The sequence below is a fragment of the Spermophilus citellus genome, assembly GCF_964194105.1.
Source record: "Spermophilus citellus genome assembly, chromosome: 2".
Lineage (NCBI taxonomy): Eukaryota > Metazoa > Chordata > Mammalia > Rodentia > Sciuridae > Spermophilus > Spermophilus citellus.
This window is the reverse complement of record NC_138183.1, coordinates 253,072,251-253,179,662: the sequence shown is the minus strand read 5'-3', so window position 1 is coordinate 253,179,662 and position 107,412 is coordinate 253,072,251. Positions and strand designations below refer to the sequence as shown.

The 107,412-nt window shown below is 55.7% G+C and overlaps 2 protein-coding genes across 7 annotated transcripts; both read left to right on the top strand.

The window, feature by feature from the left end:
• The first annotated feature begins 30,633 nt into the window (after positions 1–30,633).
• CPT1A (carnitine palmitoyltransferase 1A) lies at positions 30,634–81,393 on the top strand. Of its 5 annotated transcripts, none has more exons than XM_081278961.1 (19): positions 30,634–30,785; positions 44,658–44,811; positions 46,669–46,808; positions 50,958–51,129; positions 52,602–52,703; positions 54,685–54,822; positions 56,407–56,484; positions 57,655–57,762; positions 58,911–58,998; positions 62,712–62,907; positions 63,955–64,143; positions 64,731–64,836; positions 69,170–69,286; positions 70,707–70,871; positions 75,361–75,495; positions 76,473–76,625; positions 77,506–77,619; positions 77,817–77,909; positions 79,273–81,393. In XM_081278961.1, the coding sequence occupies exons 2-19, from the start codon at positions 44,671–44,673 to the stop codon at positions 79,357–79,359; spliced, it is 2,322 nt and encodes a 773-aa protein (XP_081135087.1). In that variant the 5' UTR covers positions 30,634–30,785; positions 44,658–44,670; the 3' UTR covers positions 79,360–81,393. The 5 variants fall into 5 exon arrangements, with proteins under 5 accessions (XP_081135087.1, XP_081135088.1, XP_081135091.1 ...); XM_081278962.1 differs by lacking the exon at positions 30,634–30,785 and adding an exon at positions 30,848–31,020; XM_081278965.1 differs by lacking the exon at positions 30,634–30,785 and adding an exon at positions 31,585–31,604.
• A 1,974-nt stretch (positions 81,394–83,367) lies between these two features.
• Positions 83,368–107,081, top strand: TESMIN (testis expressed metallothionein like protein). 2 transcript variants are annotated; one of them, XM_081278966.1, is made up of 10 exons: positions 83,368–83,426; positions 83,541–83,997; positions 86,893–87,051; positions 88,107–88,227; positions 89,002–89,078; positions 91,171–91,262; positions 101,530–101,632; positions 103,347–103,484; positions 104,926–105,101; positions 105,995–107,081. In XM_081278966.1, exons 2-10 carry the CDS (start codon positions 83,596–83,598, stop codon positions 106,197–106,199), a joined length of 1,473 nt encoding a protein of 490 aa, XP_081135092.1. In that variant the 5' UTR covers positions 83,368–83,426; positions 83,541–83,595; the 3' UTR covers positions 106,200–107,081. The 2 variants fall into 2 exon arrangements, with proteins under 2 accessions (XP_081135092.1, XP_081135093.1); XM_081278967.1 differs by having other exon boundaries at positions 83,378–83,997; positions 103,347–103,510.
• The last annotated feature ends 331 nt before the right edge of the window (positions 107,082–107,412 follow it).

Genomic DNA, 107,412 nt, shown 5'->3' with positions numbered 1-107,412 from the left:
TAGTGGCACAGAAGAACCTGGGCTCGAGCTGGCAAGTACTTCCCTCCACGTTCCCCAAGCACCCTTGAGGAGCCACCCTGAGCTCTGGACATGAGCAAAGAGGGCAGCCTTCCCACCAGGGCCTCTCTGGTCAGGTGCCCGCGTGCCCTGCTGGTCACTGGCCCTGATCACCCAGAGACAGGAGGATCCAAGTTCAAGGCCAGCCTGGGCAACTTATCAAGACTGTGTCTCAAAAAGGACTGGGAGTGCAGTTCAGTGGGAGAGCACTGTGGGACCCAGTACTGCAAAAAATAAAAATAAAAAATACTCTTGTTTCTGAGGAGACCTGTGTGTGCAGCAGAGGGCAGTACCCCGGGGCATGGCTCGTCCCTGCAGCCTGAATGTGGAGTTGCTGGGGAGCCAATGGCTCCCCGTTGACCATGGTGACTCTGGGGCAGCTGCAGGCAGCGCAGCCTGGTATAGAATGGACCCCTGTAACCCAGCCACCTCTGGAAGTCGTAAGTTTCCAAGGCTGTGGCACGTGCTATCCTTGCTCCTCTAGATGGCCACCTTCCCTCGCTCGGCCACGCACCCAGATGCTGCCACCATGCAGCAGGAGTGACCTAGAACCTTCCTCGGAGTGTGCTGTGCGGCTGGATGAGCTAACGCGGCCCTGGGCTTGGCAATGCGGCCAGTATGGCACTACTGAATGGTGCTGAAGGCCGCCCGCCCTCCGCCCCGCAACTTCCCACCCCTCAGTTTTCCATCTCCCATCCTCACCCCCCAGCCCTAGCACCCACCTGCCATTTTTGTTCAAATGAGCCACCACTGGCTGCAGGGGGCAGCTGTGGCCACCCTCCCATGATCCCCTGAGGCCTTGAGGGGCAGGAGTGTGGCTGCCTGCCCGTGTCACCTGTGCACATTTATGACTCTGGTACATTTGTTCTGTGATCTTGGGAAAGCCACACAAAGACCCTAAGTTTCTATTTCCTCCTTTGTGACAAAGAATCCCAGCATGACCCTGGTTATTACTAATCAGTCTATTAATTACACGGTGGGCTTAATGCGATGAGAAAGGTGTCCAACAGCCATTGGTCGGGTCTGTAACAAGGTGGCTGCCTGGACAGATGGGCAGATGCTTTGGCCAGTGACAGTCGGCAGGGCCACAGCCTGCTCCGGTGGCAGAGCTGAGGTAGGTCTGCTGTTCCAGCAAGGTGCCATCTGGTCCCCTTCTCTCTTTCCTCCTGCTGTCAGCTGCCAGACAGGGGCCCTCTGTCAGGGCGCGGGACAACTGGTCATAAAGTTCAAGACTAGCAGTGCCCTTATCAGATGTCTCTGGAAATGGCCTCAGAAGAGCAAAGGTCACTTCATCAAGGGATCATTTTAAAGTAAAGTCAGGTTGTTCAGGGGCTGCCACACGTCCCACAGGACACAGTGGGAGAGAGAAGAGGCAGTTCCAGGACACAGCAGGTGCTGCCCGGGGTCTGGGAGCCGAGCTGGGCTCGTCTCCTGGGGCTCTGGTACTGTTGACTGAGCATGTCCTTTGGGCTCTGGGCCAGGACAGCAAACACACACTGTTCCTCCAAACTCCCTGCCCAGAAGCCCCATGAGAGGGGCCTGGTGACCTGCCACGTGGAGAGAACCCAGGGGGCGGCTCGGCCAGCTCACCTCTGGCCGTACTTCAGAGCCCTCCACCTGTCCTGTGCAAACCCCTCTCCGCTGCCACAGCAAATAAGCCCTATTCCCAGGGGCTCAGGGAAACCTGGTGCAGGTTAGGCAACTGTGGCATGATCCAAAATGCGCTTGGTCTTCATCCAGGTTTCCTGGCGCAGAGCTCCTACCCTTGGGAATTCCTGAGTGACTGGGGTGTCTTTGTTATTCATAACGAGCCCCTGATCATACCTGAGTTTGTGCTACTGAGGTGACTTGGAGGGGACAGCCAGCCGCAGGATGGGGCCCCTCAGCAGAAGATCAAGTGATTCGAGGGTGTTTGCAGCACCCCCTCAACCCCTGGGAAGGATGGGGCTGGAGCTGAAGCTCTGTTAAATTCTGTAAACTCTCCAACAGCAAGCTTGGGAGAGCTCCCAGGGGCAAGACCACGGAAGTCCTGGCCCCTTCACAATGACTGCTGGGTCCCTCTTCCTTGGATACTTGTGAACTGTGTGCCTGGTAACAAACCAGTTGACACAAGTGAAGTCCTTCCCTGAGTTCTGTGAGCCGCTCCAGCAGATCACCTGACGTTAGGAGGGGCGGCGGGGCCCTCTATTTCCAGCCAGCCAGGGGGAAGCCCTGAGTTCTAGGGCTGGGGGCTGGCATGTGCAGGGGACAGGCTTGTGAGATGGCGCCTGCCACCTGTGGGTCTGCTCCAAGACCAAGTCCCTAGGACGTGGATCTAGCTGTAGGACACCCAGTGGGTTCTCAGGGGTTGCTTAGTGTGGACAGCCACACATCCGGTGTCAGGAGCGTTGTGTGGGGAACAGAGAGTGGCTTCTCAGACTTCCTAGAAGAGCCCTGGCTACCAGAAATGTGGCCGGGGGAAAACAGGGTAAAGAGAGAGGCGGAGAGACCTTTGATTCCTGGGCAGCCACATGGTCACCTGGCTGTAGCAGCTATTGGTGAGGTCACTTCTGAAGGTGAAAGTTGCTGTGGAATCTAGAGGTGACCCAACTCCCAGGGAGGTGGCTCACTGGGTACATAAGGAAATGCAAACTGGGCAGAAAGCAGTGAAATATCCAGCCCCGCAGTCATTCTTCCAGGGAAAAAGTGAAGCAAAGGTAGAGGAGCGCCCGTCAGGGCGAGGCCGGACCACACCTGCAGACCAGGAGTCTGTGCACTCGGCGTTGGCCTGGGAGCACCGCCACCCCCAAGGCAGATATCAGACAGGACCACAGCAAGTGCATCCAGGACCTCTAGTCGCCAAGGTCCCCTGCAGGAGGGCCAGGAAGAAGGTGACACGAGAGGGCAGGAGCCTTGCGCTTGGTCGAGGTGTGCAGGGCTCTGGAGAGCCTCTGTGGACACTGTGGCTGAGGTGGCTCTGGGTGGAGAGCCCGACACCACCCACATAAGTAAATGAATAAGATGAGTCCTGAGGGAACTGAGGGCCAGCGTTGGGGGACACCGCTGTGAGCTGAAGAGCCTGTGTGGGTGGAGGCAGGGGCCACGCTCACCCTCGACCTTCACAGTGGCTGCACGAAATGCGGACTCGGAGGTGGCTCTAGGGCCCAGCCAGTCTGGTGCACTAGACAGACGCCACTGTGGGTCCATGGACCCTGTCAGGCAGGACTGTCCCCTTCCTTGTCAATGCCAAGTGGCTTTCTATGCAGGCCACATGGGGCCTATGATGCCCCAGAGCCACGAGGAATAAGCCATTCCCACTATGAAGGCCGCAGCTGGGGCCCTCGCACAGGCGCCCAGTGACTCCGCAGCTGCAATGGAGCTGCTTCTAATCCAGGAGCTGTGGAAAGGGCCTCTGCTTCCTCGTGGGCAAAAATCAAATGAACAGCAAGAGTCAGGTTAGCCAGAGAGTGAGGAAAGGGCAAAGGGCACTGGGGGTGAGAGAGAGGGAGGGCGCTGAGCCGGTCAGGCCACACATCCCAGACTCAAGTTCCAGGCAGCCTCCGCCACACACAGACCCGGCTCAGAACCAGGAATGGCTCAAGGGGCCCTGGGGTGGCTCCCAGCACAGGGAGAAGAGAAAGGTGTGGAGGAACACAATGGACATGGATAAGATCAAGGCAGATCTGATTCAAGGGTACAGGGACTGTCACCTGGACAGTCGGATGGGATGGCACACGGGGTGGGGGAGGCGGAGCTACAGCTGCAGTCGCAGGATCCCCTAGACAAAGTCACAAAGCAGCCCTCTTCTACCTCAGGGCTGCAGGTTGGGGAGAGCGCTGGAGACCCCAGGGGTGTTCCCCAGGGCTGGGCCCGTGGGTTTTCACCAGGCGTGTGGCCTCACCCAGCTGCACGGGGGCTGGGAAGGGCCGTGAGGAGAGCCAGGGTGGAGGACGAGTTTTCGCCGCACACAGGCGCTCTTCACACCACGGCGGGGTTGGATCACGACCATTGTCCAGGGCCCAGATTTGATTCACTGGGCAGGTGGAAGCCCTCACGGGCCCTTGCCAGCACTGGACCCTTGAAAGCAGTCTACCCACCTGGCGAGGATGTGTCCCCACTTCCGCTTCCCCCCCCTCCCCGAACCCTGAGCAGATTCACCTCACAGGCCTCCATTTCCTTATCTGCAAAGTGGGTATACAAACGGAACCCGCCCCGACTGGCCACCATCGTCATTGTCCTCCTGATGGTGTGTTCCCAGAGCACACAGTTTTGTAGAGCTGATGGCTTTTTGCCTTCCAGGAAATGCCCTTCACAGATGAGCAGCGCACACCAGGGGGAAGCAGCAGAGACCTGACTTCCTGCTCTTTAACCGCAGACTCCTGGATCCTCAAACTGTCCTCCAGGTGAAAACTGGCATCTCACCAGTTTCGAGTTTCTGATGGAACTAAAGAGAACATGTTCTCCCGGAGGCCAGCCCAAGGCCGGACCAGAAGCCCAGGGCACACTGCCAGACCCAGCTTGGCACTGCCTGAGGCCCTGGCCCAACTTCTGTAGTTTAGGATGCAGTGCCTCCAGGATTGTTCAAATCAGATTAAAAAAAAAAATGCTTAATGCTCAGAGAGAAGCATCCAAAATGGAATTGTTTCTGGGCTCGGTAGCGCACACGTGCCACCCCAGCTGCTTGGGAGGCTGAGGCAGGAAGATTGGAAGTTCAAGGCCAACCTGGGCAAGTTAGTCAACTTAGTGAGACTCTGTCTCAAAACACAACCAAAAAGAGCAAAGTGGGATTATTCCAGGAGGTGGAACCCGAGGCTGAGGTGTGGAGCCATCCCGACCTCCTAAAATTACCCACCACATATACAGTTGCCCACAAGATCTTTCACCCCCTCCCCAATTATTATTAATTTTTTTTTGGTACCGGGGATTAAACCCTGGGTGCTTAACCACTGAGCCACATCCCCATCCTTTTTTTTTATTTTGAGACAGGGCCTCACTAGTCGCTAGGATCTCTCTAACTTGCTGAGGCTGACTTTGAACTTGTGATCCACCTGCTTCAGCCTCTGGAGTCACTGGGATTACATGCGTGTGCTACAGTGCCCGGCTCAAACGACATCTTTAATGTTACTATATTCCTTAGTCCATTTTGTGTTTCTCTAACTGAATAACATAGACCCGGTGATTTACAAGGAAAAGAACCTTCTGGAGGCAGGGGAGGCCCAGATCAAGGGCTGCATCTGGTGAGGGCCTTCATGCCGGTCGACTCCTCGGAGCCTCAAGGTGATGCAGGCACCGTGTGGCAAGACATAGCAAGGTGGTGGTTCAGCTCTCTCTTCCTCTTCTCCTAAAGCCACCTCCATGACCTCTTCTGCATCCAATTACCTAAGGCCCTGCCTCCAAGTTCCATTACCATGTGACTGAGAATTAAGTTTCAATTTGAGTTTTGGGGGCAAACCCCTAGATGAGGCTCTGCATGGGGGCTGTACGAGGCTCCCCTAGACCCCTCCACACAGCGAGGCAGCTGAGGGGCTCCACTCCCCCCTCAACGCGTGGCCCTGAGCAAGTGGTCCCACCCTCCAAGCTTCAGCTTCCTCCAACGGTGACACCAGCACAGCCCCATCACGTGCCCTGTGCTGTCTGCCATTGGCTTCATCACCCAGGAAGGCCACAGTGGCCTGTCCCTGGGCACCTTTGATGCTTCTCCAAACCCTGGCCACCTTGTCGGCTGGCCACCGTGGTTCGTCCCCTCCTTGCCTGCAGGAACGCCACCGTTTTCCATGTGTGATGTGCCATAGTTATTCAGGAAGAGCAAGGCCAGCAGCACCAGGTGCCTGGGGACAAATTAATAAAGGGAGTGCTGAGAACAGCGGCCCAGACACAGGTGGGGAGGGACAGAGCCGTCCCCTAGAAGGCCGGCCAGGCAACGCCTTGCTGCAGACGGGACGTGGGTGGTGGCTCCTGGCATGGGACGAGCTGGGGGCAGAGTTCCCAGCAGAGGAAATCAAAGGCACAGCTTCTCAGTCTCTAGCTGCAGGAGGGAGCTCAGAGCACCATAGGGACTGTGCTGGGAGAGGTGACACAGGTGGCCAAAGAGATAACTGCTCCTCAGATTGCTCCAAGCCCAGTGAGCTGGACGGCATAGACTCCCTGTGGTCAGAGCGAACCTGGGCCACCTTGCAACTGTCCTTGACGTGCTGGGCTGACTCCTCTATCTTGGGTGGCATCTGAGTAACTCGGAGCCCACGTAACCCAAGGGGCAACCTGGGGCCAGTGACGCCAGCAGAGCCAGCCAGGGCCCCGGGGAGCGTCCTGAGGCTCCGGCTCCCGCTGAGGTCCAGGCCTCAGGACTGAAGTCTAAGAATCTAGTGGACACGCAGGACCCCGGGGCATAACCAAGCTGAAGAGCATGTGGCTCCTGGTCTTGTAACCAAGGGTGACAGGCAGGAATCTTAGACTCTTGCTGAGCCTCTGGATGCTGCACGCACTACCCAGTGGAAAGCCACGGACGAGCCCTGACTGTGCCCTGGTGGGGACGCTCGATTCTGCTCCTTCTGCTAGCCCAGCTCCGGCACTGCCCCACCCCAGGAGCTGCATCCAAGGCCTCTGGCTACTCAAGTCTGGGGCTCAGGAGGGGACGTCACAGCCCCCTCACCTGAGCATCCAGAGTGGACAGAGCCCTGGTACTCCAGGGCCACCCAGTAAAGGAAGCCACCAACCAGACAATGACAATTGGGCTCTGTGGCCCACACCTGCGATCCCAGAGCTGGGAGGCTGAGGCAGGAGGATCACAAGTTCAAGGCCAATCTGGGCAATTTAGTGAGATCCTGTCTCAAAATAAAAATAATAAAGACTGGGGATGTAACTCAGTGACAGGGTGTCCCTTGGCTCAATCCCAGCGTCCCACCCCAAGAAAAGGACAGTGTGGGATGTTGTAGCGGCTTGGCTTCCCCTTGACTCCTGAGTTGAGGTGCTGACCCCAGCATCTCAGGGTGCCACTCTGGTCATTGCAAACACGAGAAGTTCAAATGAGGTCATGGTGGGGTGGGGTGGGGTGGCCAGCATGGCTGGAGGCCTTCTCAAAGCTGGGACCACAGCAGGGACAAGGCCATGCGAAGACAAGTTCTGTTCCACAAGCCCAGAATCTGCCGGAGGGGCCGGGACAGACCCTTCCTCAGCCTCCAGAGGTGGCGGAGCCCTGGCCACACCACTCATGGGCTTCTGGCCTCTAGTGCTGCAGTGGGTATTTAGAGCAGCCAGGTTGTGATCCTTTGGGACAGCAACCTTGGAAACCAAGAGGGAGGTGAGAGGAGTGGGGTGACCCCAAGGCCCAGTCTCAGGTCTGCCTTGAACTTGAGCCCAAGCCACAAGGTGTGCCCCACCCCACGCGTGGAGGCAAGCCGGGCTAGATTGTGGGCTCCACACGGTGCAGTTTGTTTCCCTGGAGACCTGGTTCCCCTTTGTCCTGGTGGCCTGCCTGACACAGGGCCGCCCCGGGCAAGCCTGCACGTGAAGGGCAGGCCAAGGCAGCCCGAGGCTCTTCCGCCAAGCCACACGGCCCTGGTGCTTGGTCCTGACTTGGGCCCTGGTTCTCAGAAGAAACCTCCACCACAGGACGAACCTGAATCCTCTTGTCCGACGCCCTAAGGGCAGGTAAGAGCAACTGAAAAAGGAATGACTGGCTGGGTGAGATGCACACGTCTGTAACCGCAGCCACGGGAGGCAGAGGGAAGGAGGATCACAATTCAAGGCCAGCCTCCGCAACTTAGTGAGCCCCGTCTCAAAATAAAATAAAGGTGCTGGGGATATAGCTCAATGTTCAAGTGCCCCTGGTTCAATCCCCAGTACCAAAAACACAGCTTGTGTGTGTGTGTGTGTGTGTGTGTGTGTGTGTGTGTGTGTGTGTGAGAGATGCTGGGGTCGAACCCAGGGCCTTGTGCATGTGAGGCAAGCACTCTACCAACTGAGCTATACCCCCAGCCCTCTGTGTTTTTTTAATAAATTACTGTAATTACTATTACCCCTTCCTGTCCCAATAGCTTTGGGGACTTCTGACCCCAACCCTGTGAAAACCATCCTCACAGGGTGGAGTTGGCGGGTGCCAGAGTCTCTGGTGCATTTTGGCCTCATTCTAATCACACTGTTTGGCGAAGGGACGTCACTCTTCGGATGTCGGGAGGCCTTGGGTAGCTAAGGACCCCAGGACCTTCGGGGGTTCTTCCCCCGGGAAGGCAGAGACGGGGCTGAGAAACTTGTGAGCAGACAGAGGCAGAGGCAGCTCAATTTTTCTATAGAGATTTATTTTATTTCATTTTTCTATTTGCCATCATCTCTACCATATCTGGAGCAAGGTATTTTTTATGTGTCGGTTTGTGGAGGACAGTGATACGTGAACGGTGTTTCCAGTTTTGTTGTATTCTTAGATTTTTAATTTTTCCTTGGTGAGTATTCTTCCTCTCACTTGTCTGTTTTCCTGGATTCTCTTTCTAACTTCAACAGCCAGTCTCTGTCGGCTTCTCTTCCCCCTCGGGAACATCATGTCCTGCACTACTTCTGTCATTGTCCACCGTTTGAAATGTGAACCCTTTCAGCAAATCTTCTGTTTATATTGTAGACAGTGATTGGACTCATCATTTCTGTTTATTGAAAGTCAGCCCTAGAAACCTTAGTGGGAGCTTTAGGGTTAAGGCTGTATATTGTTTATGATGGGTGCTGTTGATATTGGTCTCCCCCTCAAAGGCGAAGACCAGGAGAATTTCAGGGACAACACAAGTCTACAGGGTGGACTCTGTACAGCCCCAGATCCATACCATAGGAGGGAAAACACACAAACAACAAGAAAAAAAACAAACAAACCAGGATGCTCCAATAACAGAATCCACTGACAGCACAGTAGAAGAAATGTCAGAGAAGGAGTTCACAGCGTACATAGTTAAGCTGATCTCTGAAGTAAAGGATAGTATAAGAAGTGAAATCAAAGAAAAATACAGGAAATGAAAGATCACCTCAAAAAGAGTTAGAGATTCTAAAAAAAGAAGCAGAAATCCTCAAAATGAAGGAATTAATAAACCAAATTATAAATTCAATGGAAAGCGTCACCAATAGACTAGACCACTTGGAAGACAGAACTTCAGGCAATGAAGACAAAATATATAATCTTGAAAATAAAGCTGACCATACAGAGAAGAATCCATAAACAGAACATCCAAGAATTATGGATAACATGAAAAGATCCAACTTAAGAGTTGACGAGATAGATGAAGGAGCAGAGATACAAACCAAAGGAATGCACAATCTTTTCAATGACATAATGTCAGAAAATTTCCCAACCCTCAAAAATGAAACGGAAAATCAAATACACGAGGCTTATAGGACCCCAAATGTACAAAGTCCTGGTAGGCCCCCACCAAGACCAATCATACTGAGAATGACTCAAATACAGAATACGGATAAAGTCTTAAAGGCTGTGAGAGAAACAAAACAGGTTACATACAGGGGGAAACCAACTCAGATCTCAAAGATTCCTCAGCCCAGACCCTCAGAGCCAGGTGTTTCTGAAATAGTATAGTTCAGGCTCTGAAAGACAACGGAGGCCAACCAAGAGCTTTATATCCCCCAAAATTAAGTATCAGATTTGAAGATGAAATAAAACCCTTCCATGATAAACAAAAGTTCAGGGAATTCATACATAGAAGTCCTGCACTATGGAATATTCTCAGCAAAATATTCTATGAGAATGGAGCAAGGAAAAAAAAGGGAAAACCAGCAAAAGGGAGGAGCGACACCATGAAACAGCCAACCAAAGAGAGACCAAGTCAGATTAAAACCAGAAATAAACCAGAATACAGGGAACGCAGAGCATGTCCCACAACAACCCCGAACGTTAACGACCTGGACTCACCAATCCCAAGACACAGCCTGGCAGCCTGGATTCAGAAACATCACCCAATAATCCGCTGCCTTCCAGAGACTCATCTCACAGACAAAGACATCCCCAGACTGAGGTGAGAGGGTGGGAAGAACACCTCACTCCTGTGGGAGGGCAAACAAGCAGGAGTCTCCACCCTCCCTCCAGTAAAGGTGGGCTTCAAGCCCAACTTAATCAAAAGGGACAAAGAAAGGCATTCCCTACTGCTTAAGGGAATTATAGATCAGTGAGACGAAACGAATATTTATGAATATTTATGCCCCAAACAGTGGAGCATCTGTGTACGTCAAACAAACCCTCCTCAATTTCAAGCGTCAAAGGGACCACAAAACAATAATACTGAGTAGATTTAACATGCCTCTACCACTACTGACAGATCTTCCAAACGAAAACTAAATAAAGAAACTATAGAAATAAATAATATGATCAATGATTTAGACTTAACAGGCATATTTAAAATATTTCATCCATCAATGGGAAAATATACTTTCTTCTCAGCAGCACACGGATCATTCTCTAAAATAGACCATATCTTATGCCACAAGCAACTCTTAGTAAATACAAAAAGTAAATTAAAAAAGGAGCTAAGGCCCTGCATTCTGTCAGATCATAAGGAATGAAATTAGAAATGAACAATAAAATAAAAAATGGAAGCTACTGTAACAAATGGAGACTAAATAATACACTATTGCATGATGAATGGATAGTAGAAGAAATCAGAGATGAAATAAAAAAAAAATACCTAGAGGTAAATGAGAACACTGCTGTGACATATACAAGACCTTCATAGAATACTTAACACCAATATCCTCAAATTATTCCATGAAATAGAAAAGGAGGGAATCCTTCCAAACTCATTCTATGAGACTAAAATCATCCAGATACCAAAACCAGACAAAGACACATCAAGGAAAGAAAACTTTAGGGCTGGGGATGTGGCTCAAGCGGTAGCGCGCTCGCCTGGCATGCGTGCGGCCCGGGTTCGATCCTCAGCACCACATACCAACAAAGATGTTGTGTCCGCCGAGAACTAAGAAATAAATATTAAAAATTCTCTCTCCCCCCCCTCCCCTCTCTCACTCTCTCTTAAAAAAAAAAAAAAAAAAAAAGAAAACTTCAGAACAATACCCCGATGAACATAGATGCAAGAATACTCAAGAAAATTCTGGAAAATTGTATACAAAAACATATTAAAAAGATAGTGCACCACAATCAAGTGGGGTTCATCCCAAGGATGCAGGGTTGGTTCAATATTAGGAAATCAATACACATAATTCATCATATTGATAGACTTAAAAACAAGAATCATATGATTTTCTCAATAGATGCAGAAAAAGCATTTGACAAAATACAGCACCCTTCATGTTCAAAACACTAGAAAACCTAGGGATAGCAGGAACATACCTCAACATCACAAAAGCTATATATGCTAAATCTAAGACCAGCATAACTCTAAATGGAGAAAAATTGAAAGCATTCCCTCTAAAAATTGTCTTCCTTCACCACTTTTATTCAACATAGGCCTTGAAACTCTAGCCAGAGCAATTAGACCGAAAAAAGAAATTAGAGGGATACAAATAGGTAAGGAAGAACTATTTGCTGATGACATTATTCTATATTTAGAAGATCCAAAAAATTCTGCCAGAAAACTTCTAGAACTAATAAATGAATTCAGAAAAGTAGCAGGTTATAAGATCAACAACCATAAATCAAACGCATTCCTATACATCAGCGATGAACCCACAGAGAGAGAAATTAGGAAAACTACCCCATTCACAGTAACCGCAAAAAAAAAAAAATAAAAATAAAATACTTGGGAATCCATCTAACAAAAGAGAAAAGACCTCTAAAGTGAAAACTAAAGAACACTAAAGAAAGAAATTGAAGAAGACAGCAAGACCTCCCATGCTCCTGGATAGGCAGAATTCATATTGTCAAAATGGCCATGGTATGAAAAGGCACTGTACAGATTTAGTGCAATTCCTATTAAAATCCCAATGACGTTCTTCAGAGAACTAGAAAAAGCAATCATGAAATTCACTTGGAAAAATAAAAGACCCAGAATAGGCAAAGCAATCCTTAGTAAGAAAAGTGAAGCAGGAGACATCACAATACCAGACCTTAAACTATACCACAGAGCCACAGTAACAAAAACAGCCTGGTGTTGGCACCAAATAGACACAAAGACCGATGGTACAGAATAGAAGACATAGAGACAAACCCACACAATACAGTTTCTCATACTAGACAAATGTGCCAAAAGCATCCACTGGAGAAACCATAGCCCATTCAACAAATGGTGCTGGGGACTCTGGAAAGCCACATGTAACAAAATGAAAATAAACCTCTATCTCTCACCTGCATGAAACTCAACTCAAAGTGGATCAAAGACTTAGGCACTAGAACAGAGACCCTGAGCCTACTGGAAGGAAAGTCTTCACCATGTCAGCTTAGGACCTGCCTTCCTTAACAAGACTCCTAAAGCACAAGAAATAAAATCAAGAATCAATAAATGGGATGGGTTGAAACTAAAAAGCTTCTTCTCAGCAAAAGAAACTATCAGTAACGTGAAAAGAGAGCCTACAGATTGGAGAAAATCTTCACCACATGCACCTCAGATAAAGTACCAATCTCTAGGATATATGAAAAACTCAAAAAACTTAACACACACAAAAAAAAACAAGTAACCCAATCAATAAATGGGCAAAGGAATTGAACAGACACTTCAAGAAGAGATACAATCAAATGAACAAATATATGAAAAAGTGTTCAACATCTCTAGCAATTAGAGAAATGCAAATCAAAACTACTCTTAAGATTTCAAATCACTCCAGTCAGAATGAACTGAATAAGAAGAATAAGAAGAGGCCAGGTGCCGCAGTCTGGCTGGGCACAAAATAACCGGGAGGTCACGAGCCACTTGTAGGTTCAAACAGAAACTACTTTATTCCCGAACCCAAAGGGAACTCTCCAGAACTCCACAGAAACTCCGCGAGAACCAATGGGCACTCAACAGGAACTCCTCGAGAACTCAAAAGTAACGTAGCGGGCACCCGAGGCAGCAGGAGCCGCCCCACTGCCGGACAGCAGAGGTTCACACACACAACTGAATACACAGCTTGCCCTAATCCAGCATCATCCAGTTACAGCAATCAGTCACCATCCCAATAATTATACACAGTATAACTTAATCACCATCATCCCAATGGCTCGCTGGCGTCACCTTCCAACCACTCCTTCTGGCAAAATGCCAGGCGCCATCCCGACTTGGCTGTGGCTCTCAACAGCCAGGGGAATTTACCCCAGGAAGTAGCCGTCACAGGAACGAGCCAAGGTGTGCACGGGTCAAGAACCCAGGCAACAATGACTGTTGGCGAGGATGTGGGGGAAGGGCACAGTCAGACACTGCTGGTGGGACTCAAATTGGCGCAACCACTATGGAAAGCCATCTGAGATTCCTCAGAAAACTTGGAATGGAGCCACCATCTGACCCAGCTGTCCCATTCCTCGGTTTACACCCAAAGGACTTAAAATCAGCAAACTACAGTGACGCAGCCACATCAATGTTTAGAGCAGCTCAATTCACAATAGCCAAGCTATGAAACCAACCTAGGTGCCCTTCAACAGATCAACGGATAAAGAAAATGTGGTGTATATATTTGATGGAATATTATCCAGCTTTAAAGAAGAATAAAATTAGGGCATTTGCCAGTAAATAGTGGAGCTGGGGAACATTATGCTAAGTGAAATAAGCCACTCCCCCAAAACAAAGGCTGAACGTTTTGTCTGGTGTGCGGATGCTGATTCACAATGGACGCACTAGGGAAGAACAGTTACTTTACATGAATTGGAGGGAAGAGAAGGGAGGGGAGGGGACATGGGGACAGGAAGGACAGTAGAATGAAACAGACATTATTACCCTAGGTACATACATGACTGCGTGACCGATGCGATCCTACAACAGGTACAATCATAAAAATGAGAAATGGTACCCCATCTGTGTAGGATATATCAAAGTGCATAAATGCATTCTTCTGTCATGTATGACTAATCAGCACACACACACACACACACACACACACACACACACACACACACAAAGGGCCAGGTGACTGCAGCCCGGCAGGAGGCTCCCTGGAGCGCCCCACTCCTCGCCTGGCCAGCATTCTCCTCCCCGGGGCTGGCTGCCTGAGGGCTTTTTCCAGCCCCATGCAGGGCAGCTATGCTGGGCAGTGAGCCCCCTGGACAGCTCTCAGTCATGATACCCTTGAGGTGCAGGGTGAAGACTGGAACATTCTGTCCCCAAGTGGCCAGAACAAGCCTTGTGCCTCTATGTCTCCCAGAGGTTCTCACTGGGGCTGGGCTCCGCTGCCTACTTTGGTGACCTGTTCAATAACTGACCTGGTCTTGCTGTCCTTTCCTTGCTCTCTCACTTCTCCACCTCCCACCCCCAGATCCGAGGGCATCTCCTAGACCCAGAACTTTCCCTGAGATCCGTATCTTGAGGTTGGCTTTGAGGGGAACAATTTGGAAGAAGCTCTATTGACACTTAGCTCTGATGGACTGTTAAGTGAAACCAGAAGTCCCACAGCAGCACATATTAGGATATGTGTGGCTGCTGAAACACATACTCTGTTTACTGGTGCTCCTCAGCCTGGGATGCTTCTACCTATGATACTTCCACTTTGCAAAGGTGTGACAGCAACTTGATTTTAGAAACTGTGCTTTGAATTTTTTTTCCGGGGGGGGGGGGTAGTGGGGGTGGGAGTACTGGGGATTAAACCAAAAACACTTAACTACTGAGCCACATCCCCAGTCATATTATATTTTTATTTTGAGAAAGAAACTCACTAAGTTGCTTAGAAACTTGCTTAGTTGCTGAGGCTGGCCTTGAACTTGCAATCCTCCTGTCTCAGCTTTCTAAGTCACTGGGAAGACAGGCTTATGCCTCTGTGCCTGGCTATATGCTTTGAATTTTGAATTTTGATCCTTTTCCTGGGCTATTGATACTTTCTCCTGAGTCTCCAACGGTAGGCTACGTACTTGTTCTGAGCACATTAAACCCATTTTATCCCCTAGTCCTAGATGTGGGACACTTAGAAAATCTTTTTTTTTTTTTTAAATATTTATTTTAGTTTTCGGCGGACACAACATCTTTGTCTGTATGTGGTGCTGAGGATCAAACCCGGGCCGCACGCATGCCAGGCGAGCGCGCTACCGCTTGAGCCACATCCCCAGCCCCTTAGAAAATTCTAACCTGACAATAAATGTATCACTGATGGTAACTTTGAAATAACATTGAAATATCTATTATGTTCACAGGATTGAGAACGTGAGAGTTAATGGGTAAGGTCTGTGAGCTCTTCAGTGGTCAGGGGAATTAAATTGTTTCTGAGCACAGTATTTTCAACTGACAGTGGGTCATTGGGACTTGCCATCACACACACACACACACCAAACATACACTCAGGCTGCTCTGAGCGTGTCCTCCTGCCTCCGCCTCCTCCTGGGCTGCTGGGGTCACAGCGGGGCCACCACACCTGACGAGCTCCCACACTGGATCCAGGCAACTCCGTAAGCTCCTGTCTCAAAATAAAATCAAGACACTGGGGATGCAGCTCGGCCATGGAGGCTCGTCCTGCCGCCCAAGACCCTGGCGGAAAGAAGAGGAAAAGAAGAGTCGAGATGGAAGCAGGGCCCAGGCCGCACAGAACAGTAACAAGAAGTGAGTGACCCACGGGTACAGAGGGACAGGCTTGGAACCATGGCCCAGGTGTGTGCAGCAGGGGACGTGGTGGGGGGGATCAGGCTGCGTGGCTGAGCAGTCCTCAGGAGACAGCAAGGAGGGGGGTTGGGGAGGGGAGCCCTGGGACCCCTTCCTCTGGGGGCCAAGGGGCCTTCCGGCAGGGCGGGGCCTCCGCCTCCTTGCCTCTCAAGGGCCCTGCATGACAAAGCCACCCTGCTGATCCAACTGGAGGAGGCAAGCAGGCTTCTTGGGGTACCCCATCCTCCCACTTGGCCACAGGAACCTGGGGAGAGGGGAGCCTGGGATTGGCACAGGCCGGGAGAGCAGGGCCTGTCTCGCTGCCCCAGCAGGAGTGCCCATCTGGGCGTGAGACCGCGCACACGTGTGTGTGCAAGTGTGTGTGCGTGGGCATGCAAGATTGAGGGTGGGTGCCAACAACCTCAAGGTGCCACCTGCAAGGGTCTGTCTTACCTGGTCACCATCACACCAGGTCAAGGGGAAGCGGCAAGACCCTGCTGTGCCACTGTCCCCACTTACACTTTCCTCGATGACTTTTGCTGCAACCGACCAGGATGGATGTTATTACTTAATATTTAAAATTTCCCTTACTTTTTTTAAAAATATATATATATTTTTAGTTGTAGATTGACACAGTACCTTTATTTTACTTATTTATTTTTATGTGGTGCTGAGGACCAAACCCAGGGCTCCATGAGTGCCAGGCAAGCTCTCCACCGCTGAGCCACAGCCCCGTCCTCCCTCACATTTTAAAATAACTTAAAATCCTACTTTACCCAGATCTAAGTCATTATAGCTGTGCAATTCTGGCCTTGATGTAATAGTTACTGTGTGTGTGTGCGAGTGTGCATGTGCATGTGCCTGTGTGTGTTCACCCATGCTGGAATAGAACCAGGGCCTCACACATGCTAAGCAAGTGCTTTACCACTGAGCCACATCCCCAGCCCCAAACTCTACTCACTGACACATACTAAAGGCCTCAGTCCAGGTATGCTGCCATAACAAAATACCTGAGATGGGTAAACATTAAACAACAGAAATCTATTGTTCACAGTCCTGGAGGCTCCGTGTCTGAGCCCAAGGTTCCACAAGAGTCATCCTCTGCTGAGGACTCACTCCCAGCTCCCACCGGGGCTCCTTGCTGCACCCTCACATGGCAGGAGGGCCAGAGAACTCCCCCTGGCCCCTTTGTCGAGGGTACAAACCACTTCCCCAAGGCACCTCTCAATACCAATATACTGGGAGTTAGCTTCCAGTATATGAATTCCGGTTAACAGCAACATTCAAATGCTACTATTGAATAATACCTGGCCTGCAAATTTAAAAATGCGTTTCCATATCGCCCAAATCATGTCCTGAGTCACCTGTGGTCACCTGCTGGACAACAGTGACCTTGGGGCTGAGCGGAGCTGTGCTGGTTTCCTCTCTCGCTGGCCTGGGGAGCTCTTCTGTTTTGCTTGATTTCGGCTGCGTATTGAGCCCAGGGTCCCTGCGTGCTCGGCACTGCACACTGAGCTACCCCAGCAGCCATGGGGTTAAGTCAGCACTTGACCTTCACTAAGCCTCCTCACCTTCCACACCAGGGCAGCCGGCAGGAAGGTCAGCTCTGACAGGTTGAACCTCTGCGACCTGCTCTTCTGCCTCGGCCTTCCTGCAGACTGAAATCTCCGTCTCCCAAGAGCCCTGTGCCTCAGGCTCCTGTCTGTGTCACAGGAGCCTGCGGATTGCAGCTTGAGCTGTTCTGGGTTCAGAAGGCCCCAGACAGGAGCTGAGCTGAGGGAGGACTTCAGAGGGCCCCAGGCCTGCTCTGGCCAAGACCCCACCCAGGTTCTGGGTGCTTTGGGATCCCGTCAAGAGGTATGTGGGTTCCTTCCCCAGCCACAAAAGTGCCTTTCCAAAAATAGCCAGCCCTACGTCCAAGGCAGAAACCACGGAGACGTGTGTAGAGAACGAGCCTACGCTAAGAGACGCGGCTTTCCTGAAAGGTGACCAAATGAAAAGTGAACCTGGTGGCCACGGTACCTTGTGCTGAGGTGTTTGCAAGTTATTGCAAAAGTCGGCCGTTCCTAACCTCTGGTGGAATCTGCCTGGAGAGAAGAATCAGCCACAGGGAGAACGGGGAGTTTCAGGACGCTCGTCCGAGCTGCATCAGAAATAGCCAGACAGACCCACATGGCTGTCCACCGACAGAGGGAGGTGCACGTGATTATGGGATGGCCACCTGAGGCACGCGCCTTCAGAGGCAGGGCATTGCGGCCTGGGGCGAGGGTCGGAGGCTCCGAGGCAATGAAGTTGTGGGTAGTGGAGATATTGACCATGCTGATTGTGGTCATGGCTTCAAAGGTGTGGACAGACATCAAAACTCTAAATAGGTAACTTACTGCAGGTCAACTCTATTTCCACAAAGAAGTTTCCGCTTTTTGTTCGTTTTTGACCGTGCAGCGGGCTGCGTGTGGCTCAGTGGTGGAGCGTGTGCCTCTCATGCCAAGGCCCTGGGTTCCACCCTGGGACTGAAGTGGGGGAGTGGGGAAAAGCAATTATTGAAAAGCCTGCTTCCAGCCGGGCGCAGTGGTGCACGCCTGTCATCCCAGCAGCTCGGGAGGCTGAGGCAGGAGGATTGGGCGTTCAAAGCCAGCCTCAGCAAAAGTGAGGTGTTAAGCAACTCAGTGAGACCCTGTCTCTAAATAAAATACAGAATAGGGGTGGGGACGTGGCTCAGTGGTCAAGCGCCCCTGAGTTCAATCCTCAGCGCCCCCGAAAAATCCTACTTCCAGAATATTTAATAAAATGGCAAATGTTATTATTTCAATATCCATAATGTGAATGAAGAGGGGAAATGGGCTCATACGCCATTCTGCAGAACAGTGGGAAGCTGTCTTTCCCTGGCACCTGCAAGGCTCCTGTCCAGGTCTCATAGTGTCGGGGAGGCTCTGAAGACCTCCCCAGTGGTCTTCAGCACTGTCAGACCCACAGCATGACCCAGAGGGAGGAAGTTAGGTCAGGGGCATGTCCTTAGAAGACTCAGCCAAGGAGTGAGAGTCGGTGGGATTAAAGCATGCTCACCCCACACTATTGCCCCTTTTTCTTGTGCTGGGGATAGAACCCAGGGCCTTGCACATAACAAGCTGCACCCCAAGAAACGATTCCCTCTTCTGCATTCCTTTCTGACCTCTTTTCTATTAAGTACCCAGCCTCATGTATTTTGTTATAGTAACAGAAAATAGCCTAACATGCTTGCTCAACCTTGGGGACCTTGACTCCTGAGCCCTCTTCATCTGCATTTCTGTCACATCCTAATGCATGGCTCTTGCCTAGACACATTAAGCTCTCTCTGCAAGAATAACCTCCTCATATAGGGCCCCCTGACCATCTGACCAAAATCCTTCTTTACAGGGTGCAGAAACACACCCAGCACAGCTTTTGGAAAAAAGAAGAAAGTTGGATGTATTTGACATCATACCCAGCATAAAATCCAAATGTATCCAAGTTTTAAATGTAAAATCTGAAAGCATAGAAGTACTAGAAGAGAAAGGAAATTTTCTTTCTAAAATAGAGGGGACAATTTTATCTGTGGCACAATATTCAAAGCCACAAAAAAAAAAAATAGCACCTTGGACTACAGAAAAAACTTACACTAAAAAAAAAAAAGCTGGGTTCAGTGGCACACATCTGTAATTCCAGCTTCTTGGGAGGATGGCAAGTTCAAGGCCAGCCTGAGAAACTTAGTGATATCCTGAGTCAAAATAAAGTAAGAAAAAACCGGGGAGGGGGTGCTGGATGTGGTGGTAGGCGCTCTCCTAAGCACGTGCGGGTTAGTCACGGGGAAATGCAACTCAAACCCACAATGAAACACCCTCACACCCCGGGTGGCTGGAGTCAAAACAACACGTAATAACAATAATTCAACAACCCGAGGTATCAGTGGGATGTGGAGAAGGTGGATCCTGGCTCCCGTGGGGGAGGGGGTGTTAAATCGCACAGCCGACCTGGAAAACCTCTGGTAATTCCTCAGAAGTCTCCGCAATTACACTCCAGAGGCCTCAAAACACAGGTGTGCACAGAGCTGTGTGTAAAGACTCAGGGTGACGTCATCCATGATAACTGCCAAGTGGGAACAAGCCAGATTTCCACTCACAAAAGGAAGAGGACCAAAGTAGCTGATCACGCTGAACCTCGAAATAGGAGGAGTTCAGACCCACGCTCCACCATGGGTGCAGATACCAACTTAGAAACCCGACCCCAGGATCTGCCTGCCTCTGATCCCCTTTCCACAGACACAGGGAGCAGATCGGCGTCCCCTGGGCTGGAGGCCTCGGGGAAATGGGAGGCAGCCGCTAAGGACAGGTAGTTTCTCACAGGGTAGTGAAACGTTCTCTTCCTTCCTTTCTGTCTTTCTGTCTTTCTTTTTGTGGTAGTGGGGATTGAACTCAGGGTTACACAGGCTAGGCAGCTGCTCTACCACTGAGCCACATCCGCAGTCCCTTGGCACCTGAATTTGAGACCCTGTGAATGGCATTCTTATGCCTGGGTGGGGGCAACCACAAACCAGGACAACCCCATGCGGGGTGCGCTGGATAAATCCACCTGACTGGGCCGCAGGGTGCCCCGGTTCTTGGTCAAACACTACTGGGAGTGTGAGGATATTTCTGGGTGAGAGTGACATTTAAAGTGATAGACCCAGCAAGCAGACCGTCCTCCCCGGGGCATCTGGGCCTCTGGCCCTCAGCTGAAGGCCTGGATAGAGCAAAAAGGCTGGCCCCTCCCTTGGCAAGAGGCCTGGGAGCTGGGCGTCTGTCTCTTCCTGGACTCTGACTCCCAGCCGGCCCTCCCTGGTCTGAAGCTGCAAACCTTCAGGCTGCCACCGCAGGTCTTGGGCCTCGCTCGCCAGCCTCCACAGTCGGGTGTGTCAGTGCCTGATAATCTCTCATTTATCTGTATCTCGATCTAAATATCCTGTCAGTTCTGTTTTCCTGGAGATGAAAGTACAGACGACAACTTCACCATATACCTGTACTGTCTGCACAGGGCCTTGACCCGGCAATCACACCCCAGGATCCGCTTTCGTCCACCTGCAGGTGGAGAGTTGACCTTTGTGCAGACTTACTCATGGCAACGCTGTTTATAGGAACAAAAGCCTGGCAACATCCACGGGGCCACAGGGGACAACCAACAGTGGTAAAATAAAACAGTATGAGCAATATATAAATAAATTTAAATGACGAGGAAGCCCCAAGTTTACTGAAGAGGAAATGACTCCAAGACATAAATAAATTTAAGAAGGCAAGCACACAGCAAGGTAGAGCATGCTTTTTAATTTTTTTTTTAAAACAAAGGACACACATATGCATGTGGCTTATATTTCCTTAAGTGCATTCTAGAAAGATGCACAAGACACTGTCAGGTGTGCAAGAGTGGAGGTAGGCTTTCTTTTGCCCACTGGGGATGGAACCCAGGGCTCATGCAGGCTAGGCATGCCTCTACCCTGAGCCACACCCTCAGTCCTCTGGATACTTTTTTTTAAATATTTACTTTTTAGTTGGACACATACCTTTATTTTGTTTATTTATTTTTATGAGGTGCTAAGGATCCAACCCAGGGCCCCAGTAGTGCTAGGCCAGTGCTCTACCCCTGAGCCACAAGCCCAGCCTTTGGATACTTTTTTGATGCTTGAGCTTCTCATGATTCAAACATATTTCCTACACATACACACACAAATAAAATGTCCCACCTCCAATGTACCCCTTACCCTAGGCCAAAAAGTCACCTACATGGTCTCAATTAATCCTCATAATAATCTTGAGAGTCGAATGAGAGGAGTCCTAACCTGAGCCACCGATGGTGAAATTTCCTGGCTAGAACCACACACTACTGCACTAAGGCACGTCTCAGTTCCTGCTGCGGAAACTGGGGCCCAAATGCCATGAAATTCAGAGAGGAGCTGGATCTGAAGCCAGACCCACTCTTGCATCCTCCGCCCTTGCCAAGCTCCTTTCTGCTGTGTGTTTGGCATCCTCTGTGAGATCAGGACCACGACACTCAAGCTCCAAGAAACAAGGCGGATTCGCTAAGGCGGTTAGCTCTGGGAGGCAGGACTGCGGCAGGGAGGCCCGGGAACGCGCGCGCTGGGCAGCGTGGCGCTCCAGGGCGAGCGCTGGCCCAGCGCAGGAGGGTCTGGGTTCCACCCCCAGCGTTGAAAAAATAACAATAAATAAACAAAATTTTAAAAAGTGACACTAGGTTTTCTGAAGCGAGCGGCCATCAGGCCCTAGCTGATCTTCACCTACAGGATTTCTGGCAAAGGTCTGAGTCGTAAAACTGGTAGGAAGTTGGGGGTGTGGCTCCCTGATAAGGCGCTGGCACAGTAAGCGCCAGGCCCTCCGAGGTCCCCAGCATCAAGCAAAATAAAAATTAAAAATAAATAAAGTGGAAGAAAACAGAAAAAACTTATTCATATTCCATGTGACTTTCATCTTATAAATGTGCACAAGATCAGAAAAAATAAATAAAAAAGCCTTAGTGGCCCAGACAAAAGACAAAGGAAACGCAGAGAACGTCGAGCAGATAAGGAGATTCCAGGCGGGTTACGGGCTGGGCGTTTCCTGTTTTCCCAGAGGTCAGGTCCATTATGTCGGGACGGCTGGACAGCCCGCCCTGGAAGCGAGCACCTGCTCCCGCCCCGACGGGTCGGCCGTCCTGGGGCGCGGGGCGGTGCGCGGGTCCGCCGGGGCGAGCTGCGGTGTGGACCGGGACCGGCCGGAAGCCGCGCCCGCAGCCGAGCGCAGGCCTGGGGCGAGGAAGGGCTGGCTCCGCGGTGGGGCGCGCGGGGCGGTCCTCGACCCCGTCGGGCTGGTGGGATACCCCGGCGGGGGGGACCCCCACCTCACTCCCAACGCCGCATGGGGCCAGGGGGCGACTTCACATCCCCGCAGGGTGACTGCGGGGTGACACGGGGTCAGTAAGGCCGGTGCCGCCGCGCTCGGTCCAGTACGACCTGGGCCCGCAGCGACCTGCGGTTGGGCGGGGGGGTGAGAGCCCCGCGGAGGCCGCTGTCCTCCTCCCCCTGCTCCCTCCTCCACCTTGAGCTCCGAAGAGGCCTCGTGCGACCCTGGACGCCAACCCCGGCTACTGTGGGCGCCCACAGGAGCGGGAGAAGCCGGGGACATCCGGGTGCCCGCTCCCCGACGCCACTCTCACCCGAGGGAAGGACCTCCCCGGGGCTGCGGGGACCCCGAAAGGAGGCCCCTCAGCGCCCGTGCAGGCAGTTGGGGGGCTGCAGCCTTTGGATCGTCCAAACACCACTAGAGGAAACGGGGCAATAGGACCTTTTAAAATTTAAACTGCTCCTCTTGGCTGCGGGTCTGCTCTCCGCCCCACCTCCACCCACGCTCCTGCCCCAGGGGACTGTCTCTTCCTCCACCCATCCACTCCCACTTCCCAGGAACTTGAAAATTCCCAGCTCTTCCCGCCTCCCTCCAGTGCCCTCCAGGAACCAATTAGCCTATCTGGTGGCACCTACCCATCCCCTCCTTTCCAGCACCTACCCATCCCCTCCTTTCCATTGCACAAAAGTTCTGGTGGATTGGAAAATCTCAGGGCCCCTGATCTGGAGTGGGCGAGGGGGGCGCTGCGGGACTTAGAAAGGCAGTGTCCTGGGGCGGGGCCCTGTTGGAGGCCGCGGAGAAAGGGATTGCCAGAGCCGGGATTGGGTTCAGGTTTGCTCCCACCTCCCGCGGGGCATCTCATCCACAGCTGGGCTGCACACACAGGAAGGCATGAAGGAGGTGACATTCAGGGTAGAGAGAACAGGTGCCCAGGGGCAGAAGGAGGTGGAGTGAGGTCTTGAGCGGAGGCAGCACTGTTAAGAAGGCCCATTAGCCCAGGCTGGATGCTCCCTCTGGAGCAGATCTTGGAAGCTCTTGCTGGCCTGCCCAGAGCCAGGGCCAGCTTCACCGACATGTGACTGGTGCAGTCACCCAGGGCCAGAGCTTAGAAGGTTCCAAAATTGGTTTAATGCTCTGCTGTCACTGTCTGAAAATTTTTAATAGGTTTTGAACAAGGGTCTCCACATTTCCTCTCATTTTGCTCTGACAAGTTATGTAGATCGGTCTATCTGGAGGCCACAGAATGCAAAGGTGTTGAGACATGAAGGTGACCATGAAGGAGGACCCTCAGGAGCCAATTGGAGGTGGGTGAGGGCCTGGGGAGGCAAGGCCAGAAGGAAGAGCACCAGGCAGCTTAGTCTGTCATGTCCCCATCCATCCATCTGTCCTTCCACCCTCCCATCCATCCATCCATTCATCCATTTATCTCTCCATTCACCCACCAATCCATTCATCAACCCACCCATCCATCCACCCATCCCTCTGTCCTTCCATCCACCCATCCATCCATCTGTCATTCAGCTAATATTTCTGAGGCCCTGCTATGGATCTGTTCGAGGATCCCTCCGTCAGGAGCTTCTGTTCTCTTGAACATATAGACCAGTCTTTAGCCCTTTCCCACCAATACTCTGACCCACTCTGCTTTATTTTCTCCTTTGCTCTTTTCACATGAGTCTCTTTATGTCTTGCTTGTTTCTCCCACTAGAATGCAGGCTCCTGAGGGTAGGCTCGGGCTGGCTGCTGTGCTCCCTGGGAGCCCCAGTTTCTAGGACACATAATCGTAGGTGCTCGACATATTAACTGCCAAACAAATGAAGGGAAGAACAAATGCATGAATCTGGGTAAGACCAGGGCTGGATTCAGGTCTTTCCAGGCCCCACGTACTAAAAATATTCTGGCCATTTCTTGTTGCAGTTGCAAAGATCTATGTTAAACTGTAAAATGAGTATTTAAAACGTCCATCAAGCTTCTCACTTCCCCTTGGTGTCTATTTGCTGCTTTCTTCAGCAGGCGTCTTGTGCACACCATTTTTCTCCTGTGGTCCTACTAGGCTGGTCACTGAAGCTTGACCTCTGCTGGTGGGTGACTCGGCGGCAGAGGCAATCGAATCCAATCATTGCCCAGCCTGGGGTGGGGTCCTGATGAGGCTCGGAGGGAGGATGGTATGGAGAAGCCAGTGGAGCAATGTGGGGACCCACAGAGACCCAGGCTGGTGCCAGTGGCAGGCCAGGACCAGAAGCCCAGGACCCCATCTGAGCCAGAGCTGGGGGGCAGATGAAAGGGAACCAGGAAGGCATCTGGGAACAGGTCCAGGGGAGGCGAGAGCCAGGGGCAGAGGTGACCCCAGGGAGTAGCAGAGAGCTCCCAGGAGGAGGGGGCAGCAGTGAAGAGCAGCAAGGAGGCCAACGGGACCTGCCTTTGAGAAGGCTGCAGGGGACAGTGGTCACCCTCTGGTTTCAGGACCAGAGTGACATTGGAGGAGGAGATGCAGGATAAGATGGAGCCAGTGGAGGCTGGGAAGCATGAGTGTCTGCAGGACACTGCCCACACCACCCTCCAGACCTCCCATTCTGCAATCATGTTTGGCTTGTGGCAGAGTGCCCAGCCAGCACATGCCAGGCTCTGGGTTCCATCCCAGCACCTGCCAACAGAAGGAAACGGAAGAAAACAAAATGATTTCCTGCTCTTGTACCTGGAAATGTGTGTCGAATGAGATTTCCCACAAGGTAAAAATGTGATACACTGAGCTCATGTCAGAGATTTAAACTCCGATGGCCAAGTAAGTCAAAGGAAGACCCTAGCAGCTGAGTCTAGAAGCTCTGGAAGACAGAGAGCTGGAGTACAGTGCCTTGGAAACTGGCCGATGTCCTACAGGGCGTTAAATGTCCTACAGGGCGTTAAATCTTGACTTTGGGGAATACGCATTTTTTCCATTGATCAGGAATTGTTTAGGTTCTGATGGACCAAAGCCTACCATTCTCACATGACCTCCTGGACCCTGGAGCCTGTCAGCGATCCATTTCCCTAAACACAAGCTGATCCTGGATAGGTCTGTTAGCCAGTGGAACCCTGCGAGGACATTCCGACAGCCCTTTGCCCTGCTTTCAAGTTGGGGATAAGTTTTCTTCACTGTGTGGGCAGGAGTGTAAACGCCCGCTTTGGAAGGCCCATGACTGAAATTACTCACTTCCTTGCATGTGCATGTGTTTTTCTGAGGAAGGGATTTGTAGCTGTCATCGGGCTTTCAAAAACTCAGTGCTCCACCCAAACTTAAAAGCTATAATGACTCAAATGTAACCTGCCCCGCCCTCCTCCTCCACCGGTGCCTGCAGAGGGGAGGTTTATATCTTTTTTTTTATTTTTATTTTTTTTAGAGAGAGTGAGAGAGGAGAGAGAGAGAGAGAGAGAGAGAGAGAGAGAGAGAGAGAGAGAATTTTTAATATTTATTTTTAGTTCTCGGCGGACACAACATCTTTGTTGGTATGTGGTGCTCAGGATCGAACCCGGGCCGCACGCACGCCAGGCGAGCGCTACCACTTGAGCCACATCCCCAGCCCGGAGGTTTATATCTTGATGTGGGAGGGTTCTGCCAAGATTCTTCTGAGGGTACTCAGACACCTGCTAAAAAGGTACTAGTGGAGGGTCATGTCCTCCCTGTCCCTTGGGTCCCAATGTCCAGCTGTCTGCAGTGCAGTCACGGACAAGGCTGGCCTGGCTGTAAACCAGGCAACAGAATCCACTAAGTCACTGCAGGCTCTGAGCCCCGCATGCCACTCCTGTGCCCACTCTCCAGGTCTGCACTGGTGGGGACATAATGATGACCTCTGAATTATTCTGGCCATTTGAAAGGGCCTTCGGGAGGGCCATATGTGTCTAAATTCACCTGTGTGGATCAACACAGCCAACCCTTTTGCTTTTGGTGGCAAGACAAACAGGTCTTAGCAGTCACCGTTGATAAGCAACCGATAACTACCTATTGATCATAAACTCCAGCTGATGCCTGGGTCTGTTTCTGATTAATAAACAAGGAATAAACAGGCCTCTCGTTAACTGTACTATTTGTAGATAGAGGTTTTAAAAAACAGGGGCTCCACAGAGGGAAAATAATAATCATAGCTGTTGCACATAGGGTGCCTACTGTGTGCCTGGAAATGGTCTCAACACTTCCCATCAGTTACTCGTGTCCTCTTCAAGCAGATTGTGCAAGGGGGCTGGGTGTGGAAGCTCACACCTGTGAACCCAGCTTCCTGGGAGGCTGAGGCAGGAGTTTGAAGCCAGCCTGGGCAACTGAGCAAGACCCTATCTCAAAATAAAATACAAAGGACAGGCAGGTGGCGCACGCCTGTAATCTCAGTGACTCAGGAGGCTAAGTCACAAGTTTGAGGCCAGCCTCAGTAACTGGCAAGGCCTTAAGCAACTTAGTGAGACTCAGTCTCAAATAAATAAATAAATAAATAAAAGAGTGGGGCTGGAGACGTAGCTTGGTGGTAAACCACCCCTGGGTTCAATCCCCAGTGCCAAATAAATAAATAAATTAAATAGAAAGGGCTGGGGATATAGCTCAGTAGAGAGTGTTTCTGAGGATGCATGAGACCCTGAGTCCAATCCCCAGTACTGCAAAATACACGAATGAATGAATAGATAAATAAATAAGGGAGGACACTGAGGCTTAGAGGGGACAATGAAGGGGCCACTTGGCTGCTCCTGGTCTCTGCTCTTGCTTCTCGACTATGCAGCCTCCTCAGGAAGGTGATCCCTGTGCTGCCAGGGGCTGTCAGGGTGCTGGGCACTGGGAACCAGGCACAGAAGAAACAGAGGGGGTCCTTGTCCCTGAGGGGAGGAGGAAGGGCACCTGGACAGGACACATTCTCCAAGGTCCCTTGAGTATGTGTCCAGCTGCGGGCTCAGCGGGGTACAGGGCCCGCCTACTGGTTAGGGACGGGTTTGTTGTTGGATCGCTGTGCTGGACGTGTGTTGGATCCTCTGGCCTGCCTTGCGTCACCAGCTTTGTCCTCGTGGGCCCCTGGTGATGCTGGCTGAGCAAACACCTCCTGACGTGGAACCGCCACCATGTACTCAAAACCAAGGTTCAAGTTCGGGGGACTCCAGGCTTGGGGAAGTGGGGGAAGGGCAGCACTATGAGATTACAACATTGTTTCTTATGGGGCCTGGGAGCCCATTTCCCCCAAAAAACAAAAGATTGACGTTGGGATCAGAACCTGCCAGCAGCAGAGAAGGCCTGAGAGAGTGGGCCCGGGCGTGCCCCTCTCAGGCCAGCCAGGTGCACACACTTTGTAGCATCTGTTTTAAGTAGGACCCTAGCATTGCACTTGCTTTAAACAAAGAGTACTTGGGGCTGGGGTTGTAGCTCAGTGGTAGAGCACTTTGGTACTTGCCTAGGCTGCCTATGACCTGGATTTTGTCCCCAACACCATAAAAGAAAGAAAGAAACAAAACCACACACGCACATGCACACACACACACCCCAAACCCTTATTCTTTAGAGATTCATACTAAAGAATCCATAAGAAAACCAATAGGATATCTGGATTTGTTTTAAAATAATCAGCAGGGACTGAGGTGTGATGGCAAGCACCTGTAGTCTCAGCTGCTTGGGAGGCGGAGGTGGGCATCACCTGAGTCCAGGATCTCCAAGACTGCCTGGGCAACATAGGGAGACCCCAGGTTCAAAAGGAATATGAAAGAGTGGATGGGAGCCCCAGCTGGGTAATCGCGGAACCTGAGTTTTGGTTGTATGGGCCTTTATTACACTATTCTCATTGAATTTTTTAAAAGTTTGAAGTTTTTCATAAAAAGATATTTTTAGAAGAAAAAACAAATCTCTTAGCGATAAGAAAAATACTGCATGCATCTTTTAAGTTTCCTTATTCTTAAAAATGTCTTCTCAGTAAGCACAATATTTGATTAAAATTGGGAAAGAATTCGGAAAAAATATCTCCAACAGAGCTTGAGAAACATTATTCTAGTTTCGGAGTCGGATACTGGGATATTTTTGGCCCCCAGGGAATGTAGACTCCAGCTCCCCAGGGTCCTGGTTCACTGGCTCCTTATTAATAGCTGTCCCTGGGAGCTGCAGTCTGCGGGGAGGAGAGAAAGTCTGCGGGGAGAGAGGTGGACCCGGGAGCAGAATGAAGCTCCCTGGCGCGCACGAGTTGCCGGCAGGCACGGCTCAGCCCGGGACAGGTGAACGCGGCGCCGCGGCGCTCCCACGGACGCCGTCCCCGCCCTGCCTCGCCTAGCCTGCCGGTGGCACCCAGGCGGAGCGCGGGGAGGGGCGTGAAGGACGCAGAGCCTTCGCAACAGACAGGGCGCAGGGCCAATCCGAGCGGGGCGCGCCACAGGGCACTGAGTGAGGGAGGAAGTGACCTTGAGGCAGGGACCTGCCATCGCTGGGGTTCCAGGGAGAGGACGGAAGGGCATTTGAGGTGAGCGGCGCAGTCCAGCTTTCATGGCGCAAGCCGCAAAGGCCCACGAGTAGGGAGAGGAGGGCAGTTGTGCCCTAGCCCAGACCACCTGCCTCTTTGGGCCCAGAAATAAGCAGGAGCGGAAACTTCCAACTTCAATCTCAAAGACATGCAAATTAAAAGAGGGACAGATTTCCCCTTTTAGGATTTACAAAGATTCGAAGAATTCCCACGCGCAGACGGAGGAATGGATGTTAGGAAACAGATAGGCAAGTGGCACCCTAATATCGCACGCGCCTGGGTGCTTCACTTCTAGGGATCGGTTCTCCAGGAGAACCCGGCGCTCAGAGAAGGACGCCAATGGCTTTGTAAGTTTTGCTTGCACTTGCGGTGGTGCAGAAGGGGGGACACTCAATGTCCGTTGGGGGGCCGGTCGAATGCATCACAGCATATCATCTAAAGAAGTACTGCCCAGCCGGTAAAAGGAGCAGGTTGTCTGTGTGCCCCCACAGAGAACTATGTCCACGACAGTGACCAACATATCGTCTTCCCTTCATTTGAAACAATGAGCGTGGAACACGCAGCAACAGTTAGCTGCAGCGGGGGGGGGCGGTGCTGCGCGAGGCTCAACCCAGAACTTTCATTTTCTCTTCTAAACCCTTCAGCTTAACGGCCGCAGAGGAAGATGGAGGCAAACTCAGTCTCCGTAACCAGGAGTGATAGAAGTCTGAGAGTGCAGGTTTTGTTCAAAAAAATCAGTGCATTTATGGAGCAGTGGCTGTATGCAGAACCCGTAGCTCGAGCCCAGGAGCAGTAGGAGCCTGGGAAGGTGGCTCACCCGGCTGACCGCTCTGCCCCCTCCTGGCTGTCCCTTTGCTCCCTTTCCCCTAAACCTAGAAGCCTGACATCGGCTAGACACCCGGCCCCTCTCCGGAGGGGTCACACTGCACCGGGCTTCAGTCACTCGGCTCCTGGCATCTATCATGTTCTAGACGCAGGAATAGTAATAATTGAATTTATTTGATGTGGATGGCACTCAGGGCCTCGCACATGCTGAGCATGCGCCCTACCACTGAGCTACACCCTTAACCCTCAATTGTTTCCCCAGGTCTTCCCTAAGTCCTGCAAGGGAGGCATTTTTGGCCCCGCTGGATGAGGAGGAGCCCATAGCGTGTTGGCTCCAAGAGTGAGGTCCGAATTGGGGCTGGGCTCACTTCTCATTTATCAGCCGTGGGATCTTGGGCAAGTTAGTCATCCTTTTTCTGTTCGGACTCCTTGACTGTAAAAAGGGGTGGGAGGTAAACAGCATCAGCCCCGCAGGGGTGCCTCGAAGAGCACGCGGCAATGCCTATAAACCGCGGGCATAATAAGCCGGGCACGGCGCGAAGTGCTTTCATGTGCACGGCCCTAATGAGCTGCCCATCTGACGAGGAAGCCGAGGCTGGCGAGGCGAGGAGGCTCGTCCCGGACCCGCGCTGTTAGAGGCTGCGGTGGCGTGCTCTCGCCGGCCTCAGTTTCCTCGCCGCCCCCTCCCCTCGGCGCCTCGCCCCGACGCCACGCCCCGCCCCCGCCCAGGCCCCGCCCCCGCCCCGCCGCGCGCGGGGAGCCGCCGGCCCGCCCGCGCCGCAGCCCGGCAGCCTCAGCCAATCGGCGGCGGCCGGCGTCGGAGCGATCGGCCTCGCCCGCGGCCCTCCGCCTCCAGCGCCCGCTGGCCGCTCACTCATTCCACCGCCGCCGCGCCGCCGTCCGCCGACTCGGTAAGGCCCGGGCGCGGGCGCGCACGGGGAGGCTGCGGCGCCGCCCTGCGGGCCGCGGCGGTCTGGGCGGGGGGGCGCGCGAGGGCTGCCGGGACGCGGGCGCGGGGCCGCTGCCGGGTGGACAGGCGGGGAACCCCAGCGCGGTCCTCGGACGGCGGGGCTCGCGGAGAGCTCCATCCCGGGACGCAGCTGAGCCCCCACCTTGCGCAGTGGCTGCGGTCTAGGGTCCGCGCGGGTGGGTCTGCCCGTAGCGGGAGTGATGCTCGGCCCCTGGCACTTGGCTGGACACCTCCAGCCCGGGGCCAGTGGCGCCGCTGGCCCGTGTCTGCCGTCGCTCTGTTTCTCCAGCCCCGCGATTGGATTGGGTCTGGGGTCTGCGCGAGGGTCGGTCTGCCGGCGGCCGAGGCTAGAGAAGCAGCGGGAGGGATGCTCTGCTCCAGGGACTTGGCGGGATGCCTTTGACCCGGGGCAGAGGTGGGGCCACCAGCTCCTTTTCCCCTTCCCGACTTCTCAAATGAATTGGGTCTGGGGTCCACCCAGGGTCGGTCAGTCGGCGGGCAGGTAGAGTGCTACAGCGGGAAGGATGCCTGGCCGGGACCCTTGGCGGGTTGCCTCCACCCCCTCCCCGCATCGGTCCCCGCAGCCCCTCTCCCCGCGCCCACCCCTTCCCCGTCAGTGCAGGCCATCAGGACACGCCCTTGGCGCAGGGACTCTCCGCGCGGTGCTACGGCCGGAGTGAACGGGACGGGGTCCTCAGGTCCAGGCTGCGACGTGTGAGCGCCTCCCACCCTCCACTGTGCGTTGAGGGGTCAAGGGCAGGTGGGTGCGGAGAGGTTGCCCAAGGTCGTGCCAGGCGTGGAGGCGGCCGACCTGGGAGGGTGGGAGGCGACACGTGACCAGGGCTCTGCGAACTTGGCCCTGGAGCCCGACGGCGCGGTCGGGCCCTCGGAGCAGCCCCCTGCTCCGCACCACCGCCCGGGCAGCCAGCAGCGGGTTCCTTTCGTTTTGTTGGGGCAGGCCGAGGGTCAGCGGCTTTCTGATGTAAATCGGTGCCTGGCTTTCTTTAAACCCTAAGGCAGGGAAGAGGAGGGATGATTTTTCTATTAACCTTCACAAGAGTTAAACCTTACAAGTAATTACTGGATTAAATACAGAACAAACTTAATATTCCCAGCTCCAGGCAGGGAATATTAAGTTTGTTCTGTATTTAAGGGAAAGTAGTAACTTTGTTAAGTTACCAAACAAAATGAAAATGAATTCAACCTTTTGAAACGTGTATTTTGTTACACCATTTTCTTCCACGGGCGTCTGGTTTCTGGTCATTCCAGATATTCAAGCATGTTTATTTCCGTCAAAGCCACAAGCTAAGTGAATTTAAAAAAAAAAAAAAAAGGCTGAATAGCACTGGCCTTCCCACTGTGCCAGCAACATCCACCTTTCCAAATTATCGGAAGACCAGCTGCCTGAGTAAGGAAGTCAGAAACGTGAGCCACTGTGCGGGTGAGGATGCTGTGGTGGAGGCCAGCGGCTAGGTTAAGGGGGTCTGGGCACCATCAGCATTCAGACTTGGTTCTTTGGGTTGGTTTTGCCTTAATACCAGGAGCCAGTGGGCTCTTTTTCACATGTAAATTGCTGTTTCTTTCCTACAAAGCATGGCTGGACTTGATTTTGCACTTGAACTCCATCTTACAGACGCTGGAACCACACGGGGCCAGGTTTTAGGAGCGCACATACTTTGTGTTAAAGTGGCGGCTATTGGCATCATGCACAGGCCCCGGAAAACAAGCCACTTAACCTGGAGATGAAGGGAATTAAACCAGCGTCCCTTCCGCTGCTGCTGCTGCTGCTCTCTTGGCCGTGGCCCCAGACCAGTGGTCACCGAGCGGTCAGAACTGGGTCTGCAGGGAGTCTTGGGGCACTGGCCAGCGCTTACCCAATACTGGCCCCGTGCTCATTCATAAAAACACCGTTAAGTTTTTCTTGGGCTTCGCAGTGAACCCCTTTCAGACCTGCTCTGGGCTTGTGTGGGCACAGTGCCAGGTGGCTGGTTTGCTGGATGCCGCATCCGACAAACGGAGCTCGTAACTGTCCCGGGGCTGAACACGGCAGGGCTCGGCCTACCCCCGGAGAGGTGCATTGCATTTCGCGTGCTGTCGCTGGGATGGCAGCGGCCACCCGCGCCTGGCTCCGGAAGATCTCCGTGGGCATGGCCGGTGGAACCGGATCTGAGCGCCGGGACGCGCCAGTCCGGGGGCGGGGCTCCGGATAACCTTTCCCCTACTTTTCTCAGTCGTCACGTGACGCCTGCCCGCGGGTGGGGGAAGGGGCGTGGCTTGGAAGCCGCAGTTGCTGGCGGTGCCCTTCCGAGGACGAGGACGAGGACGCGCTCCAGGCGCTCTAATGAACATCTTGCGGGAATCTAAGGGCGGTGGGAAGGTGGCGCCTTGGGAGGCAGAAACGGTGCCTGATCAGGCCCAGGGCGCTTTGCACTTTGATCGTTTGCATTTTTTGCTTTTGCTGGAAAACTGTTTAGTCACTCTGCATGGTTATTATTGGCAGTCCAGAGTTCTGTGGTTGGTGGAAGCCTGAACTTCCCGGAAGAATTGGTGCTTTAAGAATAAAATGGTGATTCCAAGGTGAAATGTTTAAGTGTCGCGCGCATCAAATCCCAGCTACTCCAGAGGCTGAGGCTGGAGGCTTTCTTGAGCCCAGGATTCAGGACCAGCCTGGGCAACAGAGCCAGACCCCCTTCCCCCCAAAAAATAAAGAAAAGAAAGGAGGGGGCGTACTTGAGAAGTGGAGCACTGCTTAGTTAGCATGCACGAGGCTTGGAAAAGAAAGATCATCTCAGGCTTGAATCAGGCTTCAGGCCTCAACCGTCTTAGGCTGGTTTATGCCAGCCTTGATCTTTTCTTGCAATGATTTTTTTTGTTTTTAAAATAAGCAATACAGGCACGCGATGCAAAGTTAGAAAGGCCCAATTGGGAATAGAGTGCGAGTAGCCCCTCAGTGCAGTGCCCAGATGTCCAGCATTAACATGCTCTTTGATACAGAAATTGTCTAGACAATTTGGTTTTAAAAATATCTGTTACCTAATGCAAGTAGGGAATTTGTTCCACTTGTTTATTTCAAATATTTGTTGCTGTTTGTAACCTTCAACTTTAACCCTGTACAAATATTGAGTGGACACTGGGTTCCCACAGGCTGACGCCAGCATGCCCTGTTTGGGTAACGCGGCAGACCCAGTTCTGAGCAATGTCCACCTTTGCCTTTCTTTCTGTGTGGGTTGTGTTTACGTCCAGGAATGTTTTTGAAAGTTAATAATGAAGTCGACTGCCGTGACCCAAGTGTCCCCCTCACTGGGGTGATTGCCATCTTGGCAGTCTGGTTCCCTGAGAATCATAGGACAGGGAGCTCCTTAGGTAACAAGGAGAGGAGTGGGACATACTCCTGATGCTGGGGGTTTATGGTACCCGTTCCTGGATCCTGAGGGTTATCTTGGAGCCTCTCTGTCCCCTGACCCCCAACCTGTGGTTGGGACTTAAGTCCTGCTCCTCCTGCACACCCGCTGTCCTCGGTGTTTCCCTGACCCAGGGCAGGCCTGCAGGCCTTTGTCGAGGAAGGACGAATGTCGGTGCTCCCTTTCTCCCCAGGGTGCTGCAGCCTCCCAACATCATGGGGCTCCTTTGGGGGCATCGTGAGTTCTGTTTGCACCCCTGGAAGTTCCTGAGAGGGCACCTTCCTTCATGTGGTCAGGACTTCTGGACCTGAGACCACCAAGGCGCCAGCTCTGCAGTGACCCTCTGCTCCCAAGGGCTGGCTTCCTCTGGGCTCTGGGGCTCTCGGGCAGTTGCTTCATGCAGAACATTCTGGGCCATGAGTGCCACAAGGACGGGGGCATTGGGCGACCCCTCTCTTTAGAATACCTCGCCCCAAACTAAAAAGGCAACACATGGGTTAAGGTAAACACAGAGGAACCTTAATTTTAAGACATAATCACATGCCGTGACTCAAACTTTGGCTTTTTATGAAATTATCATTCTTTCGTGTAAAGAATCACCTCTAATTTTCCAAGTGTTAGCTTCTTTAGTGTCCTGAAGAAGTCCCACTCCCCAGAGGTTTGCATTTTCTCCTCCTCGCCACGCACACCCCGTAGGACTCTGGGGACCGTGAAGGTGTGCTGGAAGAAATCGACTAACAGCTGGCAGCGGGGTGTCCACGTGAGAATAGGGGCCGTGGCGGCCAGTGTGGCAGGGAGGTCTGGCCCTGGGTGGGAGCTGCCAGCAGGTTCTGAGGGCTGTGGGCAACCCGCAGCCCCCACTGGAAAGGTGCTGCGCATGTTCTTTTTTTATTTTTTTTTAAGAGAGAGTGAGAGAGGAGAGAGAGAGAGAGAGAGAGAATTTTTAATATTTATTTTTAGTTCTCGGCGGACACAACATCTTTGTTGGTATGTGGTGCTGAGGATCGAACCCAGGCCGCACGCATGCCAGGCGAGCGTGCTACCACTTGAGCCACATCCCCAGCCCCGATGCGCATGTTCTTGCGTGGAAGACCTGATGCACGTGGGCGGGTGCGCGGCCCTCTTGTGGTTCTGTGTGATGGGGTGCTGGGCTCACCTGGTGTGCCAGGGACGGTGGCCGAGAGCAGATGACATCTGTGCAAGATCCTGTGTCTGAGGAAGTGGTAGAGCTGGAGTTCCAACCCAGATCTGTGCTGTCCCTCCCTGTCCTGCACTGCTCCAGATCACTGGCAGCCGGGGGACGCCCAGCACACACCAGACTCAGGTAACTGCAGATCAGAGGGAGCTCCGGGGCCTTGGTTCCTCATCTAAGGGTCAGTGAGTTCTAGGAGGCTCCAGGGAGAGACCAGACGTGGAAACAGTCTGTGCATGTGAACGATTGGGGAGCCCCTCCTGAGCGGGGCTGCGCTGCACAGTGGCGTGAAAGCCATACACTTGAGTAGAAGCTGCACTTGGCATTGAGTTTGGATCTCCTCCTGGGCTAGTGATGGGTGGTACAGTGCCTGCCGTCCTGGCAGTGGCAGGGGGGCGGCCAGCAGCACGGGTTCCGCACGGTTCCCTCTTGCAGAACTTTCAACCTGCCGTGGGCTTGTTGGGCACCCCCCAACCCAGTAAATTGGAGCCTCCATAAATACAGATCCTGGCAACCAGCCTTGGGTCTGTTGGTGGGTGTTATGGACACAATTGTGTTCTGCTCTCAGTTACACCTTGTATGCAAAGGTGAGGAGTTTGTGTATGAAATCATCCTTGTAGCTTTAGGGACATTTGTGAGAACAATATCCTGGTAGAGAGGTTTGGGATCTCTCTCCTTTTTTTTTTTTTTAAACTGGGGATTGAACCCCAGAGACACTCTACCATTGAGCTACAGCTTCAGCCTTTTCTTCAATTTTAATTCTGACCCAGCCTTGTGAGGTTACCGAAGCTGCCTTGAACTTGCAATCCTCCTGCCTCAGCCTCCCCGGTCCCTGGGGTCACAGCCATGGCTGGTGCACCTGGCTTGGTGTTTTATAGAAGTGTGGTCCTGCGTGGCTTCCCCTCATTCTTTTTTGCTAAGATCCCATTTCTCTGTATTTATTTGATTGACCACTTCCTGCTGCTGTGCGTGTCCTATTGAGGAGCACTGAACTTGAGTCTGCCTTATTTCTGTAGTCCCCGGGTAGGTGGGAGCTGTGTTGCTTCTGAGAGCTGTTGACAAAACCGTGAGGATGTATCTTCTCACATGGACTGACCCCTCCTATTGACCCTGTCAACGTGAAGGTGCAGGTGCAGGTACTTCCTGTCTCTGCAGGAAGTCCACTGTAGGAAGTTCACGGAGGGTCAGTTTAAATAATGCAAATGTTGGATGCTCAGTCATGGAACTTTGTAAGGGAAGCTCCTTGGTGTGGTTCAGATGTGGCTTGTCCCCACCAAATCTCATATTGAAATGTGGCCTGTGTAGCTATGTTTGGACATGGGGCCTTCGAGAGCACGTTAGCCTCTCTCATTCCACTGGATTAGTTTTCACCAGAGTGGATTGTTATAAAGGGGTCAGTTCCTTTGTCCCCTCCCTCTTTTCTGCATGTGCCCACCCGCCACTCTCACAACCCTCCCACCAATGAGATGCCATCCGCCCTCATTCGTGGCAGCAGGAGACCCACGCAGTCAGATTAGGCTACCTGATCTCAAATTTCCCAGCCTCCACAATTGTGAGTCAAATAAACCTCTTTACAAATTATCCAGTCTCAGGTATTCTGTCATAGCCACAGAAAACAGACCGAGACATTTTCACCTCTTTTACCTGAGACCCACTCAAAGACATCAGGTGAGTTTTGAGTCTCACATCCTTGTTCCCAAGGCGTGTCCGTCAGATGTGGGAAGGGGTGTTTCTGTGTGTGCACTCACTTACTGAAGAAGTACAAGATCACTGAGACACACAAATGTATGTGAGGAAGGATACTCTTGGGAGTGCGCAGGGTGTGTTCCCTCCCGTACCAGCCGGCAGGAGCCGGGGGTTTATTTTTCCTCCCATCATTTCTGGTTCTTCTCTGCTCCCTACTTCAGAAGAGGCCTGGCCCTTGCTGCACAGCCATGCCCGTCCTGGGACAACCCTGGGCAGGCGTTAGCTTTACAGAGCGATCCTGGCCCTTTCCACGCATCTCTGGGTAGCAGTGCAGTGGCCAGCCTGAGTTGCGGGGCCAGGGGGGGGTGTCGTGCCTGGCATGGGTGTGCCTTCTCCCCTGAGCCTCCCCCCCAGCAGGGAGCCCTGGGCCACCTTCACTGTGGGGGATGTGGGGGTTGTGCCTAGGTAGCCGCCCTGCCGCCTGCTGCAGCTTCCTCCCCGGAGGCAGGCAGGCAGGCCTGTCCCTGGGCCCAGCTGGCGGCCACCCTGTGGCTGACCTTTCCTGGGGGATGCCCAGCACGTTGTTCACTGCTGGCCAAGGTAGGTGACGGGCTACTGGGCTTCAGTGGAGGGCAGAGCTCCGTCCGTGTGCCCAGGAGTTACACAATCCTAGAGGGGAAAGCGGGACACGGGCATCGCTGCGGAGCTGGCGCGGAGGTGTCTGATGTCACTGTAGTTTTACTGGCGTCTGTGATGCATCCTTCTGGTTACAGGGGTGACCTGGTTCCACAAGTGTTGTGACTTCAGGAATCTCAATAGATCTGCGTAGCAGCCCCTTCTCGACCTCGGTAGGTAGGAGCATGCCCGTCGCGGGTGATCCTCTGTTCTGCTGCGTGCTGGCTGTGATCCTGGGCACGTTTCTGACATTTAAACCTCCGACTTTCTCATTACCCAGTGGGTGACACTAGTAATCATTGCCTAGGCTTCTAGGGAGTGTTGCAGGTCAATATATTAATAAAAAATATGCCATTGTCCAGCATGTGCCAGGTAGTTTGGTAAAATGAAGTGTCTGGGGTTTTTTTGTTTTTATTTTCAGTCCCGGGAATTGAACCCAGGCCTCATGCATGCTATAGAACTCTGCCACTTAGTTAAATACCCAGTCCCCACTTTAAAATATTCTTTAAATTTTGAGACAGGATCTCACTATTTTATGGAGGCTGGCCTCGGCTTATAATCCTCCTGCCTCAGCCTCCCAGAGGCTGGGATTGCCGGTGTGCACCATCACACCCTCCTATATATTCTATTTTTGTTGTTAAAAGCACAAAAACAGATCTGTGCCCCCTGTGTAGGCCTCCCTCCTCCTACCTGTTTTTCCCTCTACCTCCCCACCCACCTGTCCACATTGTGTGCTGACTGCCAGGCTGTGTTGAAACACTTTGTCAAGCATGGAATTTACGCACATAATTTGGTTGCTGTAAAGACCATTTTCTTGGAAGCCTGTTGTCCTGTAGCGGGTTTGTGTTTGATTTACGAGACCCAGGCCGTTTCCACACACCGGTTCTCCTGGCAGGCACTGTGCCTCATGTTGCCCTTCCTCTCCTTTCCACCAGGGCCTTCAAGGATGGCAGCGGCCACTCTGAGGGACTAGGTCTCCGCCTACAGGACAGGGGCCTGGCATGAGGGTGGCGGGTGCCCACATGGCCAGTGTCAGGATTCGCGGCCTTGGCTCCCGAGGGAAGAGGCCCCTGTGAAGAGGAATCCAGCGGCCACGTTCCAACAGCAAAGTGCCCAGCTGTTTGTTGGCTGTGGCTCAGGCAGGCGGCAGGCGGGGACGTGAGGGTGCAGGCAGTGTTGCTGGAGCGGAGCAGGACGTGTCCCAGGTCCTCGTGGCTTGGTTCAGAGAAGGAGCAAGCGTGGCATTCTGGAGAAGCTCCTGGGAGGTTGAACTCCCGAGTGGCCAGCCGTGACTTGCAGGACTCTTGCGCTTTGGGAAGGTGGGTTGGGGGCGGCCAGGGCAGGTCCCAGGAGTCGTCAGCTGGGTTGGGGAAAGGGGAACGGCAGCAGGAACAGGGTGGTGACCCCGGGGCCTGGCGAGGTGGAGGTGGCCAGGAGCCTGGCTTGGGGAGTGTGGGGGATACCCTGGAGCCTGTACCCCTGGGCTGGAGAGGTGAAGTTTTAAAGTCGTGAAAAGTAGGTCACGTTCTCGGCCCGGCGTCTTATTTTGCATCTTGGCGGTACTCTGGGAGCCGATTACTGTAAGGTGCTTAAGGCTCTGTGTGGACCTCAAGGTGAGTCTCTCCCTGAGGCTGCTGTAAGGCACGGAGGGGCCCGGGGGTCGGAGGGCGCCCAGGTGGGTTCCAGGCATGGAGGGTGAGAGCCCCTGCTCAGGTGGGGTTCTGGGTGGGCGGACCCCTCTGTGCAGCCTCCCGGGGTGCGTGTCCATGGAGGGACTGAGGGGCAGAGGCGAAAGCCAGGCCCAGGAGTCGCCTGAGTCTCAGAAATGGCTGTGGCCCTGCAGTGAGCACAGGCCCTTCTGCACCCCCCGCGCCAGGCCCCGCGGCGGAGGGAGGGGTTTCTGCCTCTGGCCTGTCGGACGCATTTCTGACTTTCCCAGCAGCTGGTGGTCACTGTCACAGCACCCACTGCTGGTTTCATCCTGAGCCAGTCTGAGGACACAGGGCGAGAAGTGGCCTTGTGTCAGGAACAGTCCCTGGGGGCCCTCCCTGTGCTACCTGCCAGGCCTGCCTCTGGGGAGGGGCAGCCAGCCTGTTTGCCCAGAGGGTGCGTCGCGATGGCTCTGTCCCTGGTTTGGAATTCCAGTCCAAGGGCTAGAATATTTCTGGAAGCGTTGCTCAAGGATTGGAGGGCACAGGTGAAGGGCAGCGAGAGGTCAGGCCTCGCCGGCCTCTCTGTGTGGTTCTTTCTCAGTTTTGTTTCCAGTGTTTATTTGTTCTTGCCGGTGGCCGTCCTTGAACTTGGAGTGCAGGTGTATTCTCTGCCACCCGGCTGGATCCCGTGGTCATGCTGAAACCTTGTCCCCAGGACACTGCCTCTCTCCACGCTGGGCCCAGTGTCTCAGAACTGGGGACTGCAAACGGCTGTCCCTGGGGGTGACGCACACTGCTGTGGGCAGGTCTTCTGGGAAGTCCTGGAGGCTGGACCCCGGCTGTGCCAGCTGGTGTGGGGCGCGGGGCACAGGGCCCCGGGGGGCGGGCATCATGCCTCCCGTCTCGGGAGGGTCCGGTGCCTGGATTCAGCGCACATGGAGAGTGGGCAGGGGCAGGTTGGCTGCCCTGGTGAGGCAGGTGCCGCTGCCGGTCAGTGGGAGGAAAGCCGGGAGGGCGCAGACCTGTGGGAGGGGCGGTCAGTTTTCAGTCTTGCTGCCTCCTGGGGACTCCGGCTCCAGCACCATGAGCTGGTGAGGGTGGCCCTGTCTGTGTGTCTGGTGACCTCAGCCAGCAGGAAGGAGAAAGTGGGGCTCCTCTCGCCCCGACCACCCAAGTGCCCCGGGAGGTGGGGCCTGGCAGGGCCCCCCAGCGCCAGGAGGAGGTGGCGGAGGTCCTGCCGTGTGCTCTCTGAAGCCCTGGGAGCTGCAGCCTCGGGCACCGAGGGATGAGGCAGCGGCCAGCCGGTACAGGTGGCCAGCATCCAAACACAGCTGGCCTGCCTGAGGGAGCCGCCGGGCTGCCGTCCCCGAGGGCCCTTCTCTTCGCTGTGCTGACACGGAGCCAGGGCCACGGTGCTAGCCTGGGCATGGTGTGGCTGGGACTCAGGGAGGGCCTGCACTGGTGCCCTTGGCCTCCTGCCTTGCCGAAAGGTGGCCGGAGGCGGGCAGGGGAGGGACCTACAGGCAGGTCACACAGGGACGACCTGTTCCCAGGCCCCGCAGCCAGGGGAGAGGCGCGCACTGCAGACAGGAGAGGGAGGCAGCGAGGGACAGGCAGGTGGCTGACCCGTGGCCCCGGGAGGTGAGCCGGCAGCCTGGGGGGCTGAGCCGGGGACACTGGCAGGTGGGCCTGGCTTCAGCGAGGGCGCTGAGGGCGATGGTCTGGTCACAGGAAGCTGGACCCTGGGCAGAGCAGAGGGGGCAGACGGGGTGGGGGCACCATCCCTTTTTCTGGGCCCCGTCCCGCAGATAAGGATAATGCTCCTCCACACACAGGTCACTTGCCAGCTCCTTGTTTGTGAAGCTAAAAGGTGAAAACACCCCTGGGGAGGGACGGGCACTCTGGATTCTGCAGGGCCAGAGCCGTGTGGACTGTCACAGGGCCACCTCCGGACACAGGCAGGCTCGGGGACACGAGTGTGTGCCACAGGTGGGCCACACACATGGGCATGTGCACAGGCAGAGGGGGTGGGGAGCCCGGATGCTCAGTGTGCCAGGGGAAGACGCGCCCACACGTGGGTGTCGGGCGGTGTCGTTGGGAATTTGGCCGTGGGCATCTTGACGGGGACAGCAGGACACCCTTCTGCTGGCTCCAGGAGGGGTGTGGAGGAGCCTCTCTGCTGCCCTGTGTGTGCGGTCCCTTGAGCATTCAGGACAGACTGCTGCAGAGCCCACGGCCGTCTAGGGCCCCGGGAGCCTCCCCGAGGTCCTTGCCTCCCCAAGTCAGGACTAGCTTCCTCCCGCCTCACCCCACCCACCCAGCGCTGCCCCGCCTGGTGCCCTGGTGCCCGCCTGGCCTAGTCTGTGGGGGCAGGTCTCTTCAGCAGCCCAGGTCTGGACGCTGAGGCCGGCACATGGGGCTGCTGGTCCCTTAGCTTGAGGGCCCGTTGGCTCGCAGTGTTTCAGAGAGCCAGTGGGGGGCAGGCTGGCCTTCCGTTGGCAGCGATGCCCAGAGCCCGAAACCAGCCCGCTGACCATCCTTTCTCAGGGTTTTCCCATGCCAAGCCCTCTGCCCTGTAGGGCCTGGGGGGCACTGGGGAGCAGGAGGGTGGCGTTAGGTGGGTCCTGGCCCCTGTGTGTCTGAGGAGGAAGCCCCTGGGTCCCTTTGACTTTGCAAAGCTGTGTCATATGTCACTGTGCCTGCTGTGTCTGGGCCACTCTGCCCTCCCACCCACCCACTGTGGTTGGGCTGGGCTCTCCACAGGAGGCAGTGTGACCATCATAAATGACTTAAAGCACTGGGTGTGACAAGGGTGGAGGGGAGGGCGGGGTTGGCACTCAGTAGATTTGCACATGGAAGTGGGTGTGTTGGCACACGCCTGTGGTCCCGGTGACTGGCAGTGGGGGTTGAGGCAGGTGGATTGGCAAGTTCAAGGCCAACCTGGGCTACGAAATGAGACCCTGTCTCAAAACGAGAGGGCTGGGGACACAGCTCAATGCCCGTGTCACCAAGAAAAAGAGGGTATGGCTTCGCAGTTGGCCGGGCTACGGGAGCTTGTGTCACGCCTGCTGAGTGGCACTCAGTGTGTCAGGTGCCGTGCAGATTGCTCCAGGCCGAGGTGGGGCCACGTGCATGCGGCTCTGCCAGCTTGCTCTTCCCAGGAGACAGAGGTCCAGAGGGTCTGGTTCCCAGGTGTGTCTTCCACCCTGGCCTCATTGCCAGATGCACCTGTGTCCTGGGATTTCTGCCCAGCGGCCCCTGGTGACACTTCAGACTCTGTCCACACTGAGCCCCTTTCCTGCTGGGGAGGAGACTGCCACGCCGTGGCTGGAGCTAAGGCCCTGGGGTGTGTCCCTGGGGTGCATCTCAGCACGCCCAGCCCAGCTGCCTCGAAGCTGAAGGCAGCCTAGTGGGTCCTCTCCCAACTGCCACCACCCAAGGCCAGGCCGTCTGCCCTCCCCTGTGCAAGACGGCCTCAGTGTCTGTTGGCCTCCCCTCCCCTCTGCCTCCTCGCTCCTTATGGTGGCTGGGGGTCTCCAGAGCAGACATGGGAGCAGATGCCCCTCCTGGAAGCCCCTGCACAGAACCCAGCTGCCTCCAGGAGCTGTGCCTCCTGTCCCTGCTCACTGGCCACAGGTGGGCCACCTGCCTTTGGTCCTGAGGGGCTCCTGGGCGTCAGGGGCTCCTGGGAGTCCTGCCGGCACCCGCTTTCCTCCCTGCACCCCAGTGCTCCCAGGCATTACTTGCTTGATCATTCCTTGCTGCTCTTGCCTGGGGGGTACTTCTGCTGGGGTCTGGGCCCCTCGTACTGCCTGCGGGAGGCCAGCGGATCCTTGCTGAATGAACGAGCCGGGGCCTCTCCAGCGCTTGCTGATGTGGAGTCTTTTCTGTGTTCTGATGGCTGAAGTCTAAGCCCACTGGACCTCTGTGGCCACCTGTTGGTTTTGGTAGGTCCTCCTGGTGGCCTTTGGCAGGCCTCGGCGGGCTCAGCTGGCACCAGCGGTCACCAACGAGGGTGCACACACACACACCCAGTGTAGATCTCACTGTGGCTCTTGATAATTTTCTCCTTTTACCTTTTTTTTTAAAATCCATTTAGTGCTTTGTGGTGTACAGCTTGGGGGGAGATGGGGAGGCCACACACCCTCAGAAGTGGGGTAGCAGGAGCGGGTTGGGCCTGCCAGGGGACATGAGGGAAGAGGTGATGCTTCTGGGTGTGCTGAGCAGGCAGGATGGCAGTCGGAGATGACTGCAGGAGTGAGGGCAGCTGACCATGGGTTCCTTCCCTCTCACCCTGTCTTTTGGGGATAGGGTGCTGGGGCTAGAGCCCAGTGCCTCATGCATGCTGGACAAGTGCTCTGCCACCGAGCCACATCCCCAGCCCTTTTATTTTGAGATGATCTCTAGCTAAATTGCCCAGGGTGGCCTTGATTTTGGGATCCTCCTGCCTCGGCCTCCAGAGTTGGAGTCACTAGGATTGCAGGCGTGCGTCACTGTACCTGGCCCACCGTGGACTTCTGAGAGTCCTTCCTTAGGCCACCAGGGAAGCTAGTGGAGCAGTGCAGGTCTGGGACAGAGTGCTTCCTGATGAGAGGCAGAGAGGAAGAGGAGGAGGAGGAGGAGGAGGAGGAGGAGGAGGAGGCAGAGGAGGAGGAGGAGGCAGAGGAGGAGGAGGAGGCGGAGGAGGAGGAGAAGGAGGCCCGCTCCGTCCTGTGGCATGTGGCACGTGTTTTGGGGGATTCTGAGAGTGATCCCCACGGAGTCCTTGGGTGCTGTCCGGGAGCTGGGGTGGTTTCTCAGAACAGGACAAAGGCATTTGGTACTGGATTGTGTCCCTGCCTGAAGACCAGGGCGCAAGGCCGCTGTGGCCGTACTTGTGGGTGCTCGGTGCGTTCCGGCTGCCTCCGGGGCTGGAGAGTGCCTGTTCCTGCCATGGCTTCCTGTGTCTGCCGGCTGGGCTGGCGTGCTGGCGGGGGCGAGGTTCCCTGGGATGGTCAGGGCACAGGGGCACCGGGACACTGCCGTCATCTTGGGCCTCTCAGTGAAGGCCACGACTGTACCGTGCTGGTCGCACGATGGTGTCACGGGTGGGGACATGAAAAGCGTGAAGTCCGTTAGGCGGGGAGGAGGGACATCAGCACTGTCCCCTAACGCGGGGGCTCTCCCGGCCTCTGGTAACGTGCTCCACTGTGTTTCCCGTCCTCCAGGTAACCTCCAGACATGGCAGAGGCTCACCAAGCTGTGGCCTTCCAGTTCACCGTCACTCCCGACGGGATCGACCTCCGCCTGAGCCATGAAGCCCTTAAACAAATCTGTCTCTCGGGACTCCACTCCTGGAAGAAGAAGTTCATCCGATTCAAGGTTTCCGATATTTAAGTTCTCTTGACACCTTCTGTCCGCATGCCAGTGGAGAACCACTGTTTCAGACGGGTGGTCCGCACTGGATTCCTGTCCCTGGAGTCCCCGCACAGCTATATGAGTGGACTGAGTTCTTGGCCACATTCTGAGAGGCAGGGAGAGCCCAGCGGCTCACTGGAGGGCAGGTGGGGCAGCCGGCTCAGAGGGGAGTGGCTGGCCCAACACAGCAGCCCAAGCCAAGACTGGGACACACGTCTGTCCCCTGCTCTGAGGCGGAATCCTGTGTGTCTTGTTGGGAAAAGGTCTTTCCAAACTGCAGTGAGTTGAGTAGCTGGCCTTGCTGATGAGGGGTCCTCATGGGATTCCAGCCCAGTTCAGGCCACGTGTCCTCAGCCACGGTGATCCAAACAAGTAGGAACTTAGTCCTTTTAAAGTAGGGGTCTTGATTTTTTTATTTTTTGCTTTTTCTTTTTTGCGGTGTGCGGTTGGAACCCGGGCCTTGAGCACGTCAGGCAAGCGCTCTGCCGCTGAGCCACACTCCCAGCCCAATGTTAGTTCACGTATTAAAGGTCCCAGCGGGAATCAACGTGTATTCAAACACATTCAGGCTACGACATGGAGCCGGGAGGGAGCCCAGCCCTGCCCCCCCCAGCGTGGCTTCCTGGCGTCCTTCTGTGAGGGGGCTCTTGGGAGACCCCCTGAGCTAGAGCAGGGGGCAGCCAGTGAGCCCCTGGAGCCAGCCCTGCTGCACGGGTGTCCCTGGGCTCCAGGTGGCCTGGCGGTGCTCCACCCAGCACCGCGGAGGTGGGGGGGCCGCCTGTGGGAGCAGCCAAGTTTGGCCCACTGATTCTTTTATATATGTATTTTTAGTTGTAGATGGGCCCAATACCTTTATTTTATTTGTTATTTTTACGTGGTGCACTATTCTTGCTGAGAGCGGCAAGAGTGGTACAGGTTCAGCCACGTAGGATACACCCTGCGGACGGGCCAGCTTCTGCACCAGGGGCCACCAGGGCCGCCAGGGCTGCGCCAGGCGCAGACCTCGGTGTAGATCTGGGGCTGGGCAGACCTGGTGAAGAGGAGGCGTTTTATTCTAGCACCTTCCTCGTCTGGGCAGTTGTAGGTCAATGCTGCTGACCTTTGGGGGTGCCTGTGCCTTCTGAGCAAGTTGAGACCGTGCTGGGAGTTTGACCTTGTTCTCTGGGTCAAACCAACGCCTTCCTAAGAGGCTTTGTTGTGGGGTGGTTCCTGAGGTGCTGGGATGGAATCCTGGGCCTCGTGCTTGTAGGCAAGTGCTGTGCCACCGAGAGACCCTGCTGCCGGAGAACGTCTCTCAACTGCTCCCCGAGTGTTCCAGGAGCCCTCGCTCCACGTGGGGCCCCTGCTGCTGCTCCTGGTTTCTCGGGGTCGACATTTCGCCAGTTTTATTTCAGGGGATCCTTTCCCCTCAACGCCGCCTTCTGTCCCATGTGGAGCGAGGGCTCCTGGAACACTCGGGGAGCAGTGCAGGGTGGTTTTGCCGCTGGGGTTCGGGCATCCTGGGCAGTAGCAGGTTGGGGTAGGACCTCACGGTGGCCCAGGGATGTCCCTCACCAGCCGTGAGCCAGACTGGGAGGAACCTGGCATCTGTATGGTGAGCTAGTGCCTGGGACGATGGGTGTCCTGGGTCCCTCTTGGGGACTGTGACAGGGAAGGTTCTGGCTGGAAAGTTGAGGAAGACTGGACGCGGGGGGGAGCAGCTGTGACTGACGGGCTAGCGCTAGGGCGCCCGGGTGCCCACGTCCTCCCGAGTGCCCGGCGTCCGGGGTGCAGTGGTGGTGGCCCTGGAGGGCGTGGCTCACGGCTGGCCTGTCTGTCTAGAACGGCATCATCACCGGCGTGTTCCCCGCGAGCCCCTCCAGTTGGCTCATCGTGGTGGTGGGCGTGATGTCCTCCACGTACCTCAAAGTGGACCCCTCCCTGGGGATGATCGCAAGAATCAACCGGACCCTGGACACCACGTGAGTGACCCTGCCCCATCTCCAGCCGTCCGGAAGGCTGCTTTCCTACTGTCCACGTTCCTTGTCCCTTCGGATGCAGTGACCGTCACTGCTCCGCGGGAGGGAAGCTCGCAGCTTGGCTTCTCCCACTTCCTGGGCTGGAGTGGAGGTTCCCCTGGGGCTGGGGACCTTGTGGCCTTTCCTCTGCAGACCAGGGTGGGAAGAGTGGTGAGGGCCGGTCCCTGCTGGAGGTGTCTGTCTGCCTGAGGCCCCTCAGTGGCCGTGCACGTGGCCCACAGCGTCCTCACAGGGAGTTTCTGCCCAGGGCTGGTTCCAGCGTGGCCACGTCTGCACATTTGTGGTCAGCGCAGCCCAGGTTCGAGGTTCCTGCGCTGACTGCCATGGGGCACTTGGGGCACCTCGGCTCCCTTAGCTCCCTCTGGAGTGGCTTAGCGCCCCCCGGGAAGCCCCCGCCAGGCCTAGACTTGGAGTCAGATTTTTCTAGGCGCTTGGAAACAGGCCCTGCTCCACCAAGAAATAAGACCCAGGCTGGTGTGTGAGTCAGTAATTTTCTTGAAAAAGTCCCTCGGTCCCCAGGGTCTCCTGCAGCCACATTCCACACACATCTCTTCTTCCTTCTGTGGTGCTGGGGATGGAACCCAGGGCCTCACATGTGGGTGCTGGGGCCCGAACCCAGGGCCTCACACATGCTGGGCAGGTGCTGACCCCTGAGCCGCAGCCCAGCCCTTGCACGCATTTCTCAGCCACCTGTGGTGTCTGTTGTGTGCCCAGTTCCCAACAGGATCCTGACCCCACACGGGGTCTTCAGGTCAGACCCTGTGCTACAGTGACCTCTCATTAGGGTCCCCTGCTACCCACAAGGAAATACTCAGAGATGCAGGGTGCCCTCAGGGGTCAGGGAAGGAGGTAGTGTGTGGGGTCCCTGGGATCCAGACCCAGCTCTGCCTAGTTCTGAATCTGTGCCTCCTTCCGCATCCCTCAGAGCCCTTCCCTTCCCACCAGAACCTTCCAAGAGACAAACCACAATCCAATCAGCTGCCTCAGTGACGTCCACCTGCTCAGATGCAGAACACCTGGGCTTCGGCCCCTGGTGGCCTGGTGCCTGGCACCCGAGCACCTGAACGCACGTCTTTGTTCTCTGGTTTGAAAGCCCTGCGGTGTCAGGAAGGGTCCCTGGCTGTCCCCCACCAGGAGTTCCATTCGGCCGGTGACCAGAGGAGTAATGACCCAGGTCCTCCTGGGGCCCGGGCCTCCTCTTTGGGCCAGCAGCACGTGCGGAAGTGCAGCGCCCGTGGCGGGTGGGAGGCGGGCCACGCTGAAGCAGAGCTCTGGGTCTCCTTCATGGTCTCCCCGCTCCTGGCCCTTGTTCCCTCAGAAAGGGGTTAGAAATAACCTGGCCAGTGTGGCCAGGGCTGGGGGCTCAGCCTGCAGGCCCGCCTTCCTCTGTGCCCAAGGCCCCGGTTCCACCCCAAGTGGCCACAGGTGGACAGTCTCAGCAAACCACTGATTTGGTTGTGCTGACAGTGTGCAGTGCGCGATGAGGTGTGTCAGCCTGGCCCTGTGGGTACTCCCAGGACACTGAATGGTGCCCCGGCTCTCGTCCTCTGCTTTTTGAGGGGTCCGTGCGGGAGTCCGCTGCAGCCTGCTCCCTAAGCGGACATTCAGAGTGAGCAGGAGGGCTGGCTCATGCCTTCAACAGATGAACCTTCCCAGTCATTTGGGTGGCACACGCCTGGCCTGGGCCCCGGCCAGCTTCCTTGTCTGCCAGGGGGCTGGGAAGCCGTGGTAGGGACTGCTGCTGTCTTGTCACCACAAGAGCACGTGGCAGAACTTGCCTGTGGCCAGCCTGCCTCCTGTCTTCCTCCAGCCAGGGGCCGTGGCCCTGGGACAGCTCACACAGCTCACAGCTCATGTCAGTCAACGAGCTGGCGGGAGCTTGGCCCGCCTCCCTTCGTGCTGCCTGGGGTCAGACACTTAGTGTGCTCCCTCGCGTGGGCGGACTCTCCCACCTGGGCTCGGTTTAGAATCCGCCAGCTCTTTACAGGCTTTCGTAATCTGGCCGTTACAAGATTTGTTTCTTGTCCCTATTTTGGTAAACTGGGTCACCCCTGGTCCAGATTTAGAAAGGCCAGGCTGAGGGTCAGCATCTTTCAACCCCAAGTGCTGTCCTGGAACGTCCTGGGGAGCTCCAGTGACCGAGGCTGCTGCTTTTTCTTTCTTGGCCGTGCTGGGGGCGAACCCAGGGCCTCATTCCTGCTAGGTAGGCGCCCTTCCCTGAGCTGCACACCCTGCCCCGGGCTGCCACTTCCCAAGTGCGGGCCTTTGAACCGTGTGGGTGTCATCTCTGTGGCTCCTCATCCTTGGCAGCCTGTCGTCCTCGGCAGCCTGACAGGGAGCATGTTCCTCAAAGGAAAGCCTTTGCCATCCAGGTATCTCTGTGTATGTAGACAGAATTCTGAGCATATTACTGAGTGCAGCGGTGCACGCCTGTAATCCCAGTGACCCTGGAGGCTGAGGCAGAAGGACTGCAAGTTTGAGGCCAGCCTCAGCAGCTTAGTGGGACTGTGTCTCAAAAAGTAAAAAATGGCTGGGGATGAGGCTCAATGGTTAAGCACCCCTACATTCAATCCCCAGTATTAAAAAAAATATATTGAATATGTCATTTATTTTTGTGAATTGAACCTCTAATATAGTAATGTAGTACCTAGAAATCTAAGATATAAATAATCTTAAATATAGCTTCTTAAATCCCTAAATCTAGGTTTGCTTATACATCAGATTATCAGAAAAGATTGTGTCGTTTTCAAGTAAAGACTACAGTTGAACACTAGATTTGACAGTTTATAGAAAAATACAAATTTTTAAGCAAATTTGTATTTCACCTTGAAGATAATTTGTTTCTGGGTCATTGTTGAATACATTGTTAAACTGATGGCTTCAAACATTGGATATGTTCAAGTTGTATAGATTGTTTGTCATTTGAAAAACCTTTTTTCAATATCTTGCAGTTTCTAAGCAACTAACACTAAAAACCACCAAGTAGCTGTATTTCATCTATATTTTTTCTTGCAGTATCTGCGGTTTTGTTTTTAACTCTCTCGAGTCTCACAGTCGCACTATCTGGCCATTTTGTGAGTGGCGAATCTCCTCGACTTCAGTCCCCGTGAGGGTTGGCACCATCTCGTGTTTCAGGTCCCACTTTTACCATGAAGCACAACCTTTTCTGTCTCAAAGGAAACATTTTTCTTTTTCTGCATAGTATTTGAATGATCATCGTATGTGATCCAGTCATTTTTTATGCATGATAAATATTCTATCCAGACCAAAACAAGCTCTTTGGATACTAAATAGTTCAGGTAGTACTTGTTTTTTTAAATTTTTCTATTTATCTTTGACAGCAGAATGCATTACAATTCTCATTACACTAGAGCACAATTTTTCATTTCTCTGGTTGTATTCTGAGTACATGGACACCAATCTGTGTCTTCATACATGTACTTTGGATAATGATGCCCATCACATTCCACCATCCTTGCTGACCCCCTGCCCCCTCCCTGCCCCCCCACCCCTCTGCCCTGTCTAGAGTCCGTCTGTCCTCCCCTGCTCCCCTCCCTACATTCGGCACAGGTGGTCGTTGTGACAGATGATTTTGTGTGAGCAACATCCAAAGGTCCCTTGGAGTGGGACAAAATGATCATGAGCAGAAGAAAAAGGCTTGGAATCCCAGTGCGCACCTCGGCTGGCCTGCCCCACCCTGTGGTTTCCCTCTGGGAGGCCCCCGACACCCAGGTGGCCCAAGTCAGCCTGGGTTTGTTTGGACCCCACCCAGGCTCATGTGCGGGTCATTGCGTCTCTCTGGGGTGCCCAGGCGGGTCTTGGACTTCCGGGCTCCCGGTAGCTGGGGTGCAGGGCCATGCGGGAGGTCCTGGCCAGGAGCTGGTTCATTTTGGGGGAGAGGGCCGGACTTTGAGTCTTGGAGGGGATCCTGAGCTGTCTTCCCTGTTCTCCCGCGGAGCGGCTCTGGTCCAGGCGGGCGGCCTTCTCCCGTTTCTGTTCCTGGAAAGGGCAGCTTCGCCCCGGGGGCTCGCCCCGTCTCGCCGCCCCTCCCCCACCCCACACTTTGGCGTCCTGTGTGGTTTGTCCCCCCAGCAACTGCATGACCAGCCAGACGAAGAAAGTGGTCAGCGGCGTCCTCTTCAGTACGGGCCTCTGGGTGGCCCTCATCGTCACCATGCGCTACTCCCTGAAGGTGCTGCTCTCCTACCACGGCTGGATGTTCGCGGAGCACGGCAAGATGAGCCGAGCCACCAAGATCTGGATGGTGAGAGCACGTGGCCTCAGGGGACCTCACGGGCCATGCCACGGCCTGACCCCTGGTGGCCCTCCCTGCAGGCTGGGGGCAGTCCTCTCACTGCTGACCCGAGCTCCGCCTGCTCCGTGGGGACTTGCTCAGGTTTGGTTCAGGCCCCTGCCCGGGTCTGGGCAGCGTTCCCCACGCCATGCCGTCGGGCACTCGGGGTTTCCTTAGCTGGCCCCTGCTGCCCTGGCCCGGACCCAGCGGTCTCTACAGGTCACAGCTGGGCTCTGCCTGGGCCTCTGTCCAGCTGCAGCCCTTCCACTGTCTGCATGAGCTCAGTTGTCTGAAGGATCACCCGTCCTCAGTGGGACTCTACTCTTAGGACTTCTCAGACCTCCTCTTTGGGGTTCGGCCCCTGTAGGCCACCACAGGCCCCTGAGTGTCCCCGAGTGTGCCTGTCCTCTTGTTGCTGGGTCCGTGGGCACCAGGCTCTTCGAGCCCAACCTGGGTCTTTGGAGCTGGGTGCTTCGTACAGAAACAGAACTTGGTTGACCCTCACTGTCTGCAGCGTCCTGAACGGTTTTCTTGAACCTGGTCACAGGGAGAGTCTCTCCAAGTCCCTGGTCCCCTGGAGCTGTCCTTGGTCTCCACGACGTGCTTGGAATCAGTGTGTGGGCGCTGCTCGCCCATCTGCCCTGCGGTCAGCACCTGACTGTTCTGTTCCGTCACCATGTGGCGGCCCCAGCCGTGGGCTAGGCCTGCTGCTCGGGCCTCCAGGGAGTCACCTTGGTGCCCACCCCCCCCCCCCAGGCTCCACTTTCCCCAGGACCTCGGCTTGGGGAAGCTGGACACCTAGACAGGAGGGGGATGGTGGCCCACGCAGAGTGGCCCGATGATGTCTCCTCGAGGGGCTGATCAACGTCCCCTACTGTGGCACCTGTGGCTGATTGACACCCCCCAGGTGGCACTTGGGCCAAGCCGAGTCCCATGTGCCTCAGCACTGGGGCCGCCCTGCCTTAGGAGCACCTTTGTTCCTGTCGGCACGAGGTGACCTCCAGCAGGTCCAGGCCGTTCACCAGGCCCATGGGGAGGGCGCGTTGTTTTCCTCCGGTTGAGGGACAAGGGGACTGCATCGTCCCCCCGGGGTTGGCTCCAGGGCCAGGCCAGGGCTGACCTCAACCCCTGTTCCCGGAGCCTGAGCTGCCCCACACCCAGGGCTGCAGGGGAGGGTGGGCGCAGTGCGTGTGGCAGCCTGGCGGGGTGGGGCCCCAGCTGACCCCGCGGGACACGGGCAGCGGCATCTCCACGCTGGTCCAGCCTGGTGTGTCTGGGTTTCTGTGTGTGTTTGCCACGGCCAGCGAGGGAGGGGGCAGACCGTGGCCTGGAGGAAAAGCACCCCCTGCAGGTCCTCGTGAACCGGTGGCCACGTCCACGTCGGGAACTGGCCTTGGGTCTTCCCCGTAGCCACGTCTTTAAAATGTCACCTTTTCCTTCAGAGCATGGTCAAGATCTTCTCTGGCCGGAAACCCATGCTGTACAGCTTCCAGACGTCTCTGCCTCGCCTGCCTGTCCCAGCCGTGGAGGACACTGTCAGCAGGGTGGGTGTGGCCGGCGGTCCTGGGGTCCGGGTGCATCTGGTTCTGAGTCAGGTGGCGTCGCCTGCTCTGATTGGCTCGCAGCACTGTGCCCTGTGGGGCCGTTGGCATCGGTTCGCTGTGTGGTTGTGTCTTGAGATGTTTCGGGGAAGGTTTCACGTTTCATAGAGAAACTACGGGGGGCGGGGGTGTTTTCTTCAGCAGCTTCCCTGAGATACAGTTTACTTAGTTAAAAAAACGTTTTTAGCTGTGGATGGACACCATGCCTTTATTTTATTTATTTATTTAATGGGGTGCTAAGGATGGAACTCGGTGCCTCACACGTGCCAGGCGAGCGCTCTGCCCCTGTGCCCCGCCATGGCCCGAGACACAGCGTACATCACGGACAGCTTCCCCGTGCAGTTCCGAGGTTTTGGAGTCTCACGTAACTGTCTCAAATGTAGCCTGTGTATGCTGCACGTGTGTGTGTGTGTGTGTGTGTGTGTGTGTGCACTTGTGAGACACGAGTCTCTGTCTTCTCCTTCTGGAGCGTGGCTTCGGTGACATTGGTTGTGTTCACCTCTGTCTGTAGGCAAACTCTCTCGTGGTCTCAGACAACCCTAAACCATTGAGCCATGGCTCCCGCTGCCCTCCCCCAGCCCTAGTGACCTCTGTCCCACTCTTTGCTTCTGCCTCTGCTATTCAGGACATTGCACATAAGTGCCGTCTCACAGGGTGTGACTTCCTAGGCCTGGCTCAGTCCACTGAGATGTGACTTTCTGTGTCCTGGAGGTAGAGCCCAGGGCGCTGCACACACTAGGCAAGCGCTGCCCCTGAGCCGTCCCCAGCCCAGCCCAGTGACCTCAGGTCCATCCATGCGTGGCCTGCGGATGCGTGTTCCTTCTTTGGCTAAAAGCGTTCCTTGGTGTGGCGGACGGCAGCTCACCCTCCGTGGACGGTCGTCTGAGCGGTTGCCACCACTCGGCTGTGGAGCATGATTCTGCTGAGTGTCCACGGACAGCCTTTTGTTTTCCAGTTGCTGCTGGCCTGGGGTTATGTCCAGGAGAGGAGGAGTGTCCTCTGCTGATGGAGGGTAGTTCTACATAGACGGCTGCCCGGCTTAAACCCTCACCAGCGTCTATGAGGGCTCCATTGTTTCTTAAGCTGGAAACTTCTGGGAATCAGGGTTTGGAAATAGTCCCTATTTTCGGCAGGTCCCTTCCCATCTGTGCTCTCCTGAGTCCTCCCCTCTGTGGGGGCTGAGGCCGCCCCACCGCCCGCACGGCACAGTTGCTGTCTCGATAAAGCACTTGGAGTAAGCCTCCAGACGGGAGCAGCCGGCCCTTTTCAGAGGCAGGCCCTGCCCTCCAGCACGCAGCTGGGCCCTGCGTTCCCAAGGCTGTTCTGGCCCCAGTGGGGTAGTCGGAAGTGAGCTGCTCACGTACGTGCAGGGGGGAGTGTCCGAGTGCCCTGCTCCCCGCTGCCCTCCGTCCAGCGTCTGCTCTGTTAAAGCAGTGCCTGTCGGGTGTCTGTGCGCTGAGACCCTGACCCTGGAGCCTGGCCTGGGTCTGTCACGGTGGAGACAGCGCTGTCCTGTCACCTGCCTGGCCCTCCCCCATCTCACGGGCACCACCCCAGGTCATCATAGCGTAGGTGGAAACAGACCTTTGATTACAGGCCAAGCCATGGACAAGGGACTCTCCTGAGATCTCTGTTCACCAAGCGGTGACCTTGACGCTGTAGAAGTGACCCTGGTGGACTGGTGGTGATACAGGATTTGGGGCACTTTTTAAGCTACTGAAGGATGAAAGGGTTTTAAGTGTTTAGTTGTCATTAACCCCCAGGTCCTTCACCACCAGAGCAGTTAACTTTGGGGGCTGGTTGAGATCAACCCGGGGAAGGTTTTACAGTCTTTTGAACACAGTGTGACTTCTGTAGGCACAGGTGGGGGGCGCCAGGCCTAGATGCCGGTGTGTAACTGGCCGATGTTTCCTTCTCTAACCAGTATCTGGAATCCGTGAGGCCTCTCATGAAGGATGGGGACTTCCAGCGCATGACAGCACTTGCCCAAGATTTTGCTGTCAACCTTGGACCAAAATTACAGTGGTACTTGAAATTGAAATCCTGGTGGGCCACAAATTATGTAAGTATATACATAATGTTTCTTTTTCTTTTTTTCTTTTTTGGTACCAAGGATTGAACCCAGGGGTACTTAACCACTGAGCCATCTCTCCAGCCCTTATTTGTATTTTATCTGGAGATAGGATCTCACTGAGTTGCTCAGGGCCTTGCTAAATTGCTGAGGCTGGCCTTGAACTTGGATCCTCCTACCTCAGCTTTCAGAGCCACTGGGATTATAGGCGTGTGCCACTGTACCCAGCTCCCAGCCCTTTTTATTTTAAGACAGGGTCTAATTTGCTTAGCGTCTCATTAAGTTGCTGAGGTTGGCCTCAACCTTGCGATCCTCCTGCCTCAGCCTCCTGAGTTGCTGGGTTTACAGGTGTGTGCCACCACACCCGGCAACGTAACATTAACTTGATGAAATTTTTCCATATGAAAATACAGATTTAGGGGCCAGGGATGACAGAGTTGAAGCCACAGTGTAGACTAGCCAGGCTCACCCCGGAGGACCTGTATGCAGAGGTGGTGACGGTTTGGCCTGAGAGCAGGTGTGTGGAGGAGGGATATTTACACCTGTGGTCTGTGCTGCGGAACTGTTCCTCCTGCAGCATCGGGGCGCGCTGTCCGGCCACCTGCTCCTCCCCTCTGGTGTGGTTCCTTTGCCCCTGGAGCTTCTCCTCGCAGCCCTCGGGTCAGGGCTGGGATGCGGCTGGGTCCCGCCCAGCTCTCGCCCATTGGCGGCTGCTCCAGGATGGCGTCTTGGCAGTCTGCGCCAGGACCCGCTGAGCTTCCTCGTAGGCAGGGAGGCCAGGGGAGACGTTTGGGGATGAAGCAGGGGGCACAGTCCAGGCCTTGAGGACCACTCTTGTGCAAGAGGAGGTGTCAGAAGTGACCCAGGTGGAGCAGGGGATGGTGCCAGTCGGGCGTTGTGGCTGGGTGGGCCACTGTTGGGTGGGACAGTGTCTGTGGGTGCTGAGGAAGCGCTCCTTGGGTGACATCGGGTCGTTAATTTTAGAGAACAAGATAACGCACAGGCCTCTAGTCCAGGGCCATGGCTTTGACCGGTGCCGGATCAGAACCAGGGAGGGAACCCAGACTGCGCCACGTCCCCAGCCCTTTCCATTCTGTTTTGAGACAGGGTCTCGCTCAGTTTCTGGGGGCCTTGCTAAGCTGCCAGGCTGGCCTTGAATCCTCCTTCCTCCGCCTCCCAACCTGCCGGGCTCCGGGCATGAGCTCTGCACTTGGCGAGATGCAGGCTCTTCTGGGGATACCCGGGGAGGGGGAAGCCATCTGCAGGGCAGTTTGGGATCTTATCTCCTTGTGCTGGGTGTGGTGCAGCGTCTCTGCCTGGACAGTGCTGGCTACTCAGAGCAGGTCAGCAGGCCGCTGTCACTTGTGTTTTCACCGTCTGAGAAATGGAGGTGACCCACCTCCTGGCTGGGCCTCAACTTGAGACAGTGCAGTTCCCACTGTCCTGCCATCTCTTGGTTTAGGGGCTCCATGCTCTGGATGGCCCCGGGAGACACTGAAGTCTGCCAGCGAGCACCATGGGCGTCCAGAGCCGTGGCTCCCGCTCAGCCTCTGGCTGTCCCTGTTTTATTGCCAGGTGAGCGACTGGTGGGAGGAGTACATTTACCTGCGAGGACGGGGACCACTGATGGTGAACAGCAACTACTACGCCATGGTGAGTCGGCCAGCCGGCTGCCGTCCACAGGGTTGTGGGGTAGCATGCGTCCTGCACAGGTGATCTCGTCAGGGCTCTGCTGGGTGCTGGGTGCTGGGTGAGCTCAGGGGCTGCACCCCTGCTCCTGTTTCCCCCGCCCAAGGCTTCACCCCCTGGGGACGCCAGGCCTGCTTTCCACACCAAGGACCACGTGAGCATCCGTTTGTATGGGAGGTTGCTCAAGGTGCTGAGTTGCTGCAGAGAAGTCTGGATTGCAAATACAGGCTTCCCGCGAGCAGGACTTCCATGCCCTGTACCAGTGCCGCTGTTGCGTAACTCAGCTCGATGACATCTGCCCCACTCGCCCTCCGGGCTCATGTCCCTGCCTGCACCTGGGCTCAGCCCGTGGCTTGGCTGAGAGCTTGCACCAGGTGCTGACCTGGGCCCTCTTCAGAGTGAAGGCAGCTGCTGAGGAGCCGGGGCCGTGCTTTCCTGCCGCAGCCTTTGCCTGTGGATGTGTGGATGACTGTGCGGGGCCCCTTGGTTTGGCTCCAGGCCTCTGTTCAGTGACCGGCTGCAAGTTCCTCCTCCTTCCCTTTCTGTTCTTCGCTTCCTTTATTTCCTCCCTCTCTTCCTTATCGCTGTCTCTGTCATTTGCTTTTTCTTTTCATTTGTTTCTTTTGAAAAGTTTCCTTTCTCTCCTTTTCCTGACTGAGGAGAAGAAGTGCCGGCAGAGCCTCGTGCTCTCTCCCCACTCGTCTCCCCACGCGGGCTTCCTGCAGGGCCAGGCCGCGCTCTGCAGTGCCAGCTGCTCCTCTGCCCTTCCATCTGTGGAGAAGCGAGTCCGTCTCGCAGGCGAGCTGGCCACGCCCTGGACATGATCCTTCCAACCTCGGGTTCCTTCTCGTTCGGGAAACTTCCCGATGGTCTAGCTGCTCCTGGCTGAGTCAACTTGGCTCTGCTTTTCTTCCTGTGCATGCCACCAGGACATAGGAACAAAATAATGCGCCCAGGGGTGCTCAGGGGCTTGTGTGCTTTCAGAGCATGAGCAAAATAAAACGGGCTAGAGCAGGCGGTGCCACCGTGAGGCACAGGTGGAGCAGGTGTGGTTGAACCCTTGGAGGCCGAGGTGGAGCTGTCTGGTGTCCGCCTCCCATGACCCTCTCTTTGCCGTCGCCCCCCCCCCTTCAGGAGATGGTGTACATCACCCCGACTCACATCCAGGCCGCGAGAGCGGGCAACACCATCCACGCCATCCTGCTGTACCGCCGCAAGCTGGACCGGGAGGAGATCAAGCCGGTGAGTGGACAGACTGCCTCAGGAAGGTCCCCTGGCAGGGCTGGGGCTGGGCTCAGAGGCAGGGTGCTTCCCTGGCGTGTGTGAGGCACTGGGTTTGGCCCTCAGCACCACATAAAAAGGAATGAATGAATGAATAAATAAATGGTGTTACGTCCATCCACAACTCAAAAGGAAAAAAGGCGCCTTAGCCGAGCACGGTAGCACTCATCTATGAAACCACAACTCAGGAGGCCGAGGCAGGATGACCACAAGGTCCCGGTCAGTCTGGGCAACTTGGTGAGACCCTGTCTCAAATTTCACAAAGGGCCAGGGCTGGGCACTGTAGTGTGCCACTGTGAGCCCAGTGGCTCGGGAGACTGACATAGGAGGATGACGAGTTCAAGACCAGCCTCAGCAGCTCAGTGAGGCCCTAAGCAACTTAGCAAGACTCTGTCTCCAAATAAAATATAGAAGACGATCTGGGGACACGGCTCGGCGGTAAAGCACCTCTGGTTCCATCCCAGTATAGACGATAGCAGTGAACACACGAAACGAAGGGTCCGGCATTTTAGGCATGTTTCGAGGGCAGGGTCTGGTGAGCTCCTTGCCCCTCTGCACCATCACCACAGTCGGGACAGAGTCTGCACGTCACCGGGAGTTCCCTCTGCACCAACCTGACCTGCTCTCTGTCCTTCCGATTCATCATCATCACCAGGGCTCTGTGCGGAGGGGAGGAGGTCTGCACTCCCTTTATCTGTTTTTTTTTCACCCTCATGGGGTCAATATTTGAGGGCTTCTCTCTTGGGTGCCCCGAGTGGCTCCATCTCTCGTCCCTGAGTGCTGCGTTTTGTCCTGTTGGCTTCTGAGGGGACTGACACTGCGCGAGCTACTCAGGAGAAACCGTGTTCTCCCTAGATGTCCTTTGGCTCCAGTGTCAGAGTGGACGGACGGGTTTGGATGTGTTATTGTGAAGAAGCCGCAGGAGGTTGTGCCCCGGCCTGTGCAGGATGCCCCCTGCGACGCCCGCCCCGGGGACGATGGGGAGACGCTGGGCGAACCCAGGGGTGGGCCCAGAACACGGCCCTGGTCACCTGTGTGGTCTCGGCAGGCTCCTTTAAGACCTCCTGTGGCATTTTTGCTTGTTTGTTTGAAAAACGCTTTTGTTGCAGATCCGCCTCCTGGGCTCCACGGTCCCCCTGTGCTCCGCGCAGTGGGAGCGCTTGTTCAACACTGCCCGGATCCCCGGGGAGGAGACAGGTGAGTGGGGCCTGCCAGCTCCCTTTGGGAACCAGAGTTGCCACCACTGGCTTGGATTAGGAGAGGGCCAGGAGGCGGGCCAGGGCCCCACTGAGTGGCAGGGCCTTTCCGAGAGTCGGGCCTCCCTGTCTGTGAGGCGGGGCAGTGGGCCTGCTCCCAGGTTCTGGTCTCTGGCGAGGGCCGTCTCCTCAAGCGCCATTCCTAGGTCTTCCTTGGGCTTCCTCGGGCCCGGCTGCGGGTGTGTGCGGGGCTTGTTGCTGTGTGGATTGTGCTGCCTGGGAGCTGCACCCCGGGACGGGCGTCCACCACCAGCTGCTGGGTAGCACGGAATCTACTGTCCCCAACAGGACACCTTGATGGTGACAGGGAGGGTCAGCCGGCTGGCAGTGCTCACACTGTGCTGTGTGGGAGACCCCATTCCCCGCCGTTGCAGGTGGGGAGGTGCAGGTGGGGGGACATGGGCACCTGAGGAGCAGGCCCATGAGACCCCAGCAGGCTGTCGTCCTGCCTGAGCCTCACAGCAGCCCGTGCGCGTGCGAGCTCTGAGTGCCCGGCCGCCCAGGGCTGGTGTGCCCTGGGTGCCACGGGGCCTCAGTTTCCCTGTACAAAGCTGAGCCACTGAAGCACTCCCTGGGGCGGTATGCAATCTCCAGGAGGAGGGGACGGTGCATGGCTTTTGTGCCAAGGGACAGAGCGGGTGGGTTTTGGTATCAGCGGGGGTCTGGGACGGCCCTCTCGATACCCAGGCACGACTGTTGTAGCTTACCTTAGGCCCCTTCCTTCTGGGTTTTTCCCCCTTCAGTAACTTTTTAGGTGTAGAATGGAATTTTCACCAAAATTTAGAAAGAAGACAAAGCACTGTTGTCACCGTGCCAGATTCACTGTTGACTTTTGGGGGGTTTTTGGTGCTGGGGAGCCAACCCAGGGCCTCCCCCGTGCCGGGTGGGTGCTCTGCCCCGAGCTGCCTCCCAGCCCCTCATCGTTGACAGTTTGGGGAGCTTTGTCAGGACCCAGGACATTGCAGGTTCCTCGCGCCCTCTCCCGCCCGCGGGCTGCGGCAGATCTGCGCCTCCCTCTGGGAGTGGCTTGCCCAGCCCCCAGGGAGGGTCCCTGGGAATGGACCTGCTGGGCTGGGCGGGCGTCTCCAGTCTCATTGGTGTTGACAGGTTGCCCTCCAAGCGGTTTAGCCCACGTCCCCCGCAGGCTCAGATCCTCTGGTCCTCTCCTGCTGACACCAGGCTCCCAGGGAGAGCCGCTGGCCATGCTGACTGCTGGCTTCCTCCACTGAGCTTTGTGCGCATGGCGGGGGCACTAGGGATCGAACCCAGGGGCATTTACCACTGAGCTACCCCATCCTCCAGAGCCTTTTATTTATTGTGAGGCGGGGTCTTGCTGAGAGGTTGGCCTTGATCCTCCTTCCTCAGCCTCCAAGTCTCTGGGATTACAGGCATGCACCACCCTACCCGGCCCTTGGTCATTTTCATTCCTGTGTCTCATGCACTTTAAAAAGAAAAAAAAAAAGAATGGCAGGAGCCGGGGTTGTGGCTCAGGGGTAGCGAGGCCCTGGGTTTGATCCTCAGCACCACATATAAATAAATAAATAAATAAAATGAAGATATTGTGCCCAACTACACCTAAAAAATAGATATTAAAAAAGAATGGGTGGCGTGTCTCACTCTTCGTGCCGAGTGGGGGTCTTGGCATAACGTGCAGCCACTTGGGGCAGCAGATGCACCGTCCCTGTTCCCAGTCACCTCTTCTTTCTAGAGCACTAGGTCTCCATCTTTAATCATGAGTACGTTAGTGTTAAAACTTGGGTGACACTGGTTCATGGGTCCCTGCTCTGGGACTCCTGTCTCTAGGGGCCCTTCCCTCCTTCTCCACAGGCATCTGTCTTTGCTCTGTTTATCTGTGGCTCTCCAGGTGCCTGGATTCGGCTCCCACGTGTGGTGTGAGCTGTGGCTCCGACTTTGCTCTCCACGTGGCTGGCCGCGTCAGGCCTCACGTGGGGAGGGCAGTGCCCACAGCGGTGCTGCCTCGGGCCTGTGTGCGGCTGACTCTGGGCCTCGTTCAGTCTTTCCTCCTTCCTTCCCTAGCGGTCTTGTCCAGACGTCAGCCTGCCGCTCCCTGCGGCTGTCTTGTTGGAATGGCCTTGGAAGGTGGAACGGGGTGGCGGAGAGTCGCCCCTGCCCCATCTGCCCACCTGCCACAGTCCTGGTTTCCTCCTCTGTTTGTCTGGGTCTTCTTTTAAAAATGGTTTTGTAAATTCTTGTGCTTTCTCCTGTGGGGTCTTGCGTGTCTTTGGCTGGAGTTGCTCCTGGGTTCCTTGTTCTTCTTTGGGGGGCACAGGATTGAACCAGGGGTACTTAACCACTGAGCCACATCCCCAGCCTCCTTTTTTTTTTTTTTTTTTTAGTATGTATGAGAGACAGGGTCTCCCTGAGTTGCTTAGGGCCCTGCTAAGTTGCTGAGGCTGGCTCGGAACTCACGATCCTCCTGCCTCAGCCTCCCGAGCTGCTGGGATTCCAGGCTGCCCCACTGTGCCTAGCAAGGTTCCTCGTTCTGTTCCTCTTGAGTATACTTTTGAACTGTTGCTCCTGCCTGCTGTGTTCTGGGGCTGCCATTACAGATACCACAGAGGTGGCGGCTGAAACTACTCAAATTCTCCTCAGCCGGCTGGAGCCAGGATCCTGTGCCGCAGGCCGGTTCCTCCCAAGGCCTCTCCAGGGCAGGCAGATGGCGGCCTCTCCCTGTGCCCTCTCACGGTCCCTGTGTGTCTGTGTCCCATCTCCTCATCTTACAGGGACCCCATTCCCATTGGCTTGGGGTCACTGTGGTGGCCTCACTGTCCCTTCATTGCCTCTTTAAAGCAGCTGTCTCCCAGGCCGTCCAGTCTGAGGCCCTGGTGGCCTGGTGGCAGCCAAGGGGGTGAGTGTGGGGTCCTGAACGGACCTCCCACCTGGCAGGAGCCTTGCTCCTTTGGACAGCGGCAGGCGGTTGGCTTGGGCGTCCTCGTGGCTGACCGTAGCTTGCAGACGTCAGGGTGTCCGTCCCCTCCCGGACCTTCTCTTCTCTTGGTGTTTCGCTGCCCCTGTGGGTCTCAGGTGGGACCTAGACAGCTGCAGCGCTGCGTGTCCGGTCTCTGCTGCGAGGTGTCTGCTCCCTGTAGCTGGTGGAGACCCTTCGGCCAGTTCAGGGGCTTCCCTGTCCCTGGTGCCAGAAACCCCTTCAGAATGTGCCCGTGGGGCAGGTGCTGGGGCTGTGTCCAGGCTCTGGTGTCCCTTCCTGGGGGCCTGGCCGTGTCTCAGGCGAGGTTGGCCACCTCTCCTGGCACTTGCCCTGTTGTTGGTGGCGGGTTCACCCCGTCCTCCCCTCCAGTCCTTGTGGCCCCTCAGCAATGCCCATGCGTCCCCCTGAGCGGGCCCTGAGTGGGCTTGAGGCCCAGCCACAGAAGGACGAAGTCTGCGGCTTTGGGGACGCGTCACTGCGTTCCTGGATGAGGAAGCTGAGCCTGGGGAGGCCGGGCAGTTTGCCTAGAGCCACACCCCAGCGGGGTGCCAGGCTCTGGGTGTCCCTGCACAAGGCTTGCAGAAGCCACCGCCTGGGCTCCGTCACCTGGGAGGAGCCGTGCGGCTGGGCACCGCTGGCGGGGTGGGGTGGCGCAGCTGCTGCCCTGACCCGTATTCCGGTCCCCCCCCCCCCGCGCCCCCCAGACACCATCCAGCACGTCAAGGACAGCAGGCACATCGTGGTGTACCACCGCGGCCGCTACTTCAAGGTGTGGCTCTACCACAGCGGGAGGCTGCTGACGCCCCGGGAGCTGGAGCAGCAGATGCAGAGGGTCCTGGACGACCCGTCAGAGCCGCAGCCCGGGGAGGCCAAACTGGCCGCGCTCACCGCGGCCGACAGGTGTGTGGCCCTCGCGCTGCCCCATGCTCTTCCTCACCCGGGTCTGCTCTGTGGGTGCGGTGGTGGCACCTCAGCGGGACTGAGCCGTAGTGGCTCTGCCTTGCTCCATAGTGGCAGGCTCCACTCCCAGCTGGTGGCTACAGGCGCAGCTGGACTCTGTAGGGTCTTCTGCTTCCAGAACTTACTTAGGATGCTTCCCGGGGAGGGTGGGTGGGGCTGGCAGCCTGGGCGTGTGTGTGCCCCTGCCGGATGCGAGGCTTGGGTCAACCTGCACCGGACCTGTTCCGTGGACATTCAGTGTGTCAGCATCACGTGCCAGGCTCGTGCCCTGCCCTGGAAGCCACCCAGGGGGACAGTGAGCTGTCGGGTATCTGTTCTCACGACTAAAAGGCTCAGGGGTCATTCCAGTTGAACTGGGCTGACCGGGCTGCACGAAATAACCCCACAAGAGACAAATACCTTTTTCTTTGGAGTCGCTGTGACGGCTCCTCTGACCTTAAGGGTCTGCAGGAAGAGAGAGAGCGAGAGCAGGCGCTGACCCCTTTTATTAAGGAGAAGCTGTTCAAATGAGGCAAGGGGTTAGGTTTCAGGGGGCTGAGTCTATCTTCATGATGTCCACTGTCAGCAGGTTGACTGACACCTGGGTAGGCCACACCCACGGGCACAGTAAGAGAAGGGGACACACCCAAGGCACTTCCATGGAAGATTCTATCCTAAACAGGGCAAGGGGTTATGAAGGAACAGGTGAGCGAAGCTTCACCCACGGGGCTGTAGCAAGACACACCCATGCAGGGGACACCGACCCTCGAACCCAAGAAGGGTGGGGAAAGCTCTGCCACATTTCTGTGACTGAGCGCCTCAGCACCCAGCTGGGGAGTGTGACTCAGTCACTTGCAAGGTTGGTGTCCCACAGTGAGCCCCTTCCAGCACACGGGGCAGCACTGCGGGGGGCAGCCAGGAAGGTCCTGGACAGGCGTCTGATGCAAGGGCCGTCACCAAGCTGCTGCAGGCACGGCCATTCCCAACCCTATTTAATTGTCACCGCAGAGTACCCTGGGCCAAGTGTCGCCAGGACTATTTTGGACGTGGGAAAAACAAGCAGTCTCTGGACGCTGTGGAGAAAGCCGCGTTCTTCGTGACCTTGGATGATACTGAGCAGGGGTACAGGCAGGAGGACCCGGAGGCGTCCCTGGACGGCTACGCCAAGTCCCTTCTACACGGCAAGTGCTTCGACAGGTACCGTCTTTCCTCCCAGATCGGTGCTCCCTGTGTCTGGGTACCCCCTCCCCAGGGTCCACTTTGGAGCAGCGTGGCTCATCTCCTGCCCTGCACCTCAGGGAGCTCACAGCCCAAGCCTGGCAGGTCCAGACCCCCTCACCAGGCCCCAGGCCTTCCTGGGGGTGCTGGTGAGGGGTAGTGGTTGCCCATTCCCTGGCCAGGAGCAGAAGGGGTGGACAGCACAGGGTGGGGGCGGACCTGGGAGTCAGCTTCGGCCTGACCTGCGGGTTGCAGGACCTTTGCCAGGCTGCTGCCCTCTGAGTCCTCCACTCCTTCTCTGTGAAGTGAGGCCCACCACTGGCTGAGAGGGACCCCCGTCTCCCCACTGGCCTGCTCTGGTCTCCAGGACACAGGTGCTCACGTGACCTCAGCCTGGTGCGGGGAGCCACGGGTGCCTTGGTCCTGCTGGTGCCTTATCCTTGCTCCCCTGGAGCTGTCTGAGGGGTGGGGACAGAGCCGCGGCTGTCCAGAGGGAAGCAGCTTGCAGGTCCAGGTCACCGCTGTCACTTGGACATGAAGTCCATGGTCACGTGTGGGTCCCACAGGTGGTTTGACAAGTCCATCACGTTTATCGTCTTCAAGAATGGCAAGATGGGCATCAACGCGGAGCACTCCTGGGCAGATGCACCCATCGTGGGCCACCTGTGGGAGGTGAGTGCTGGCCGCTGTCACAGAGACAGGCGCAGGTGACCAGGCCGCCTGGGAGAACCCCCGGCCCACGAGCTTGGTCCCTGGGTCTGCTCCTGCAGCAGGAGCCCGGAGTCAGTAGATGCCTCTCCCTGTGGGGACAAGCAGTGGCCACCGGGCAGCAACCCGGTCCGGACTGCAGCTAGGCTTGCTCTGGAATGGTGACCTCTCCTAGTTTTAGGCAAAACAGAAGCCAGCGTACTAAATTTTGGTTTATAAAAAGGTGGTTTGCCCAGCACAGTGGCGCACACCTGTGTCTCAGGCACTCAGGAGGCTGAGGCAGGAGGATCTCAAGTTCAAAGTCAGCCCCAGCAAGTAAGGGAGACCTGTCTCAAAATAAAAATAAATGGGGCTGGGGATGTGGCTCAGTGGTTAAGTGCCCCTGGGCCCCCCACCCCCACCCCACAAAGGCAGCTTGCATATTATTGAAAAGTATCATTTTCATTCTTAAAATTACCAGGTTGTTTTAAAGCCACCAAACCCCTGTCATCCTTGCCCTGAGCCCAGCATTTAAACACAGTGTGGGCTGGGGTGCAGCTCAGTGCAGCTCAGCGCGTGTGCCCAGCTGCTCAAGGCCCTGGGCTCCATCCCTAGCCCTGAAAAAGAAAATTGTAAATACACAGGGCTTAAAAACTGGTTGCTCTCCGACTGTTCGAACTGCTCCGTGTTTGGCATGAAATATCCGGGGGTGGGGGGGGGTGGGGGGGTGTTGCCTTAACTCACCGCCAGGCTCTGGCTCAGAGAAGCGCTGCACTCCGGGCCCCGCCGCAGTAGCTTTGCACGGAGGGGACAGTGCTCACCTGTTGTCATGAGTTGGGGTGACGTCCACAGCAGGCAGTCCCTTGGAGGTCCACTTGGACAGAGAGGCCGTCTTTCTGCATCCCGTATCCCCTGCTCCTGTGGTGAACCACGTGGAATTAAGGGACCTTGCAGGCGCAGCCGTGGGGGGTCTCAGCTGGCGGCCTGGAGGCCAGCTCCTGGTCTACCCTGAACGTGCGTGAACCGCAGACCGCGTGGCAGACTTGCCAGGGCACCCGCGTGCTGCGGGTGAGCGTCCTTGGCCCAGAGTGCTTGAGACCGCAAGCGTTTCAGGGTCAGTTTTCTGGGATTTGGAATGTTTGCGTAGACCTTTCGGGTGGAGCGCCCCTGACCTGAAAGGAGGAGATCCGATGCTCTGGAATCCGGGACTTGCTGACCGCCCACAGGATGTGCCAGTCTCCTGTCCTAGAGGCTGGTGGGTCGGCTTCTCAGGGAGGCTGCACCGGTGCCCGCCCTTCTGCCCTCCCGTCTGTGAAGAGGCTTCGGGTCCCAGTCCTTTTTCCACATGGTGCCTGTCAGTTTCCTTGTGTGGAGCTCACAACCCTGGAACCGTGCTTTGTCCCACCCTCCTGAGGGCAGGGGTCTTCCCTTGGGCCTCAGCCCACCCCTCCCCCGGAGGACCTCACCGTTGGCTCATCTGGACCACCTGTCCTGCTTCCCTTCACCTCTCAGCTGACCTCTGGGTGGGTGCAGGACCCCGGCAGCCACCCCCCAGGTGGTTTTCAGCATGGGAGAAGCAAGGCGTTCCAGCTTCTCCGCAGCCTGTGGCCCCAGGACCCTGACCCCTGAGGAAAAGCAGCCGGGGCTCTTCCCACCAGGCCCCTGCAGAGGCCCACTGAAGCCCAGGGCCTGTCAGCTGAAAATGCAGCAGGCGCCCCTGGCCACGGCGGCGGAGGCCCACCCCAAGTCCATGCACAGCGCTCACGGTGCAGCCTGCCGGGTCCTGCTCCAGGGGCCCTCAGAGGACCCTGAGCGCAGGAGCTGCTGTTGAGCAGGGAAGCGGCACCCCAGGCAGTCTGGCTCACTCGGGCACGGTCATCAAGGAGGGAATCCTGCAGGATACTTGTCAGGCCAGGTTGATGTTTCTAGGCATTCTGATTAAGGTCAGGATGAAGGGGTCCAGTCTCGGACAGGCCGATTAGAAGTGGTGTCTAGCTGTTACTGTCCGGCTGACAGAAGGGCCAGGGGCCGGGGCTCTCAGTGTGAAGGCTGGTGCTGCATTCAGGTGGGGCTGACCCAAGCACGCAGTGGCCATCAGCAACAGGTCTGGTGGAGGTGGCTCCTGTCTGCTCCTGGTGCATTTCTTGTGGTGAGGTGTGTGGGAGGTGTGGGGAGCTCAGGTACAGCCCAGCTTGGGCCAAGCAACCTGCCTCTGGGCTTCTCAGGGCTGCAGGAGCCCCAGCATGCGTACAGGTGGCCCCCTCCCTTCCCTTCCCACCACCTCACCTGGCGGACCACCTACTCTGGAAGGCAAGTTCCCTGAGCACAGAATTCTCTTCAAAACGATTCACTATTATTATCAGATTCCAGGATTGGACCCAGGGTGCTTAACCAGAGAGCCACACCCCCACCCCTTTTTGTTGGGATCTCACTTTAGGACCTCTCTAAGTTGCTGAGGCTGGCTTTGAACTTGTGATCCTCCTGCCTCAGCCTCCAGGCTTCTGGGATTGCAGGCATGTCCACTGCACCTGGCACTTTTTGTTATTTATTTTGTTTTTTTATGGACACGGTACCTTTATTTTATTTATTTTTATATGGCGCTGAGGATCAGAACTCAGTGCCTCACACGTGCTGGGCAAGTGCCCCATCACTGAGCCCCAGCCCCAGCCCTAGCCCTCTTTGGGTTACTTTTAAATTTATATATAACACATAACCATAAACCCACCCTTTTTAAGTTTACAGGTCAGTGGTTTCTGGAATATTCACCAAGTGTTGAATTCTAGACATCGTTATCCTCCCCCAAAGCCTCCTCACCCCTCTCCCCAGCCCCCAGGAACCCTGATTGCCCTGTTGGGGGATGTGCCCATTCTGGACATTCGGTAGAGGTGGAATCACACACCACGTGGACCTCGGTGTCCAGCCTTCCCTTAGTGTGATGTTGTCCAGGTCACCCAGGTCACGGCATGTACTAGGGAGCTGTTCCTCTTGGTGGCTGCGTAGAACTCCGCGGTGCCACCGGGGCGCCTCTATGTGCCCCGTGGGAGGGCGTGTGTCTGTGCATGGGGGCTCTTGCGGGCAGTGCTGCTGGGAGCACCCTCATCTCTGAGCCTGGGCCCGGGAGTGCAACTGCAGGTCATGTGCTGCGCTGCGTTCCTTGAGGACGGGTGGACGTTGCCGCCATGCCGGCCGTGTGGTGCCCAGTGTGCCCTGAGGAGCTGCCGCCTGGAGTTGCCCTGACACTCTGCCTGTGTCAGTGCCTCATGCATGCTAGACACGTGCTCAGAGGAGCTGGACATGGAGGACGCACTCACTTCCCAGGCCCAGTTTCCTGCTGTGCGCACGTGGGTGTGGCGGTCACCACAGCAGGTGGACAAAAGTGGTTGAGGGGAGGACGATGACTGCAGAGGCCCGACACGGAGCCTGGACCAGCTCTGCTGTGACCTGTGTGACCTTGACCAGCTGTGGACCCCCGGCCCCTTCCTGGCCTCCAGACGAGGGAGGGGACACACCTCTCTGAGCCCTGGGCATACACTGACTCAAAAGTGCGCGGCGAGTGTCCATCTCAGTGCTGGCTCTCAGAGGGACAGGGTTTGTTCCCCTCGGAAGCCAGGCAGTTGGTGGGACCCTGCAGCCAGTGACCCCCGAGGCGGTCAAGGCACGTGGCGTCTCCCTGCTTCCTGGTGTGTGGCTCCTGAAACCTCGTATGTGCTCGTGAGTTGGCAGAGGCTGGCAGCCCTCAGGAGGCTTCAGGTGGCCGGCCACAGCAGAGACAGGGCAGGACCAGGGACAGGGCTTCTGGTCCCACCCTCGGTTCCCGGAGGGGAGAGGGACTGGAGGCCAAGTTGGTCACCAGCAAAATCCCAGAAGGACAGGGCTCGGGAGCTCCTGGGCAGAGGTCAAGAGGAGACGCCAGGTGGGGAGCGCCTAGGGAGGGCACAGAGCCCGCACCTGTCCCAGGCCCTGCCCTGCGCCATGTTCCTGACTGCCCGAGTCACAGGCTTGAGAGTGAGCCGACCGCCTGGGTGGGTGTCGCCCCGAGGCTGGGACCTGCGCTGCAGACCAGTGAGACCCAGGACCATGGGGACCCCGTTCATAGCCAGTCAGAGGCACGGGCACAACCCGGAGCTTGCAGCTGGCACCCAAAGGGATGGATCCTCGGCAGTGGTGCCGGGACTGGACCGACTGAGGACACCCGGCTGGTGGTCACGCAGAAGGCACTGTGTGGCCTGGGGTCGGGGCCTGGGAGCTGAGTGCTGAGCGGGGATGAGGGGGGCTGAGGCTGGGTCTCCACCCTCCAACGCCTGCTTCCTCTTCACAGTACGTCATGGCCACCGACTGCTTCCAGCTGGGGTACACGGAGGACGGTCACTGCAAAGGGGACCCCAACCCCAGCATCCCCTGCCCCACCAGGCTGCAGTGGGACATCCCAGAAGCGGTAAGTCAGGGTGTCGCTGCCGCGGCCTAGCTGACTCCGGGGAGCTGACCAGGGCCCGGGGCTGCCACGGGAGGTGTCTCTCTTCATTTGAAGCTTTCTGGAGAAATTCCAGCTCCGACTTAACTGGGTGTCTGTAACCTGTCGGCAACAAAGAAGTAAAACCCAACCAAACCCAGAGTTGACATATTCTAAATGGGAAGGAGTTTTAGGGTGGAAAGCGCCGTCCGGACTCTCTCCTGGTCCAGGCAGGAACCAGGGCCCAGAAGCACTTGGCCACCGTGGACTCTTGAAGCCCCGGGGTGGCGTGAGGTCGTGCACAGGTGTGGCCTCTGGCAGCCCCTGGGCTGGGAGCTGATCAGGCCACTTTTCATTCATTGCAAAAAACATTTTTAAATAGTCTTTATTTTTTTTAATAATTATTTTTAAGTTATAGGTGACACAATGTCTTTTTTTTTTTTTTACTTTATGAGGTGCTAAGGATCAAACCCAGTGCCTCATGCATGCTAGACACGCGCTCTACCTCTGAGCCTCAGCCCCAGCCCTATCTTTATATTTTTAGAGCTGTTTTAGGGTCACAGCAAAATCAAGAGGAAGACACGGGTTCCCGTGCCTCCTCCCACAGCCCTGCACCTCCCTCCACCAGCACCTGGCAGAGTCAGGCGCCCTGCAGTCTTTGACCCACGTGGACACATGTCCATCCCTGGAGCCCGCCATTCACCCTGGGGATCCCCCCGTGACCCCAGGGTCCCTTGGTGTCACATCAGGGTCACTCAGTGATACACTGGGTCCCTCTTGCTGTCACACCAGGGTGACTCTTGCTATTGCGCCTGCCCTGTACCCACCATCTGAGCCCCACCTGGTTAGGGTGACTGCCTGGCCATCCCCTGGCCCCCCCGTCTGTCCCTCTCCCAGCCCCAGCAGCTCCAGTCCTTTCCGGGGGTCCTGTGGTTGGGTCATGCTGCTGGCAGCCCTTCCAACTGGTGGCTTTTGCTGTGGCACAGCCCTTGAGCCTCCTGCTCCTGTTCCCCTGTGTGACAGTGCGTTCTCTTCAGTGCTGCGTGATGTTCCCTTGCACGGCCGTTCACTTATGTCCTGGGTTGCTCCATTGCCACCACACGCCAACATTGGGCTATGTAACACAAAGCCTGGACTGAGGTGCCTGATGGGGTCTCGCTGGGCTCCCGGAGCCCAGACCCTCCTGTGTGCCCAGACCCCACCCAGCTGGAGTCCCCACTGCTCCTGGGGTGGGCCCAGGGCCCTGGGTTGCTGCCCTGTAGGGGCTTCTGGGTCATTTATCCAGAGAAGCTGCTGGAAAATGGTCCCGACCTTCCGGGGACACCCAGGGCCTGGCGGAGGCTCCTGGGACCTGGAGCGTGCCTCTGCGTCCCGCTGAGGCAGTGGTCTTCTCCCCTCCCTGCAGTGTCAGGAGGTGATCGAGACGTCCCTGAACAGCGCGAATCTCCTGGCAAATGATGTGGACATCTACTCCTTCCCGTTCGACGCCTTTGGTAAAGGGATGATCAAGAGATGCCGGACGAGCCCCGACGCCTTTATCCAGCTGGCCCTGCAGCTGGCGCACTACAAGGTAGGCCAGGCCGAGCTGTGCCCGGCGCCCCGGGCTGCTTCCCCAAGGCGGGAAGCTGCCGCTGGCACCAGAGGCACAGCCCCCTGGGCTGGTGTGACCATGGCGCCCGGAGCATGTCCACGGGGCACTGGGGGTGAGTTCAGCAGACCCCTCTTGGCAGACGCGGGTCCTGTGTGGAGACAGGCGCTGGGGAGATGAGCAGAGGGGAGCCTGTCGCTCCACGAGGACAGAGCTGACAGGCCCTGGAAACGCGGGGTGCACTCCTTCCCCTCTGCCTCTGACAGCCCCTTCCCTAGCAGGGACCCAGCGGCCACTGGAGTACTGTGGCCGGGCCCCGCGTGCACATGCTGGCTCCGCGTGGCAGGTGCAGCCTGTGCCGGGACAGAGGGGACTCGCTGCCCTTTGGAGGGAGGGCGGGCTCCAGTTGCTGTGGAGCAGAAGTCACCGTGGCTTCGGCTCAGGTGTGCCATGCTTACTGAACCCTTTATGGTAAAATGTGAGTGTGTCACGTTGACAGTGTGTGGTGTCCCTATGGGGACAGCTGACTTTTGAGTTGGCTCTGTGCCCTCCACTGGCCTAAGAGCATCATAGGCCCCTGGAGTTTCCCACTGGTTGCCCCTTCGCACAGGAGAGAAAACGAGGTGCAGAGACGTCAGGGACCTGTCAGTGTGACACTGTGTGGCCGGGGAGAGCCAGCAATGGCTCGCATACCCAGGCCTAGAAGCTCGACTTCTGCAGCTAAGTGAAGGAGATAACTGTGCCGGAGAGTAGACGAGGCACCCCCAGAGGGGACCAGCTGTGACAGGGCCACGGCTGACTTAGCCGATGCTCACTTTTCTGGTTAAAGCCGATCGCGCACCTGAAGCATAGGCTGGGCGCAGCTTAGCAGCGGAGCGGCGGGCACAGGGCCCTGGCTGCAGCCTCACGCTGCTCAGGATAAAGCAACCACGGAGCTCGATTTTCCAAATGACGTCTCGGGTGCAGAGGACGCTTCACGAGCATACCAGGGCCTCTCGTCGTGAGGACCTGATGAAGTGATTGCTTCCCCAGGAAACACAAACTGACAGAGCTCAGCCCAGATGAGATCAGATGCCCTGACCCGCTGTGTCCCTGGTGAGGGGGAGAGGTCACCTAGAGCCACTCGTGGGCCCAGAGACCTAGGGAGGGTAGAAGCTGCCCAGGTAGTGAGAGCTATGTGCCATCCCTGGGGACCCTGGGGCCAGAGGCTACTGGCCACCAGCCTGAGCCGACAGGGCCTCTGTGGCAAGGCTGCGGCGGGAGCCAGGAAGCCTGTCCAGAACCCGCCTTTCCTGCAGCGGGAGTGGCTGCTGGCAGTTCTAGGGGTGAAGGCAGAGACCCCACGTCAGCTGTTAGCAGATGGCTTCGCCCGCACGAGAACAGCAGAGCCGGTGGCAGCGGCAGGGTGGCTGGACGAGGGGACAGACGATGCCGAATCACATTGCCAGGTCACAGAAAGAGCCGGAACAGTCATCTCGGCAGATGCTAAGAGGACATTCCAAACTTGCCGTCCCCTCCTGACGAGCACTCTCAGTCGGGGGTGTGGTGAAGGGCTCTTTCCTTAATGTGGCAGATGCCCTCGTGGGGTAGTGTTCAGCTGTCGCCTCAAGGAGAAGATGTGGAGCCCCTGTCAAGGCCGGGAGAGCAGGACGCCACTGGCAGCTGACAGGATGATCGGGGGGAGGGTCATCTGTGACTCCAGAAGACAGGAAACTTTCACGGTTAAACAGCGCACTCGGTAAACAGGCCTAGTGCAGAATCAGACCAGGGTCAGCGTCACGAATACCGACGGCCAGGCAGGAAGCAGAGTGGAAGCCAGAGATGAAGACCCAGGGCCCCAGGCTCGGTTTGTGAAGCAGACAGGACTGTGCTAGGGTCCTGGGCAGGCTAGGCCCGGCGGTGCTCTCCTGAAGTCCCAGGGACTTAGGAGATGTGAGGCAAGAGGATGGCAAGATTGAGGCCATCTTGGGCAATTCAGTTAGACCCCATCTCAAAAAGAAAAAAACAGCTGGAGGTGTCAGGTGGAGCGGAGCTCCCCTAGTTCGATTTCCAGACCAAAAAATAAAGAATGAAAAGAAGCCCCACTGTCCAGCCAGATAGGCGAGGCCAGTCCCTGGAGGCATCTCCGAGGCTACCAAGCGAAGCGTGAAACCGGATCTGTCAGTCCAGAGCAGGCACCCGTCTCACTCAGACCTTTCCCGCTTAGAGGTCCCTCTAAAACGAGGACAGTGCTGCGTGTCACCCTCGTCCGGGGCCACGGGCCTTCCGAGGTTGCACGTGGAGCACTATCACCAGCCTGGGGGCCCAGCCGGCCTGGCTGTCACTGACTGACATCCATGAGGTGGCGGATGCTTGCTGGTCCATGGTCATCTCCCCTGCTGCAGTGTTCTCTCCTGGGGCAGGCTGTGGTCAGTCCAGCTGGCCAGAGTATCCCCAGGGCCAGGATGTGCCTCTACAGAGGAAGCGGCTGCAGTGAGCGCGTGGGGCACCTGAGCCAGGACCCCGGCAGGTCGCCATTCCAGCCCAGAGCTGCAGGCTCTCCTGGGCCCAGAGCCGCGCAGCCAGGTGAAGCCTCCTGCTGTGAGGCCCGCTGGCCTGTCCTCAGGCCCAGTGAGTCAGTGTCCACAGACGTCCACCTTCGAGCCGCTCCTTAGGAACTCCCCGGGCACTGGCCGCAGCTGGCTCAGTGGGCACTCTGATGGGTCAGAAGCCGGGCCCCCTGCCCACCGGTGCACCTGCCGAGAGTGTTTTTAGATGACCATTTTAAGTTTTATTTGTTTTTGTTGTTTTGATTTGGGGGGTTTTATCTGGGGACAAAGTCTCACTAAGTTGCCCAGCCTGGCCTCAAACTTGCGATCCTCCTGCCTCCGCCTCCTGAGAAACTGGGGTTACAGGTGTGCGCATCCTCCTCCAGCTTAGATGACCCTGTTTAGGTGCAACGTGTGGCCCTCCAACTATTCTCACATTTAAAGTCTGCACTGGGGGGTTCTGTACCTCACGCATCTCGCATTCACCCTGTTAGACGATTCAGGCCAGTTCACGCCCCGCCCCCCTCTGTTCCAAGCCCTTGCAGCGGCCTGAGGTCAGGAGCCTGGTAAAACCTGGGACCTCCTGCTTCCCAGGGCACAGCATGGGACCCCCACAGCCAGGGGGATCTGATGACCAACGTAGGAAAGAAGCGAGTGCCAGGCTGGTGGCTCATCCCAGGGCCTGGAGGGCACTTGGCCCCTTCCTGGAGGACACTCGGGCTGGGCAGCGTGTGTGTGTGTGTGTGTGTGTGTGTGTGTGTATGTGTGTGTGTGTGGTGGTGCTCAGGCTGCACCCCTCACCCGGGACCACTCGCTTTCTTGCTATAGATGGGGGACTGATGGGAGCCGGTGCCCCAGGATGGGGGCGGCTGCCATGCTGGGCCCTGGGCCCAGGTCTTCCTCGGCTCCGACCTGCCCCTGCCTGGGCACATGTCCAGATGGTGGGCCCTCCAGGGGTCCCAGCGGTCTCGTCCCCCTCCGCCGTCTCCTGTGCTCTGGCCTCCAGTCCCCAGGAGACGCAGCGGGGCTGTGCTGGTGGGCCCCGTGCTTCATGCTGCTCAAGTTTCAGACTTGCTGGGTCCCAGCACGACACTTCTGCCAGCCGGGTGGTGGCCACACACAGGCATGGTCACTTGAGGGTCTGGATCTCTGCATGAAAGTGCAGCTCCTTTGCCCCCCACCCTGCCCAGGTGCATCCCCCAGTGTCCACCTGACCCATGCTGGCCTCTGGAGATGCATTGGTCTGTCACCCTGGGGCCACCAGGGCCAGTGCCAAGGCACTGTGATGCCAGGATGACGGTCACCAACAGCCTCCTGTTGAGTCCTGTGGTCTCGGAGCTGGCCTGGGGGCACCAGCAGCCCAGCCCCACACTCTGCCTCCTGGGGAGGCACCAGCTGGCTGCAGAGGCCCTGGAGACCACTGTTCCCTGCCCCCAGTGCCGTTCCTCACCTCTACCTGCCAGCAGCCCCTCTCCCCGACTGCCAGGGAGTGACCCTTGGTGTTTCATCCAGAGGAGGAGCTTTCCAGGGCCCTCTGTGCCAGCCCTGGGCACTGCTGTGGCTCCAGCTCCAGACTCCAGGCCTGCCCTCCTGTCCTCCTGCTGTCCTCCCTCCCCCGTTCCCTCCCCCTCCCGGACCCTTCCCACTGTCCCCCAGCCCCAGGGACCCTGAGTCCCTGCAGCACTTCCGACGTTGCCTGCAGATCCTGTCCACTAGTCCCTCCCCGAGCATCTGCGCGTGGTTGGGTCAGCACGGGGACTTGAGTAGAGGTCACAGCACCAGTCACATCATGGAGTGGAAACCTAGGCAGCTGGCTCTCGTTTCCTTCCAGCCCTTTCAAAGCCACACAGCCCGCTGCACCCAGCGACCCAGAAGCCCACTCCCTGCGCCCCGCCCTGCCATCCCAGCCACACCCCCTGGTACAAGACGCTCTCCTTCCCCAGGACATGGGCAAGTTCTGCCTCACGTACGAGGCCTCCATGACCCGGCTGTTCCGCGAGGGCAGGACAGAGACCGTGCGCTCCTGCACCACAGAGTCCTGCAACTTCGTGCTGGCCATGGTGGACCCCAGCCAGACGGTAAGGGGCTGTGCTGGGAATGCGGTGCCCTGCAGGCCTGTCCCCTCCACACACTGATCCATTCCCGCCTCTCCTTCCCTCCCCCTCCTGGGGGAGCAGGAAGTACTAAGAGGTGACAACAGGCGCACACAGAGCTTCTGTCACACACAGCTAGAGATGATTAGAGTGGCCTGAGACAGGCGGAGGAGCAGGGGGATGCGGGGAGCCAGCTGGAGCTGTCACTAGAGCCCACAGCCCCGGGAGCCACGTGCCAGGTGGGGGCTGGGGTTCTGAGTGGCACCTCCTGCAGCCCCGACAGCAGCCCAGTGAGGCGTCACCAGTCACCAGCCGACTGCTGGGCCCAGAGAGCTAGGGGCCGTGGTCAGCTCTGTGCCCAGGCCCTTGGCCCCACAGCGCAGGTGCTTACCTCTGATGGACGGAGGGGACCCCACCAGGTGGTGTTGGGCAGGGGCTCCAGCCGTCCCTGGACGCCTTCAAGGCGAGCCTGGCAGGGAGGCCCTGCGGTGAGGTAGGCCAGACCCTGGGCGAGGGTGTCGCATGAGCCTGCTCCTGTGGCTTCCATCGCAGAGCCCAGAAGAACCTGCAGTGGCCCTTTTGGGTCAGATCCAAAGGTCCCAGAAGTGCCATTTTAGCAGAATCATTGGCCAGACCCAGGGTGACCTGGGGGACAGTGCCCTCTGACAGTGGGCACTCACAGCTGGCGCCCCCTTGGTGATCTCATTGTGTGGCAGGAGATGTTGCGGGTGGGCTCTGGGAGGCTGCCCACCCCCACCCCACAGCCCTCTCCAGGTGGGAATCGGGGGGTGTGGTCAGTGGACCTCCAGTGGGACGCCTCGGCCACCACCAGCCCTGGCTCAACGCAGCAGGTACCCACAGCTGCCCGCTGACCCCTGGAGGGAGGCGGCAGTGTTGGAAACGCAGATCCAGGTTGCTCGCCGGAGACAACGACGCCTCTCCTTGCTGCCTTTGCTGCCTAGGTGGAGCACAGGCTCAGGCTGTTCAAGGTGGCCTCCGAGAAGCACCAGCACCTGTACCGCCTGGCCATGACGGGTGCTGGCATCGACCGCCACCTCTTCTGCCTCTACGTGGTGTCCAGATACCTCGCCGTGGACTCCCCTTTCCTTAAAGAAGTAAGTCGCCCCCAAGGCAGCTTGCCTAGTGACCAGCGCAGCCTTGCACATCGGAATGGCAGATTGGGCCCAGGGTACAGCTGTCACACAAGGGGACAGGCACCACAGTTCCAAAACCTTGCATCTTGCTTTGCTATTGGATTTACCTTCCTGACTTAATAGATGGGAACACCCTCAGAGCCAGATCGCAGGAAAACACGTGACAGCGGGGAGCTGAGGGTCTGTCACCTTGGTCCTTAGTAGGATTTCTTTAATTGAAAATTTGTAAAATATATTTATTTATTTTTTTTGCACTGGGGATTGGTGCTTGACCATGGAGCCACATCCTCCATCCTTTTTATTTTGTTTATTTTTTTCTGGCCTTATTTGTTAAACTTTTATTTATTTTATTTTTTTCCTTTTTATGTTTTGAGACAGGATCTTACCAAGTTGCTGAGGCTGGCCTCAAACTTACTATCCTCCTGCCTTGGCCTTCTGAGCCTCTGGGATTACAGACCTGCACCACTGTACCCAGCTGTAAAATTTAATTTTTTAGCAGTGGCTTGTATTTAACAACTAGCTTGAAAAACCCCTGAAGGTGTACCCTTCAGCTCTTGGGAGCTGGTACCACTCTGACAGCACTCCCCCATTCTAAATCTTTCGAAACTCTGCCACCTCTGTCTGGGCCGCTGGCTGGTGACCCCTGCCCAGTCCAGGGCCGCCCCCACCCTGCATCCTGTCAGGGAGACACTGCCTAGGCCACACCGCCTTCAGAACATAGGCCTCCAGTGTCCAGACAGTCTGTTGGCCAGCAGAGCAGGTCTCTCCTGCCTTCCCTCGGGAGGTGTGAGGACAGGTTTTGGATGGCGCCCCCTGGACATCTCCTTGTTTCCCTCCCCAGGTTTTATCTGAGCCCTGGCGACTGTCGACCAGCCAGACCCCTCAGCAGCAGGTGGAGCTCTTTGACCTGGAGAGGAACCCAGAATACGTGTCCAGTGGAGGGGGCTTTGGGCCGGTAGGTGCAGCCCCAGGTGTCACTGATGGAAAGGGAGGGACGTGCCCGGCCTCCGCCACCCTCCAGCCCGCCTTGGTCCTGCGGCCCTGGTCCCCGATCACCTCTGCAGGAGTCCACGGCCCCGGGCAGCTGTGGCCGTCTTGGCTGGACTGTGAGGAGGCCCTCGCTCACGCTGCTCGGTCCGCTCTGTCCTGCAGGTGGCCGACGATGGCTACGGCGTGTCCTACATCATCGTGGGAGAGAACTTCATCCACTTCCACGTCTCCTCCAAGCTCTCCAGCCCCGAGACGGTGAGTGCCGAGGGGGTGGGAGCGCGGCCCCTCTTTACCACACTCCTCAACTCGGTGGCCTGTTTATTGGGTCGGGTGTTTTTGTGTAAGTGGATTTCAGGTTCTCTTAACCTGTGGGGGCTGAGGCCGCCTTCCTCCAGGGCCCGTCTGCTCCTCTTTCAGATTCTCCTCTCCATGGTCTGCGCAGCCCCACAGCAATGCCATGTTCACTGACTTTTTTTTTTTTTTTTTACTAAAATAAGAGGAATTTACTACTAATAATAAAGTTTATCAAGGAACAGGAAACAGGGTGGAGGGGAAATGCTGTGACTGTTGTTGGCATGACCACAGAGTGGCATCCCTGAAGACGAATAGATTTCTGGTACAAGAAACCGCCTTCGATCCCTGTCCCGTGGGAAAGCCCCTCCCTCGGGTCCTCGAGTCCCTCTCTGAGGTCAGCCCCTCAGCAGCTGGGCCCCTGCGGCTCTGCACGTCTCCTTGGCCCTCTCTGGGTGCCCGGTGTAACTGACCATTGGGTTTTCATTGCCGTGAGACATCTGAGGCTTTCAAGAAGCTGGTATCCCTCTGTAGCTTGGGGCTGGTCATTCTCCAGAGTGGGACATTAATGTCCAGAGCGCTGCCACCAAGTGCCATCCCAGCCCAGCGGTCCCCTCTGGGGAGCACGGGTTTCCACTCACACCCAGCTTCTCCTATGCTGTGGTTGGTGGCAGAGGCCGTGGCCCTGGGTCTTGCCCCTTTGCCCCCTCCTTTACTTCTTCCAGAACATATGCCTGTCTGGCTTTCAAAGCACTTTTTTGGGGGGGTGTGGAACAGGGATTGAATCCAGGGGCACTTGACCACTGAGCCACATCCCCCGCCCTTTTTATTTATTATTCATTGTTTTGAGGCAGGGCCTCACCCAGCTGCATAGGACCTTGCTAAGTTGATGAGGCTGGCCTCAAACTTTCGACCCTCTTGTCTCAGCCTCCGGAGCTGCTGGGATGACAGGCGTGCACCACCTCACCTGGCTTTAAATCACATTTTTCACTGGGTTTTGTGGGTGGCGGCTGGCAGGTGGACAGTTTTTGTAGGGCAGGCCAGGTACGAGTTAACGTCCTGGAGGCCAGAGCCAAACAGGTTCCCAGGAGGCGCCCTCCAGCAGGCTGGCTGGCGGTGGAGAGGGGCACTGTGTTCTTCTCAGGTGTGTGGACTCCAGGAAGCCTCAGGCTGCACCTACCGCAGCTCCAGGCATTCCCTGGCTCAGCTCAGGGACTGGCAGAAAGGAATTTGAGAGACGTGTGGAGTCAGATCACAAACGTGAAGACTTGAAGTGCAGGGGCGTTCTGCGTCTTGATGTGGTTTGCTTTCTGCTTTCAAACCCAAGGATTCCCACCGCTTTGGGAGACACCTGAAGCAAGCCATGGCAGACATCATCGCCCTGTTCAGGCTCACGGTGAACTCCAAGAAGTAGCCCCGTGGGCCACCCTGGAGGAACGTGGACTCCTCTCCACAAACCAAACGAAGAATAGGATTAATCCTGGTCGTAGTTCAGGACGAAAATTGCTCTTAGAAAACTCAGAAATTTTCCTTCCAAAAAAGGGTTTGTTGCTCTGTTTCCCCAGCGTGGTGGGTGGCACCACGTGAAGCGTAACCCCAGGTCCTGGCTTCAGGAAGGCTCCACCTGTCCCCAGAGCCTGTGCCGCAGCTAGTACTTATTAAGGGACTAAGACGCCACTGGGTGGGTGGAGGGGGAGTGGGTAGCACTTCACACACTTGAGAAATGGAACCACGTCCCAAGGGGTGACCCAGGACCTGGTACTTAAGGCGTTCAGTGTCATCACAGCAGTTCATACATTTGATTTGTAAAAAGAAAATGTGTGGTTCAGGTCGGCAGTGGTAACAGTTGCAGCTAACACGGTCACGCACTAACTAGAACCCACGCCTGGGGGATCGGCTTTGTCACTGTGGGTAACTGTCCTGTCTGGGTTGCTGGTCTGTGTTTGCATCTCTGTGTTTGAAGCAAGCCCCATGCAGCCTCCTTAGTGTTACTGACCTTTCAAGTCTCCAGAACCCAGTGCCTTAAAGTGGGAGGCCCTCTGGGGGTGGGTGGGGGGATTGGGAGTCTGGGTGGACTCGTGGGGATGTGGCACCTTCCTCAATATGCTGAGCGCAGAGGACCCCAGGTCAGTGCTGCAGTGTCCCCACCCCAGAGGACCAACTCCCTCTTGGGAGCAACCATGCTGGGTTCCCCTCATGGGTGTCCTTCCTGCCATCATTAGGCAACAGAATAACAGAGATGGATGGTCAGAGGGTAGCTAAGAATGAGGCCTGGTGCCAGCCTCTCGCGTACTGCTCCCCCTGCTGGCGAGACGGTGCCACTGCAAAGGGAGCAGAACCTGGGGAGGGCAGGGCAACACCTCTGTTGTCAGGACTCCTGGTCTGGGACCCCAGTGGGATTGCCTTCTCATCCCCCCTGGTCGGAGAGAAGACTCGACCTCATTTCCAAAGGAGCCGGAGGGGCTGGAACAGCAGTCCGGGTCACTTTGATGAGAGACCAGAGTGGCCCAGTGGTGGGTGCTAGGTTCACAGCCTGACCTTCGGGTAGGAGTGCCTTCACCGGAAGCGCCTGCTTGATCCCGGAGCACTTGTGCCCTCAGTCATCCTCAGTATTGAGTGCAGATGCAAAGCATCATGGGGACATCCCGCTGCCTCTGGTCTGTCGCCACGAGCTTCGCGGTCCATTTTTTAAATCGTGTATTTATTTTTCTGACCACTTTATCCTTGCCGGGCTCCCCCTTCCTGCTTCTGCACTCCAGTGACAAAGAGCAAGGGCTGGGCAGTTGCCCAGACAGAGCACTTGCCCGACATGTGCATGTCTTACTTCTGTGTTGTAATGTAGAAATCCCACCTCCATGGGCCAAAGATCCTTTCCTCTTAAAATCAAGAAGGAATGTCAACAAAAGGCAAAAACAAGAACAGTAAACTATTACAGTAAACAAAGCCCCGTTCTGTGGTATTCAGTGGGTCTGGGGGAAATTGCCCCTGCCCAGGGCTGTGGAGCTCACAGCCAGCAGGCAGCAGGCACGGAGCTCCTCCAGAGTCACCCAGGTCGTGTGCTGGTGACCACTGAGCAGTTGTTTCCATGTGTCCACACAGGAATCCGAGTGTAGACGTGTTAGCACTCAAACACACTTGGGCTTATCTCTCAGGTTTTTTATGTTTCAGATGTATTTGTTGCTAATCAGTGTGCAGTTATCAATGCAATTTTATATTCCTTAAAAAGAGGAAGAGTGGGTTTTTATTGTACATGTCAAAAGGGGGAGGTGAGAGTATTATGTATTTAATTTAATTTGGAACAAACTAGAGTCTTAACACAGCCATGGTTTAAATTGGTTATCCTGATCTGTCCACTGCGTGTAAATACAATGTGCTCTTGGATGTAAATCTTAGAAATGCATGGTGTGAATGTAGATGATCATTAATAAAACATTAATCCTGTCTACTACAGCACTGTCTGTCTCTTTGCTATGCCAATAGGGAGAATTATGCAGCAGGCAGGGTAGATGTCCCCAGGTTCCTGCGCTTAACTCAGGAAAGTATCTAAATGGAGCCTCTTGATTTTCACTGTATCTACTCAGACATCCGTTCCCTTGTCCGAGGCCTGACACACCGCAGATGCTCGACAGATTCATGTTCCATGAAGGTCAGATGCGGTTTCTTCGGCAGGTCTTCTTGAGCATCTATTCTGGGTCCTGCAAATACAGCAGGGACCCCACCAGGGTCTGGCTGGCCATTCCAGCTCCTGTGAGAAGAAGGGGAGGATCCAGCCCACCATCCGAGAGGACCCCCAGGGCCGTGGCAGTGAAAGCAGGCTCAGGGAGGTTCCTAGTTAGAGTGGGTTTGAGCTTTGACCTGAATGACGAGACAGAGCCAGCTTTGGCCAGTCTGCCAGGGCCAGCAGAGCACCTAGAGACAGCATCAGGAATGGAGGTCCCAGGCTTGATTCTGACCAGCATGGTGACACACCTGGGGCTCTGTCCACCGCAGAAAGAACAAATGGTACAGACTTGTGTGCTGACCTCCTGCTCCAGTTCCCCAGATGTTTTCCCCATACTCTGATGTGTAACAGCTACCTTCTCAATCCCTGCCATTTTGGGAGCCCGATGTGGACTCTCAGACCTGCCCCTGAACTCAGTTTCTAAATTCCATATGATATGATTACTGCAGCCATAAAGAGTACAGTCACCCACACATGGGTAGGCACCCAGAGAGAGGACTGGACAGGCAAAGGGATTGGGCTGGGGTGCTCAAGGAAGCCTCGGCTTCATCTGTGCCGTGTAAGGACTTCAGCAGGAGGGCCATGTAGTAACCAAGGGGATGGCTGTCCTGATTCTCATCTGAAGAAGCCTTCTATGGATTCCTGCCCATAGGTAAGGAAACAGCACAGGTGTATAGGAAGCTTTTCTGCTAAATTCTGCTCCACTTTGCAGCGATATGACCAAGAAAGTGATTCAAGTCCTGTGTGTTTGCAGTTAGCTGGTTGCCTGGGCTATATTTTAGGTTGTTCACATGGGAACATTCCCAACAGGGAATTTAGTTCCCTGTTGTCAGTCAATTGAAATGCCCCAAAGTAATTTTTCAGACAAAGAAGTCCTAGTTGTTTTTGAGTGCTTCAAACTTGCCAGCCCAAATTTAATAATTCTCCACTGGATAAAATTTTCTTGGGATTTTCCGAATATCTGAATGTAGAGCTAAATAGCACTCGGTGCTGTGCCTGGGCTACTCTCCTGTGACTTAGAAAAGTGTTTTTAATAATGAGATAAGAAAGCTTATGTTTCTAACTTTTTTATTTTACTAAAGCAGTATTTGCACATGGAAGCAGTACCTAGGCATCCATGCCAGCACCCACAACCAGCAGAAACACCCTCTGAACTCTGCCCGTTCCGTAGGTTGTAGCCACCACTCTAACTACGCTCTTCATGAAGCAGTGTCAATGTCTGTTACTTCTGGCTCCGGAAGGTGGACTTAGTTTACCCCCCACCCCGAACTTTGAGAGCTTAATTCTATTTGCTGCTTGTATTTCTAGGCCAATTCTCCCCACGCCCAAGCACCAATATTGAGTTGTTTGTATTCGGCTAGGGAGCAAGTCCCGCGCCAACAACAGGAAGTGCCAGCACACGCGCAAGCCCCTGTCCCTCCGCCCTGCTGCTCGAGGTGGGGTTACGACAGCTGAGGTCAGACGTCCAGCTAGGGAGTCCCACCTCCTAGGAGGACTATAAGTTGTTCCAGACTCTTTGGGAGTCCCTTTCCCCACCAGGGCAAGGAGCGGTGGATCCCTAGAGCGCTCTTCCAGCCTCCGACCCGCGAACGCAGGGCGGTGGCCCCGCCCCGGCATGGCCCCGCCCACCCTCTGGCCCCGCCCACCAGGTGTCAGCCCACGCCCCGCCCCTTCCCCAACCGCCAACCGCCGCGGCGCGAGGCAGCGCTCGGCTCGCACGGGCCACCGCGTCGCTCCGCCGCCGCAGCCGGGCGGCCCAGGTGTGTCCCCGGCGGCCCGACCAGGCGCCCCTCGGGCCCGAGCCCCCGTCCTTGTCGGGCTGCGGCGTCCCCGGAGGGCGTGGCCGGCGCGCCTCACCTGGCCGCTCGTTGCAGGTGCGAGGCTGGAGCAGGGCACGGGCGATGCCCGACCCCGCGTCCCTCTGTCGCCATGGAAGAGGCCCCTCTGCTGGGCGCGATGTCGGGCCCCGACGATGAGATGGTGACCGACCTTTTCTGCCCGGAGCGGCCCTTCGTCCCGGAGGGCCTGGCCCTGAGCCCCGCCGTCGGGGTGAAGCCCGAGCAGGACGAGCTGCCCGTGCTGGGCGACGCCTACCTGGGCGCCGCGGACCCCGCCGAGCCGCTGCTGCGCGCGCTCAGCCCGCCGCCCGGCGCCGACTGCCCGGGCGAGGTGCCGGCCGCGCTGCTCGGGGACTTCCCCGGGCTCCCCGAGCTGCGCGCCCCGGAGGACGCCGCGCCGCCCGCCTACAGCGTGCACGTCCTGTCCTCGCTGCTGCCCGCGCCGCGCGGCCCGGCGCTGGTGCCGCTGGGCGCCGGAGTGCGGGTGATTCCAGTAAGAGCCGCCTGGGGGCGGGCCCCGCGGGTCACCCGAGTCCAAACGCACCCCTGGGGCGCGGGTCCACAGCCAGAGTCCCCCTGGCCCGTAGCATCCCCGGGAGTCACTGATCCCGACAGGGCGCGTCTGCCCTTCTTCCGGCAGGTGACTGTGCCCTGGGTCAAAGCGGCCGGGAGGTGCAGACGTCTCAGGAGAGGGAAGAGCAGAGAAGGCTTAACTTGGCCGCTGCTGTCGCCGGCTTCGTTAGGGAGGGAGCCTGACTTAGGGTAGAGTAACAGGCGCTCAGGTGTCTACATCTTGTGTCCGTTGGGTTTTATCCTGCGGTTCTGGGGATCACACGGGCTGGGCCAGCACTCACCGAGCCCCAACCCAGTCCCACCTTACGGTCTTTTCTTTGAATACATCAGACTTGTCAATCACACCAAGGAATCAAGTTGGTATCCATTTGCTGAGCTTAGAATCAAGGTTCCCTCTGAGAAGGAGAAATGGTTCTTAAAATATGTGATAGAGATCAGAGTCTAAATCTTGCTGATTCTCAACGCATGGGTCTCTTTAGCAAAGAAGAGCCACTGGTAATTTTCTGCTTTCTTCTTGCTGAAACTAAATGAGTCAGATTTCAAAGGAAACAAATTCACCTTGGTCCCCAGAAAGGACCCGGCTTGGAATACTGGATACCTCTCATGTTCACACATGTCAGTTAGCTCTAGAGTGGGCTTTTCTGCTGAGATGACTGAGCCTGTCATAAGCCACACAGCGGAGCTTCAATTTCTGCTTTTCAGGTTCTCTTTTGTCCTACTCACTGCTCCTTAGTGTCCCAGAAGATGTGGGGCAGAGGCTGGGGCTCCTACAGTGCTCAGTTTGTCCTCAGAGGAACCCTGGAGCCCCAGCCCCAGGGCCAAGGCCTCCCTCAGCACTGTTTGCAGTTGGCTCCAAACGTCAGAAACCCATTTTGCCACCAAGCAGAGCTGGGGGTCTCAGCACCTCTGCCTGCTGCTCCCAGATGGGCTGGCTCCCTCCGTCTCCAAGTGGAGTCAGGGCAGGGCAGAGAATTAGCTGATGTTAAAGATGGTGACACAATCTTTTAACGTTATCCAAGTTTGACAGATTGACAAAGGAGAAACATTCATTTTTTTTATTTTTTATGGACAATTTCCTGATTCATTAGTAAAATGAAAAAGAAAAGGGATATATTTATCATTTAAACTGAATGGAATTGTTTTCCAGTAAATATGCAGAGTGAATTACTATTTTCTTTTTTCTGGAGATTCATTCCCACATATTGACCTTCATTTAGATTCTGTGAAAGTGGAATTTTGCTGTAGTATGAATAATTTTGCTGTAGTATGTTAAGATATTAGTTGCACAGGGCTGAAATTAACTATTTACTACATAAATGTTGGTTGGTTTGGGGGAGGTAAATCTAAATGTGGGGGGTCAGATGTGCATGGCAAGTTCCCCAACACAGCAAGCAGAAGAAAATTTTAACATTTTTCTGTATGTCTATAAAACTTGAGAGTCTAACTAAGGCTATAACTTGAAATGTAGCTAAACTTTCCTGTATCTGTTAAGGTGTACACTAGATGCTAGTCTACTGGGCTAAGTATTTGCCAGTATGTGGTACTTGTTGTTTGGACCTCTGCTTTTACTAGGTTAGACCAAGCTTGAGTCAGCACTCAACATTTTGAGACAGTTTCCTGTTGGTGATTTCATGTGAGGTCTTTAAATATTACCCTAGAATCACCACCTGTTTGGGGACTTTAGGATCTGCCCCTGCCCCTGGTGTTTGAGGAGGTCGCCTGTGCTCTGATCAGCAGCCTGGGCAGGCAGGGTGGCGAGGTAGGTGAGAGCCATGCAAGTGTGCCCTGTCTCCCCACCCTCCTTGTTCTCTTCACCAACTTAGAATCTTCCCGATTTTGAAACACTTGTGATGGTGATTTTTTAACCATTGGGACATTTAAACTTTTTAAAAATTCATTTGATTTGTAAGTAATGCCACTTTATTTCTCCCTGTTTCTAGTAATTGAGTTGACAAGGATGGCTTGAAACAGAGCTGGTGACCAGCTTGGTGCCTCTGGCCTATAATCCCAGCTGTTCAAGAGGCTAAGGCAGGAGATTGCAAGTTTGAGGCCAGCCTCAGCAAATTAGTGAGACCCTGTCTCAAAAAATAAAGAGGCTGGAGACACAGCTCAGTGATAGAGCACCCTGGGTTCAATCCCCAGGGCCAAAAAAGAAAAAGGCGGGGCATGGGAAATAGAATAGAATCCAAAGCTGGGGCTGGTTTCCAGTGCTCACTGTTTCTTCTTATTGTCTTACTACTACAGCAGGAAGGGGCTACTTTTAAATTTAAGATATTACTTTAAATACATTACCAGTGATAAATTACATTATACTAATACTACATCACAAGTACTTTGGGCTTCTTGAGGAAACAGCAAAACAATTTGACTAGATGGTTTAATAGGACCTAAGGTGCATGCTGAAAGGACACCTGATGAGGGTCAGCATTTCAGGTGACACTCGGTCCACAGGGCTCCCAACTCCAGTTGAGTAGGGGCTGTTGAGAGGCGCCAGACCCAGAGGGGCCCTTTGGTTATTTAGACTGGACTCTGAAAATAGCAGAAGCTCCACCTCATTTCCCATCGCCACCTGCACAGCACAGACAGACGGTTTTGTTCCTCTGGGTCCTCAGTCCCAGGTGAGGCTGGCAGATGACCGACTCCCCTTCTTGTTGCCCATGGGGGTAGGGGGTGAATGGTTTTAGAAGTCCCAGGGAGGAAGGAGCCACTGTGGTAAGGACGCCGTTTAACGCGTGACTTAAACGCAGAGCTCAAATCTAGTAGGTCTTCCGTCCTGTGCACCATGTCTTCTCTGAGATATCAATTGCTTTTCTAGGTTGAGATCAAGGAAGGGGGTGGCAGTGTCGCAAGTGACAACCCCGAGGAAGCAGCCTTCCAGAGTCCTCTTGCTCAGGAGTCCTGTTGCACCTTCCTGTCATCCCAAGAAGCAGAGGATGCCCCTGGCTGCTCTCGCAAGAAAGACTCCGGCCCGATGGTAAATATGCCAACAAAGGCGTGTATGGCTGGCTCCTGGTAAATGCCGCCCGCTGTCTCTGACTCCACTTGTCTGTTGAACCAGCGCTTTTGGTTGTCTCATCTGCCAAGGGACAATGTCCACGGGAGCATTCACCTTTCACCTCCTAACCTCTAGGATCCTCATTTCTACTCCATCTTAGCGAGATAAACAAGGATTGGGACCTTGCTGTGTTTGTTGAGGAGAGTGACCAGAAGTCATGTGAGCCCACGCAGAGCCAGGGGTCAGGCACTGAGCTGGGTGCCCTGTGGTTTGGCATCCTAGAGGGGCTGGGCCCCCTTCTCCTGTAACAGGAAGCTGTGCCTGTGTCTGTGCCACTGGCCTGGACCACAGTGGGTGCTCATGTGTCTGTGCCACTGGCCTGGACCACAGTGGCTGCTCATGGAGCACTGTCGATCCTAAGGATTCATCAGTGTCAGAATCCAAATGGGGATCTGGCAGTGCTCAGCAGGCCCAGAAAGATCCATGTGGCTTTTTAAGATTTTCTAGTTCTTAGAAAATTCAAAACTGTCCTTGTGGTAAATAAGAGGAACTTTTTAAAAATCAACTACTTGTTAAATAATAATATGTGCATGTGGCAGGAAATAACTGCTTATAGAACCACGTTTATTGTACAGATGTGCCTGGGCATGGCCACCGAGAACAGAGAGGACATGGTGGGGATAGCTAAGTCCAGTGGAACAGGTTCCACGAGCAGTCTATAGTAATGTGGGATGTGCAGTTAAGGACAGGGAAGGGGGCTCTGTGAGAGGCCTCTTTCCTTAAACAAGTCTCTATTGTCAGAAAGTGGAAGAGACAGGGCGGACCCTCTGTTAGCACTTGATACGCAGTGCAGAGAAGTCTCTGGGGGGCTTTTTAAGGAGCAGCTATTGAACAGGAAGAAGCAGAAGAGATGTGTAGCTTCCCATCTTCCCCTAAAACTTCAACCCTGGATTAAAGCTCTTTTCTGATTTAAGTTCTTTTAGGTTCAGATTCCTCCTGGAGGAATGGAACCTGACCGCTCTTTTTCATTTTAGGTGATATGTCAGTTGAAAGGGGGGGCACAGATGCTGTGCATAGAGCATTCTGGCACAAGAGAGCTCAAGGCCCTTCACTTGGTTCCCCAGCATCAAGACCAGAATAATTATCTACAGTCAGGTACAAAGTGATGAGTGAAAATCCTATCCTCTGTCGTGTTTAAGCTGGAACGGGAATGAAAGGGGCAGGGAGGGGCCGAGCAGGCAGCTTGGCAAGCTGCTCTCCCTCCCCTGAGTCACCACCAAGGATACGGAGGAAAGGAAGTGTGCTCAGCCTGCAGGGCTGTGGCAGGGAGGATGCGGGCTTCTCCACCCAGGCTCAGGACACAGAGCTCTGCTGCACCCTCACTGTCAGGAAGGTCTTTTTTAGCACCTTTAGGCCAAAGAAATACCTTTCAGTTCCAGTATGAAGAATTTGGTCCAAATAGCTTAATAAGTATTTATTTCTAGCAACTTAGTAACCATTTGAAGAGAAGACACACACATTGAGCATAGTTGATGTGGTGCTGGACAGATGTCACTGGGCTTTCTTTAAAACGTATCATCCCCCTAGTGCCCTGGCCAACTTGCTGCCAGACCCAGACACCTTGGCACAAAGTTTGGGAACCTGGGCTGTAGCACCATTTCCTTCGCACAGTGGACCACCCTTGAGGCTCTGCTCCTGCAACTTTATGATGGAAAAATAAACGAAAGGGTATAATAGGTGAAAACAAAATGATCACAACAAAGATTGACCTGAAAATTTTCATAGAATTAAAAACATACAAACAGGATCAAACTAAGTTTCAATAAATTCATACATGATCAAGCCATATTACATTTTGCTCTTCCTCCCGCGCACAAGCGGAAGAGGAACAATTGTGTGCATTGTTAACTTTAACTGTCTTCCTTACAGATGTCCCAAAGCCAATGACTACTTTAGTAGGAAGATTTTTGCCAGTACCAGCAAAATTAAATCTCATTGCACAACAAGTGAGTCGTTGTTTTAATACAAAAGTACAGTTGGGCATTAATGTGTCTTGAAATTTCAGTTGTTGTGGTTGAAGTTACTCAGGAACTATAATTTATCACACAGTTAAAAATCAACAGCAAGGGCTAGGAATGTGGTTCAGTGGTGCAGCACTTGCCCATCAGGCTGAACAGTTGAACAATGCCTCAGCAACTTTGTGAGACCCTGTCTCAGAACAAAAAATAAAAAGGGCTGGGGATGTGGCTTAGTGGTTAAGTGCCCCTGGGTTCACTCTCCAGCGCCCAAGAAAGCAACAGTGAAACCTTTAGGAGGCATTGGATCCCTTTACTGTATTCAGGGTCCGGGAGGGAGGAGGAAGCTTGGACCCAGCTCCTTGTCATCTCCGGAATCCCTGCGCCCCTGTCCTGCCACCTCAAGGCCAGCACTGTACCCCATTTGCCAATTTTCAGCCTGAACCAATGGAAGCATGTGTGGAGTTTCCATCGGCCGAGACAAAGTTTAGCCCAGGTGTTTCAGGGTGAGCCAAGGAGCCCATCTGTCCGGGAGTTTGGGATATCTCAGACACCCAGTGGAGACGCTGGGCAGAAGGGAGAAGGCTGGGATGGCCAGCAGCGGGTGCATGACCTGAGGCAGCGAGGCGAACGTGTCGAGGCCAGGAGAAAGAGGGTTCAGGGCAGTGCCGGACACAGGAAGTGCCTGCCTGGCTGGTGAGCACTGAGGGAGCCCCCACCACCACCCCAGCCACAGCTCCCTGCAGTTAGGAAGGCATCCTGCACGTTCTTCCACCCCAAGATCTCGCGCCACAGACAGCCGTCGCCACATCTTCCCCTCCTTCCTGTATTTCCCTGACCATGTTTATTACTGTCCCCACCGTGGCTCCCCCTGACCTCTTGTCTCAGGGACAATTATTTCAGCAGGATTTTTGCTGTGTCCTAGAATCCCTCTCTTCCTTGCCAGACTCCAGTTGTCCGTTCCTTCAACTCTCACTGCTCAGAGCGTGGTGCAGGATGGGAAGTATGCCACAGGTCCCACCCCACCTGGGATTCGACCCTCCCAATTGAGACCCTGGGGAGGGTGCACACAGCCCAGTAGGAGGGTGGTCTCCCTGCATCTTCTGGCTCTGACAGGCTTCGATGTCACACAGCTGACGGGGGCAAAAGAGAAAAGGCAAAGGGTGAATAAGACGTGTGTTTTTCCATTGCTGCACTTCTTGAAGGAAGCTCATTTTTGGAAGATGGAGGGACAGGGAGGGGATGTAAGTGATGATGTTCAAATCATCTAGAACCCTAATTTCATCTAGAACTTTTCATTTCTTCAAGTTTCTGATGAGAGGGCAGGGGGTCAGGGTTGGTTTGCTGTCGCCACTCGCCTGGTGAGGGATGGGAGGAAGAACACAACCCAGAGCCTGCCATGCTGCTTCTGAGGTTGTTAGAACCGACTATAAAATTTTTGCGTTTTGGTGCTGGGGACTGAACACAGGGTACTTGATCACTGAGCCACATCCCCAGCCCTTTTCAGTTTTGAGACAGAGTTTTGCTAAGTTGCTGAGAACTTTGCTAAGTTGCTAAGGCTGGCCTTGAACTTGCCATCCTCCTGCGTTAGCCTCCCTCCTGAGTTAGTGTTACAGGTGTGGCTACTGCACTTGGCCTTTAAATATTTTTTTAAACAGACAAAAATTAGTGGTTGCCAATGAGATGTCAAATATCAAAATCTCTTATGTATATATTAAAACATAAAAATAATAAGAACACTCTCAGTTAATGGATTATGTAATGGACTTTACTTCACAACTGATATTTCATAAAAAAGAAATATCCCTGGCAGCCAACTGATAGCTGTATGCTGTCCCCTGCGGCCCCTACCCTCCCTGCCTTCTTCCTCTCTGCATCCCCGGGTTGGGGCTTTCATGCGCACGCACGGGGCCTGTGTCCGGGCAGGCCTGCAAGATGGCTTCAGCCTATTACTGGATTTGTCTGGAAACAAGGCGTGGCAGGGGCTGGGAGGAGTGGGCAGAGACCCAGGTGTGCGTGGAGCTGGTGGGTGCTGTGAACACACCTGCTGATTCCAAGAACTTTTGCCTTTGACTTTGTGCAGCTGGACAGCGGGGCCCGCCCCTCGGCAGTTCCCGGGCCTGCTTTCCCCACAGGATCAGCTCTTCCAGGACCACCAAAAATCGCTTTGGCTGGGTAAGGATTAAAGCAATGAGTTGGTACTTCCTTTAATGTCAGAGTCTAAGAGGCTTCGTGTGCATCTGGGACATCCTTCTGTGCCATAGGACTAGCTTTGCCTGCACCCTTCATGGCCCCTGGAAGTCAGCTGCATCAGGCAGCACTGCTGGAGAGCTTGATGCACACCTGTGCTTTGGAGTTGCTGGAAAGGCGGATCAGCAACCGCCCTCTCTCCATTGTGCTGTCCGCTGTCCTGTGTGGCTATTTCAGGGCTTGTGGCCATTTCTGGCCAAGTCTGTTTTCACATAGATTCTGGTCGTGTTGATCTGTTTCTTTTTTGCTGTCATCAATGCAAGTAATGCCGCGGCAGCCTCTTGACATGGACAGTGGCTCTGCCGGCCACCTGGTGGGAAGTGGGTGCCGCTCTGTGGTCCTGCCTTCAGGATCTCCAGGTGGACGTGGTCTGCACTTAGCCAGGACCTTGTCTCGCCATTTTAAAGCTGTGTTTGTAATTGTAACCAGTTGAACTAAGCAAGCTGGTTGGAACACGTGGTCAAGTTCACAATCACATACTAACTGTGGGCTAAGCCTGTGCTCTGAGCCACCGTTGCTCCTGTCTGGGTACTGTGTTGATATGGAGGTCAGTCTGCTCCTGCCTCCAAGAGCCACTGACCACAGTCAGGGCAGCCGTTCATGCGGGCCTGAGGACAGTGGGTCAGACGCTGTGAAAGGCAGACCTGGCCTCTAGTGCCTTCTGGGCTCCCATAAGCCCCTCCCTCAGGCAGCGAGCCGTCCTGGCCTTGGAAAGCCTGAGGCCAGTTGTTTGGGGCTGGAGCACCAGGCTGTTGAGTGGACCATTTGGAGGGACTCTGGAGACAGTGGACTTGGTCCACATGTGTGCCTCTGCTGTGGACGGCAGCCCAGGGACCTGCTGCTTCAGCTTCAGCAGCTGCCTCTGGAGCTGGCTGCACTGCTGTGTGGAGCCGGCGAGGACTTTCACTGAGGGAAGGGGAGACTGGGGAGCCTGTCTCCACGCTTCCCTCTCTGGGTGCTGGGGACTCATGAGGATGTGCTGGGTGTTATGGCAGCTGTCCTGTCTCGGTGGCTGTTAATGGTTTTTGAGGAAGCAAAGATGACCCAAGCAGCTTCCTGGTTCCATGCCAGCATTGCACCTGGCTTGCCCAGGACGGTCTGGAGGTCACAGGCCGCAGGGGGCTCACTGTAGCTTGTTGAGACCTGGGGACGTCTGACGAGTTGTGTTGCACCACTGTGCACTTTGGTGCCTCTGGAACATCCAGGAAATCTGATGCTTCTAAGCTGTGCATGCTCACAACTGCGGGCCATGTGAGGCTGGCTGCCGGGCAGCCCGTGCGTCCCCACGGGGGACAGCTCTCTCTGTTTCTCCTCCTCCTCGTCCTCCTCCTCCTCCTCGTCCTCCTCTCCTCCTCCATATTAGGTTTTCTCAACCAGCCACACACTTCTCTTCCTTTCGAGGTAATCGCGCGGGCCACAGAAGCTTTCCCTGTTTAAAGGATGTGTCAGAAACATGAGCTTTGTGTTTGTTTGTTTTCCTGCAAATAATTACCTGACTTGCTGTCATTCCCCTGAATCAGCTGATGGCTTTATCTCAGCATGCACAAGCTCATGGTGTGCTGGGATCTCTGCCAAGGTTCATTTGCGGCAGTCGGAGGGCTGCAGCTGGCGCTTCATTCCGTGTGAGTCCCCAGCCGCGACCCTCTCACTCTCCCTCTCGACGCTTCTCTGGATGCCTCTTCCAACTTCCACAAGACGACCAGGGCACACTGGGTCTGCAGATTTCAGAAAAGACACTGTCATCCCCCCTGGCTCTAGCCGCTCTAACTTGGAGATGATGTGGAAGCAGGTTGGCTTGGGCCACCTGCTTCTCCTTAGAATTGGGAGGTGACTGCTAACTCACTAACGGTTTATTAGCATATTAATAAAATCCATCTCCTGTCACTCTATGTAGCATTAGTGACCCAATTGCCAGTCAGGCGATGAAGGTGGGTCCTGACACGTGCTCATGCTGTGGGTTTGGGGAACACACTGAGCATCATCATAAAGAACATCCGGGAGCCTGCATCTCTGGGAACTCTTTCTTAAAGTGGAGGGTAATCTCCTTGCAGTATGGTCCATTTATAATTGTTTTGAGGCAGAGCTGCCCAGATTTCCTTCTGACTCTCTAATTTTTAGGTTGGCACTAAGAAGGTGGTCAAATATTGCCAGAGCCATCTGGTTTCCATGACAGCTGGCCGGTCCCTTCCGGTCCCCTGTGGCTTTAGGGAGGCATCCTTTTGACCAACAATAAAGAAGATCACAGCCTTAAAAGCTGATGCCAAGCCCCACTCCTTCCTTAACAGAGCCAGTTTAACTTCTTCCATCTGTGTTAACCAGCCTGCCTGAATTTTTGGGTCATTTATAATCAGTATGAAACGACAGCAGATGAGATGCCATCCTGCATTCTCTAAATGTGCAGTGGCGTGTGTCTTGTGTCCCCAGTTATTTGGTGGATTCCTCAGCAAGTGGAAGGGATAAAGCACACACACCACATGGTGGCCTCTTCCTGACACTGTAGGACTCTTCTCATTCTGGGATGTCTCCACCCTAAATAGCTTGGTTCCTCTGAACAGGAAGTGCCAGCCACCCCCCCCCCCCCGCACCCAGCTCAGGGCAGGTCACACAGGGCCCAGGGCAGGAGCACTGAAGCTGGTGTCAGAGCCCCTGCTCTGAGCAGGCCCAGGTCTGCCCCACAGGTGGACTGGCCAGGGGGCAGAATAGCTAGCCCTGCCACTTCCAGCACCATGAGGATCACCAAGGGATCACACTAGCTGAATACCAAACAGTACAGCATTCAGTGACACGGTCTAACAGTGGGAGGGCGCTCCAGGGGGACCCTGGCTGGTGCGTGGTGAGACAGACTAGATGAGAGCTGGGGGGAGACTGCACCAGAGCTGGAGGCAAAGGCAGCTCTCCAGGGGGTGGAGGGTAAGGCCCAGAGTGCAGAGGCAGGGCACAGGGCTTTGCCAGGTCGTAACCACAGAGCCCAGGGCCCTGCTCCGCTGATGCTGCTCTAGCTCCTGTGGCGGCCTTGGCCAGGAGGTGTCATGCCTGCAGGGATAGACCCTCCACATGACCTTAAGAGGCACGCTGCCCAGTGCACAGGGCACACACACCCATGTCAGGAGGACCCTCCTTTTCACCATGGCCTTTGGGACCTCGGCATGTCTGGTATGCCCAGTCCCCACAGGGAGTGCCCGTGCGAGCAGTGCCTGCCCCCAGCCCAGCAGCAGTAGAGATGCACCAGAGGGGAGCGTCCCCCCTCAGGGATCAGCGATTTCCAGGCTGATCCCCTCCTGTGGTCAGGGAGGTCCCCGGAGATCTTGTGACTGGAAACGCGCTTGCGGCTGCTGGTAATGCCACAGTGCCCGCCCTGGCGTGAAGCTCAGCCGTGGCTTACCCACGGTTCCTCATCATGCGTCCTGTTAGTGTCAGGCTAGGGAAAGAGTGCTTGGGGGGAGGGCACGCAGAATAGAGGTTCACACAGGTCAGGGAGAGGGCTTAGGAGGCGTCCTTGGCCAGTGTGGAGAGAAGCAGGCACCTGCTCCCTGACCCCACCGGATCCCTGGGCAAGCGCCAATGGGTCTGGCGAGCTAGCGAGCAGTGTCACCCTGTAGATATCCCTGCTGTTCCCATTGCATGATCAGACACCAATAGATAATGCCTCGCAATGTCTGGTTGAGAGTCTCAGTGTTTGTTCAGAGCACCAGCTGCTTAGCTAATTCTCTTTCCACAGAGTAACCATCTGAAAACATTTTCTTTTTTAATCTTTGTAGAGTAACTCTTAGTTCATGGGACACAAAGTCTAAAAAGCCATGTAACTGTACCAAATCCCAGTGTCTGAAATTGTAAGTAATCACAAATCCTTCCTTATTAAATATGAAATAAGGGTGTTAGAAGGCAGCGAGCGAGCACAGTGCAGGCGAGCAGCGTGGCCAGCTGTGCCGTGCTGCACTTGACCCTCAACGCCCGCCTGGGCTCCAGGCAGCAGCCTGGTGTGGATCTTTTGGTGCTGACCTCTGAAGGGCCCTGCCCACCCTTTGAGGGTGTGGTTTCTTGGACTTTGGTTCACAGCACTGGCCCCTCTGGCAGGGGCTGGACATGTCAGTCATCTTGGTTGAGCATTAACTGTGACATGTCCACTTCCTATTTCCTAAAAGTCTGATGAATTGGTTTTCTTTATATTGAAATCTTTTTCAGAAAAATCTCCCCCAGGGGTGCCAACTCCCAGGAGGCTCCTCCAGGGGTGGTAGGGCAGACTGTCAAGCCACACTGGGGCTGCAGGAGACAGGAGGCTGGAGAGGAAGTGGCCTGGCCGTACCCGACAGATCCCTAAGCTGGGTCCCCTCTCCCTGCGGGTTTGGTGTGTCTGCTGTGCCTGCCAGCCTGGTCCCACCGTGGAGGGGAGCGGGTCCTGGCCCGTGGCTGCAGCCTGACCACAGACCCCCTGAGGACCCTGAGAGCTGCACTGAGGGACATGAAGTGAGGGCACGCGTGGGTGAAATCCAGACATTTCCGAAACTGTTCACAAACGAACTGATTTCTGTGCACAGTAGTGCTGGTATCTGGGTTGAGTGGGTGCACGCCCCGGGCCTCTCAAACACCAGGGCCAGGCTGCTCTAGCTGCCGCTGTGCTGAGGAGGCCCAGCAGGGCAAGAGGCAGTGGTCTGGGCGTCCAGGGTGTCCAGGGCGGCAGCCACGCTCCTTAGCTGCTGGTGGGGTTTGGGGACTGGGCAGGTCAACAGCCCTAGGGGGTTGCAGTTGGGGCTTTTCTCAATTTTTATATTTTTTAAACATTTATTTTCTTCATAATTAGCTTATTAAGGCATCAAATGTAAACCCCACTTTTATAACAGGATTTCTTGAGATAGGAAGTGATGTGTTCTAAACCTCTGGACAATAATTTCAGTAAGAGATTAGGCCCTCTGCCCTGGTGTTAGGGGGTCTCTTCCTCTTTCCCGAGCACTCCAAAAGTAGGAGTTGGTTTTATACCATGGGTGTAGATTATTCTTCACGACAATTTTAATTGGCTCACATGTCCACTTTAAACAAGTCCAGACTCTGTCCTAATCCCCTGCATTCTAGCTCCACTTTTGCTGAGGTACTGGTGGGATTGGGCGGAATCTTTCCTAGTCTCTAGTTTCTGTTGCCCTCAGCTGGCTGCTATGGAAGGTGGGGCCAGTTCCTGGTGCCACTTCTTCAAGGGCTGTGTCCCTCTATTAGCCAGACTGCTCTTTGCCACCAGCACTTGGTGGGAGGGAGGGTGGAGGCTGGTGATGCTTTTTGTATCTCCTGTTGCTTATTCGTGCTTTCAGTCCCTTCTTTTGTATTTAAAAGGCGAGTGATTCATGCTCTGCAGCTTGTGCTTCTGGTTTTCAAAGCCCCTGGTGCTGGGTTCCCGTCTTGAATTTCACCCTTAGGCTTCCTACCTCCAGAGCTGTGGGACTTTGGATGTGCAGTTCATGGTTAGGACTCTGCGTGTGGTGTCTGTGGCTTGGCCTGAGGATACACTCCTTCAGAGAAAATGTGTGTGCTTCTGCCTGGAGCTCGGTGGCTCTTCCAACTTGGACAGCTTAAAATTTGGGGCTAAATTTTTTTTTCAGGCCGAGCATATTATAAGTTCAGATTTAAATAAATGAGCCCTCCCTCCCACAGCCAATGCTCTGGGATACAGATCCTTGCCATTGGTCGGGGAGCTTTTAAAAATTTAATCTATTTATTTAGCAGAGTCCCATGAAATAATTATGCAATTTTGTGTGATTTATCTATTTCTTATAAAAGTATCTAGTGACCTCTCAGAGTGAATCTGCCTATTTCTCCTTGTGATCCCACTTTGGGGCGGGGTATCGGACCTCTGCAGCAGAGGACATGGACGTCGTGATCGCAGTCCTTCCATGGCTGTCAATGACTCCATGTCCCAAGCCACTGGCCTCAGCACCTTCTTCTGTGGAGGGCTGCACCCGTGCCTTCTGTGGCTGGTGTCAGTAGGGCACACTTTATGTATTCTTTTGTTTCCATACTTGCTGTGTGGTAGTCCTTTTGCTTAGGTGTGCCTTCTGCAAGGTAAATACGAATGGATTTTTTTTTTTCATACCAGGGATTGAACCCAGGGGCACTTAACCACCACGAGTCACATCCCAGCCCTTTTTTAAAATTTTGGGACAGGGTCTCACTAGGTTGCTTACAGCCTTGCAAAGTTGCTGAGGCTGGCTTGGAGCCTGTGATCCTGCCTCAGCCTCCTGAGCTGCTGGGATTACAGGCGTGCACCACCCCACCTGGCTACCGCTGGATTTTTAAGAAAGCAAATATGGGTTTGGAATATAGTTAAGTTCTAAGATGGCCTAACATGCTCAAGGTCCTGGGTTCGACTCCCAGCACCATAAACATGTGAACAAAAGGCAGGTCTAGTGGTCCCCATGTTTAACACTTCTTGGATCCATGGGCATTCCTTGTCTGGTGGTTAATACATGCAGGCTCACCTGTGCCATCTTCATTTCCTGAAGTCGTGATATTTACATATTTAATTCCCTTTTTCACTCAAATGGCAGCGATTCCATTCATTCTAGTCTGTACCTGGCTTTTAAAAATTGTGGGGAGATTTGCACTGCATGAAATTCAGCATTCCAACACTTTAAAGTGTGCGATTGGGACTGTGAGGACAGGCGAGGTGCTGTGGAGCTCTCCACCACCCACTGCAGGGTCTTTTAGCATCCAAGCAAGAGCCCTGTGCCTGTTAAACTCTGCTCCTAGCCCTGGGAACTGCTCTGCATTCCGTCGCTACACTGGCCTGTCCAAAGGAGCTCATGTAAGTGGAACCATGAAGTCTTTGCCGCTGTGACTGGCTTATTTAGCTAGTGTTCCTAAGGTGTCACCCATGGTGAAGCGTGTTTCAGAACCTCGTTCATTTTCTAGGCTGAGTAATATTCCACTGCAGGTGTAGGCTGCATTTGTCACCTGCTGTGGGTGGACACGGGGTTGCTCCTTCCTTTGACTGCCACAAGTGCTGCTGCCCTGAGTGTAGGTGGCGTGTATCTGAGCCCCACCTGCTATTCCTCTGTGCATGCCCAAGAGGGTTGCAGGGTCACGAGGTGCCTGTGTCACCTCTTGAGGAACTGCGTGCTGTCTTTCCCACAGGCACCTTTTGCACTGCCACAGCAGCGCCTGGCTCCACCTCATTTTGTGTTTTCAGTTTCTGTTTTTCTTTGCCCTTTTTTGTCTGAAGCTTCTGCCCAATGGCAAAGTGGAGGGAAGGAGAGGGAGAGCCGTGGGGGGGCTGCCCCAGAGCACAGATGGGCAGGGCCTGGTCCCAGCAGGCAGGCGGCTGTGCTTGCTCACTCACTGTCACCGCCCAAGCACTTTGGAGAGCCAGGAACAGGGGGCGAGACAGGTGCGGCCCTGCCGCCCAGCAGTCAGTGTCTAGCTGGGGAGGCCTTTGGGAGCAGGAGCACCTCAGGGATGGTGGCTGGGCAGTGCAGCCAGGGAGGCTCCCTAAGGGGATGCGTCTGCAAAGGCCAAGTGAGGAGGCTGCTCAGGGCTGGGGGCAGGTCCAGCAGGCCAGCAGGGAGGCCAGCAGGGAGGTCGCAGGAGGATTTGGTCACACGCGCTCAGGTTCCCAGACAGGAGGTAGCTGGTGCCCCACTTGGGAGTCCACGTAGCAGAGGAGTGCTCGAGGTCATGGGATCAAGAGCGAGTGGGGGAACAGCCCTCTCCCTGGAGGACCCTCCACCCCCTGCACCTGCACTGTTCTACGCAAGCTCGCCTGCCCCACAGCATGAGCCAGTGTCAGAGCCCCAAACCAGGTCCAGGGCACAGGCACACCCCCCCCACCCCCCCCCACCCCGCATGTCTTCTGCCACACCAGGAGGTCCCCGGGCTCCTCCCCATGTTCGGCTTCCTGGCTCCTGGGTCCTGTGTCTCCCTCCTGGGTCCCGGCCTTGTTGGGCGTGGGTGGCCATTCCTCAGGCCTCCGGCGTCTGACACCGTCCCAGTCTGTCTCCATGCTTAGAAGATGGCTGGGCTGGGAGCAGGTGGTCAGTCGGGGCCTTTCCCCAGCCTCCTGAGGGCCTGGCCACGCCTGCTGGGCCTGCCTCCTCTGTCTGAGCCTCCTGTGAGGCCGCCAGCCTCACTCTGTCTGGAGCTGCACAGGCCTCTATGTTCTGGGTGCACTGCGCCCGTCTGCGTCTGTTGTGCAGAGCCTAGGCCTGGCAGGCTCCCTTCCTCTCCACTCCTGCCCGCTAGCCCCCCTTCCCACTCCCCGCTCTGGGTTTCTGGAATCCCATCTGATGAGCCTTGGTCTTCTGGCCTGTCCCCGCCTCCTTTCCCTTACTGCTGTTTCCTCCTTCTTCAGTCCTGGTTTCCACACCTTCCGTCGAGCTGTGCGTCTCCATGACTACTCTTTATTTTCTAGATTTTAAAAATACACCATTCCTCTTAAGACCATTTGCTTGTTTAATGAATTCAAGGCCTCAAGGCCACGATGCCCCTCCCTCCCAGTCTCCTGTCTCTGCTTCCCTGGCCTGTCTGTCCTCACAGTATGTGATGTCTGGGTCCCTCTGCTCATGGTGAGAGCCCTGGGGCCTGGCAGGGCTCCCAGTGTTGCTTGGGGTGACTTCTTAGGAGCCTCAGTGTCAGCCTGCCTGGGAGTTTCCCCTGGGGCTGGGCAGAGTCCTCCAGGGCTAGAGGGAAAAGGAAGCCGGCCCAATGTCGGTTTCTTCCTCCGGTGCCCCACAGCACCCCGCCTCCTGGCTTTACCCCAGAGAGTGAGGGGGTGGGGACAGGATGGCTCTGGGGGCTCAGGGCAGAGTTCAGCCCATGCTCCACTGAGCCCAATCACCTCCCCCCCCACCCCAGGAACCCACCGCCCCCCTCCAGGCCTCCTGAGGCTGCTGCTCAGCTGTTTCCTGCTGCCTCTGCTTTCCACCTCCCTCCCTCCCTCCCTTCTCTCTGTCTTCCTGAAACACCTACCTGTGCTCTTGGCCGCAGAAAGGCTCTGTGTCCCTTGTCCTCAGGAGGGACCATTCCCATGGGCCTTTTGTGCAGCAAGTTTGTTTCTAAGTCACACAACCCCCGGGGGAGGCCACCATCCCAGGACTCTGTTTCCATGGGAGCCTCTGGCCTAAGTTGGGCCTTTTATATCCCAGCCTTTGTCTTTTCTCTCCTGCATGCCCAGGCCGTGGCCAGCCGAACTCTGGGTCACCTGAGACTGCAGGTACCCCAGGACAGCCCAAGCCACTACAGAGCTCACTAGAGTCACAGTCCTTGTCTTCTTGGCCTCGAGGGTTCTCCTTAACTCTCCTGCTGGGTTCACATGCATTTAAAAATAGTTTAACAATATGAAAATAATACACATAAAAGCTCGGTGCCTGGGAATCCCGCCGCAGGGATGCTGTGACAGCTAGTCCACCCACTGCTGGGCGCCTGTGCAGTCCATGTTGATCTGCCGCAGCCCTGAGGCAAGGCTCCTTGGTCTCCATTCCACAGCTCGAGGCCCACAGACAATGGCCCACATCAGGTAGCTGAGGAGCTGGGGGCAGAGCTGATGGGAAACCTGAGCTAAAGTGCTTCTGGAGGAGTCCTGCCCCGCTGCGCTGGTCGCACTGAAGCCCAGAGTGGCTGACGAGCTGGCCCCCACCTCTCGAGGGTGCAGCTGTGGGCAGGGCTGCAGGGTCCTGGTCTCCATGCTGGTTGGATCCACTCTCCAGTCCCAGCACAGAACCTGAAGATGTGCCACCACAGGCAGCCGCCCGCCCCTCCTCCCACTGTGCTTCCCGTCTGCAGTTCCTGGTTATGGATGTGGTATGAAGGGGACGGAGCCCAGCTCAGGCTCCTCCTGTGGACTCCCACCCCCGCCTGCAGCTGGCAGATGGACCCAGAGGACTGGTGGCCAGACGGCTCTGTGTTAGTTGGTGTTTCTCCTCCCCAACTCCCTGTGCTCCTGGGAAGGTGACAGAGGGAATTGGGGGCCAGAAATGATTGACAACATGCACCTTCCCGGAGCCCTCTTGCCTTGCAGAATCCTACGCTGTGATACTAATGGCTTTAACTCGTTTCTCCTGTGTTAGACCTGGCAGAGCATCACCCCAGCCAATCTAGTTTCTGTAAAAAGGCCTTGGCATCCCCTAGGTCAGAGCCTGGCCACGGCCTGCACCCATGCGCTGCTTCTCACCAGGGTGCACCTATGCACGGACTCACACTGCGGTTTTCTTCACAGGTACTGCGACTGCTTCGCCAGCGGGGACTTTTGTAACAATTGCAATTGTAACAACTGTTGCAACAATTTGCGACATGAAATTGAACGCTTTAAGGCCATTAAGGTAAGGCATCTTAAAAACGTGTTTGAGACATTCCCAAAATGATCTGCAGAGATTCCTAATCTCAGGATTGGAAACCCAGTGTGGGTCTCCTCTGCAGGCGGGTACCTGTGCCCTGGTCCTGGTTTGGGGCTCTGACACTGGCTCATGCTGTGGGGCAGGTGAGCTTGCGTAGAACAGTGCAGGTGCAGGGGAGTGGAGGGTCCTCCGGGGAGAGGGCTGAGGAGCACCCTGGGCCCTCGCCCGTTTGTAAGTTTAATGCCCTCTGAAGGGCACATGTAACCTCCTGGGGCCCAAACCCCCGCTGCAGACGGTGGCCTGGTGTTTATCCCCATCTACAGACTCAGGTAATCAGGGGGACAGGAAGGACACCAGCTCTAGGAGCCACTTCCTGGGGAAATTGAGGTCCAGCCGCTGTGGCCTGGAGACCACCATGAGCCAGTGGAACAAAATGGTACTCCTCAAATAACTTAGCTCCCCTCTTTGAGCTATGAATAAACCACCTAGAAATACCTTCCTGATTCCGATCAGCCAGGTCTGTTGGACAGAAGATAACAAAGACACTTGTCAGCCTCAGGGTAGCCACGTGTAATTTAGAGATAAAGGACACCATCTACAATTAAAATGTAAAAAATTTACTTTGAACCTTGGATTTCTCAGGCATTGCTGATAGGAATGTGGATTGGTGCAGCCACTTGGGAAATTGCTGGGCAGTATCTGGTGGAGCTGACCATCTGTATGGCCTGGCCTAGCAGTTTCCTTCAGGGAAATGTGTGTAAATGTCCACCCAAGACTTGCACGAGTATCTCAGGGCACCGTACTCACAAATCCCAGCCTGGAAGCACTCTGACCCTCGAGGTGGACTCGACAGTGGAGTCCACACACCGGTGGAAAGGCCAGGGCACAGCTGAGGGCAGCAGCCATGCGTCCAGCTGGGGGCTGCTCAGAGAAGCTAGGCTTGAGAGGACGAAGCCCTGGTGAAGCCCAGCGCGAGCAGACAGAGCCGTCAAGCCAGGGAGCTTTGTCCTCTGCCAGGGTGCAGCAATGGGAACAGGGCAGCCTGCAACCTGGCTGGGTGGGTGCACAGGTGGGTGACAGGCCTGCGACGCTGCACCTGCAGGGATGTGCGCTGTTGTGCTCTCTGGTCGTGACCAAGATGCTTGTATGAAGTCGCACGCTCCAGGGCGGTGCTGTGCAGTGGCCTGCCGCTGCCACACCAGGTGCTGGTGCCTTGTGTCCGACGCACCCAGGAGGGAGGGCACAAGGACCTCCACTGGGACTTCTGTGGTGTCTGAGTGTTTGCAGAGAGCAACAATCACGCTCCTTTGAAAATACAAAGAGCCCAAGGTTGAGACCTGGGCTCTGGAGTGGGCCGGGACTTGGCCTGGCCTCCACACCTGCTGCGTGTTATCTACCTGCCCCTGTCTCCTCTGCTTCATCTGCAAGAAAACAGCGGCGTCAGCATCTCCCTCCTGGTGCCCAGAGGTTCCAGAGAAACCAGAGCTCACGGACCCTGGTCCCTGTGGGGAGGAGCGGGGACGTGGCTTCCTGGCCTCTCTGCTGTCTGTGGGCCTGACTGTGAGGGCAGCGGGAGCCTGGGAAGCCCTCACAGAGGGAGACGCGCCCAGCCACACCCGGGCTGCGGCAGCGGGCTCAGTGCGGGCGCCCGGCGGAGGCCTTCCTGATGGCGTCTCCGTTTCTGTCGTTTCTGTTGTAGGCTTGTCTGGACAGAAATCCTGAAGCGTTCCAACCAAAAATCGGGAAAGGAAAGCTAGGGGACATCAAGCCGCGGCACACCAAGGGCTGCAACTGCAAGCGGTCGGGCTGCCTGAAGAACTACTGCGAGTGCTACGAGGTGCGCGGCCGGGGTCCCTGTCCCCGGTGAGGAACACGAGGCTCATTTGAAAAGAGAACTCCTATCCTTTCCTTCCTGGGCCCTCTGGGGGCCTCGCTCTGCATTCACCTGGGTGCCCCTGGGCTGTGTCCGCCCCACGCCCGCCTTGGGCTTTGTCCTCTGTGCCAGCTGCTCCATGTGCTGGAGCACCCAGGGGCTGGCACTTGGTGGGTCCCAGGGAGGCTGTGCCTCCCCCACTGAGCACAGCGGGGGCCAGGGTGCTCCTGTGGGGCCTAGGGGATCCCCGGCTTCCATTGGTCAGGCGCACTGTCTGGGCTGGCTCTCCCTGGCTCTTAGTTCCCTCAGAGACCAGAACTGGACAGCCGGCTGACAGAGTGAGGCCCAGACCCAAGCTCAAGAAGAACACTCCTAATTCTGGAAAACGCTGAAAGATCCAAGTGGGCAGACCTAGCAGCCCCCAGCTAGGATTCTGAGAACCTGTCAGACGCTGCAGACATGGAGTGGCGCCATCCAGGGACTCCTCCCAGCCAAGTGCCCTCACTGCCCACCACCTTCCCTCCGTTGACCCAGCCCACTCTCCATAGGCTGAGGCCATGCCAGAGAGTGGCCCACAGGCCATGCAGGCAAAGAGGAAGGGAGGGCACCATCCTTCAGTGTCTGCCTAGTGCAGCCTCGATGCCACAACATCCTGCACACCGTGCCCAGAGGTGGGGGAGACGGCACAGGGGCCTGCTGCAGCTCTGAGCAGCAGGGAGCAGAGGGAGGTCAGGGCTGCAGCAGAGGAGGCTAAAAGCCATGGGGCCAGCTCGGCCTAAGGCTGCATGGGTAGGGAGGTGGACCTGGAGGACACCCTCCTGAGCCTCACACCACCAGGAAGGACCAGACTCGGGGTGCACCCAGCAGCAAGCAGGACGGGCCTCCCCTGACCTCAGACCTGCCCCGGTGGCTTTCTCACCCACTCACTCACCTCTGCACAGGAGCAGGGCCTGCCTCATGCCTTCCGTGTGAAGGGGAGGCTGTGGAGCTGGGGTGTCACCGACCAGCCAGACCAGGCTTTGTGCAAAGCAAGAGTCAGATGGAGAGCTGGGCTCAAGGTCACACCTATAGTCCCACTGTGTAGTCTCAGGACACTGAGGCAGGAGGATTGCGAGTGTGAGGCCAGTCTGGGTAACTTAGTGAAGGCCCTGGAAAAGTCAGATGGAGCCCTGCGGGCTGCAGTGCAGAAAGGAGGGTGAGCCCCCACGGCGGCTGCACCTCCGTGTCCCCAGGCACAGCACCACAGCACTCACTCCTCTTGGCATCTGTTGGGTTTTTGGTATGAAAATTGTGGATTGTACATGATCAAATATAAGCAAAGAATTATTTAAAGTCCAAACAGAATTCGTCAGTTTTTGATAACTTATAGGACAACCTAATTTTATTGAAGCATTTTATGTTCCAGGCCAAGATTATGTGCTCTTCTATTTGCAAATGCATCGGTTGCAAAAACTACGAGGAGAGCCCAGAGCGAAAGACGCTGCCGAACATGCCAAGCTACGTGGAGATGGCGGATCTTGAAGGCAGCCATCATTTGTCACCAACTAAATTTTCAGGACTACCGAGGTTCAGAAAAGACAGGTAGGTACCCCGAACCCACAGGGTGGTGAGGTTAGTTGGGAGGACAGCAGAAACCTGCGGAGGTGAGCGAGCGTCCGCAGGGCAGGCCTGGGGCGGGAGGAAGGGAGGCGCCCACCCTAGAGGCCCACTAGGTTTCCTTGGAGGCCCTGCTGCCAAAACTGCTTGTCCTGCTTGTCCTCGTTGGAGGTACCCTGTTCTGCACAAGGCAAAAGGCCTGGCCAGGGCCACCAGCAGGGCCACCATCTCCCCTGGCCATGCGCCTGGACAGCAGAGGTGGGGACAGCAGAGGTGGGGACAGCAGAGGCGAGGTGCAGAGCTTCTGTGACCCAGCAGCCCCCTCCCGAGGCAGCAGGGGCTGCGAGCAGCTGGCTGCTTCCAAAGCCCAGCATGATCCTGGAGGCTTTCAGAGGTCAGCGGTGCAGCTCAGTGGGAAGTGACTCCGAGTCTCACAGGGTGTGGAGGGTGAGGCCACAGTGGGCGTGGCGTGGCATGTCCTCAGGGCCACATGCATCCTGTAGCTCCGGATGGCCTATGGGGAGGAGGGCAGGCACCCGGCCGGGCATCGGTGGAGCCACCTTCCTTACACTGATCGGCTGCCTGGGGTCCTTGTTCTGAGAGTCCTGTGTCCCTAAGCCCTGCCCAGCCCTCATGTCCCCCAGCGAAGCTCAGGAGCCCCTAGGTTGGGTGGTGGACCAAATTCTGAAAAAATACGGACTCTGTCAGGAGCGGGTGTGGGAGTGAGGCAGATTGGCCTGCCGGTGTTGCTCCTCCCAACTCGCCCTGTGCGTTGGCCAGAGGCAGCATGGATTATAGCAGGGACTTCAGGCTGGCATGGCAAGCCACATTCTGCAGAGCAGGAAAGAGCTCAGACAGCCCCTGCCCTCCTCCTGCAGGCGGCTCTCCTCCTGCATCTCCTGGGAGGTGGTGGAGGCCACCTGCGCCTGCCTGCTGGCTCAGGGCGAGGAGGCGGAGAAGGAGCACTGCTCCGAGTGCCTGGCGGAGCAGATGATCCTGGAGGAATTCGGAAGATGTTTGTCGCAGATTCTCCGCATCGAGTTTAAGTCCAAGGGGTTGAAAATCGAGTCAAGTACCATGTAGTATAGCAAGCCCTGAGTGCATGCAAACGTGTACCTTGGCATTCTGAGGAAGCTCTGGTTCAGAAAGGTGGTTGGAGGAGCAAGAGGCCAGCCTGCGGCCACACTACCCTAACAAGGCCGAGCTCTTAGCTGGGCGCGGTGGCGCACACCTGTCATCCCAGCAGCTTGGGAGGCTGAGGCAGGAGGATCACAGGTTCAAGCCAGCCTCAGCAACTTGGAGAGACCCTGTCTCAGTATGAAATAAAAAATAAAAAGGGCTGGGAATGTAGCTTAGTGGTAGAGCATCCCTGATACCAAAAAATAAATAAAATAAAACCTCACGGAGCTCTGGTGTGCACCAGGCCTGGAGAGTTGCCTGAGGTGCTCAGCAGGGCGCCTTGTTTGAGGAAGGCATGGCACAGGAGTCTTCTCTCCATGGAGTGGGCTGCCCTGCAGGAAAAACCAGGGTGGTTTTGGTTTTTGTTTGTGTGTTTTGTTTTTCAAATGATTTAGATTCTCCAGAGAGCTGTTACGATGTGACATACAGTTTCTGAGGAGCCACTGAGCACCTCAGAACACATCTGCAGTGTGGAGGTCCCCCAAGACTCACAGGGTCACCAGCCTTCCATGCCACCAGGCCAGGCTAGCAGCAGGAGGGCTGAGTCGCAGGACTTCAAATTGTATTTAGTTTCTCATACATTTCTACTTGAATTGAGGAAAAGCTCTATTATCCAATTAACTTCTCCAGAATTATTGTTATTATTAAATGTAAAACATGGCTAGAGTAATTAGTTTGCAGAAGCCAGCACATAAGATTGGTTATTATATTGACTCTTTGGGTTCTATTATAAACGTAAAGATTAATAAAAATTTCCAAAGTCTTCAATTGTCAGATTTAACTTAGTAATTGAACATATATGCATTTAAAAAATAGTCTACCTGAGACATAGTGAAGTCGGGTTCTTTCCTTTTCTGCGTTCTTTAGCCACCTTGGTCACTTTGAATGCTAGGACACTCCGGTAGGCGCCACATAGTGGCAGTGGAGGAGGCGGGTGGCGGGGCCAGCGCAGGCGCATTAGTGAGCCTCGAGCAGAGCCTGGTTCTGACCCGGGCTGCCTCCTTTAAGCCCCTTGGCCTCTTGGGATTGGGGCTCTGGCAGGGAGCCCTGGGTGGCGGCAGACGCAGGCGCCGGGAGCCTCCCCGCCCCACGGCCGCAGCCTAAAGCAGCGAGGTGC

What these genes read in the sequence shown, in the direction of transcription:
- CPT1A (XM_081278961.1), top strand. Translation starts at nt 44,671, where the DNA reads ATGGCAGAGGCTCACCAAGCTGTGGCCTTCCAGTTCACCGTCACTCCC. An exon ending in AGAAGTTCATCCGATTCAAG is followed by an intron (nt 44,812 to 46,668) that starts GTTTCCGATATT and finishes CTGTCTGTCTAG; the next exon opens with AACGGCATCATCACCGGCGT. An exon ending in ACTCCCCTTTCCTTAAAGAA is followed by an intron (nt 76,626 to 77,505) that starts GTAAGTCGCCCC and finishes TTCCCTCCCCAG; the next exon opens with GTTTTATCTGAGCCCTGGCG.
- TESMIN (XM_081278966.1), top strand. Translation starts at nt 83,596, where the DNA reads ATGGAAGAGGCCCCTCTGCTGGGCGCGATGTCGGGCCCCGACGATGAG. An exon ending in CCGGAGTGCGGGTGATTCCA is followed by an intron (nt 83,998 to 86,892) that starts GTAAGAGCCGCC and finishes TTGCTTTTCTAG; the next exon opens with GTTGAGATCAAGGAAGGGGG. An exon ending in AACGCTTTAAGGCCATTAAG is followed by an intron (nt 101,633 to 103,346) that starts GTAAGGCATCTT and finishes TTTCTGTTGTAG; the next exon opens with GCTTGTCTGGACAGAAATCC.